Genomic DNA, 144,179 nt, shown 5'->3' with positions numbered 1-144,179 from the left:
TCTTGAGGAGCCTATGAGCCTGCTGTGAAATTTACAAACAGCCTCCATTGAAAATGGGCCTTAATATTCATCTGAAAAATAGAGAAATATGGAAATGTCACCATCCCACATCAAAATACCCTGTCACTTGCCATACATCTCAATTTGATATTATCTCAGGTCTTGCTAGAGACGTTAAATGTTTTGAAACTTGACTTCGTGGTTGGCCCACTTTAAAATGTCAAGAGTTGAAGGTATTTTTAGGATACAGCCATAGCCAATAATGTATTTTTCCCCCACACTTCTGTGTGAGAATGGCAAATGTGTCAGTCAGTGACACTCTCATTTTCAGTGCCTTCCTTCCCGTCATCATCACCTTGTGAGGATGTCATCAGCTCATCCTGGAAGTCTTGTTGAAGACATCATCCTTTCAGGAAGTAAAGAGGGAGAAATAGAAAGAGGGTAGGGAGGAGGGAGGGGTTGGGGGAAAGGAGGAGAGGAAGAGATTGAAGAAATAGTGACTGGAAGTTTGTATGTTTTCCTTCTTATCATTGAATTATAGAATGTATAAGAAGCATGTAGAGAGATTTTCAGCTTCAGTTGATATCCCAGTTAGCAGATTTCATTGCTTTTTTATGAAAATAAATGGGCTCCATTGTACAAAAGTTACTATTAGGATAAGTTTGCCTGTATTGGTTATTCCCATGGTAACAATGCTCACCTAGATAGATTCCATGGAAGTTACCACTGAGTGGCAAGTTTTGGGCAAAACAACCATGGATGAAAGCATGATATGCTGATGGAAAGTCGTCTTCCACTTCCATCACCAGCAGTTAGCATCTGAATCATCCACACTGTTACCTCCCCTCATTCCTGTCAAGTTAAACAAGGTTGAATGAAAGTCCTCAAGTTCAGTTATCCCGAATTAAGTCCAGACACAACCCCTTAGAAATCTCCTTTGCTCCGTCTTCCATCATATTTTCATCCAAAATAACAAATATTTGATTCCCCTGTCCTTGACTCCTACAAATGAAATTTGGCTTGGTAGGCGAGCGAGCGGAGTTGGTGTCTTAACCCCCTTGTAGTTCAGATCCAACTATTGCAGACATATCCAATCATCAAAATATAGATCTTTCTCAGGAAGTTCGGTATTGATTAGCCCATAGCCCTTGGTTTCATGTACTGTTGCATGCATGGTTTGCTGTGACTTTTTAAAGCATTGTATTGATTTAATGTGAACGGGAAAGAGGCATAAGGTCGTAGAGGCGTATTCATGACCTGGGAAATATCACCTTGCATGTTTGGTATTGATTGGTCTTACAAAACATGCAGACATGGGCTGACTGACTGACTAGCTGACTGCTGATTAGATGTGTAGCAAAGATTTGCTCTCCAAACAAGTCTATGACTGTTTGATGAAATATGATTTATGATTGGATAAACTCATTGCATGGACAAGGATATAGTTTGGAATAAAAAGGCCTACATACCAGAGATCTATTTATAAATCTTGTTTTTACAAATTTTGTATGTGTGTGGAGAATGCAGAAGGCAAAAGGCCAAGGATTTTTCAAAACGCAAGATTAATAATAAAGTCCAAGTGGATATCAACGATTAAAAAAAAAGAATCATCTGAAAAAGGAACAGTTTTCAACAGGTTGAAAGTTCATAAATGAGGCCTGTTTGTATCATTAGGATGATGAAGTCCATTTTCACATCCTTTTCAAATGCATTATGTCCTATTTTCACTTCCACTTGTATATTTTTGTTTTATCTTGTCTGAGGGTGGTGTGGTATTTGGTCATTTAAAGGGGTAAAAAATGCTTGATCTTGCACTTCTAGTGCATCGTATCAGGGAACATTACCACCCCCTCCTGGCTCATGTATGTGGACTAGTGGCTGACATTCTATTTTTTACATCAGTGATGAGGATGGTGAGTGATAAACTGTCTATTACTAAAACCATGGACCTAGTAGGTCCATGCTAAAACAGTGTTCACGCATCCTGTTTTTGGTGATCATTATCTCCCTAACAACTAAGGCATGATGATACTAGTCAATCAACTATGTGTAAGAATGTTGTTTGGTTACATGGATAAGAAACTACAGTAGTGGGGGGGGGGGGGGTATATATCATTTGCTTATGAACTATGTTTGAGAATGTGTTGGTTACTACTGTGGGGGGGGGGTAGTATGTTCTACCATGGACCTAAGGTTCTACAGATAAGCTGCTGGTTCTCTGAATACATTGATTATAGGCTTGTCATCACAGCCAGCTCTAGGGTATAATGTGCTCTTTGTATAGATCCTGACCAGGGGTGCAACGTTTCCCCCCTTTTCTCCTCTTGTAATTCATGTGACATTTTCTTGGGTGATCGGAAACGTGTGAAGAGTCATTACACTGAATGATTCATTTCGAAACTGGTCTGAGGGAAATTAAAAAATGGGCCACTAAACTTTGAAGCATGTAAGATGATGTCATGATTGCTATTTCGTGTTAAGAAAGGAGCATCTTAGTATCACCACTGAATAAAGGGGGTTGTTCACCATTACACCACTGGGTTTGCCTAAAAACAGATATAAAAGAAGGGTTTAGTAATAACCCATTAAAAATGATAGAATTAAGTGTTAATTTGTTGACATTATGTGAGTACCAAGTTGCACCTGATATGTCATGTGATAAAATTCCATCGAATGAAATTCTCTCAGAAAATTGAAAGTAATTTCATGTGTATTTGATACATAATCAGACACATTATTTCACACACATTCAATAATAAGACTATGTTCAGTCCAAAAAAGGAGAAAATTACATTTATGGATTATATGACTCAAAGGGGCAAATCCTCATATCAAGAATTCAACAATTCATATAACCTACATGTACTCTTTGACAGATATTTCCCAAGCTTTGTTCGTATCTTTCTTGAGTGTTTCATCTTTCATGAAAATCAACTCGGTGTCGGTGTCATACTTACCCTTTAAATGTTTTATTTTAACTTTATTCTGTCAGTAGAATCTGGATCCCTGTTTTAGTAAATGTTCTCACCTCCTTGCATGGACCAAGAAAATCACAATTATAATTTTGCAACCAACACCAAAGTAAGACCCGAAAGAAAGTAGGCACAGCCTACAACAACCAGCCCATTCCCTTCCCAGAGTTCCTTCCTTCCCCAATATGGCGCTTGATGAGGGTTCAAATTACACCCTTTCATAATGAATTAAGTAATAAGAGCCTTTATTGTATCTTTAAACCCTTTCCATTGTTCAAAGTCTAAAGACGTTTGATATTGAAGGTAATATAGGTCAAGGGTACCCCATTCATCTGTGTTTAATTTACTTCCAGGCAGTCTGGTCCAATTTCGGTTTTTAAACTTTTTTTCTTGTTTGGTACCCTACTCTCCAATCCATGAATAAATCAAGAAGCTGTTGGAGAGGGATTATTTTGGGTCAAATATACTCCCCCTCCAACTAAGTTCCAATTAAGTTTGCTGTAGGTTATCAGTGAAGCTCAATTTGTTTTTCATTAATGAAAGTGAAACGTGTCTTTAGGCTGATATAATACACTAATTTTCGAGACAAGAATGATCAAAGCTGTAATAGTCAAGTCAAAGCCTTGCAAGTAAATGAAAATTGCCTTGTTTTGAATTTGACAGGGGACGCTGATACCGTTTTTACAGACGACTCGGCTAGAGTGTTGAATCCTCAAGCAGAGTCAAACGCTGCGAAAAGGGCAACTGTGATCACGTTTTTACTGAAACAGAAAAGGCAAGTTTGATATGGCCCGTGGGTCACAAGCGGAAATAGAATAGACATATACAGATATGCCGTGTTTGACCAAGGTTATGGGTTGGACACGGCTTTCTGTTTACACACGAAAAAATAGGCGAGTCTGACTCGGCTAACTGGTTGAAACCTACAGGTTTGGCAGATCAAAAATACCATGTTCAACATGGATCGCACTGATCGTGTTTACACAGCATAAAATTGGCCGTGTTGAGCACGGCTCGCGTGTTGGACCCCCAAGCCGAGTCAATGTGTAAACACAGTATTGGTCAAGAGGTTCGGAGGTGAAACAAAAGATTGTAAGAGTCCTTGGATTTTTTTTTATACTTCAATGATTATTATTGACTGTAATTGACATTTGTAGATACTGTGCTGATTGCAGTAATTCATTACTGAAGTCAAATACATGCTTGTTGTAGATAGGGATTGATTGACAACATTAGCCTTGAGTGACAAACCAGATAGACACTTGAAGTGACACTTGTTTAATGATGTATGTTAGGTAGAGAGATTAGATTTGGAAAAATTCAGAGGAAAGGATAATTGGACCAAGCAGAAAGTATGGTGACTTGAGAGAAAGTTTTAATGAACACAAAAGGAAAAGGAAAAACCAAAGTGTGATATAGTGAAAGAAGTTTTGAGGTTAATTTTTATAAAATGGGTTTTAAAATTCCTTTTCATGGACAAGATAAGTACATGTAAAATCACATAAAGGGTTCAAAACTTAAGTTTTAGTCTTGACAAAATGGTAAACAATGCAAGGGCAAAAGCAGATAAAGTGTTGAAATGGTTTAAATTCTATCTTGGAAATAGGTAAATAGCTGTGTGTTCCTCTTTTGATATTGCAATTTAGATCTGCAGATTATTTCATTTTTAGAGATGAAGATGATTTTGAGTTAATTTGAATTGATTTCAGATGAAAGGACAATGCACATGTACATTCATCTAGTACTATGGTAATACATGTAAATGTTTCTCACAAGCCAGTCAAGCTAAAAAATGGTAGAGCAGGCAGTAGCCAAAACAGTGTGGATACTGTTGCTAAGTCTTTGAATAAGGACTTCTTGTCTTTGATGAAGAGTCTTGAAGATATTCAGTGCAGTGGACTTCAAGACCCTTGGTGGCATGGGGGAGAGGACCAGTACTTCAAATACAAGAGTTCCCTCCCATTGTTGCATCCTCGGAACCTTAAATGGGGGAAGAGATGGTGTAAATACATGTATGTCAGGACTGAGAAGACCCTTGTAATGGTGATTATCTTCAACATTGTTTGAATTTATTACACTCACTATTTTCTGATGCACCTGTTTCACCTGTACACTTAATAGCTCTTGAAGAACACCTGATTAAATCATGGAGGTAGTTGACTAAATGTTCTGGATGTGTTTGGCATCTTTGAGGAAGATGGGTTTTATCTTGATGACTGTGTGTGCAGCAAGTGGGATGAACAAGTGTGGATGTTTGAAGGAGGGGAAGGCCTATATGTGTGGCCATGAAAAAGAAGTGTTCATCAAAGGGAGGTAAGTATCATTGGCAAACATGAATGTGGTTTTGAAAAATGCAAGAGATGGATATAAAGAATCGGGAAAAAGAGAGAGAGAGAGAGTGATAGAGGTTTTATATTTGTGAGGGTGTGTGTGTATGTGGAAGGGTGGGGGGGGGGGGTAAAGAGAGGGTTAGACTATTGGAGTTATTCTGAGGCCTTAGGAGAACTGCAAATGGCGAGGAGGGGCATCTTGATGAGAGAGAGGGGTAGTGACTGAAGAAAAGTCTAAAAACAACCGCCTTGTAAAACAAGCCAATGACACCCCCTTGTGACCCCAAACAAATGAAGATCTCATTTTCCTAACTTTAAAACTGACGCCTGCAGTTAAACACCTCCCTGTCCAACTATCCCTCCAAGAAACCATCTTTGTTGTGATTTGGACACAGACACCTCAGGAGTGGCTCTTTTGTCATCCAAGCAGAAAGTGATTTCCGCACGTCTTCTGCATTCCGATAAGAAATTTTGTCCCTGTCTCTTAATATGACTTGGTCACGGAATTCATCTCACCTATGTCCACACCTTGTTGAGTTCTATAAAAAGATATATGTCAATCAGATTGCTTTTGTCTCACCGTAATATTTTCCTTCCAAACCCTATCTGCCCGCTGATTGAGTAGACAATGCCGTATTTCCCATGGCATATTTTTAAATTGAAAGCTTGGCGCTGTCTGTCAAATTGGGCCAGGTATGGAGGCAAAAAACACATTGATGTGCACTTTCATTGAAAGAAAATTTAGTTCAGGTTTTGGAGTTAAATTTTACCCCCAACCTCTATAAAATGTCTAGCACTGTATTTATTGATAACAGACCTTGCCTACAAAGGCTACATGTTATTTCTGTGAAGCAGCCTCTGAAAAGGAAAGGCGATATTAATGTTAAAGGGAATATTAAGCAAAGTGACCTACATCCAATTACAGTACAGGACATATATGATTTATTTTAGCTTTGCAAATTCCATCTGGTACATTTCCTGTACAAGACTCATTTGGAACTAATTAATTTTCTTGACAAGCCCTCATAGATATTTAGCAGTAGCTAAGTCCGTTCACCCTCTTATAGAGGAGGCTATGCCAAAATCCTGGATGAAGTAATTTTAGGGATCAAACAATTTGTCTCCTGCCCTTTAATTTATAGGGATGTGATTTGGATGAAAATGTGATGGACATTTGCGATTAAGAATGTGTTACCATATAGGCCTTCAAAATTGATGATATCATTATGTTTAGGCTTATGTGTAGGAAGTTTTGATTAGTTGGTCATCCAGTCGCGTGGCACAAATATATCTATGTGCTGCGCTATACTTAAAACTTCACAAGAATTATGGCAAAATCATAAAGCAAACAAGCTGAGAGTATTTCTTTCACATATAATCAATAAAATGATACAATAATGGAGTTTTTATTTGCTAGCCTGTTTGTGATGTCTACACTTCTTAATTTATTTTTACTTAGCAATCTGTCAAATCCCAATTTTAAATGATATATTCTGATTTCAAGACTGAACAACACTGTGCAAGTGGAGGGATGGGGTACCCAGGGTCACTAGTCATATTTCTTACCAGAGACCGAGTTATTGTTTTCTGTTATTATATTTTATGTCGTTTTTAATTTTCAGTTAGATTAAAAGCATGATACATATATCTCTGGAGACAGGAAAATACTCAAAGCAAAGAGGGCCATCTTCATCTTTCAAGGTGTATGATAGACCCCCTACTAATATTTTCAACAAATATTGGATGTGGGGTGTCCCATCAGGATAGGACAGGTAGGAGGAGGGGTGCAAGACAAAGAGTTCAGTTCCCTCTCAGTTGATACACACCCCATTAATAGCCCCAGGAGGCTCGTTATTGCACCCCTAGGGGGATCATGTTTTTCTGTGAATGTTTCATGTCATACTTCACACCCCTTTTATGTGTTCATTCTTGATTATAGGCCTACATAGCATACTGCTCAGTCCAAATACAAATTCAAATCTTTCCTTTTCAATTTAACTAAAATATGGAAAAATGGTATTAAAAAATGCTGATTTCTCATGTTTTACAGTGTTAACCAATGTAGCCTACCATTGTTACTTGATTTCTGTCGTTATGGGCTTAATACATATTGGATCCTAAATCATGTTAGCAGTAGCCTATGTAGATATTTTTTTCATGTTCAACATACATTTTTGCCATTACCACAGTTTCTAATATTATTATTTTATTTATCTGTCATTGCTGCTGTTGATTATGCCTAATTTGTAAACTAATAGTCTTAGTAATTATGATTGTTGAAAGATTTCTGCAGGCTCTTATATCTCAATGATATTTGTGCTGTTCAATTTGTGTAAACGAGGAATTTTAGGTGAAAGTCTTTCTAATCTAGAATTTACAAAAGGGATTCTATCTTTAAAATGGGAAGAAACAAAAACAGTTTTATTCGGGCAGATAGAACAATTTGTCTGCAAGGGATATAGGGTAAATTGGCAGCATCTATTTTTGAGGGAAGAACTGCTGTTTCAGTCAGTTTAGCTTTTGAGAGGAAACTGACTAGATTATGGACCTGACCGGATTCATGTCCAAGTGACCCGCCAATCAGAGTTCAAAATTATGGGTGCAGTTTTTACTGTTGATATTGTTCGTATTGTTTTCATCATTTCCGGCTTCTGTTAGAAGACATATAGATCCTGTTGCAAGGAAGTTGGTACAAATGGCAGAACTTTGAATAGCCATTAGAATATACTGTTTGTGTTGTTGTTCTTTGCTCTCACTAGTATCGACCAATCAAAATGATTGATTCAAATTGTGATTAATTGCAAGTTTTGTATTTATGCTTAAATCCTGTCCTAACCTTAACCTCATGGCTTCTGAGATATAAGCGGAGAAGAAATTTTCACAGGAGCAAATATCATACTGTATTTAGCTATAGGCCTGCAGGTCCAGCCAGGGAGAATGATGGCAGTATTGTGTATCTGGAAAGGAACATTTAATGGTGTCTTCTAAAATCAGAATGAAATTGAAATTAAAAGTTTATAAACTTGGAGCTGTAATCAGTCAAATGTTATTGGGTTACTCTACCTCTAAATACTTACTAGCACTGTTTTGATCCATTTGTCAAGAACTTCCAGTTTTAACCATAAACAAGAATACCCCTGAGTACTTCTTTTCAGGTCCCCTAGGAGAGATAAAACTGGCAATTTAGGGATAAAATTTAAACTTCAAAATCCTTTGCAGATTGACCAGCAGAATATTGTCATGGGGATAGAGCTATTTGAACAGAGTTTCAAACCACACTTTTGCCAGAACTTGTTGATAAAGCTTTTCCAGGCAAATAAATGCCTATTATGACAGCACAACTGGGGGAAACTCGACTTCAGCAAGTGTGTACATAGGATTTTTGTATCCTACCTGTAAAAAAAGTACAATAGACATCTAAAATGCCCAGTATTTTCATAAGCTTAAAGTCCAATGTCAAATAAGCAATTGTGTATTTAATGATGTTTGGACGATGACGCAGAATGTTTTTACTATTCCATAGACATTTCACTTCTTTTCCCTGCTTTAATATTTAGTCCTATTTTGACTGGACAATAACAATTATGCCTCTGCATCTATACACATGCATGGTCACCTTATATCACCTTTGGTCTTCTTCTTTTCTTAAGTGAATAAAAACAAATCTTACTTTGTTATTTTGCTGAATCAGACAATTTTTTTCTATTCAAAAGATTTATGACAAAAATATGAGTATGTTTTTTTCCCATTCCTATGGTAGTAAGTGTGAAGTCAATCCATATGACTGGTAGAAACAACATCAAGAACAAAAAAAACTCTGGTTTATGTCAACTTTGCCCATGAAGGGAGAGTGCAATTTATGGCATTTGTTTGGAAGGAGGAAATCAGTTGGGAGAAGAAATAAGTAGCTGTGACCTGGTAAGATTTGGATATAAAATGTTTGTTTTTCCCCTAACTTCTATTTAACTATCATCTTGGAATGTATATCTTGTTCAGCAGATGTTTGTCTGTTTTCTCCAATGATTTGTTTGAAATTGACCGAAAATTGCACTTTGTCCGACCACAAATCATGCTCTTTCATTCTCTCAGTCGTCTGCAATCCCTGGTATTTCTGTTCACACCCCCATACAAGCTCTGTGTACTAGAGTTGTTAATATATATATATATACAAGTTCACTGGTCAATGTCCATTGCTACTGTAGCACTAAAAGGAAACTGCACTATTCTTTTGCAAAGAATATTTAGTCACAGTAATCTGCTTAAACTGATTAAATTTTCAAAGTGAAAAAATAAGTCGAGCTAATCCTGGCATTTATCTCAAAGCTACACTCATGCATATTCAACAGGTACCCTTGTTCAAACTGGGCAAAGAATGGGTTGGGCATTCAGAAGCATGCATTATTCATGAGCCACCCCTTTGAAGTATTGTGTGTACATGAGCCAGGTGTAGAAAAGGAAAGGGAAGAAAGAAAAGGGAAGTGTATGAATTAGTCCCTGCCATTGGCTGTCAACTTTTGACCAATCACATGCATGCTTTCCATTAATTGACAGCTCTAGTGTAGGGACATACATGTACATGTATGTTGCAGAATGTATGTGGTAGATGTACAAAAGTGAAAACAGCACTAGATTTCCATGAAGACTTTATGTAGTTTCACATTATACACTACATCTCATTAACATTGCTTATTTTGCATATGCTGGCAATATCTCAAATGTTTGAAACACTTGTGCGGTTGAAATTTTCTTTCCAAAAAATCATCAGAGAGTAGAAGAACTGAAACTCTGAAGAATTTCAGTCTGAAATTAATATCGTAGGTTGTTTTCTTGAACGGTGCTCTTTATCGCAAGAAAGGCTTCTTTATTTTCCAAGAATCATTTTTAAGAAAGGTAGTTGAACTTCACTTTCTACACAGTTCCATCCTCCTGAATTCAACCACAATTTTTATGTGTTCCAGGAGAGGGATGTTAATTATCATCCTGTTCTTTGCAAAACGGCATTGGAAATCACTTCAAAACAAAAAAGAAGTATATTTAGGTTTTGGAAACCCACACACTACAAACAATCTGCATTGGAAATCTGTAGGGAAGTGGGTATGACTAACATAATTTAGCTGCTAGAAGTATGAAGGTATGTTATCTCCCTATTAGCCGTAATGTTTTAATGTAGCGTGAATGGTTAGGTCATTACAGGAAATACTAATTACCTAATCTGACCTAGACAGTTGACATTCATAGTGGTTAGTGTCGGCTCAATGACGACTCCATCAAGATTTTCAAAACATCGCTTTTGATAAACTTGTCAATTTTTGAGTTATGAACTTGATTACAGTATATATGTCTTAAAATAAGAGAATTTGGTAGCTACAACACATAAACAGAGTTATTAAGAGGACCATGCTAAGTATTACACACCTGTGTTAAATTCTTGATGTTAATTCATCACTTATTGTTGTTATAACACATCACATTAGTTTTAACAATGTAGTGGTTGATTTTACAATCATTTTCATTATGTTGAATTTGACAGGATCTCCGATTAATTTCTAAACAAAACTTATCAAAAGCTGCATCAGGAAAGGATTTGAGAAACAGTATGAGTATTTTATCATTAACATTTCCATTCATTACGTCATTGAGTAATGCTGTGAAACAAACATGAAACAATGTGCAGACCTTCTGCATACAAATTTGTGAAATTGTCACATCAGGGGCCCGTTGCATAAAACTTTTTACCTTAGAAAACTCAGGTTGTTATTACCGGAGTTTTTGCCCTGTGTTAAAGTCAGTGGCAGAAAACAGACTAACCTTATTTTTCAGTTTTTACCAGAGTTTTCTCAGGTAAAAAGTTTTATGCAACAGGCCACAGGTTATACAGAAAACTAGTTGAACAGTTTCTTGCATTTTGTCCGAGATTAGTGAACCACTACACCACATTCTTCTTGCAAATCATGGAGGTTTGCTTATCTTTCAAATGCCAATTTTTTTACTGTTCATGGACATTTCATGCTGCCAAGTTTTCAGACAGAAGTTCTGGTAACTCCAGGGTTTTATGGCATGATATTCTCAGAATGGGAACAGGGCCATCACAAGTGAATCCTTGAGCGAACAAATCAGTCCATAAATCTCGTCTCCTTACCAGGGATAGAAGTTTATGAAGTTGGACAGGACATGATGTTCAACTTGAGCCAGAATGGGTTTTCCATCCATATTGACTGGGAGGAGGTAGAGGTGGTGTAATGTTAATTCCATCATTTTCATGGACAAATTGATGCAACCTTGGTTTCGCTTACAGAAGCAAACATTGTGACCTTCCTTCATCCATTCATGCCATGTTCACACTAGGTGGTTTCAGACCGCCTCGAAGTTCGCCAGTTCCAGGTATTTTGGTAATGTGAAAGCAAACTACGCGTAATTTCCCCGAAAGAAAATACCCGCTAAATAGTAGGTACTTGGCGAAATTACGAGAACTTTCGCGGGGATTTTTCCAAGGTCGCAGGTATTTTGGCGATGTGAAAGCAAATTACGGGAACTTTTAGCCCAGCGTGTCGTTGGGCGCGGCGGCGTGGGTGGCTGCTGGGCTAGTGATTTTGAATCTCGCGCCTTGCCTGCTTATCAGACCATACTATGCGCATGCTCGTAACTTCAGGAACTTATCCCGAAGGGTATGTTTCGGGGCGGTGTGAATGCAGGAATAATTAATGGGTATTTTTTAGCCGAAAACAGTTCCCGTAATTTAACAGGGATTCTTGTGATCGAGGCGGTTTGAAACCACCTACTTTGGAAATTAAGCTGATAAAATGCTAAGAAAATATTTGAACTAGACTGAACTTGGAACTCGCACCTGTGTTTACTATTGTTTTAATCCTAAAGCTTTGTCATCTACCAAATTATAAATCTAGCTCATAAAAAAGTGTTTATTATGTATCTGAAGGATATTTATTAAGTAAACTACTGTTAAAATTTTTGATATTTTAAATTAACATACAAAGCTCAACTTTTAAAAAATTCTGATAAAAGTATTTGAACAAGTCAAATTCAGCACATGTAACTAAGCAATTTCTTTAACAGTATCTCTTAGTTGTGTGCAGTGGCGTACCTAGGATTTTCCAGAGGGGGGGGCAGATTTGTCCACCAAAAACATTTCGCACCAGACTCATTAATTTGTGTTTGTTTGATTGCAAATTTTAAATAGAGTTGTCTAAACTTTTTAAGGATTTTTTTCTTAAACATTCACCAATTTTTCTTTATGTTGCTGATTCATTAAGGACAGTAGCATTCCAGGGTGGACTTTACTTTAATAGATCTGATAATTCATATTCGTGGGTAGAGCTTAACCTGTGTCACCTTTGATTGAATTGTGTTATTTGGTATTCAGTTTTACTCTGTCTTCATTTTTTTCTATGTCAATCAAATTTATGTCATGCATTGATAGTAGAATATTACATTGAAGAATAAAAAATACTTTATTGTGCCCCAATACATACTTCTAAAGTGTATTCAATGCACATTTTAGTACAATGCAATGTTTTATTCTACCTGTATGAACGTGAGAACGGGAAATTGGTTTGAATAATCGTCATCTTAGAGAGAGATGACTTCTGCTCTCTCATTTCTTTCTCTCGAGGGGCACTCGCATTGAGTCAAGTTTAACCAAGAGTGCAGTTGGGACAATGCATATCCCGAGGGCCCAATTGAAAAGTTCATTTGACGAATTCTTTCATGTAGCGGTTTAAATATGTGAGTCATTCATGTTTTTTTTTTTCTCTGTAGTTCGTTCAGCTTGTTGATTCGATCTGATGTGGAAGTTTTGAGATTATAAATATTTTCTAATTCATGTTTTCTTTCTTACAAAGAGAATTTAAAGGTCATTCAGAGTATGAAGGTTGCATTGCAGTGTGATATGACACTACATGATAAACACTTTTCAATAATCTATACAATAGGCAATATATATTAATGTCATCGGAAATGATTCATGTTTTAATTTGTTTTTGTGTAATTTTGTTTTAAAAATCAATTATTGACGTTCAAAAATGGAATATCCCATTATGTTTGACATCACCCTGTGTATGTAGAAATATTGGGAATGTGCGGGGAAAACTGTTAAAGTTGAATTAATGATTGATGCGTTCCTTGTATATACCACAAAGCCCTTTCCCTTTGTGGTTACATCATATCATAATTTCATACATGATTTTCTCCATCATACCCAAGATTGGTGCAGACATTTTGCCCCTCCGATGCCCTCTTATCCTCCACTCAGTAAGGTCATCATCTGATTTTTTGGTAGGAGGAGATGGAAGAGACCAAATGGGGACCAGATGTCCCCCTTGGATGCGGGTTAGGAAGCAGAAACCAATATTCCTTTCATATTTTGGGATATGATCACTTTCTTATTCTCTCCATTCCTGTTATTGTCCGGAAATTTGTTGCATTTTGTGCCGTAGAAGCAGAATAATGTTTTTGGTCATTCATGCATCAATCTGTTTTTTTTCTATTTTTGAAACTACACTGAGTATCTATCTATGACTGGTACTTATATACAATAGACTCTACATGGGACGCATTTAGGATAACTCACTGCAGAGCCTGCTGCATGTGGTTTGCTAAATTGAGTATATACCACCTGATATGATGCTTTAGCTCTTTCACCAGAAAAAAATTGATACTAGTCCATCATTTTACATAATTATCCCTTTCAACCAGCCTGTGTTTAAAATTCAGCAGTAAGAACTCTGATCATGATTAGTGAACATCCATACTGTACAATATGCTGGCTTAACATGGTGAATGTGAGCACATATTGATGTCACTCTCAACCCACAGTCCGGGAGGAAAAATTATGACTTCTGGGGTCAGGGCATTTGTGCACTATATGGATGGATTAACGACCAAAAGATACACAAACAGCTCATCATTTTGTAGGATGTAAGCCAACTGCTTTGGTGGCCTGCCCTGAAGAGGAAATTCAGTCAAGCATAGATTTTAAAACATTTTTTTTTATTTAAAAGATGCAGTGAAATATGATTATGACTATTTTTTCAGTCTCTTGTGTTGATCATCAGTTGCAATAAACTTAAACCCATGGGAAGGGATATTAGACATGATGATTCATGTTTAAAGATCTCAATTCCTCCTTCTTGATACGATGTTATGCATTACATTGATAGTGTCGCATCTCACAAGAGCTGTATTTAATAGGTTTGCCTTTTTCTTTTAATTACATTATCCTGGTCATGGAACTGAGAACAGATCTATAAGCTTATATATAGGTATAGTCTAAATGTTTTTAGAATGTGAGAAAAACTTGTCTCAAATTATCTGTATTGTAAGTGATAAATTTCTGACTGCTGCTGTTGCCTGAATAGGGGAAGTAGTATTGGTAATCTGTCTCTTTGAAATCTTTACAGTTCATGTCTATTCTATGAAGGACAGTGACTTTATGAGCAGTTTAGTTTTCCTTACAAATTGCTTACAAATAGCCCAAATAGACCATCATGAAAAGGGTTTATGACATGAGATGATGAACTAGCAAACAAACTGAATGAATCCCCCAGAGCATAATCACAGGTAACAGTATCGAATAGTGAGACGTAACTCGGTCATCACCGCTGCGACAAACAAATATCCAATTCTTTTGTGCAAAATAATGACTGTTTGTATTGTAGGAGTTAAAATAGATAAAAAAGAAAGGCCAGTCAGTGTAGGAAATGGTAAACATGGATATTTTTGTCATGAGGGAAGCTTCTTGGATTCATCTTTTTTTTGGTTGAACCTAGGTTAATCCTCACCTCCCTCTGTGTGGAGGTCGTTCGGAGGTCAAGTTTACAGCTGTTTGAATTCTAAGGGAAGACCCAAGAGAGTGATTGTTTAGGCCTGAAGGAAGGGAATAGATCTACTTCTTAATTGCTTGCATAAGACAGTTGGCGTTCTACTGCATGTTTCCAAAGTTGAAATCTTAAAGAGATTGCAAATGTGATTTTAGAAGGAGAGACCTCTGTTTTTTTTTACTTCAGTGTTTGCCTCCTCAGGCAGCTAGGCACAGATGACACATAAACAACACATAATTATATTATTGAAAAGTAATTAATTACTACCGGTCAAGTGTCAAGGGTATCATGGGAATATTGTTACTTTCAAGGAAATATGGATATGCATGTAGGCCTACAGAAAAAAGCACTTTATACACAGTCAAAATTTCACAGTTTAACAAAGTTTAGATCATTGTCATGTTAGCAAATTATCTTTTGTGCCATGTAAATACTTTTTTGGTGGGAGTTCAGATACATGTCAATGTATTGTGGGTTTACCAACAGTTATTACTTACCACCACCTAATGTATAAATGTGCTTTCCAAATTAAAAAAAATAATTGCTTGTCAATTTTTTTCATGTAACTCAAACATAGCAGTAGTTCATGCCATGAAAAAAATATTCTCAGGTATTTTGCAAGAGTTTGTATATATCTCAGGAGATTGTATCTGGTTGTAATGCATGTTTTCATATCACTTCCCAAAGGCTAAAATAAGCATTCATTCTTTTTAAGGAAAAATGTAATATTAAAGGAGAATGAAACCATTGGAACAAGATAGCTTGTGTGAAAACAGAAAAATCAAAGAAACAGATCAACGAAAGTTTGAGAAAAATCGGACAAATAATGAGAAAGTTATGAGCATTTGAATATTGCGATCACTAATGCTATGGAGATAGCAAATTGGCAATGCGACAAAGATGTGTGATGTCACTTGTGAACAACTCTCCCCATTACTTTGGTATTTATTTCACTACAATTGCCTCTCTTATAACATCTATCCATAAATAATGTGTTCTGTTTACATGAGAGCATGTAATAAATATTTTTGAAGAATACATCATGGATAAAGAGTTTGTATCATCATAAGAAAAAGCAAAAAGAGACATTTTGAGGGTATTTTATAGTCCACCAAAGGGAAAGTTGTTCATCAGTGACATCACACATCCTTGTCGTATTGCCAAAGTGAGGATCACCATAGCATTAGTGATTGCAATATTCAAATGCTCATAACTTTCTCACTATCCGATTTTTCTCAAACTTTCTTTATTCTTATTCTTTGATTTTTCTGTTTCTACACAAGCCTATTTGTTCCAAAGGTTTCATTCCCCTTTAAGGTCAAGTGAATAAATTGATAGTCTATTTTTTCTCAAAAGGAAATAGGCTTTTTATTCATTTTTGCGTATGTTTGGCATGCTATATTATGTACAAACTTGCCCAATTCGGAGCAGAAATATTGGCATTTGTCAGCAGACATGTTGTTTGGAGTTCTCCCTACATATTTCATGGAGGATTTTAAGAAATACATATGGTTAATATTTAGAGGAAATATTTTGGACTCCTACCATGTTGACCAGGTGTGCAAAGTCCATATATGGACTTAAAATATGGGTTTGATTTTTTTACAATCTAGGTGGGTGTGAAAGAAAGTTTGAAATACACAATTATTATTTTTGATACATATGATTTAGCTGTTAAGTGACTGAGCACCCTTATAAAATGTAGAGGTAAAAGTTAGTAATGGGTGTTATCCCTTTCTATGTATAGACCGTTATCTACCCTTAAGTTTTTATTGTGGCAAATAAGGCCTTCTTTATTGCTGATCTTACTGTAACAATCAATACAGATTAAGAAGAAAGAATGTAAATTAGTATTGGATTCCTGTGGAATCTGCAGAGGACTAAAACCTAAGTTTAAAGGAATAATTTCTGTCAAGGAAATGTTGGGTTACGTTGCAATGCATTTAAAATAATATCGATATTGACAGAAGCAGTTTTCTGTCATTTCCTAATATTAATGATTTATATGATACCTGAAAATAAAAGCTTTTATATTCATGTTTATTTAGAATTGAATATTTGAAGTACAGAGAAATTTAGTACTTCAGATTCATGTCAGGTATGGAACCTACTTTCAAACTTATTGCAATAGGAATTGTCATATTATATAATGAACTCCTAAGCCTCCCTAAGTCCAATTTTTCCTTTAAGATCATGGTGGGAGTTATCTGCTAATAACGAGATGTAAACTTATTGATCCTTCTCATTGTCATCATCTCTTCTGTAAAAGCCAATGAGATCTCAAACATACAACAGGTCAATATTGGAATGGCTTCTGAACAAGAGTATGATTATGGGATTAAATTTGCCTTATTGCACCTGTACTCTATGGTGGGTTGTCCAATTACCTCTGAATAAATGAATTTTCTGAGCTGGTTAACTGGAAGAGAAACAAATTAACTGCATCTATAGTTCATCAATACTGTCACACTTGGATGGAGAGGACAGTCCCAGTGAGGTGTGTGATCAGAAGTTACTGTTATAATGTAGGCTTACCTGATGTATACAGTTTTCAGAGGAAAAAAATACCAATCATTGTCAATTTCCTCCTTCATTTGTGCAAGAAATAGAGGCAATCCATTAGTGACAACCGATAATAATTCTTATTTACCCAGGGTGGTCACTTCAGATCAGGCCCTGCATATAAACTTTTTATCACCCTTCTCCATTCTAAACAAGGAGGCTGTTCTCACTACGTTCCTAAAACTAGTTTAGTGGAAACTAGTTTAACGCGTAGTGAGAACGGTCAAAGCGGTCTTGGAAGCGATCTTCCAAACCAGTTTGGAAAACCACCTTGCGATGTAGTTTTCAAGATCGCTTTGCCTCGTTAAACTGGTTTTAGCATAAATGGGGACACAACCGTTCTTCGGGAAGCGATCTTCGCACATTTTGAGCGCGCTACTCCACACGACAGGTGTAGAATGCCTATGGTGCGGTTTCAAATGTCGCGCGAAACGTGTCACCCCACTGAGAGCGTCTCCATAGCAACAAGAGCGCTTTACGTGAAGTGATTTTGAAAACCACTTTCGTGTGATCAAGTGTATGGCACGCATATAGGGAATCAATTAAATATATATTTCACTTAAAAAATATATCTTTCTCTTCCACTAAACCATTTCACTTAGAGAAATTTATATTTCACTTTCAAAAATATATTCCACTTTATCAAAAAAATATATTTCACTTTAAAAAATATGTTTCACTTAAAAAAAAGTATTTCACTTTTCCCAAAAAATATGTTTCACTTTTCAAAAAAATATATTTCACTTTTCAAAAAAAAGATATTTCACTTTTCAAAGAAATATATTTCACTCTTCTAAAAGATATATTTCACTTTTCAAAAAGAAAATATTTCACTTTTCTAAAAAAAATATATTTCACTTTTCCCAAAAAATATATTTCACTTTCCAAAAAAATATATTTCACTTTCCAAAGAAATATATTTCACTCTTCAAAGAAATATATTTCACTCTTCTACAAGATATATTTCACTTTCCAAAAAAATATATTTCACTTTTCCAAAAAAATATATTTCACTTTTGAAAAAAAAATGTTTCACTTTTCAAAAAAAAAAAATCATTTCACTTGATACATTTTAATTTTGAGAGAAAACAAATCCTTTCACTTTTGTTGGATAACACATGCGGCTGCCGTATTAGACCGTAACTATCCTCACGGAAATATCCATTCCTCTCGCTACGAAAAACATTTCACTCGTGTTGCAAATTCATTTCACTCAATTGCAAAAAAAATACGTTCCTCTTTTTTCTCGGCCTGTAGGCGGCGCGCACCATTGTTGGCGGGACGAGGAGAAGGTACATGATATATCTATCTCTCTCTCTGCCTAATATATATCTATCTGTTTAAATATGTCTATCCTTCTATCTATCTATCTAATATCTATTTATTTCGTTTAATATGTCTGTATATCTGTGTATTTATCATTCAATCTTTATATCTATCTATCTATCTATTTATCTACCTATCTATCTTATGTCTATCTGTTCAGAATACATATGTCTATCCGTATGTCTACTTTTTATCTTTCAATCTAATAACTATTGATCTGTCTAAATAGTTATGTCTGTTTATTTGTTTGTTTAACTATTTAATATCTATCTATCAAATTTGTTTAATATGTTATTCTATCTATCTACCTATCAATAAATATATCGATCTATTTTCTCTCTCTCTCTCTATCTATCTATCTTTCTATCTATCTATCTATCTATTTATCTATCTGTCTGTCTATCTGTGTATGTACCTATGTATCTACCTGTCTCTGAATCTATGTGTATATCAAATATGATATCATTATCACCGCTGGGAATCATCGTATTTTTTTCATCAATCATTATCAGCCTCCTCATCGTATTTTTTTATCGTCAATGTCTATCTGTCCGATACCTATCTATCTGTTTATATCTATCTACCTATCCATCTGTCTATCTATCTGTCTATCTATCTATCTATTAATCAGGGGCCGCGGAACGGTTTTCAAAGCGGGGGGGGGGGCTGACCATGCAAAAAATCACAATGATTTTTACGGTTTTGGAAAAAAGTAAAGGGGGCTGCCCCCCCCCAGCTTCCGCGGCCCCTGTTAATATATATCTATCTATCTTCTATTATCTATCCACCTATCATTTATCTCTCCATCAATCTATCTATTTATCTATCTTTCTTATATGTATCTGTTTGAATATGTATGTCTGTTTTTGTCTATTTATCTTTCATACTTATATCCACTCATTTGTTTAAATAATTATGTTTGTTTATCTCTGCATCTACGACAGACCACCTAATTCGTCCGTACGACGAATTAAAATCTAATTTCACTTGTTACATTTTAAATCTGAGATAAAACAAATCCTTTCACTTTTGTTGGATAACACATACGGCTGCCGTATAGACCGTGAGTAAATTTCGTTCTTCACGTAAATATCCCCATTCCTCTCGCTACGAAAAACATTTCACTCATGTTGCAAATTCATTTCACTCAATTGCAAAAAATACGTTCCTCTTTTTTCTCGGCCTGTAGGCGGCGCACACCATTGTTGGTGGGACGAGGACAATGCACCACGAGGTGGGCCCATAAACACAAATTGTAAAGTTTGAATTTATCGCTGATTATGCACAATAGCCAGGGCAATCAGCTGTTGCATTCGGCCCTACGATCAATCTTTAACCTTAGCACGGTCTGGCTATACGTTTTGTAGGCATGAGGCATGAATACTTCATACATACACTATCTACGGAGCTGAATGGTCAAGGTATAAGTGTTGAAATTTCCCTTTTCTCCCTTCCGTCTGTCTTTTACTTCATTGACATACGATGGTCATAATGACTGATGAAATGAAGCTTACAAAAAGCTACATTTCACCGGTCAACTCGCTTGTACCTGCACTGCAAAACCAAATTCTCTCCATTTTGTATGAGACATGAATGGGGGGTCACCATCCTTAGAACAGACATAAAAAGTGAGTATACGGGACTGAAGTTGGGTAATGACATCATGGACATTCTCGGCTAACACCACAGAGATGTATACTAATTGCGCGTTATATAAGTATCTCTATGGCTAACACCATGTACCTATTGTGTGATAGGTCCATGCTAGCACCAACCTTTTCGGGCTGAGCGATGACGTCATCATCCATCTTCAGTCCCGAATACTCACTTTTTATGTCTGTTCTAAAGATGGTGACCCCCCCTCATCACGTCTCGGACAAAATGGAGAGAATTTGGTTTTGCAGTGCAGGTACAAGTGAGTTGACCAGTGAAATGTAGCTTTTTGTAAGCTTCATTTCATCAATCATTATGACCATCGTATGTCAATGAAGTAAAAGACAGACAGAATGGAGAAAAGGGAAATTTCAACACTTATACCTTGACCATTCAGCTCCGTAGATAGTGTATGTAAAAAGCATTCATGCCTCATGCCTACAAAACGTTATAGCCAGACCGGCCGTGCTAAGGTTAGCGATTGATCGTAGGGCCGAATGCAACAGCTGATTGCCCTGGCAGCTGTGTATAATCAGCGATAAATTCAAACTTTACGATTTGTGTTTATGGGCCCACCTCGTGGTGCATTGTCCTCGTCCCACAAACAATGGTGTGCGCCGCCTACAGGCCGAGAAAAAAGAGGAACGTATTTTTTGCAATTGAGTGAAATGAATTTGCAACATGAGTGAAATGTTTTTCGTAGCGAGAGGAATGGGGATATTTACGTGAAGAGCGAAATTTACTTACGGTCTAATACTGCAGCCGTATGTGTTATCCAACAAAAGTGAAAGGATTTGTTTGATCTCAGATTTAAAATGTAACAAGTGAAATTAGATTTTAATTCGTCGTGCGGACGAATTAATTGGTCTGTCGTAGATACAGAGATAAACATACATAATTATTTAAACAAAGGAGTGGATATAAGTATGAAAGATAAATAGACAAAAAAAAAAATATTCAAACAGATACATATAAGAAAGATAGATAGATAGATAGATGGAGAGATAAATGATAGGTGGATAGATAATAGAAGATAGATAGATATATATTAACAGGGGCCGCGGAAGCTGGGGGGCAGCCCCCTTTACTTTTTTCCAAAACCGTAAAAATCATTGTTATTTTTTGCATGGTCAGCCCCCCCCCCGCTTTGAAAACCGTTCCGCGGCCCCTGATTAATAGATAGATAGATAGACAGATAGATAGACAGATGGATAGGTAGATAGATATAAACAGATAGATAGGTATCGGACAGATAGACATTGACGATAAAAAAATACGATGAGGAGGCTGATACTGATAATGATTGATGAAAAAAATACGATGATTCCCAGCGGTGATAATGATATCACATTTGATATACACATAGATTCAGAGACAGGTAGATACATAGGTACATACACAGATAGACAGACAGATAGATAGATAGATAGATAGATAGAGAGAGAGAGAGAGAGAGAAAATAGATCGATATATTTATTGATAGGTAGACAGATAGAATAACATATTAAACAAATTTGATAGATAGATATTAAATAGATAAACAAACAAATAAACAGACATAACTATTTAGACAGATCAATAGTTATTAGATTTAAAGATAAAAAGTAGACATATGTATTCTGAACAGATAGACATAAGATAGATAAATAGATAGATAGATAGATATAAAGATTGAATGATAAATACACAGATATACAGACATATTAAACGAAATAAATAGATATTAGATAGATAGATAGATAGATAGATAGAAGGATAGACATATTTAAACAGATGGATATATGTTAGGCAGAGAGAGAGAGAGAGATAGATAGATAGATAGATATATCATGTATCTTCTCCTCATCCCGCTAACAATGATGCGTCACCGTAACGCCGCCTACAGGCCGAGAAAAAAGAGGAACGTATTTTTTTGCAATTGAGTGAAATGAATTTGCAACACGAGTGAAATGTTTTTCGTAGCGAGAGGAATGGACATTTCCGTGAGGATAGTTACGGTCTAATACGGCAGCCGCATGTGTTATCCAACAAAAGTGAAAGGATTTGTTTTCTCTCAAAATTAAAATGTATCAAGTGAAATGATTTTTTTTTTAAAAGTGAAACATTATTTTTTCAAAAGTGAAATATATTTTTTTGGAAAAGTGAAATATATTTTTTTGGAAAGTGAAATATATCTTTTAGAAGAGTGAAATATATTTCTTTGAAGAGTGAAATATATTTCTTTGAAAAGTGAAATATATTTTTTTGGAAAGTGAAATATATTTTTTTGGGAAAAGTGAAATATATTTTTTTTAGAAAAGTGAAATATTTTCTTTTTGAAAAGTGAAATATATCTTTTAGAAGAGTGAAATATATTTCTTTGAAAAGTGAAATATCTTTTTTTTTGAAAAGTGAAATATATTTTTTTTGAAAAGTGAAACATATTTTTTTTGGGAAAAGTGAAATACTTTTTTTTTGAAAAGTGAAACATATTTTTTAAAGTGAAATATATTTTTTTGATAAAGTGGAATATATTTTTAAAAGTGAAATATAAATTTCTTTAAGTGAAATGGTTTAGTGGAAGAGAAAGATATGTTTTTTAAGTGAAATATATATTTAATTGATTCCTTATATGCGTGCCATACGAGTGAGAACGCTAGCAAAGTGATCTTCCAAAGTGGTTTCCTGAATCGGTTTCCAGTAAACTAGTTTTAGAAAGCGTAATGAGAACGGCCTCATTGAGTGCCTGACAAGAAGGTAGAAGGTCCCATTTTTAAAGTCTTTCGTATGACTTGGCAAGGAATTGAACTCATGACATCCAGTTCATGAGGTGGACACTCTACCACTGAGCCACAATGTCTGGTTAAATGGATATTTAATTTATAGGCCTAGATAACTATAAATGTTCTCTCATTATCAATCGTTAATTTAGTAAGAAATCCAATGATTGATGAGGTGGATTGGGATGAATCCCAGAGTCTCTAGCAAAGTTCACCTTGGGTGGAAATCTGTCTGGTGAGGTAGCAAATCAATCCAGTTAAACAAACCACGGTCTTTTATTTGTTTGGATAACATTTCAATGTTGAGATAGCATTTCATGTTGAGCCAGGGTTGTTAAAATAAACTCCCATCCATGGTCCAACAATCCTGATTTATTGTAATGTTCATCTCTTAGAGCTGCCCCAATCATCTTGCTGCCAGACGGTGGAATTTTTATGTTCTATTCAGGATTCAAATCCTGAATATGGAGGAAATCATCAAGGAATTTCCACTTGAGAAAAGAATTTTTATGTGGGTATAATTGGTTTATTCCACTCTCAAATGATATGATTTGTGTGAGTCTGGAAGTAACAATTGACATTGTTATTAACCTTGGAATAAGATAACATTTTTCAATGTTTGGTTGTTTTTTTTTATTCTCTTGTGAGCAAACACAAGAAATAAGAATGATTGTATAGAACTTGAATTGTTAACCTCTGATGGTAGGTCCTTGTCTCTTGAAATTGAGTTGTCTTGATTCCAATGAGTAGTGTGATTGTATACAAAACTGCACAGATTGTCTAGCAATATGGGAATTACAAGAAACTCCTAATTAAATTGAGAATTAAATATGTAGTTAAATCAAGAAATGAAATATTTGGCCATTTCAGGCAAGCATATGATTTTTACTTCTAAAAGTTTAACGCAATAGGATATTTAATTCACATCAACGTGTAGACTATTTTCAGGATTTGAAGGCAAAGATAAGTTTGATTTAATCTGGATCACAACTAGTGGATCTATCACAAATTGTCAGGTGTCAGTTATCAGGATAATCATATATGATCACATCAGATCGCAATCATAATAAGTTTATGATCCATAAAGCAAACGCAAGAATTCCCCATAGAAGACTAGTAATTGATATCCCCAGGGGGGCGGGTAAGTTACCCTGGGTTAGGTAAATAGTTCTCTGCTATGAGAAAAAGCAAACACCGTTTATCGAGCACCAACAAAATTTGCCAAGTTTATTCCATGTCCATGCAGTCACGCTCTTCATGAATGGCGATTAATTTTTGAAGGGAAAACTTCCGAAGTGGAAAAAAGATCTGCGGTTTCTCTAGAAATCTGTTGTCAGGATGGGAATGTATGACCCTGTGACCTGACCCATAGATATGAACGAGTTTGAATTAGCACATTTTGCCTCCAGCCATCTGATAGTGTAATTAGATGCCACATTAGTTTGGATCATTTGAACCGTAAATGCTAGCACTTCTCTCTCATCTTGAGGGTGTTGCGACTTTGACCGCCTTTGATGATGAAGCGAGATACCCTTCAACCTTAAAATGATCTGTGAAATGTCACAGCTTGATCTGATCACCTACCTGAACAATTATGTTTCATCTCTTGTTCATACAAGAGTAATATTGTCAGGTTAATTTACTTGTATCAATAAAGAGCTTTTTGTTTTCATAAATTTTAGGAGTGCTTGCCATTCAAGCATGTAGGGTTCACTTTTATCAGTGGAGTCGATGGTCATATCAAGTACAAGGTTATGGCAAATTTCAAAGTAGAATTAAATAAATCATGCAAAAAGAGCTTTATATGAATTAAATCATCTATAGGTATTGGTTTTTGAAGTTGTTGGATGTGGCAAGTAGCTGGGTGTTTACCCATCCTGAAAATCTAGACTCCGATTGACCCCTAGCTTTTATTCTCTTCTGATCCCTTTTCCTTGTATTTTTTTTCTTCATGGATTGGAGAAAGTGGCCTTTTGAGCGTTACCATTTCCTTGAAATTCTTTTATATTCAGGTATTGGAAAGTAAATAATTTTAGGTGGAGATATGGATTAGAAGTACAGGTCACACTGTGTCCAAGGTTTGCCCAGATTGGCAGAGGATGCTGTACACCTCAACTTTGTTCTTTTCAATCCCTTTCTTGTAGATTGAGTATTTTAGTTCATTCATAACTTATATCATTTACAAAGAGTTTTGTAGATATATATGTAATTCTTGAAATCCTTTAAGCAAACACTGCACTTGCCTGACATTCATGGTACAAAGCTCAGTAGGAAAATTTTTTCATGTCATTGAAAATCATAACATTTTTTTTCAAATTAAGGAAATGTGTTCTCATCGAAACTCATGCTGATTTTTCTTTTGCGGCCAGCTCATACAATGGTATGTACAATCCACATGACATAATTTGGGAATAATTTGTTTACTACGTTCCTTTCCAAGAATTCACGAAACAGTTATAGTAATGTAACAATAACTTCTTACCAGCTTCTCAAAATAATTTATTTGAAAAGTGGGCCATAGAATTGGTCATGCAACGGGGGTGGCAGTCATATTTTCTGTGTTTTTTTTCTTCAAGAGATTAAATAAGTCTTATACTTACAGCATATACGAATGTTGAGTAATGGAAGCTTGTGATGGTTGCAAACTGAATCAGAGCAACATTTTGGGCAATTTACAGTTGTTACACTTTTTCAGTGATAGATGAAAGACAACATGAGATAATGATGACAGAGAGTCAAACTGTGTACCCTAAATTGACTGAAACTGCCTGTAAAATGGACTCTAACGAAGGCTTTGAGTTTACAAGGAGTAAATCTTCCATGTAAAGATTGAAATCAGCTATGAAAAATCCAAGTTTGTCTAGCAGAAGTGATTTTGGGACAACTGATCTGGTATTACCCCATAGATAGCCAGAGGGGAGGAGTTGATTGGTCTCTATCAGATGACCCGACCCCTAGAGGTCAAATCCCTTGCTGACCTAGGAACAGAGGGGTCATTCATTATTCTCTCATCATGTACCCAGATGCTCAAGTGTGCTCAGAGAAAAAAAAATGAAAATGTGATGGGAGTTTGATGGAAGTTCAAGTTCAGGATGTGTTGTACTCACATGAATGAAAATGTAGTGATGCATGTTGGTTGTAGTGGTGGGGAAGAGAGTATGCGGATATAAGGAAATTTTTTTTTTAAAGAATTTAGAGTCTTAGAATTATTATAAAAATAAAAATGTCATTCGAGAGGGATGCCAAGATTTTTTTTTGCTCATTAAGATTTTCTTTTTCTAATCATAGATTATTTTCTGACTTTGAATCATTTGTTTTGTTAGTTTATTGCATTATGATATCATGCTGATATTCTATTTACTTGTGGGAGTTACTAACAATAACATTCTATTTTTTATTTCTTCGGTTTTAGCTTTCATAGTAGGGTCTAAAGTTCTGGCTACTTGACAATGTCTTTACTACATAAGCCTTTTGTATATATATATTTTTTTCATTGTAAATTGAAAAAGTCCACCCCAACTGGTAAAGTTATTACCAAAGAGTTGTACAATGGGTTGTAGAACCCATTGCAAAGCAACAAGGGAGGTCTGTATGAAATATTACAACTTGCCGCCAGAAGTGTTAGGGGGTAATTCTTTATCATCAAGAGACGTCCCTAGTCATACCAGAGACGATGCATCGGGGGATCCCTAATGAAGTCAGATTTGTATTTATATCTAGGGAATTGGAGTTTAATCTAATTCCGGCTCTGATCTGCAAGGAAAGTTGCCAAGTGAATTCTGGAGTTCTGTTCAGACTCGTACAAAAACTTTCTTAATTTAAGCACAAATGCATTTGAAATGAATATGAAATACCTTGTTCCTAAATGAAAAGATAATATGTTCATTTGGTAGATTATTTACAAATCCAAGTAAATAAAAAATAAAATAAATAGAATATTATGATTCATTGAAATGTAATAGAAAATGTTATTATGATTCATTGGAATATGTAAGCCTATGTTGTCTTCTGAAAACTAACATCCCAACCATTCTGAAATTTGAGTCACATATGAACTGTGACATTTCTGAACTAATGATAAATGAGATTGTATTTTTTTTATCGTAATATAACTTTTTTTTACGATCTCCTATGGGGGAAATACTGATTCTTTCCATTTGTATTCTTTTATTTTAAAAAGGAAAACGCCTTGTTTGAAAGATTTGACAGAAATTCAGTTGTGAGGATGGAGGCTAGTGCATGTATTGTAAATGGGTAGGCTCTAAACCAATACCATACTTTACCATTTTGATACACTGTAGTTGTCTGAACAAGACTTAAAATGGAACCCATTTTCCTTCTTCCGAAAGGAAAAGGGGTCACATGGTGCCCCCCTTATAACCAGATAACAGGTGGAAGTATTGTAAGAAGGGTGTGAATATCTGCTTCTTTCAATTTTGAATTAGACTAAAAATGGACAAGGACTTGGTCAGAGAGAATTATACTTCAGGTTCCTCTAATAATTTAGCATGATTCGAGAAAATAGAGTTCAAGATGACCACATTCCTTTCTACAGATGATCTGAGCAGGTGGATTAAGCAATGAAGATGTTAATGATTCGTTCTTTACTGTTGATGCAAGTTTGTTGTAAATATCGAGACATCCTTGAATGGAGAAGGGGAGGGGTAGTTTTTCGTTTTTCCTGTTTTCCCTTGGATAGGTGGTGTAAAGCCCCTTTTCATCTCATTTGGAAAGAGGGGAGATAATTACATGCCATACATCTGCAAAGGTTACTGCCCATGCAATGTAATTATAGTCAAGAACAAGTTAATCTTACAAATGAGGATTAACAAAGTTAAACCAAGGAGAGAACTTGTAACGCTTTGTATCTAGCATAATGCTTCACCATTCATGGATGCATCAGGATGGAAGTGTAAGTCAAGCATGTTATATCCATTAGAAAATCCCAAAGAACTTGCATTTTAGGGGGTGCTAATGTCTGGTGACCTCACATTGCATTCTAGTTGGTATAGGTATAAATTAATCTCAAGAAAAAACAGGAAACATATAGGCCTACAAATGATTGAAGGTATAAAGGATGTCAAATCAAGGAGACATATCACAATTCAGCAGTTTTACTGGTTTACACAGCCCCGTTCCCCTTTCTTTAATGCATCAGTAACAAACTATGTAAAGTGGAAATAAAGCACAATAAACCGCTAATCCTCAATGGTAAATTACAAATTTCAAGAACTATCTTTAATCTAAAGGGAACTAATTCAACCATGTAAGAAGGTTTTTTTCTTGTGATCAAGCCATAAACTTTTCTGCAACATCAATAGTCTGTACCGCATAACCTATATAAAAAGCATTATTTCTGGGCATTATCCCTAGATAAGCCCAAAACCTTAAAAATAGAAGACAGTCTCTCAACAACGAGTAGCGATATGTTTAGCTGCTCTTTCCACCTTTCTTCCAAACCTCAAAACATATGACGAGTTTTCATCACAGATTCTGCCACTCAAAATGCCAAAGGAAGTTTATTTCTCCATTTTATTTCAGAAACATAAGAATATGGGAATGTAGGAGACGGTTGCTAGGTAACATCAAATCTCCGTTGCCACCTGTTGTGTCCATGTGGGACCAATGTGTGTTGGAGGAGAGAGAGTACCCCAGGCAGATGTCCTTTCTTACTTTTGGTTTTATAAGAAGTCATAACCAATTATACTATCACAACAGTACTTCAGGAACCCGCCTGTTTCCTGCGCAAGTGTATGGTTTGATAGCATAAGAAATCCAGATCCAGTCCTGGTCCCATAAATTATTATTTTGATTGAAGTGATTTTCATTTCAATTTTCCATTCTTTTCTTTAAGATGGGAATGAAGTGTTGAAATATGTTTATTCTTAAGACAGCAAGTCTTAGCTATGAAATTGGGACTTTTTGAGCAAAAAGCCATCCTCATCCTCAATTTGTCAGTGACTAGCCTACATCCATCTTCAGCTATTGCACCTTTTCTGACAAAATATAGTTAGCACAAAGAAATAAACAATGTAAACTGAAAGATGACAATTGCCCTTCAGAGATGAATGTGTTTACAAACCTATAAAATTATATTATATCATGAACATTTTCTCCAAAGGTGTGTCCACTGAATAAACCACTGCCAAGTAATATCAATAAATAATTTGAGGCCATTTGTCTCTAACAAGGACATCAGTATACGTAGTACATAGGTAGCATATTTGTTATATGGCAGATGTACTTTATGTCCAGTATAGAACCATCAAATTCAAGATGATCTTGACTAAATAGGACCAAAAGGGCATTATTTCATAGTCCTTCCTGGTTACCAGCTCAGATCACTAACCAAGCTAACCAACAATATGTTGTCACACTGGATCTTGCAACTTTCTCAAACTTCAAGTCTTTTGTGCTCCAAATCAGCTTCTTTACCTCCAGGATGACAGAAATAAGTTATATTCCATTGAGAATCAGGTATACCGGTGTGAGTTGTCTGAATCTTGACAGATAGGTTGTTTCAGTGTGATTTGTGACCTTTTAAGATGCATCGAGTCACATGTGTTTCTCCCAGACATATAGATAAATGGTATATCCTATCTATCTGTGACATAGGAATGTTATTTACGAGGCTAAACATTTATGTTAGATATCTACCCTCCCAACCACACACCATCATGTGTGACATTGGAAATGAAAAATGTTACACAAGTGGGCAATAGTTTCCTTTTCTAAATATTTATTTGATACCTTTCTTCCTCCCTAATGATACTCCAAGGGGTGCGGAAAATAGCATCTGCAGAACAAAAGTACACTGGACGATGTCAATTGCTCAAAACTTTTTCATAACCTTCATTCTTACTTCATCGCTGGTTGAGTGACATGTATTAGATGTATGAAGCAAAGTAAACACATTTCCACTTTTGTTATATTTTCATTCAATGCAGCATGAAATATTTTGCTGTTTTACCTTTCTATAGAATCTGAAGTTTTAGGGATGATTTCATTATAAACATGGCCAACATAATGGGCATTTCAGGGTTTATGACACATTGATGAATGGGAGTGGAGGCTCTTGTTTGCTTTGACAATCTTTTACAAGCATAAAGTGATATCATATAAACCTTGCTGGGGATCACCATCCTAACCCTTGCTAGGGTCCTTGCATTCAAACATCCTAGTAGGTGGGACCCTACTCATTTTTCATCTTTTCCTTTATTTTTAAGAAAGCAAAAAAACTCACTTCAGGAGTAGGCTTTATGCCTTAAATGTAGAAAGAGAGAGAAATAGAGTGAAACTTATAAACACAGAGAGCACTCAAAGAATAGATTGAGTTTAAAATAAAGTTTATTATACATTCATTCAAAATAAATTCTTTTTGAATGATTCAATTCAATTCATTTCATCATTTTTCTAAGAACCCCGCAGTTACTCCCAAAAAAGATTGGTATTTATGAATGAGGTTCTTCTATTCCATCAACGATGGGGCAATGAGTGTTGAAATAATTTTGTGCCATTGTTTTGGGTAAAACATTTTTTCTGCTGGTTAATGTGCTTCCGAAATTAGAATAGAAGCTTGAAATAAGTGAAAAGGCAAATATTATAACTCATAAAGCCCTTGTGTTTCAGTGTTGCATATTTTCGTTGTCAAAATGAAAGAAATAAGAACCTTCTCAGTTGCAGGTTCTATCAAAATTTTAAAAATATAAACCTTCCCACTTCTAATTTGTTCCCATGGTAACATCAAGTCAAGTGGCAATCCCATCACTCTGGAAACTTGTTGAAAAGTGACAGTAATTGTTGCTAATCTCCTAGAGCAGGTCTTAGTGAAGAGAATCAAGCAAGGTTGCGATCCTACCTTAATCAGGGGATTTCACATCACATAGAAGTATACAAGATCAAGAAGAAGTAGAAAGTCAAAGTTTTTTAATGGATGCAGACGACAGAAGGGGAGGGGAGGTTTGTGTCTATTTATATCTCAAAATATTTCATAAGTGAGCGGGTGCCTGGATAATCACATTAAAATACTGCTCTTAAGTTTAGGTTGAAAATCATGACATTTCCTTGCCCCTCTACCTCCTGCTTCTTAATTAGATGTCGAGACATCTAGGAATAGTCCAACATGGCAAATGAGAAGTCCAAGGGTATTTCTTTCTTACATGAAGTGTTAAGGCAAGGATAAACCACTCTTTTCTATAAATCAAACTTTCCTCATGGAGCCATCAAAATATGTAAAGGCTGAATTATATTGATGATAAAATTTAACTCATAACAAGAAAAGTACATTAAACATTTACCTTGGCACCAATTAAGGCTTGCTCATGCCTTAATCTTTGGAAATCTAAGTATTAGAGAAAAAAAAAACTTCGAAGAGCATTGACATTCTTACTCTATATGATTCTTCATTGGACAGTATCACAATACCTAACACAAGAATCCAGTGTCAGTGACGGTGAATTATTTGCCTATGATAATTGTATTAAAAAAAACTATAGGCCTATATGTAATACTACTGTGATACTGGCTTCAGACCGGCCTTGAGTCAGTTTCATTGATGCAATTGCAGGATGAGTATGATTTTTTTTAGGTTCTTTGTATCTCATCAAAATTTAGTTTTTATTATCTATGGTGTATTTGAATGCCAAACGAGGGAACATAAAACAAAAAATTGTTTAATGGTAGTGATTTTTTACCTGATTGCTAAGAAAGCATGAATGCTTGGCTTGTAAGCAAGCAGCCAGAGGACCGACAGTTTAAGGTTGTCTCTGAGGGACCTGGTAGTGAGGATTAATGTCTTACCAAAAGGCACTAGCACACCAAGTGGGAATCGAACCCAAGTCACCGGAATCCGAAACCCCCGCTCTACCGACTGAGCAATAAACCATCGACTTGAAATTCTAAGCAAATTAATTCATCACAACCTCCAGTAAGTGTTGATTTCCACACTCTATTCATCCGCCTCCCAACGTTCTAAAATAGATCTTGGGAGCGATCATTAATGACTTTTAAAAAGTTTTTAATAATAAGGGATGATCATTGATTGACCTTTGACAGCCTTCTGGGGCATGCTACCGTCTGTGACGCACTTTCTCCCCCACGCCAAGCTCCTATCTGTTGGCTAAGTCCTAATGAAGTCATCAAGCATTAATAGATAAGTGCCTGAGTTGCATGCCTTTCTCTCTAGATAACGTTCCGCAGACCCAAAGAAACAACATTTCTTCATCTATATATAGTGAGTGTGTGATCGGCAATTAGAGGTTTCGAACTTTGCATTCGAAAGTTCCAATTTTGTTGACTTAATCTTGTGGTTTTAGCTTGATTACAGGCTGTCAAGTGCATAGGAGATGTGGATTTTAGAATCAGAAGTTTGTAAATCAAATCTAAAAGACCTGCTGCATGTGCTGATAAATACCCAACATGAATATAGAAAGTGTGGTTTATTCAATGAAATTAGTATAAGGATATGTTAAATTGGTATGTTGTGACAGTTCTAAACTGGTTGAATAATTACAGCTCCTTAAAACATGAATGATACGTGAATGATATCTAACATTACTGTATAAGTCTAGGCCTAAGTCATTTCTTTGTTAAAGGGGAAGTTCACCCTGGCAAAAAGTTTATTGTAAAAATAGCAGAAAAAATAATAAAAAATATTGACGAAGGTTTGAGAAAAATTCATCAAATAATTAAAAAGTTATTAGAATTTCAATTATTTGATTTGTGACGTCATATGCGAGCAGCATTCCTACATGGCGAATGGTAAAAAATCAATGAAATGTCATTTTCTCAGAAAATTGAAAATGGTGTTTACTGTACCTTTTGTATATCAATAGACAAATCATTTCACACCCGATCATGAATAGAAAACAAAATTAAGTCACCAGCAACCATATAAAATTTGAAATTCATGCATTTTATATTACAAAACACATGGGACAGCTGCTCGTTTATGACGTCACAAATCCAAAACTTTGAACTCTAATAACTTTCTTATTCTTTAACGGATTTTCCTCAAACCTTCACCAATATTTTTTACTATTTTTTCTGCTATTTTTACAACAAAGTTTTCTTCAGGGTGGACTTCCCCTTTAAGTATGTTTCAATACAACCGTCGGTTAACCTGTAATGATGGCAAGTGAGCCAGTTACTAGCATGCAGAAGGGGTGTACCATAAACAGAGCTCAGGATACTTTAAAATCAACCAAACATAATTTTGCTTAAACTTTTTACTCCAACTAATGAAAATTCTCCTTTTTAATGCCTTAGTCCTTGCTTATCCAGACTTTCAATATTTCAATATTAAGTTTTGACAAAAATTTAGCTTGTAGTATAGTCCCACCTACTGACATTCTATGTACAGCAGATGACTATATATTGACAGTCAATTCCAGTACTGTCATTCTGAGATACATCTCAATATAGCTTGGACTCCAACTGGTCTAGCTTAAACATGGAAGTTTATACAAGGACATCTTAATAAGAGAACTCAAATATAAAGGTGTCAGTAGGGTTAATAGCATTATTCGTTGCTATGTACCAAATATCAAACAGTTTTCCCTTCCTTTTTTATATAAAATTCCGGGGGATGATGATACGTGTAAGAAAACACTGAAAGACGTATTGAAAATGAGGTTTAGTTTCCAAATTTATTATTTATTTTGAGTGGTCATTGTGAGTGTCTTTTGAGGGTCAAATATTTGGATGATATAGGCTTACATATAGTTTCCACCATGATATGAAATTTTTGCATCAGTTGTTTGTAAAGGAAGGAATGTTTGGAAAATGCCTTTTGAAAATCTTGGATTTTGCTTATGAATTGCACACCAGGCCAAGTCACTGATTAGAATATCTAATATGTATTCCAAATACTTTGTATAAATCCCCCATGCTAATTATTGCAAATGTCTCTCTACTTTAAACGTATATATGGATTTTTTAATAACATATTTAGAGTGAGGAGGAATGCAAGTGAAAACCTGTTAGTTAGAACCTGTTTGTTGGATAGTCATGAAATCATGAAATTCAATTTTTTAAAGACCATCTCCAAAAGTACAGCTCAAAGGGCAAAACACAATGTGAAACTGGTGCTCAAAAGGGGCCAGTGATAATAAGGAAATAGTTATTGAAAGTACCTGAGCTATGAATCAAATTCATACAATCTGCACATTTTATGTTCTCTCTTCATTGGATACAGAAAATAAGATAAATTGGTAATCAAAACATAATGTTCACAGTGCCCACCATGGGAAAACAACAAGAACATTGGGAGGGCATTTACTGTAAAGTGGTGAGATGCTGGAAAGTGTTTGCTTTGACACCAGGAGGTGATAGTCAAGTTTATGGAAACATGGCGTGAATGAATAACTAGAGAAGAAAAAAAAGCCTCTCCCCCAATTTTATTTCATGAAAACATCTGAATGCTTTTTGCAAAAAGAAAAAGAAAATCACTGAAAAGCAAGTCTGAAATCTACCATTTAGGTGTTATGGTATTATTATAGGTATTATAAGGCCTTCCCTATTCGTATTACAATTTTGTGATTTTGAAATGAAGACAGAAGCCTGATATATTTTTTGTGTGGTGGCCGTGGGGGTGAGGAAGTTAAAGGTCAAGTCCACCTCAGAAAAATGTTGATTTGAATCAATAGAGCAAAATCAGACAAAGCACAATGCTGAAGATTTCATCAAAATCGGATGTAATATAAGAAAGTTATGACATTTCAAAGTTTCGCTTATTTTTAAAAAATAGTTATGTGAACGAGCCAGTTACATCCAAATGAGAGAGTTGATGATGTCACTCAATATTTCTTTTGTTTTTTATTGTTTGAATTATACAATATTTCAATTTTTACGAATTTGACGATTGGGACCTCCTTGCCTGAAGCACAAAATGTTAAAATAATTGAATTTCACATGTTCAGGGAGGAATGAAACTTCATTTCACATGACAATGACGAGAAAATCAAAATATTTCAGTGTAATGCTTGTTGAATTTTTCTCTTTTTATTCAAATCAAGTTTTTGTTGGGGTGGACTTGTCCTTTAAGAATGGATAGGTGGGGAGAGTGGGAGACAAGAGTTTAAAATTGTCTACATCAAACCTATATCAGGGCAAATTGAAAGGATGAGCAATAATAAGCAGACATTTTGAGATGAGGTCCCACTGAGCAATGTCTAGGTCCTTCTGACTGGGATGCAATGTTTCAGTGAATGTTACAAGAACTCTGTTTTATTTCTCCCAGCATGTTTCAGGGCAGCAGGTGTCAGTTGGAACCCGTTCTCATTACCATCCTAAAACCAGTTTAGTGGAGACTAGTTTAACGTGTAATGAGAACGGTCAAAGTGGTTGGGAAAACTACCTCGCGATGTATTTTTCAAGATTGCTTTGCCTTGTTAAACTGGTTTTAGGGTGAGTACACAACCATTTTTCAGGAAGCCGTCTGCGCACATTTTGAGCGTGCTACTCCACACACTGTGTGTAGAATGTCTACGCTGCAGTTTCAAATTTTGCGCAACCCTCTGAGAGTGTTCCTTTAGCAACGAGACCACTTTATGTGAAGTGGTATTGAAGACCACTTTGGGATGATCAGATGGAAATGCTAGCAAAGCGATCTTCCAAACTGGTTTCCTGAACCGGTTTCCAGTAAACTAGTTCTAGAAAGTATAATGAGAATGGGGTCTTTGAGAGAAAAGAAATGAAATGTTCAGAAAATTTGAGAAAGATTTTTTTTGAGGGGGAGGGGGGGCTTGGAGAGCTGGGCAGAGAGAGATGAGAAATGAGAGAAAGAGTGTAATGAGGGATAGGGGAGGATGAAAATGTAAATATGGAAAGACAGAAAGAAGAACAGTAATATGTACATGTATATATATATATATATATAGGTATTCATATAATTTGCAAATACACAAGTCCAAATCTCAACAAGTCCATATCTTGATCAACAAGAACTTCTGGTTAAATTGTGGGTCCCATTTTAGCACATTCAAGGGCTATCTAGCTTTGAGTAGGATAATAAATCAACCAGAAAAACCAAATGGTTTGGAACTAGGGTGTAAAATATAGCATATTTTCAGTTGACCACACACAACTCTAAAAATTTTAGCAGCTTTTATTTCACCATCATCTCAGGTTTTGTTTGTCATAAATATTGAAAAGGGAAAAATCACTGCTTTGTTTGTTTGGGGGTATTCATCAGTCAGGGTTAGCTGATTTATATGTTTAAAGGACTTAACCCAAATTCTGGGCATTTTTTTTAAATATTTCGTATGAATTTGCTTTCTTTAGAAATAATAGCTTTGTTGTTGTCTGTAGAGGGAATGGATCAATCCATTCAAGCATAATTGGAGTAAAGTTATGAAATGAGTTTTTGGTCTATTTGACTTTTAGTATGTACAGCACATTGGATATGGTTATACTCATCTTCTAAAGCCCTCCAAAATTACCACACATATTTGTCACAATAAGTGCACAATATATTCTTCTTTCGGAAGATGTGTATTGTATTCTGTTTTCTGATAAATAATGCGTATTTGAGTCTACATCACTTCCCACTCATCCTTCCCTAATTTCAGTAAGGAGATTAAAAAAATCTTTACTGAACTGAAATGTTTTTTATACTGTAGGAATTTGGATCCATTGCATGTGCATGTTTCAAACACATGAGCCTATTTTTTCTCAGGAATAATTATTTTGACACTATTTTTAGACTCAGAAGGCCCATTTGAAAAAGGGTAGATTATTTTTGTTATAAAGTTGGACCTACAGCATGTTTATGATTCATACACCTAATTCATCGTCTCATGTAACAAATTTTGACAAATCACTTGTTGGGATCAAAAGGCTCTTACCTTTGTTGTTAACTCCTGGACATAAAGACTTTCTGGCTCTCAAAGTCTCAATGACAAAAATATATGATTGAATTGCAAATATTCATGCTCAGCAACATGACAAGGTCAATTTAAAGGTGATCTTGGGAAGTGCTGAAAGGAAGCATTTCCCAACCTCAAACCAAGTGCACTTGAAGAGAGAAGTCTTCCTTGTAGATTCGGCAGGAAATATCACTCTCTGTGTTCCAATTTGAAGAACATCATATTTTTATGAACTGTAAGAACATATCACTGATACTTATCAAGAAAAATATGTTTTTTAAGGTTTTAGTGATGCATGTCACTTTGATTTCCCCCTTGTCTTATTGGTAGGTTTCCATAAACAAGTCTTGTTTAGGCTGTAAAATGTAGGTCTACACTGATAGCACATTAAAATAGTGTATTTAATGGAATGGAAAATATTCGCTTAGGCATGTTTGATAAAAACTCTACAGTAGGCGGTTTCAAACCGCCTCGATCACAAGAATCCCCGTTAAATTACGAGAACTTTTTAAGGCTAAAAATACCCGTTAATTATTCCTGCATTCACACCGCCCCGAAACACATCCTTCGGAATAAGTTCCCGAAGTTACGAGCATGCGCAGTATGGTCTGATAAGCAGGCAAGGCGCGAGATTCAAAATCACTAGCCCAGCAGCCACCCACGCCGCCGCGCCCAACGACACGCTGGGCTAAAAATTCCCGTAATTTGCTTTCACATCGCCAAAATACCTGCGACCTTGGAAAAACCCCCACGAAAGTTCTCGTAATTTCGCCAAGTACCTACTATTTAGCGGGTATTTTCTTTCGGGGAAATTACGCGTAGTTTGCTTTCACATTACCAAAATACCTGGTATTTTCTGATCGGGGTAAATTTCCTGATCAGAGAATACCTGGAACTGGCGAACTTCGAGGCGGTCTGAAACCACCTAGTGGTGCATGGGTAAGTGATAAAGTGTTTTTAAATTAAAATGCGAGTAAGCTACTGCTGTCTATGATTAACAGTGTCATTTCAAAAGGAAAAGATTGTTTGGGGGATGGGGATGAAATGATGATTGTTGAATGCAGTTGTTTTAAAAAAATACCCCCAACTTGTGTCTCCTTTTCATGTGACTGGGATAGTTTCAATACAGATACATCGCACCTGTATGAAGGGAAATGTCTATATGATGAACAGGTTCATGACACATTTTTCCTTTTCCTGACTGACTTTGAGTGTCTGGGGGAAGGGTGTCATGTAGGTGAAGGTCAAGGTGAAAAAAAATATCACCCTGATTGGAGCTTGAGGGATTAGGCTGGGATTAAAGAAATAAATTTATACTAAGTAGCAAGGCTTGCAAAAATGTATCTGAGTGAGCTGACTTAAAGGGGAAGTTCACCCTGAAGAAAACTTTGTTGTAAAAATAGCAGAAAAAAAAAAATCCGTTACAGAGTAAGAAAGTTATTAGAGTTCAAAGTTTTGGATTGGTGACGTCATAAACGAGCAGCTGCCCCATGTGTTATGTAATATAAAATGCATGAATTTCAAATTTTGCATGGTTCCTGATGGCTTAATTTTGTTTTCTATTCATGATCGGGTGTGAAATAATTTGTCTATTGATATACAAAAGGTACAGTGAAAACCATTTTCAATTTTCTGAGAAAATAACATTTCATTGATTTTTTACCATTCGCTATGTAGGAATGCTGCTCGCATATGACGTCACAAATCAAATAATTGAAATTCTAATAACTTTTTAATTATTTGATGAATTTTTCTCAAACCTTCGGCAATATTTTTTATTATTTTTTCTGCTATTTTTACAATAAAGTTTTTGTCAGGGTAAACTTCCCCTTTAAGTAGGACCATTGCATTAGAAATAAAATGATAATAATGATTACATTTAGGGCCTATATAGTCATGATAGTGCAATTCTGCCCTGTAAAAATGCTGTTTAAAATTTCAGGTGTGCATGGTGTTTATGCCGGTCACTGTAGCAACCATTTGAAAGTTTTAAACAAGTTGTTGATCTTAACATCTTGGCCCAATTTGACAGTCTTGTTCATGTGACATTGCAGAAAGAGAGCCAAGTACCATTTAAAATGTTTGTAAATTATATCTTTGAAATGTTCATATTATAATGGCTTCATGATGATGATACTTATAAAGACTTTTGCTGCAATGCTTCTCATTCAAAACTAGTTAGGCCTACTGATGAAGACACTATGCAAGCCTTGCTTACAACTACCCTTTGCCAAATCAATCAAAGTTCATTTTCAGTGCACAAAATACAATCCACAATGGAACAGATATGAAATTCAAGATCAACTTTTTGCTCATGTGTTATCATTAGCAGTAGTATTCTATTGGGTAAATATAACATTGTTCATGAACTTTGTTCATGTTTGTTTTAAGCACATACAATTTACACATTATCTACCAAGTGTCAAAAAGACTTTAACCATGATAACTATGCCTTTGCACATTATTAATTTCTTCCAGTTTCAAATGCCGTATTTGCTTTTGTGGAAAATGGTGAATTTCTGCTCCTTCTCTGCTATTTGTTTTGTCAGTTCAACCTGTTCAACTGTGGAAAGTATGGCATATTTACATTGAGATTAATCTATTTATTAGTGTACCCAACAAAATTATCAACAATAAAATCAGACTGACAGACAGGCCGACAGCTGAGGCCCAATAACATTGATGGTTGCATATTGGGGGAAAATCTTTGAATTTTTACGATTTGGGTGCTTACCGAATTTCAAGGGTAAGGGTTAGTAAGTCAAGAGTAAAACTACTTTATTGATTGTAAATTGATGTATGAAATGGGATGTGAGCATGCTCATAAATGACAATGACCATTAGCCTTGTCAGGCATTGATTTATGGGGAATTGGAATAAACTTCAATTTTTATAGGCAGCTCACATCCTTCCATATTTAATTCTTCTCCTGTTGAATTGATTTTGAGCAAAATAATGAAAACATTTCTGACAGTTTATTTTCTACATTGTGCTTTCCCTTGTGAAGTATGACATTTATTCTTATTACTATCACTGAAACACTCCATATCTCGTTCCCTTTCTCTGGTACTGTGTACAGCAAAATTGTAGGCCGACATTGAATCAAATAGTATTTTTATGAATATTTCTTTGAGCAAAGCCTACATTGATATTGAGAAATAATTAAGAATCCTTAAAAGTACCAATTTGAAATTTTCTAACATACATGCATATATCATGTTTTACTGTTATTCACCTATCCTCTGTGTATTGAAGGTTAATAAAATGGCTTCATGATTTTTAGAATGTCTGTTCATGTTTGTGCTCAGAGCCTATGCTTGTTTGGGTGTACTTAAAAAAAAATAGTTTTCATGCATAGCGTGTATAGTTTGATTTTGTATTTCGAAGGAAATATAAATCAAATCATATCTCTTTTGAAAATAAGGTTATATCTACAAAGCAGTAGAAAATTACTGAGTAGATACCTTTCTAAATGTGTTGTTTCATTTGTACGTTTGTATATCAAGATGCATGCCCTATTATACTGCACAGAAGAATGCGCTCAAAATTTTGTTTGTAATAACCTATTTATAACACTGCATTCATTTCACAGTTGAATAGTTTTAAGAAGCTAGAAGTTGTTGACAACAGGAATATAATCACACATTTCACCTTGATTATATTTAGTTCAATGTTTGTCTTTAAAGTAGGAAAAATAAAATAATTATGAGGTTATTTATAAATCACAATTGATTGAAAAATAATGTTCATGATCATTCAGATTGAATGAACTTTTTAGATGTTTATTCAATGATACTGTTATCAATGCCCCATTCAGACAAACCACAGTGACAAAGTCTATTTTTGAATGAACTGAAGCACCTGATGGTGTCACCTTACTTCATAGTGACATTACAATTTCTGTTACCTCCCCTAAAGAGAATGTTTGTTATTTCAATCTTTCCATTGTTGATTACATTATTTTATTTTGATAAATATCGTTCTACCGACTTCAGAAGTGGCGTTTTGTCAGGTGCTGGTAACGCAGAACTGTCAGCGCCGACTCCTGCTCACCCAACAATACCACCCCGCAAGAATGTCCTCCTTCATTTTAGTAGGTCAACATGAATGGTTGGATGCATGTGACAATGCCAGCCAGTTACACCTGAGATGTTTATGTGAACGATACCTTCACCGGGGCAATGAAAAGTCAACTTGAATATCGCACTCAATTAAATACAAGTCAACATCTTGTCAAGCGAGAAGAAGTTCACTCCATCACAATCCCAGTCAAAACACAGTTCCTCTCGTCTTTCATGGATCCTTCTCTTTCTTTTATCAGACAAAATCAAAATGTCTGGAACTCCAACTATTCCTTCAGTCGGCCAGCCGGTCGGCACTTTGTGCTTCGTAAACCCTCCGCGAATCAGATTTTGCCGCCCAATAGGCAGCGTGACGAAAGCGACACCTCGGAAAATGTGATCTGAGAGGTGCCCTTGAGTCGTCGCAAGCAAGCGTTGAACTTGTTCAAGATTTTGGGAGGTGTGGGTTACATTGTTTGGGTCTTTAACAGTTGATGTGATGTAATGATTTCCCTTTGATGTATCAGCCGCCTCATTATCATTAGCACCATCCTAGGACTGTTTTGGTAGCAGCCATCAGATGTGTCACTTCTTGATCAAACTTGAGAGAAATAGGTTTCCTCTGCCGACACCTTCAAAGAAGAATCAAGACGAAATTGGAGATCTTTGAACACATACTCCATGCCTTGATTACCTGTACTACAAACCCCCTTTTTTTCTGTGAAATAGATCATTTGGCAATGTTGTAAAATGTCGTCCATGGTCCATTATTGACATGATAATAGTGAAACTTTTGAAATGTCTGCACTCCCATAGAAATGTAAGGACACAATTTCTTTAACTTCTTTTAGTGAAAATTGCAAAATAAAATGCCGGAATCTAATTATAAGGCTTGCACACAACTTACATTTTCTGTATTGGAAAGTGCTATAAGATATTAAAATAAGAGGATTAGTTGAAAAATGCTGATGCTGAGCTTCATAAATAGATTTCATTCTCAATTATGGGCTATCCATGAAGCAGTGTTATGATTAGGTATTAGGTCTTTAAGGACAAATTGCTCCCTTATATTATTCTTTGTAAATAGGTCTTGTTTCGGAACAACATCAATTTGAATTCCCCATCATTAACCCCACTTCTAGGGGTTATGTAACCTTCAGAAGACTGGGAGTAAGGAATCCAAATATTCCTCTTCATTTGATCATCAAAGTGGAAGTGAAGGTCATCAATTAAATGGTTTCTTTAATTCAATGATTTGTTAGATGTTGTCCATTTATTGCGACTTGAATTAGATGGTAGTGTATCTGAATTGAAAAAGCAATAAATGATGATAAAAGAAAGAGGAGGGGATTATTCAATTCAAACAAAAAAGACAAGGATACTGGTTTATTTGAAGCCAGACTGATCGGAACTAAGTAAAAAAGAAAAAAAATAGTATTAAAAGTACTAGATCTTGAAGATCTCCACATGTAATAGGATGTGTGCTGCATGCAATACACACTGGCACTGCCCTTTTCTTCATTCAATTAAAGTTTGTACATTTTTTTTTATTTTGAATATTTTCAAGAATCACCCCAGGAGTTCTAAATATAAAACATTTTTATATGTGACTCATAACCTACATGGAGATTGATATGTTCTCAGTGCCATTTCATTGAATGGCCCCCATGATTAATTCTTTTCAAGATCACTTCATAATTCAAGATTTTGGTTTGATAAAACGGGTTTCATGTATTTAATCAGATTGCTACACTTTAAAGCTAATGTTCAAAGAGTCTCATATGCATAGCCCACTTCTATAGTGAGACTTTTCATTTTGCATCCAAAGCCTGTGTTTTTTTTATGATCACCCATTCCAACGAAGGTCCCTACCCAGAAATTAATTTGTCTTAACGTTCAATATTTATTTAATTTATATTGTTATTTGACTTTCTTGAAATAACTCTTTAAAGTATGTATTTTTTTATTTGTTGTAAATTACCTTTTCCTTTATGGAACTTTTTGAAAATGTTTTATCCTATACTGTGGTGATTTGATGAGTGAGAATTAGTAATAAGTATACAATTAAAAAATATGTAAATGTAACTCTTTATAAAGTATATCTTTGTTGATTTGTGGTATGAGTACCTTTTCCTTTATGAAACTTTAAAAAAATGTTTTATCCTATATATGCGATTTAGGAGAGTCAAAGTTTTTACCATGCATACAATTTAAAAAAATGTTTGTATATGATGAAAAAATGAAGTATAACAGATCACAAGACTCTCCATCCTAACAAAATTCCTTTATTCCGAGCACTGCTCTACTCTTAGCATCACCATCATCCTTCAGTAATAATGAATCCCTTGAGAAACTTGAATTTCCCTCCTTATTGCTACTTTTCTTTTTAAACCACTGATGCATTGATGCATTCCAACCTGATTAACCTAGAATGTGAATTGATTTCATTTGATGAATTGAAGCTAATCCTGGGATTTCATATTTAGATATAGAATACCAAGGCACTGCAAATCTCTTTTGGGGTATTTAAAGTCTACCATGCCAATCTGAAAAGTAGTTCAATTAAATGTACATAGGTTGCATAATACTCATGCCTGTATGATCGAGAACTCCTTGTTGAAGTGGTTTGCAGTTGTGGATTATACTGCCATTAGGTATTCTGAGTAGCTTTTGACATTAGTAATGATGATAATTTTACTTACCCCATCAGCCGTAAATCTGTTGAGTAATGACTCATTTACCTACCACATCTGAGCTGAACGTGGCAAAATGATTTAAATCCTGCCATTGCAGAATTTGAACCATCGACCTTCTGGTTCCCAAACCCAAGTTATTTACCGCACTACACCTCCAATATCATGGCAGGCCTATATTGTCTATCAATCTTTGACTAATAAAGTTGCATATTGTTTTATGGTGATGTTATTTCCAATTTTTTTATGCTGATTACTACATCATAATTCATATTCAATATCAGAAGGTACTTAAGTGGATGTTTATGTAGGCTCTGTAATGCAGACAGCTGGACATTCCTAGAAACCTTTGAATTTTGTCAGAATAATATACTTGGCTATTGATTTCTGACTGTTTGAAAGAAGAGTCAAGGGCAACTACTTCACTGTGAAAACAAAGTCATGATACAGGTGACATTCTAACACCTAGTTTTACAGTAACAAATATGCAGTCAATGCAGGGTTTCAATAGGAAAAGTAAATACAATTTGAGTAATCTTTCTTGTGCTTTATTTACCCAGGCTTCAGATTTTAGCAACCTTGATGCTTTTGTGCAATTTAAGGTTGAATTTTCATTCTCTTTTCTTTCTTTGTCTATCTTCTTGTGAAAGTCAGAGGTGATAAGGCAATTTATTACATGTATAGGCGCTGTCACACCTTGGCGTTTTAGACAGCGTATGCCCGACGTATTAGGAATTTGGCGAATACGCTGGCGTACGTTGAATTCGTTACGGGTAAGTTTTGCATACGTTAGTACGCTAAAACACGCTGGTATACGTCGTCATACGGCGAGGTCGTCGATGTACGTCGAGATAATGTCCAGCGTACCCTAAAACTTACTTCTAACCTATGAGTAACGTGCTTTGAACGTATGTGTAACTTAACCCCAACGTATATTGACGTATGAAGACGTGCTCCGGACGACCACAAAACTTACTGAACGTGTTTATAACTTACAGCTACCGTATAATGGCGTATTGACAACGTTTATCATGTTTATAGGAATTGGTATGTAAAGGTGGGGTTCACAGGAGTTTTCTTCGGCATGGCGGTGGTGTTGATAGGTGATGTATCGCAGCCTTTTTATAGGCTACGACACGTGTTCGTCAGCAATACGCTGCCGCGCGCTATGCGTAAGTTAGGCTATCGTAGGGCATAAGTTGTGTACGCCAGCAATACGCTAAGCATTCGTTGGAATACGTTACTTATAAGTTAACGAAGCGTTCGATATAAGTTACTAATACGTTATGTATACGTCCAACTCGTTATGAATACGCTAAGTATACGCCCAGAGTTGAAAAAACAAATCAAAGTTCAGCGTATGCCGACGTTTTAGAGAAATTTTGATACGTCGGGCATACGCTGTCTAAAACGCCAAGGTGTGACACCACCTTAAATTCATCTGATGTGGGGATCTCCATTCGGTGAAACATGATAGGTCCATGGTTGAAATAACTTTTTTTTCAGGAAAGGAGTTTTTGGTTTTATATCATTTTCTTGATATAATGAGCCCTTGTATTTATATCAAATGCATAATCCTCACTTCACCCATATTTTCTCATCCACTACACCGCCCCTTATCCGTCTAATGCCAGAAATGTGTATCAACAACAAAAAAATAACATTTATAACTCAAGACTTTAGAAAAAAAGAGATATTGTAAATTGATAGATGATAATGCCAAAAAATTTCAATTACAACAACCCTTCATATACCCTCCACCACTATTATATTACCAACCTTCATCACTGCAGCACCCTTCCACTACCCCTCCATTACCCCTCCAACACTCCTGCAGCATTACCCTTCCCCACCCTCGCCATCATCAGACCATCCCTAACGATCTTTCTACCATTGAGGCACGGATTCAGCCAGATTGAACACAATAGTTTTTAGAGGCCAACAATTGTACAAAAACAATATGGCCCCTGAAATGGTATTGTGTTTAATCCGCCTGGATCCGCACCTGGAGACCATCTCTTTACCATCATCTTCCATCCTCTTCCACTCCTCATAATGCTTTCGATCACCTTTCCAATCTCTCATATCAATCCTCCTTACGCCAACCCTCCATCAGTATTAGAGATGCATTCAAGAAAATGGGACATTAAAGCATCATTCCGTAGCAATTTGTTTGAGTTATTTCACATCTTGACAGGACTGCACTGCAGCACCTCTTTGCTACTCCTCTGATACCACTTCAGTTAACTCACCACCACTTCCATTTTACCTCCATGATCCTCTTCCATTATCTTCACCACCTTTCCATAAATCCCTCATATATACCTCAACCCTCCATCAGTATTAAAGATGCATTGAAGATGTGGGACAGGATAGAGACACCAGCGCTCTCATCTGATTCATCACCTTACTTCCACTCTTCAATGGAAATATCCAACATCATTTGTCAGCATTAACTCTGGTATCTATCAAGATGTACTCAACTTCCTTAGCCTTACCATCCACCCCCCCCCCCCCCTCTCTCTCCAGCTTTACAACAAGACCAAGTTGTAAAGTGTGTGACATGTTCTCTATGGTCCGATTTGTTTTTTTTGACCCACTAGATGCATTTACCAGACTTCGATAGAGGTCTTTGTACAGTCTCTGAGACTTAAATTGAACCTTAGATGTACTTTAAGATGAGGAGGGGGCTACAATGTCCAACATCAACGTCTGTGTCCTTTACAAATGTTTCTAGGAACATTTGAAGCTTTCTTGGTGGAGTTAAAGTGGCTTGGGGTAAATGTAAGCACATTTGGTTTCAAAATTATGTTGTGGTTTGTGCATTTGATGTGTGTGCGTTACGTTTTGTCCTTGAATGGAATCTGTCGAAGACGTGACCTGATGAAGTTTCTTAAGCTCCTTTATTTGGTAGGAACTTGTATCACAGTTGATGTCAAATTTTCTTTGTGACACTGCAAACATTCCATTTTCATGTTTAACAAAGTGGAATCAAACATAAGGCAGGTTGCCATGTTGTTTAAAACAGTATGCTTTTAAAGATTACATCAAAATTATTATAATACAAACCAGAGAAAAAAGAAACAATATGAAAATTCTTATACATTGAACATAGTTAACACTAAGATTCTTTACAAGATTCCTCAAAGATACTCTTTAGAAAAATTTGACTGACAACAAAATGTTCCTTCATGGTCTGCTGCAATCACATATCATTTTGATACTCTCCCAATGTTCAACAATTCATAAACATGCTGTGTTACTATCAGATATATTTGAAATCTGGTTCCCATACCCCCGAGGTTGTACACACTTCTTGTTATTTATCAAAACTTGCTAATGCATGTGTTCCATACCTCTTAAAAATTCCTAAACTATTCATATGTTTCTTGTTAGATAAGTTGGGGGAGTTCAACAACCTAGTGTTGTACTGGGTATCCCAACATTCTTTTACCTTGTCTTCTCATGCTCAAAGTATCATGAATTTTTGAGAACCAGTCATTGATTTGATACATTAAATATATTTTGTATTATATATATTTATTTCATTTTTTCTATTAATCACTCTATTGGCAAATCTGCATATTTAAGGAAAAGATACATTATACCCAGGTCTCTTTATTTTTTAGGAGGAAATGCATGGCAATAAGATATTTTGTAGATGTACATCATTTTAAAAATAATTTGAATGTTTTATTTCATGTTACAGCATATGATCCTGATTTGATGATTATTTTTTGTTCAGATTTAAAATAAAGAAACAAACTTGCACTGCTGTAATTTTTCTGAAAGGAATGATCTGAGAGGAATGCATATGTTTTCTTGTGTAATTGGGTAGAACACATACAGACTTGTCAAAACTTTGTAGCATTCCTTTGTTTCATGCTCATTGAAGAATTAGTTTTGTGTGTTTTGGGAAGAATTAACAATAGTTTGGATCATACTGATATTAATTTTCTTTCATTACTTTTCGCTCATGACAGCATGGTTTGATCAGGACAGAAGACGAAGACTTCATGATCCAGCCTCTTCCCGAGCACCTCATTCCTGCAGACCACAACTCACCTGTAGTCCCACATGCAGTATATAGGCGTTCGGTAAACTCATCAAGTGTCAGGTTTGCAGAGAAGAAAGGGCATCGAAGGGAAAGGCCCAGAGAGCATCATTCCAATTCAACCAAACAGCACTATTGTGGGAGGAGAAAGAAATGTAAGTAATGTTTATTTCAGAGTATTTCGCCCACGTGAGATTTTCGTAAAATTGCTACTCTGTAGTCCTAAAAATCAATGAAACTTGCACACGTCTTGCCTGGGTGCTATGTTAGTGCAGTGCACCAGCTACTCTAACACATTGGTGAGTAGAAGAAGAATGAAAAACTGTATTTTAGTTCTTTAGTGACTATCCAACTGACTTTGGATGGGTTTAGTTGTTTTTTTTTTCAGATTCCCAATCGTTATATCACGAATGTTTCAAGAAAATAACATCAGAATGCATGTAAAATGGAGTTAATCAGAGTGTATAATATAGAGGAACCAAGAATATCCCTATTTGGAAATTAAATTTGTTGGCTTCAGATGTGGAAGGAGGGCAAAACTTAATAATGATAGTAATCTCAGTTGATTCTCCGTATTCTACAAAGAGCTTGTTTAAGAGAATGAAGTGCCTTCCCCCTATTCATTTGCTTCATTAATAGAGCACATCTCCTCTGTGTCCATACATATGAATTATAAAAGAAATTATAGACGACTTTGAAGAATAAAAAATAATTATCTAGTTCTCTTTATCTTGGTGACTTTATCGACAGACTGCAGGTCTGGACATTTGGCGTGGTTTGAAAGAAATCATATTCAAACCCCTAAGCCTTGGTTGAATGGTCTGATACTCCCTAACTAAGAAACTTGTCTTTGCGGATGCGTTCATGTCCCCTCCCATGGGAAAAGTTTTGTTTTAGACCTGATATGGGCATATGGTGCCAACTTTGTGGTTGTCATAGGAGAATGGGTTTAATTACACCCTTCATGGTGGCAGCGGCGATTATTTCATTTGAAAGGGGTCCGCCATGCATATTGATATCCAATTATGATATTGATTTAGAAGCTAGATGATGGTTTAACAAATGGACTCTAAGTTCCGGTAATTATTTGATGAATGAAATCGCAGCCCAATATGAATTATGCTTAATCCGATAATCTGATGGAGCCACAGAGGTTTTTAACTGCAATAGGGTCTACAACCTTCATGTGATGAATTAGGCTCCGGACAAGAAATGTATTTTTCATTCTTATTTAGCAATTTTTTTGGGGTAAGGTGTCTAATACACCAGGGGTTTGGGTTAGGAATTGGTGACGGAAGAGGATGTGTACCTATCTAGCGAGATCGTGCTAAATGATTGGTATTATTGAGAGAACATTGTTTGTGAATAGATTTGTAGCAATCAGAATGGGAGGCCATTTAGCATGCTGTATGCTGTGAAGCCCAGGTAGTGGTCAGATTACTTTGTCCCCAAACCGTGATCCGATTTTAAAAATGACCGTGCATGCCCATTGTGGAATTGGGATTTTCTAAAAGCTTTATGCAAAGCATCTGTATTTCAAGGTTCTTGAGTGAATAGCATCTGAGCCATGGGAGTAGGTATGTGATTTGAGCCTGTGAGAATAAACAGGAAAGAAAAAAAATTGTTTGAAAAAGTCATGGGATGAAATGAGCCTCAGATTGATGTGAAGTTCCAATGTAATGTTTGAATTCCAATCACAATATTGTTTTGTTTATTATACAGTTACAAAATTCAGGATTCAATATTATGCTTGAAATAAGTATCCTATTCGTGTAAGAGTAGGGGGAAACCCCGGTGAAGTGGTCCACCTGCATTCCCCCCAATCAGTTATATCGGGAGGAGAGACCTGCGGGTCATAGTGATTCAGTTCACTTTTCGCCTCCCAGGCACAGGTGACGCCAAACAAATAATAATAATAATAATAATAAAATAAGGTATAAACTGAGTAAATTATAATTACATTCATAATTAAGATGTTTGGGAATATTGTTTAAAAAATATGGTTTGATCTTATGATGTATTGTAGCATTTGTAGGATTCTATTTCAAAAAAGTGTATAATATATGTCACAATCAATCTGTACCTTTTGTATTTGCTTGTTAATCATCCATCATTTATCAAAATATAGAGCTTCTCTACAAGAGGCCCCGGGCTGCATTTGTAAAAGAAGACCCCAAAGTGACCATTGACCAAGACCAAGTGCTCTTTCGCCATGAATCATATGATTTTCCAAATCATTTCATTTTAATCGGTGTGTACTTTTGTAATATTCACTTCATAGATCAGTGGTGAGATAAGTAGCAAGCCGTAAAGTGAACTGACCCAATATGTTACAGTTGCAAAGCATTATTTTTTTTTAAAATCTGACTTCACAGTCCGGCTAATTTGGTCTGACCCCATAATGTCTGTGAGCGAGCATTCCTAGCCCATCACTCAAACTGCACAGCTTTTGTTGTTAAACCTTTATATGAAAGAATGCTGGAGTTAAGATTACCTTAATCAAAGAATGGTCCCATGAATACAGTAGACTCAACAGATTACATTTAAAGACACATTGGTTACAAAATATTTTCCTTGATTGCTCCTCATATAATATGTACACTTTCACTTTCTGTTGAAATCTATAGTAGATGTTGACCCATTTGCTCTATACCAATTTGTCTTGTTTATTTTCAAGAAGAATTTCATTTAAATTTTTTATTATATGTTACACATTGGAGTGACAAATAAGCATATTTCTTCAACTACTATATATTTTTTAAATTGAACAGGTCTTATCATCTTTACTGCGTTCAAAAGGAACACCCACAATCTCTCACTATTATAATACACCCTTCAGTTTATCCACTTGAAAACTTTTTTCAGATTTACTTTTATCCCCTTCAAATGCATTCCTATGTGTGCCTTTAAGGGACGCACCATTAGATGGGGGGGGGGGGGGCTGAAAGTTCGGGTTTGATGCAAATTTTTGTTTTCATTTCTTCTTTCAGTTAATTTTTTTCCTTAGTCCATTGAGACAAGTTTTTTTGGGCCCCTTTCAGATGATTTTTCAGTGGACCAATTTTTTTTTTGTTTTTTTACTCTGATGGTGAGTCATTTTTATTTATTAATTTTTTTTTTTGGGGGGGAACTTTCAGCCCCTCCCCCTGGATTTCTAATGGTGAATCCCTAATAGTCTTATGAACAGGGAAGCATAAGGAACATCATCTTCTTATAATTTTATTGACCTCAATGCATGAGTTATCTTTCATCTAGACAATAATAGCTACAATAATTCTCTCTGTGCAAAAGTGTTGTATTGTGACATGTAATCTTGTGCTGTTATATACCGTTCTGACCTAGCCTTCACTTTTAGAATGAGTAGGGCTATATACTCAAGGAGTGTAGGATTACCCAGATTTAGGATAACAGACAATTCATTTTAGGATGCTTGACTCATTTCTCATAAAACCTAAAAGAGAAAAAAAAAGGATAGGACATTTGCACAAAGTCTTTATTGGGTCACAAATATGGAAAACAACCAGCAAAGAATCGCTATGTTCAAAGAATCACATTGTTGAATGTATCTAAGATGTAATATTAGGAATTAGTTTTGTTTTGACACTTAGAGATAAATTCCAGTATTGCTAACGATCTCAAAATGACTTTTTACAGAATCTAATATAATGACCACCCAAGTGTCTGTTTGTATGATAAAAAAAAAATGTGCCAAAGGATTCTGGAAGAAATTGTGTAATTGCTGAGAAATAAGCAAAATAAGCGCGGATTTGGTCACTTCCGTCGGGTCTTTATTCCAGCAATAATAATACACTGTCCCATGTGTGCCTATCTGTGTTGGTGATCTTCAGTGTGAATATTTTTCGGCGTAGATTTCAAGATTTCACAAAGTTCAGTTTATGTAACTGTACCAGATCTAGATCCTCGATGATATACTGACAATTAAGCCTGGTTTTACAGACTTTCTCATGAAATCAGTGTTTATTGCAACTACTGGCTTTTCTCTTTAATACTTGTCAACACTATGTTTGGCCGGGTTGGGGCTGTGGGATGCTTTAAAAGGATGTTCATAAAGTTTACTTGTGACTCTATAAACAATTGGAATATGAAGTGCCAAAATGAAAGAAAAAAAAAACAGTCAAAATATTAATTGACATGAATTTCAGCTTATACAATTGTGACACTCATCCGGCTTGCCATATTTTCCAGTTGTTGTAAGGGCATGCATATTTGCACATAGGTTTATGAAAGTGTCCCCTAAGATGATTTATGAAGATGTGTGTGTGAAGTTTAATTAGCTTTAAGAATTATTTGAAAATAATGAAAAAATTAAGTCTCAATCATTTGTAATTTGTTTTAACTAAGATTAGAAGTGCATATTAGGATCATCATTTTATGGTTAGCAAAAGTTTGTGTTAGAAGGCGTTAATCCACACTTTGCCACTCTCCACCCAGGTGTTAAATGGGTACCCGGTAGGATGTGAAAGCCTATATGTAGTATGCCTAGCAATTGAGTCTGAACTCTTGTTGGAATGCTCCCCAGGGAGTGGAGAAGGTGCATACATTGTATGCGGGCATGCAAGGATCCGATGACCGGGGTAATAATATGTCTGTAAAGCGCTTAGAGACGTCGTTCCAATGTATTAAGCGCTACATAAATGCGGAATATTATTATTATTATTATTATTAGAAAATTATTGGGGTTTCCACTTGACCAGGCTAATCTGTAAATCTATCATATCTTGTTCCTTTATTAGGAAAACCTTTCATGTTCTATGACTTTTCTGGTTAAAATTATTCATTAAGCAACTTTAGAAACACCTTTCTGTATCACTTCCTTAAAACTTTTTGGCATGTATATGATTGTGTTTACCTCTGTAAGTTGGGAATACCTACAATGTAAGTAAACAAAAAATGATTTTATTCTGATAGCCATGGTTTAGTTAAACCTGAGATAACTTATAAAGACCAAACTTTTACGGAGTGCCAGTTGTCCACTTATTCACCCATTAAAAATTATTCTTATGCTGCAAAAAGTTGTCAAACAGGAAGATTAGGAAAATACAAAAATGTGATTTCTTCTCACTCTGTCTGTCATGACGTCTTTTCCAACCTTATGTATTGTGTGAAAGATTGATGAAAGATAGTCATACATGGATTAAAAAGAACAGAGGTTATGCTTGGATGGTGCTTATAGAGTGTATCATTTAACGGGAATCAAATATTGATGAAGTACTGATTAGATGAGCTGATATGAATTTAGATTGGTGAACAGTGTTGTGAAGCTTGAATTATGAGGTGTTGGTTCATTAAAATTCTTTGGATGTTGTTTTTTGCAATTATCCAGATTTGAAAGTATGGGAAGATAAAATTATTTCCTGGTCAGATATGATGTTAAATTAAAGTAAAAGTACGATAAACTTTTGGAAAGTAACTTGCATATTACTTCACATATTATGCAGTACCCTCAATTTTGTTTTGTTAGATGGGCAATAGGCATAATGAAATAACCTTTATTGGAATAAAGGAAAAAATAAAAATTCCCTTTGCTCAGGATAAAATCCCTTCATGCAGCATCATTCAGCACTGTTTTGGTTGGAACTCCAAGGTTCAAGTTTAGTGGCACTTCTCACTTCAGAATAATTTTAACCTTGAGCCAATTAAGTTAAGCCATTTTATATAAGATGTTCGCCCATTATGAACCTTTGATTTTGCCTCTAGTATGGAATAGCATTTTCTTTATCACTGTTCAACAAGGGCAAAAGTTGCAGTGCAGTGGTATTTAGAAGTCTCCCCCCCCCCATTTTCACACACATGACACCAACTTCCAGTTTCATCAACCCTATTTATTTCATCTTTAGTAGGGCAAAAACTACCTGTACCCTTCATTTGACTTCATGTCAGGGGTAAATTGTGTTGAAACCCATCACTGTTTTAGAGGAAACAATGTTCCCAATAGATCAATAATCATTCAGTGGGTTATCCCTGGGAGATGAATTGTTTTAGAAATTAACAGCAGCTGCAAGATACCAAGTAAAACTACATACCTTGCTTTCCCCCTTGGAGACATCATAAAGAAAAAAGAAATGGTAATATATGGTGTATCCCTTGTGTAGTAGCACTTCCGCTAAGGACTTTTAATTTTTAATATTGTGTCATATTTGCGGTATGAATTTATTGCTACAGGTGTCGGTGTGTAGTGTCCGTGAACTGTTAGTAGGATTATCATTCAAACTTTAGAACTTGGGATTAAACTAGAATGATTGATCAAACTTTATGGGGTGTTTCTTCTGTATAAAGTAAAATATGTGTTGAATATTACATGTATGCTTTATGTTGATTGTGCATTATTTATTTTTTTTGTTTAAGTCATTTATTTATTTGATTTATTTTTTCCTATTCCCTTTTTTGGGTGGGGAAGGGGGAGAGAGGCTTTTGAATTTGAGTTGATATTAAATGATTACAATCTTTAGTAATTGGCTGTAATACATCTGTAAAGTACATACTCTAATGCGAATAGAAGAAGTGGATTAGGACTTTTCAGACTCTGTGATCTTTTATTATCTCTTTCTTTGAATTTCTTTGTACTGTTATACTTAACCTTTATTTCTGTGAAAACAGGAGACACCAGCTCTGAAGGAAAATTTGAGAATTGTAAAAAACAAAAACATTCTTTGAGGAGTACAGGTTTTAAGCTATCAAGGAAATACTTTCGGCTGGTATCTTCCAGGATCTTACCTCAATCCTCCCTTATCAATTCATTTCGTGCTATTTACTATTTCTTGTGTATTTTACCCTGGATTCCTATTTCTATGAACAAGGAACACTTCAATCAAGAAGTCGCTTGGAGTTTATCAAGAAAAGACACCTCAGAGAAAGTCCAAAACAATGTTCCTGAATAGTTTGGAGGAAATTTTTCTGGTTAAAGTTTTGTAAACACTCACCTCAGTAAGGGAGAATCCAAAGGATACATGTATCCCCACCGTGGTTATTAAGTTCATATCAACCAAGAAATCTTAAGTGTATTAGCTATGAGGCAATTGACCGCTTGACTAACTTAACTTTTCCTTCTGCAAACAAAATAGGCCAGGTTTTTTTGGCAGGATTTTATAGGAAAAGAATTCCCTTGGTCCAACCCGTCTTTCTGTTTGTGTGTGTATGTAGAAGCCATGGTATTTGGGGCAAGCGCTAGCATTAGTCCCCCTTGCAACACTCGTCATTGGGAACAGGCGCTCAGCTGACCCCTTTAAACATCATTGCCAAGGTTAGCATTGAAATTTTACCCCTTCAAACTTCTGGTGTTTTTCGTTTCCTGTGTAGTTCATTATTTAAGACCTGGTGGTTTTCGTTTGTTTTATTTTCCGTATCTTTTTCTTTTTTTGTTTAAACTCAAGTCTTAAGAAGAGTTTATGAATGTTCTGTTAGTTGTCAACTGTTGGCTTAAGATCAAATAATAAAGAACCCATGTATCAGGGAGTAACATGATAGGTCACATTAATGTTCAAGCATATCTGTTTTCATTTAGAATCAATAGAATTCTGTCTTTGTTTTTTAAATGTCCTTTGCCTGTTTCATATTATTTTTTGTCTTTTCATGTTACATACAATCATGTCAATGCATGTGTCATTTCCTTCTTGTTCTAGTTCTTTTTTTTCCAGGATAATACCCTCCATTCTTCAAAGTCTGTTAACTTTTCCTTTTCTTCTATCCTCTAGGGCATAGCATGTTTAGGTTTTTTAAGTGTATTAACTTAAGTGGCATGAAGATCTCAAGCAATTTCTTTGGAAAAAAGGGTGCTAAAGCAAAAATCGTTAGAACAAGATATAAAGAAGTGCAGAATGATCAGGAGGAGGAGGAAGGGGCAGAGGGGGTATATCTGGGTCCCGTAACACAAAGGTTAGCGATTCATCGTACGCTTGATTTTTATGATTGATTGTACATTGTAGTCAATGGAATCGATCGTAGAAAAATATTCTACGATCATTGCTAAGCTTTGTGTTACGGGCCCCTTGTCTGTTTAAAGGGATTTTTGTAACTGTGTACAAGTTTGATTGATAAATAAACTTTTTTTTACTATGACTATGCATTTTTTAAAAAGATATTTCAGTACAAAGATGTCCCACTTTTGTGCACTTAGAGGGTGACTGTGAATGAAGTTGATTCATGAACTCATTTATTGTGGCCTTTAGAGAATAATAATTGAGCAATTCCCACCTGTTAGACAGAACCAGTACTGTAGAACATGAGTGTGAATAATAATAATTATATAACACTCATTGGCATATATTCAAGGATTCATCTTGGTAGCTTTGCCATGGATTTGTATGATTACTTAATCTTGGAACAGAGGACATACTAGTGTCAAGATTTTTGTTAATTTCTCTGCCAAGAATGGTGTTAGTGGCAATGGAGGCATAGCACATCACAGCTGAATGATTTACAGTTCAGTTCTCTAAATGACTAAAGATGTGTCAGATATAACTTCTAAAAACTTTCTCTAAATCTAATCATTTTTATGAGCTAAAGTGGTACCATTGGGATGGGTTTTCCTTCCTCTATCTATACCTTTTTTTGGATTTGTAGGAATATTTGGTAATTTGACTCATTTATGTCATTATAAATGCCACCACAGTCCTATTCAATTTCTATTTGAAGTGTTGTTTTCTAGATTGAATCATTACTGTTCAGTCAGTGGCAAAGCAACCACATAACAAATTTGTTTTCATGACCTTTCATTTATTTCAATTTTTCTGCAAATGAATTAAACCAAAATTCAGAATTCTTATAATTTTGCACAGCATCATCAGAGGAGCCTTAATATGAAATATGGACAAAGATCATTTTGGGATGTGAAATCAGTCAGACATGCTAACAGTCAGACCAAGTTTTCAATGATAGATACTGTTATTGTATTTGTTTGATTTTAATAAAAGGCATATATAGTTATTTTAGTAAATCTTGAGTTAGAATCTTATGAAAATTTCTGTTGTCTTAAAAGTTTCTGACAATATCATTTGAAAATCAGCTATTTTTATTTTTAGAGTTGTCCATTAAATATGTGTTCTTTGAAGGTTTTATAATATATAATGGAAATTGTCTCTTTTCATGCTTTGTGTTATTAATCAACAGATGGCATTGTTGTGTTGATGTGTTTTGGATGTTTTCTGAATGAAGTGTCTCAGTGATATATATAAGGTATTCATTGATATTTAATTGAAATTTTATGGTTTGTTACTAGTTATCTAATGAAGATGTGGACTTTTTCATATAACATCATCCACCCTAGAGGTCTTTATCTCTGAGGCCATACTTCTGTGACCTACATACTGGTCAGGAAGAGAATGTGGCAGATGCATAGACGTTATCCCTTCCTCTAGATTTCCTCTTCCTTTAGATCGGCTATCAGTCGTGCATGGCACATCAATTAATCTACCCCATCTTGGGTTTATTCTAGTCTTTCTAGTCTAGGGAACTGACAAATATTTGAAATGTCTGGTGTGATGATTTGGTCACCAGCCCTCTTCTCCGCTGGACTGGACCCTTGATAGAAGTAACATGGAGGTGTCTGTTCATACAAGCCCCAGTATGCCTTGAAACCTCTTTACCCTGGATTTATTAAATTTCAGCTGACATAATTTCTTGTAATGAAGATGTCAGTTACGCTTTGTTTCCCCATTCTTATTAGACACCTTCTCATTCTCTTCTTTGTTGCAAGATTATATTGTCATTTTGTTGTTTGAGAGGATAAAGTTCCTCCAAAAGAATCAATTATTCGCAGATCTTGTTTCCTGCCTGAAGAAGTAGGTATCTGCATGATCATGCATCTGCCAGGGTGATATAATAGACGTCCCCTTGCACCCCTCCTCCAAATAACCACCAAAACCTTATGTCTCTTTATATGTGCTGTAGCAGGCATAATGACAACATCCACTGGTCTCAGACATTGCTTCTGATAGTAATTACTTAAGGTATACATGAAATAAACAGCTGTTTTATCTAGAATGAGCTGTTAGAATGTAAAAGATAACTTTCACTTACAATTGATCAGGAGATGACCTTTGTTGAAAGCTAATTAGTTATGGTCAAGTAATAAGTAATAGTGGAAACGAAAACATCTGGTAATTAATTTGACTTCCGAAGTCCAAGATGTTTCATAGAAGTGTGATCATGTTCTGGATGCGGTTATTAACAACTGATATAGATAGCTTATAAATAACAAAACGGGAGGCTCAAATGTTTTGCTGACAGATTATGTCTGTTGTTTTCCACCTTTATATTGAATTTAAGGAAACATTTTTACAAAAGATAAGTTTCATCTGTTTTTGAAGGGGTCATGTCAGTTTGATAGACAGAGTCAATACTTGCATTGCAATCTTCAAATTTATGAAAATCTGATCGAATTCTATGCCACATTTAAAACAAAGTAAAATATAAGCAAGAAAGAAAAACAAATGATCATGTTACTCCGCCCTGCATTATGTCATCTTCTAAATCATCTTGTATTCATATCATTAATTTCACGTATGTTCCTTACAATAAAATGACTCCATCAATTAGACTACATCTTGTCTTGTCAGTTTTAAATGACTTGAAATCACTTATCATCATTCCAGCTTGCCTCATTCAGTGACCACCATAGTACTGGGGACTGAGCATGGTGCCTGGCAAACCTACACGATTTTAGCAGCAGCTCTGGTGGGATATGAATAGTCCTAATTCATCCTCCAGAGGTCTCGTTTTAGAAATATAAGTTCATTAGGTATATCTAATTTGTACATTTATTGAAGATTCATATTACAGGAAGAGCTCTGTCAGGTCTTTCACCTTGTAGAGTCTGGTGGAGTTTCAAAGGTATATTTTACAATGCTCGGTCCCTTTCATTCACTCTGAATGATTCTGAAGTGTTTCCTAACCATAAGACTTTTCAATCACCCCATCTTAAACCATGAAGTTGTAGAAATTTCAGTTCATTTTGCCTTTTCTTTGAATGTCTTATTTTACAATTTCAGATCATTATTGTAGGAAGATAATTCATAATTTAGTAAATATGAGCCTTTTTCATCATGTTTATCATATGTGATCGTAAAATCAGGTCTTAAACATCAAATGAATAAAAAAAATTATCAAGTCTGTAAGGTGTCGATTGTATCTTTGCGGCGATTAAGTGCTTCTTTCGCTTTTTTGTCTATGATTGGTATGCACTCTCCCAAATAACATTTGGAATTTTATGTATAAGATTTTGTAGGATCCCACATAACATTGTTAATGCATGAAGATGAAATCTGTAAACCTAAATTGGGTCATGACCTCTGTATTTTGAATTTTGATATCACGTTGTGTTTGGATTATTGTATTCTGATATTGGGGTCCCTCTTACCAGTGACTGCTATGCTTTATAGATTTATGTACCATGCATTAAGAATTTCATGATAGGACCTCTTCATATTTATCACTTTCAAACTTATAGGCCTATAGTGTGCAAAAAAGGAAACTCTTAGAATAGAATGAATGTCTGTGGACTAAGCCTCAGCATTTAAGAGAGGTCATTATAAAATTGACCATAGAAGAACTAAAAAATATCTATTATCGATATAAGGAACGTTGTGAAAAGTAGATCCGGATTATTTGAAAGAGAAGATGAGGATTACTTTTAGAGTATGAATGGGTCTATTATGATAACACTTGTGATGGGGAAATAATTGCTTCCATATGTCATCATGACTAATTAGAAAGACACACTTCTTTTAATGCCATCAACTTCTAAGTGTGAGTTCCTCCAGTGGTCAGACGCGATGTGATATTGTTCAGCCAGGTCAGAGAATCCAGATCCAGGAATTGGAGAAAGGTATAGACCAGTTCAAGTAAGAGTTCATTATCATGAAGGGAAAGAATTTTGTTTTTCCTCAAGTGCTGCTGATAAATCAATACACCCAGATGAATCACAAGCCATCAACTACATCCATCATAGAGGAATATAAAAATTCTTAAAACAAAGAGCAACACCTTTAAGCAATATTACACTTTACAAACAATAGATTGCAAATTTCCTGTCCAGAAGAGATCAAAAGTTTGGATAAACTATGGATCTGAAAATGGGGATCTCAAATGTACTTCAAAGTAAGCAAAGGCTGAATTTATCTAGCAAAGTAAGAGGTAACGAATCATTGATTTTCTATTATTTCATTTTATGCTATTTTGTATAGTTTACAGATTATAGTATGGAAAGTATGTAAGGTCCTTTTATGTAAGTTGTCTTTGTCACACTACGCAATTAAGATGTAACAAAGATCACAGTAGATGCAGTCTGCTTTAGACATGTTAATTTCTCCCTAGACATATTTATTACTAATGTAAGACAGAAAAGTGGAAAGACGTTTAGGAAACACCTTATTTTGTTACATTGACAAGTGTTGTGTTTCGTCCAGGTTGCCATTGCCTTCAAAATATAAATATACATTTGTGGTAAATACAGATCCCTTGGATTTGTTTCTGAGGAGAAATGCAGGATGATTTTGGAGCGGAATGCTAGTGGGAGAAAATAGCCTCTTCTCCTGGGAATCAACAATGTAAGAGGATGTCCTCTACAGACTTGGAAGATGGGGGATAAAAACTGTTAACCTATTGCCTAATAGAACTGGTTGGTCCATGTATAACATCTATGGGAATTATAGAATTCAGTAGTCAGTGTGTTAATGGTCTGATGATTGATTAATAAATGTTGGTTTCATTTCATAAGTCAAGAGAATGATTAAAAAATCAAAGTGAAATGACGTTAGATAAAAATGAAGAGGAACATGCTGGAAAGCATAGGTTGTCTAGGTTCACTGTAATAATGATTACCATTTTAGAATTGTAAATATGGCTATATCTTTTAACATTTAATGGAAGAACAAATATAATAATAGACAGACCACCGAATAATTGCTTTGAGACCTGAAGTTGAGTTTGTCCTCAAAATACACTTAGTCAATTGTTTCATTATGAATTGAGAGAGAGATTATGACATGAGCAAAATTTGGGAAATATGACAAGATTTACACAAGCACATGAAACAAATATGAATGTAAACATGATAAGACTGTTAGAATTACAGGAATTACTTAGCAGCAAACAGCCATATATCAAAGTTTGATAATCCTATATGTTTATGATCATTTTACAAAATGATGCATTATCATTTAAGCTACCTTGTTTATCAACAATCATATTTCAAATTAACTGAAAAAGTGACATCACAGTAATAATTGTCACTCTTCATTTCCCTCGCGAGAAATTGTCAATTGTATTCACTGTCACTCTTCATTTCCCACTCACTGAATATTTCAAGCTGAGTACTTCAAAAGAACAACCTTCAGATTTATGACGGAGATAATAGCTCCATTAAATTCCAAATTTTTAATGCTGCTCAATGTGGAATTGTCATATTCTGAACTTTTAAACTTTGCTTTTAACACTCAGATACTCATGTGTGGAAAAACCACAGCTATTTGTGAACAAAAGTTTGATAACAATCCATAATTGGGTGATATACTCTGGATGGTAGCTTCATGGGTTATGAGCACTTTATATTAGACTGCCAATCCAGTATGGTCATCTTTTTTCTATCATTATTTCACCTTGCGCTCCACTCTAGTTGCCTATACTAATAAGCCTGGTTCGGTGGTTTTGTGCTTGACCAGTGATCGACAGTAGATTATGGGTTCAACTTACCTGTCATTGATTAATTAATGACCCACGTACAATGGAAAGCTGTTTGATTTAAAATATGCATCATTGGATCAAATAAAATGATTATCTTCTTTCATAAAACGTTGTGAACAGCAAAAGTGCTAATCAAATAAAGCTCTGTATAACCTTTAAATCTAAAAGGTTAAGCACATGAGAATGTTCTTTGATTCCTTTTTGCAATCAATGATATTCACACATCTATGCCTTAAGCACCACAAATAGAATCAATCAGTGATTTCTCAATCCGTACTTGAAGGTACCAAACTTATTTTCTCGGCATGTACTGTCTTCCATCTGGCATTCCTCATCGCCATAGCTACCATAGCGCAAAAACAGGTACATGGACGTCAACAGTTTATTATCCCTACATGCCAGCCTTCGCAGCCTCCTCGACTTATTTTCGTCAAAAGATCGGGATATCCCGTACATGGAGGGGGTGTTTTGTTTCCCCTTTTCGGATTTCCTATGTTGCAGAGAAGTTTGTTCATGTTCCATGTGAATGTCGTGAATGAGCCGATGACTGTAACTTGACCTGTTTGTTAAAGGGTTAACCCCAAAAAAGTATATTAGCTGTAAAATAATTTTAGGCTTTGCATTAGGATACTTTATTTGCCCATTGTGGAGGATGGCAATAGATATGATTATTCTGATTTGTTTGTAGGCCTAAACAAAGTGACATTGATTTTTTTTTCACAAGGCTGGATTTTGTACCCTGTCTCTAATATTGATTCAAGCATTTGTTTTTTTAAACATCCAAAGCTCGACACCTAGCTTTTTGTAATGCAAGTTTTATACAGACAATCAATTGATATGTGTATAGAAATTCAACCAAAGATTTTACTGTAGCAATTCTTAAATCACACTTTTTAAGTCTTGAGTTCCTTTAAAGGTTAAACATGGTTTCTAGCAAAATAAAGACGTCAATCCCTGTTCATCATTCAAACGAGGACAAGAAGAATTAAGAAAAAACAAATTTTCAGAAAAGTAATTTCCTTTCTGAAACCAAGACTGGATCACATGGGGTGTGTTTTTATCAGGCTCATTTTATCCTGACATGGGGCATATGAAAAAAAAAGTGTTGTGTTTAAACACAACTTTCAAATATGCACTTCCGATTGGTCGAAGTTCAAATCATGTTTAATTTCAGGAGTTGCAGTTGATTGCAACTCTTTCTGCAACCAGCCCCCAGCTCAATATTTTTAAACAAAATCTTAGCTTTTGAAACTTTTATTCCTATCAGCATGGGATGCTCAGGTATCTGCGTAAAGGCCTGGTCCCATTGGCCGACGTATTCATAACAGATACAGCGGACAAGCAAAATTTCAGGGTGGCTCCATCAGTTTTCATCCGCTCTAGCTAGACAATGGACAAAATGGGTAAACAATGAAATAACAGTGGAAAGATGCTTGTTGGATATAGAGCGCATGAAACACAAATGTAAAGAGTACCCAACGGATTCATAATATTCTCCAACGTGTGGCAAGATTCATTTCCATTTTTCATCCTATCTGCATCCGTAAATGCAGTGGGACCAAGCCTTTAATTGATCTAATACCCTTTTTACACAGGATTTTCTTAACCCCGTACTATTTTTTTTCCTTTTCACACATGCCAAATTGTTATTGCTAACCCCGGATAAGGAATGCTTGCTTTTCACACACGAAACTCGCTAACCCCGGACTAGTGGTTTTTGTCGATCATTCGTAGTACAAGTACTTCACTCGTACACTTTTTACACACGCTAAAATTTCCTTAACCCCGTACTATAGGTGGGGCTAAATTGCCATTTAGCCCCACCTATAGTACGGGGTTAAGCTTAGCCCACTTTCGTTTTACACTGGCGATCTTAACCCCATACTATCGCTCTTAGCACCGCAATTGCTGGGATAACCCTGCTTTTTTGCAGGGCCAAATAATCCCGTACTAAAGGTGGGGTTAGCCCACTTTGCAAAAATGCTGTTTAAAAAGAAAGTGGGCTAAGCTTAACCCCGTACTATAGGTGGGGCTAAATGGCAATTTAGCCCCACCTATAGTACGGGGTTAAGGAAATTTTAGCCTGTGTAAAAAGGGTATAAGACAATATTGGAATACTTCTTCTTCTACTTGTTTCAGTAGGCAGGCTAATTCACTGAATATCAGCAAAAAAAAATGAGTTAAAATGGCTTGGGCTTTTCATATGATAGAACTCTGGTGAGAGCCTTCTGATTTTGTCTGTTTTGAAGTTTGGGGTGATGAAAGCAGGTCTGTTGAGGTGGATAAATCTTTCAGGAAGGGAAGCTCAAGAAACATCAATTCTTGTTGTTTTTCATCAGTGGGTGGAAGGTCATGATTGACATCAAAACTTTTGTGTAAAATAAAAATGTTTTGAGAAGGGATGTTGCTTGTTCATTTTATTTTCTTGTTGAATCTCCTCCTAGCCATGCTAGCTGCAAGAGTTCCTTCTCTTGATGTTTCTGCCAAGCCAGGGACCTGTTTCACATAACTTATTTTCAGTTGCAAGTTACAAACTTCTATTATTAGGTAATAAAATTCTGCCATTCGATTGGTTGAAGGAGAAGAAGTGGTCATTCTTGTAGCCATTATCATTAAAACAAGAGTTTCATGAATAGGGTTCAATATGTCTGATTGGAATGAGTAGGAAAGATATTTCAACTTTCGGTTAAATCATCGATGGTTCTTCTTGATGTCAAGTTTGACTCCTGTTAATGTTTAGTATTAGTTACTTCTGTTTATAAGTGATGATTTTTTTCCAGTGGACAATAAAGTCGATATAAATTATAATACTCAATCGATCAATATAATTTTTTTCTTAGTTTTTTTATGTTTGAATGTCAAACAAGCCCCTGAAAATATGGAATAAGAGAGAGACATTCGCGAAATGGGGCTTCAAAATCATTCATGTGGCTAACATACACCACTGAACTGCAGGAGGCTTTTCTAGTTTCAGAGTCAATGTACTACTGTATGTACCGATATGATACTCCATTGACTAAAAGCAGTTTTGCGATAAACTCGATATGACTCAATCATAACTTCATATCATGAAGATTGATCTTTCATTGTAAAGTGCACTTTCGGTATATGACCACATCATATGGTGTAAAGTGAAATTTTGTGATCCATCAGTGATTGTTGGGATTTAACTGGAGATATCATCTTTGATTGGATTATGTTGGATTGCTGAGATTTAATACCACTTGATCGTCCTGATTCAGGTCAATGTTTGATATTAGTAATAACAATTCTAGTAGATCATTCTGGAGCTGAAAGGACATTAATTCGTTATAGATTCATTTGCTTGTACCCTTCTGCCTCTAAGCATAGAATGGACCCACTTGGAGTAGGGTATTAGAGGTTAGCCACCAGAAATTGATTAAAAAGATTAATATTTCAATGTTTGTTTAAGTAATTGTATTCACATTTGAGGTTAAAAATGTATGTGGAGTATGCAGCTATCATGTAGCTGCAATCATTTGAACTTAGAGGGGAAGTCCACCCTGCTAAAACTTTGTTGTAAAAAATAGCAGAAAAAATATATTGGTGAACGTTTTGGGAAAATCCTTAGAGATCAAGAAAGTTATTAGAATTTCGAGTTTTTGATTTGTGATGTCATAAAGGAGCAGCTGCCCCATATGTTAAGTAATATAAAACACATAGATTTCATTTTTTAATCATTCATGATGACTTATTTTTTATTTTCTTTTTTTAGGAACAGGTGTGAAATCATTTGTGTATTGATGTACTGAAGGTTGCAATAAAAACCATTTTCAATTTTATACCAGGTTCAGAAATTATTCTTTAAAAGTAGCTTGGAATCGCCTGTTGAATTTAAAGAATTCGAAGCACATCTGTGCGATTTTCATAATTGTCTAATTTGTGAGGCTCTTAAAATGTTTTTCACGTGCCGCGATGATTGTCTGAGTTTGATGTGCTGAACATTGGTGGCATCAAGGGATTTGAAGTCTGGGTACCCTAGAAGACAACGCCTTGACACTAAGGACATGACTGCGTGATCTCTGAGAGGAAATTCAAAGAACGTTTGATTTCCTATAGCTACAATTGAAAGAGTATTTGACCTTGCAGAGAGGCTAATGTAGAGGAGGGAAATAGAACAGGTTAGAGTAGATGGAAAGATGGGGAAAAATCAAAGAGATTTGAAACAAATTTTCAGTGAAAGTTGGATCTGTATTGATGTTAATTTCCATATAATTCAGTGTCTGTTGCTACATAGGCACTCCCTGAAATTTGCACTACATTTCTCACACCTGAGGTCCATTTCATACAGGTCTTACAACTGTTGCAACTTTGTCATTATAGCAACTACCATGGCAACAGGGCTCAGCAGCCAATTAAAGCTACAAATTTTGCAGCCAACTCGTCAGAAATGAATAAATTTGGCTTTAGTTTCACCTTACAGTAGGTGTAGGACTGCATCCAATGCAGTGTTCTTTGACATACGATCCCCTTCCCTTTCTAAGTGTAACATTGCCTCTTTAAAGTGTTCCAACTGTGACAAGACAGAATGCAAAATATATTGAGAAAAATAAGTTAAATATATATTTAGAAACTGACAGAAACATACAAATTATATTATCAGTCCATGTGCAGAATTTTACCAGCAGTTTCTTAAAAAAACTAAATCATGTATAAAATGTGATTCTGTCCTTGAAATCCTTTTCTGGAAGTAGACTCCAACCAAAATAAGGCATGCTCAGATATTGTGTAGGAGGGAAATTTGGAGGGGATGTCAATCACTCTTGGACTATTATCACATCCAGAGGCTGTTTCTCCTACCAACATTTCCTACATCATGAGATTTCTTTGAATTTCTCCTAAATCCTTCAGAATTGTGTTCAAGACCCTTGACTTATTCAACAATAGGTCAAGGATATTAGACGATTTTGATAGCTTTCCAAACATCGGTGGACTTGACACATATCTTGATTACCAACTTCAAAGGAATAAAAATGACATTGCTTTTCTTTTCAGTAAATGTCAACATGAAGTCAAACTGCAGAGTGAATGTTAAATTCAATTAATGGATATGGAATTTTATTTTTCCGAGGTTTGGGAGAAAATATCACTTTAAAATAAGAAAGTTATGATTATTAAGATTTTATAGAATAGTATCACAATTTAGATTTTTAAAACTAAATTTTACCTCTTGATGGTTAAAGAAATATGTTGAAATAATAAAAAAAGGAATGAAAATAATTTTTTTCCTAAAAGATATTGATTAAAATTGAAAGAATATTAATTCTATGGTGAATGTGGTACCCAGTCCTGATGGACAGCAACATATTAATTCTGCCATTTCCAGATTGAATATCCTGCATCTCCCCCCAAAAAATGCTGTTTAAGGGGCGCCCATGAAAATATTTTTTAAAGGGAGAGAGGACAATAAAGTAAGAAAAAGGGCAGTGAACGGGAGAGTCACCAATTCACTTTTTTATAATCTTTCTACTGATAATTTCAGTTAATTTTTCTCAGATCAAAACCAAATACTGTCATCACGGAATATCCCTTTAACTATACCAACACCATCAAATGGTTCACCTCAAAGAGTTGGAGAGGCTGAAAGATCTAGGTCTTGATTGCCACTGGAAATCATCAAATCCAGCTTCAGCGTCAAATGTCATAATATTTACCATGACGGAGATAAAGGGTGTATGTATCTAGTGGCCATGTTTACAGTGGCCACGATCTAGGGGGCTGTACTTGAGGTAGAGGAGCTTCTTCAACGGCTCTTGAAGAAGTCTCTTGAAGTCTTATCTCCGATTCTTGGAGAGGCTGTAGGATGATAAGGAATTAGATATGTCCCCATGATGGAAGGTGAATCAGTGGACTGAAAAACGGTTTCTTATGTATCAAGGAGAGGAATACATAGACTGATTGGGATTAGTAGGACAATAATAGGATAAGTGGGACAATGTCTTTTAACTCCAAACAAGGAGGGGGGGGGGGGTAGATCTGGTTCCATATTGGTGGAGAAGGGACCTATTTTCATGGAGATTTATGAAGAAGTACACTTGTGTTCACTTTTGCATGTATACTTAAATGATAATATTAACGTGAACATGACGTAAAGAATTGAACATAAAAGAAAAATCTTCATATTTTTCATGAAATATTTCCATTCACAAAGTGAATAGTATTAGTAAAGATTTATTAAAGGGGAGTTATAAAGGTGTGAATAAATATTTCATAACTTGGGTATACTTGTATATTGTATATTCAGGAATAAACTGTTAGAATCATTATGCACAGTAGTGACAGTGTACAATGTATACATGTTAAAAGAAATATGTTATGTCTCTGGTTAAATGCCTTTTCTTCTCAACAAATCAAGACCTCTTTATTTCAAATCTTTACACTCACTTCGGATATCTTGAACTTAAAGGTCAAGTCCACCTCAGAAAAATGTTGATTTCAATCAATAGAGAAAAATCAGACAAGCACAATGCTGAAAATTTCATCAAAATCGGATGTAAAATAAGAAAGTTATGACATTTCAAAGTTTCGCTTATTTTTAACAAAATAGTTATATGAACGAGCCTGTTACATCCAAATGAGAGAGTTGATGACGTCACTCACTATTTCTTTTGTTTTTTATTGTTTGAATTATGCAATATTTCAATTTTTACGAATTTGATGATGAGGACCTCCTTGCCTGAAGTACAAAATGTTAAAATAATGGAATTCCACATGTTCAGGGAGGAATGAAACTTCATTTCACATGAAAAAGTGAGAATAAGTCACATGAACCTTATTCCTCTACATGCTCAAAAGCATATATCTTACATGATATTGGTATTGCTAAAGTGTCATTAGAAGCATTGTTCAGTCATAGTCCATTCTTCAAATTTTACTCCTGAAAAGAAAAATCAAATCAAATGACTCCATCAATAAAGATTATTCCAGTCCTGGAAAATTGTGGCAAGGAAGGGTCCCAACTCCCAAGGATGTCAAATTGGGCATGAAATTATCTTGCTAGTACTGTACAAGCATATTTGCTTATCGCATTTTGTAAAAGGTACATCCTTGTGTTCTACAGAAGTACATTTTACATCTCAATCAATTGAAGATGAATGACAGTTACCATTTCACCTATCTCTTTCTTTGTGTTTTATTATATTGAGCCTTGTCTGTTGTCTTTGAGATAATGCTCATAATAACGGTGAAACTACAGTTCAGTTCATGACAACATTTTCGTTGGACACCGTATCACTTTTTCTTTGGACTCGATGGTGTACTTTACACTTTTCATTCAAGCCCAACCCCCCCCTCCCTCCCCCCAAAAAAATCATAGATGCAAGGAAGGAATAGAGAATGAAAATGTTTTTGATTCAGATTGTACATTGCATCTTTGGTGAGGTGGACCTACTTCGGAACAATTCCCAGAGTGTTTCGGATTACTATTTTTATCCGTAGTACCCCAGAGAGCAACTCCAAATAAAGCCGCTATGTATGGCGCAAGGTGCGAAGCGATGTCCTGAACTCTAGGAGGTGTTTCATGGGCCAGGAGAATTAGACCGAAAGTCTTTCACCAATTCTCATGGCTTAGTCTGAAGAGGTGTCAAATTTGGGTTTTCCTCCCTCTCTCTTCCAACTTTGTTTTCAATTTTTTGGATGGAAAAAAAGGAAGAGAAAAATAGGTAATCTAAGTTATGTACAGAGATATTGGAATGCAACTGGGAATAAATGAAAGAAAGAATAAAGCTTTAGAGCAAAGATTTGGGGCAAATAAAGATTAGGTGTAAGTTTTCATCTTGGGAATGATGGTGTCAATGGTGTTAATAGTAATGTATCAAGTTATCTCTAGTTCTAATAGTTCTTTTGTAAAACTGTATCAACTGATATCAGTATAAAGAAGGCGTTTTCTGAGTTGTTACAGTTTATATTACTTGACTGTCTTTTGAAAATGAGGGCGGGTCGCTAGCTTTAATATTGGACAGAAAGATTAAAGTGAAAATGTTTGTGTTAATACTTTAAAAATTGTAAGAAATTATAGATGAAAATTTCAGAGTTTTAATAAGTAAACCATGGTCTTAACCAGATTAGTAGCAACATGAAAATATTGCTTATGCTACAGTTCAGTTTTATACAGGTAATCAAATAATCCATGCCTCATTAATAGATGACAGATGAGGTTTAAAACAACGTATTGATGTTCCATTTGGTAGAATGAGAGATGTTTCACTTGTCCTTTTGATTCCTTGGCAGAGTTTTGTCAACTAGAGTTTCCTCCCAAAGACCACAATTCAGGTGATGAGTCACATTCCAAGGTCTCCCCCTCCTCCTCAGGTCACTTTAAGGTCATGGGAGACCCCATGTAGTGGCTAGACCCTACATTCCCTCCTCTTCCTCCTCCTTATCTCTCCCTCTCTCCCCTCTTCTCCCCTTCCTCAGTTCTGTTCACCTCTCCCCTCTCTCTCCCTTTCTTCCCTCTCTGTTCCCTCTTTCCAATCTCCTGATTTCTCTCTTCACCTTCTTCCCACCTCTCTCTTTCACACTCTCTCATTCAATTTTTTTGGCAACCAGGGCCAGTCAAATTCCCAGGGTCCTGTCTATAATCTTAGTCTTGTTTATTCAGACCTCTTCATTCTTATCACCTCAAGTGGTTTGAGTGTTAGTATCGGGACAAAGCAAGATTGATGTATGTCGAGGTATGCTTACTTCTTGTCATTTAATGCAAAGTATATCTTTGTCATTAATCTGCAATTATATGCTTTATTTTCATTGATACCATTAAAAGAGATTCAACAGTGTTCAAAGAATCAAAGTACAATTTGATAACCTATATAAATGAAGGAATGTACAATAGTAATAAGGAAGTTTATAAGAGAAAGAAGTTTAGACCAATGACAAAAGAAAGAAAGATTATTGCGAAACTAGATTGACAGAGATATTTTTTTCTAAGCTTAGAGGGTTTTCCTTTGGTATATTCAGGGTATAGGCCTAATTGTGTTGGCTTTATACTGTTATACAATATTTATCTTGTTCTCCACATAACCGCACAAAAGTTGGTGGCCTACAATACATACCAAAGAAAAACCCTTTAATTTCTTTTTTATCTTGAATAATGTATATTTGTTTATCTTGAATAATGTATACTGTTCTGTTGGGGTGTGTGGTGTATTGGTTACGACTCTCATCTTTCAATCAGAGGGACGTGGGTTAGAATCCCAGCCATGGTGTGTTTTCCTTCAGCAAGAAAATTACCCACATTGTGCTGCACTCGACCCAGGTGAGGTGAATGGGTACCTGGTAGGATTTATTCCTTGAATGCTTTACTGCCTATACGGCGGCTCAGCTCCAGCCGGGGTAATAATATGATACCGAGTATCAAGCGCAGTAGAGTATATGCAATTATAGTAGCTGTGCTATACAAATGGATTATATTATTATTTTTATGAATATTCCTTATATTTTATGTGAGCCTATGATACATAATAAATTAGAATAGTACTTGTTTTCTCTTAAATAGTTTTGCAGTTTATTTTTGAACAATTCTGTGAGTTGACTGTTTATAGAATGGTGTCTCCATGATGAGATCTCTTATACATTTTAATGTGCCATCTTGAACGTCACTTGTCAACTTGTTGTTAAATGATTTACTTATTTCCAAATGTTAAAGCATTTTCCATTTCATCTTATCAAAAATGTGATAAATCCCTTGAAGCAAAGAAAAAATGTTAATCTTGCCAAGTGTGTTCAAATGTTTACCCTCGGGGAAAGGAAAATACCAACGTTACCTGTTCTCTGGTAGCGCAATCCAATCAGTGTATGTAATGAGCAGTCTTAACATTTTTCAACCTTCACTGCTACTTGATGTTGATTTTCAATTTCCCAATCCATTGTTAGGGCTCAATTTACTCTTTGAAGTCCCTCTTTCTGGTTTAAACTGCGCTTGATTGGAAACATATTTGCTGGAAATGTTATTCAGGATTGATCATTGTTAAAGGTCTTCATCCGAAAGAATATTGTGAAAAAAAAGAGGCAGGAAGAGAGGGAGAGGAGGGGGTGGGGTCAGATATGAAAGGCGCGGAAAGACGGGTAAATTGAGGGAGATAGATAAATTCAGAAAGGGGTAGGGAGAAAGTAGAGAGAAAATGAAATGAAATTCTCATTCCAAACCTTTTGCAACTAACGTAGAGATCATAAACATAATTCCATCAATAATCTGGTTTTTAAGCTAGACAGAAGAGTGAAGAGTCTGGCAATTCTTATGTCAACAATATTTTTGTCTGGTTCCAAATGTGTATTTTTCATTGTCTAGAATAATTTGAAGAGGAAACGATTTCTTGGTTCATAGCTTACCCAAATTGCAAAAAGTGCTCTGTTTAAGTCCTCTATTGAATTTGTATTTTCAACTCTTTAAGGAAGGAGATATGAAGCATTTCATGCTCGATCATTTGTTGCTTCTCCCTTTAGATTGAGTACATAAATCTTCGTGGTGAATACTGCAATATGATATCTGTCACAATTTCACAAGTATGTTAACATTATTCTTAAGGCAACTTAAAGGGGAAGTTCACCCTGACAAAAAGTTTATTGTAAAAATAGCAGAAAAATAATAAAGAAAATTGCCGAAGGTTTGAGAAAAATTCATCAAATAATTAAAAAGTTATTAGAATTTCAATGATTTGATTTGTGACGTCATATGCGAGCAGCATCCCTACATAGCGAATGGTAAAAAATCAATGAAATTTAATTTTCTCAGAAAATTGAAAAAGGTTTTTGCTGTACCTTTTGAATATCAATAGACAAATCATTTCACATCCGATCGTGAATAGAAAAAAAATTAAGTCATAAGGAACCATACAAAATATGAAATTCATGCATTTTATATTACATAACACATGGGGCAGCTGCTTGTTTATGACGTCACAAATCCAAAACTTTGAACTCTAATAACCTTCTTACTCTTCAACTGATTTTCCTCAAACCTTCACCAATATTTTTTACTATTTTTTCTGCTATTTTTACAACAAAGTTTTCTTCAGGGTGAACTTCCCCTTTAATGTTTGACTTTGTTGCATCTTTTAGCAGGTATCCCTCAGCATCTTTCCAGAGCCACTTTGCCATTAATCCATATTGCTAGGAAAAGATGCTGACGGGGTTCATACTGAAAGGACACCATCACGTTCTTGAACACGTTTCCCTTAAACCAGTTTATAAGATCTCTTTGCTTGTGTCCTCATCACCATCTCCTGAACTGGTTTTCAGAACTACTTCAAAGCGGTCAATTAAAGTAAAGCGGTCTTGTTGCTATGGATACTCTTTCAGTGCGGTCACGTTTCATGCAGAATTTGAAACCAAAGCATAGACATTCTACATAGGGTGTGTGGAGTAGCATGCATGTGTGAGGATTGCTTCCTAGAGAAAAGTTGTGTCCTCACCTATGCTTAAACTAGTTTAATGAGGCAAAGCGATCTTGAAACCACAGGAGATGGTTAGTCAAAACTGATTTGGAAGATCGCTTCCAAGACCGCTTCAAGCATTCCTATCACACATTGAATTATTTTCTGCTAAACTGGTTTCTACTTACCTAGCTTTAGGACTGTAATGAGGATGGGTTCTAACTAGCCTCTTAATCCATTTTGATATCAGAACTGCATTTATGATTAACTCTACCTCAACCAATTTGACACAACTTTCCTTCAGTATATCTATACCCTTTTTACACAGGGTAAAATTTCCTTAACCCCGTACTATAGGTGGGGCTAAATTGCCATTTAGCCCACCTATAGTACGGGGTTAAGCTTAGCCCACTTTCTTTTTACACAGCATTTTTGCAAAGTGGGCTAACCCCACCTTTAGTACAGGATTATTTGGCCCTGCAAAAAAGCAGGGTTATCCCAGCAATTGCGGTGCTAAGAGCGATAGTACGGGGTTAAGATCGCTAGTGTAAAACGAAAGTGGGCTAAGCTTAACCCCGTACTATAGGTGGGGCTAAATTGCTATTTAGCCCCACCTATAGTACGGGGTTAAGGAAATTTTAGCGTGTGTAAAAAGTGTACGAGTGAAGTACTTGTACTACGAATGATCGACAAAAACCACTAGTCCGGGGTTAGCGAGTTTCGTGTGTAAAAAGCAAGCATTCCTTATCCGGGGTTAGCAATAACAATTTGGCATGTGTGAAAAGGAAAAAAAATAGTACGGGGTTAAGGATAGTACGGGGTTAGCGATAGTCCGGGGTTAAGAAAATCCTGTGTAAAAAGGGTACTAGTTATCAATTTTAGTTTTATTGCACTGAAGTATTCCCTCAGTCATAATCTGCTGATACTTTGAGAATGTTGAACATCTAGAGAGAGATCATCATGATTAATTTTGAGGTCATTTGAAATGGCTTCTGCAAATTTATAGCAGAACAGAGGAATATCTGTCGATCTCTATAATGATTCATGTTTGGCTGTTGAGGCTGTCTTATGCACAGATTCAACTTATCCCTGAGGTTATTTGAAATGGCTTCTGTAAAATTATGGCAGAAAGAATAATATCTGTTAATTTGTATGATTCATGTTCAAGTATCAAGATGATCTGTCCTGTAGGTTTGATGCCGGCAGTTGATGCATATCTGCGGTAACAGCCATTCCATGGCTGACCACAAAGGGACTGTCATTGTACTGAAATGACTGCTAGTTTAGTATAGTAAGGTAGTATAGTTGGACAGAATAAACCGGTTAACTGTCACTCAATGCAAGCCATTGCATTTTATTATATGAAATCTGTTCCAAGTCTGCAGCAATATGTGAAATTTTTGTGTGGTGTTCCTGAAAATCTGTCATTAAAAAAGCTGTTCAAGTTGATGTGCAGTAAAAAACTTTTTCATAGCAGAAGAACATAAAGAGGAGGAAATAGTGGTGATGGATGAGGTTGTCAAAATTATACCAGGCAAATGCAACGGGCATAATGGTAAAACTTGCCAAACATGGGTTACACACAAAGTTGAGGTCACTCATGAAGAATGTAGGCCTAGGACACCTCATGATGTTTATGTGGCATCTGAGGTATATATCTACTTTGACTAATATTGGCTTATGAAGGAATGACAGAAGGAGCATTTAGGTGTGGTTTATGGAGTGGTCTGTGGATGCTCATAGATCTCAAACCAAAGCTTGAGACCTGAGGGTTGGTGAACCCTGCAATAAGAATTGCTGCTATTGTCCATCAGATTCTACCAAACTTGCCACAATGACATCAGCTTCTCCTTGTGAATAATTATGACAGTTAACAATCTACTGTGTGTTCCAATGATAAAAGTTTCCCATACAATCCAGAGTTCTCAATCAAGGATTGTGATCATGAAAATATTTTATTGTTCGAAATAGAAATCTGAGAATAGAAATATTCTGAAAATTCATTTTGCCCAATTGATCGTGGGCCCGGCAGCTACTGTGCATCTCCAGATTAACGAGGCTCTATCCCTTAAAGATAAATTCCAGTTTTGGTAACGATCTCAAAATGACTTTTTACAGAATCTAATATAATGACCACCCAAGTGTCTGTTTGTATGAATAAAAAATATGTGCCAAAGGATTCTGGAAGAAATTGTGTAATTGCTGAGAAATAAGCAAAATAAGCGCGGATTCGGTCACTTCCGTCGGGTCTTTATTCCAGCAATAATAATACACTGTCTCACGTGTGCCTATCTGTGTTGGTGATCTTCAGTGTGAACATTATTCAGCGTAGATTTCAAGATTTCACAAAGTTCAGTTTATGTAACTGTACCAGATCTAGATCCTCGATGATATACTGACAATTACGCCTGGTTTTACAGACTTTCTCATGAAATCAGTGTTTACTGCAACTACTGGCATTTCTCTTTAAATATCAAATGCCAAACAGGGTAGCAGCAAATCCCATCTTTTGGTCTGACGCAGCCGGCTTTCGAACCCCCGACTTCCTGGTTGTGAGACGGACATTCTACCAACTGAGCAAACACACTGGTTCTGAAAGTGTACAAGGGGTGGTCCATTCTTTCCTGCATCAAAATTGACCTGAGATTGTCTTCCAAAGAGTCAAATATTGATAGGCCAATGTAGTATCTTGCAAATCTTGGCTGCACCTTTCATTATTAATTGGTTAATCAACATCTGTATGATATTCATTACTCTTCAAATGTCATTGGTTTGATCATGGGGTCCCACATGTTTGGATCTAAGATGTCCTTTGTATGACGTATCAATAAAGTCACTATGGACCTTGCAGCAATCTTACAACTATCAAAAGGGTAGAGCAAATGCCATATAAAGAGGATTCCATCCAAAATTACTGTTTGAAAATGATAGAAAAGACAATTCTAGCATCGTTGGGGATTCCACCAGAAAGGTTACATCCTGTGATGCTATGACAGGTCTGTTCACAAACCAGCTGTTATGATCAGCCAGACACTGGCAGTGTCATCCCAGGTCAAGTGGGGTCAACGGCTAGACACTTGTCACTTTTCTGTGGTCATGTTCACACTTAACTCATTGGATCTTTGATAGTTTGATTTTGTAGTATTGACTAATTGTTTTTTATGTTTGTGGTTGCAATAATGGGTACAGGATTTTTATAAGTCTTAAAATATTTCTGTTTACATTCTTTATATATGATATTGACTGTTCTGGAAGGTGTTTCTTCACCCATTCTGTGAGTTGGGCCTTTTCATTCCTGCAAGGCTTCATGAAGTGCCCTTTTATCATTTCCATTTTCCTTTTCATTTCCCTTGAAGGATAGGTCAATGTAAAGAGGCAAATACCATGATTGATCATTGTCTGTATCATATTCTTAGTCAAAAAATTAATATTCTTCTCCATACACATGATACAGAGATAAAAATAGAATGCATTCTGATTCAAATAACATCTTGCAAATACATGGAGATGTTGCAGATGTTGCAAGCATCATCCAACTTTTCAGCTCAACTCAGTTCAAAAGTAGGTCTACAATCATAATAAATGGAAAATGTTATCTCTTCTATTCCTTACTAATATGTTAAGCATCCGGGATATAGTCCTGGAGTGTGAAAATGGCCTGAAATCCGAAAGTACTTCTCTAGTCTCATTTTGTGAATCATGATGAGAGAATCAATTGGGTTTATGGGGACGGCGTTATGTTGTCGTACATCAGCGAGGTTTAGTAAGTATCTTTCACAGCTCATTGTGAGTAATACATTAGAGCGTTTCTCAAATGCTCTTTCCCTGGTGTTTGGTAAATTTTGCCAAGTTCCATTTCCTTGCTCTTTGAAAGTGAAAATTGAGCAGGATTTGAATTGATGATTAAAGGAGCTTGGTAAATGTGACAAAAGTTGTTCCTTGAAGCCCTTGGATCCTAGGAGAACCAGTTGATTCCTGTATGAAATCTTTTAGAATGTGGATAGTCCTGCATTCGATGGATTAATCCTTAAGTGAAACCTTGGAGATTGCTTAGTTTCAGTATGTTCTATCTTTCAAATACTTTTCTTTGAATATTTTCTTACATTTTCAAAGTTTTTAACAATCTATTTTCATTCCTGCTCTGTATTTCTCTTCTATACTTTTCATGAAATGCCTTTATTTTAAGCTATGTAACCTGCAAAAAAAATGACTTACAGAGGTCACATTAAAGGCAAGTCCCTTTTCTCTCTTAAGTCCTCTGGTAAATCATTAATTTTAAACAAAATAAAAAAGTGAATATGATACTTCATGTTATTGTTAAGGTTGTAGAATATAGGCCTATTCTGAAGGGAGCCCATGAAAACTGCTTGTAAATTGAAAGTGAATCAGCATTTAATATTGTGCTCTCACTAATAAGCCTGTGAAAGACTTCTACTTCTACATCAAATCAGTGAAACACTAAAGTGGAAATTAAATCACAAAAAACACTTATGAAAAATCCAGATTCTCAGTGTAATTCTGGTAATAAACTCAAAGAAAAATTAAGATTAATTTCATCATTATTCATCCATATAATCTCATCAAATGACTCAAACACATGTCTTGGTATTGACCTCGCCTTTCACCAAAATTCTGCGACAAAAGAATGCTGGTTGAAATCGTTGCCCACCAAAGCAGTATATTCCTAGATATGTGACCCGACTTGATTGCTTTACCAAACAATCTCTATAACAGTGTGGAAGGATGTAATTCATCTCTGTTAAGTGATTGTGACGTCAAGTTATATTTAAACACATATATTCTATATGATAGATTTTTTGAATGAAAAAGTAGATCTCTGAGTAGAATGTATGAATCCTACCAAAATAAAATAATTTTCATTCTGGTTACCAAAACAAAAGAAAAAAAGCAACCTTTGAATATCGGCTAGGCCTGAATGATTTAGATTTTTGTGACGCTCAAAACGTAATATCATAATTTGTATTCATTTACATTTAGGCCTATGTGTTTGGAATTATCAATTCAAACTTACTTGATTGTTAAAAAAGCAATGGGAAATAATCTTCATGAATTTCTTGAAACCACAGTAAATAGATATTCTGCTCAAAGTGGTTCCAAAATTGACCTTGGCCAGATAGCTTTAGAAAGAGAAGACAGAAGAGCAAAAATCTTTGGTATAATTTGTTACAGTCTAGGGGGGGTAGCTATTGAAGGTTGTCACTGTGTCAGCAAATGTACCATTTCAGAGAAATCTGTCTTGCGGCAAAATATGCATAATGATGGAAATATAGATTTCATGCAGAAGAAATATAATAAATTTCTCCTGACATTCCGGGCTCTTGGCTTTGAATTTGTTCTTGACCTCTATTCCCTAAAGTTCCATTTCGATTTGGAGTGCCATTTTATTGTTATTGCTAGTGATGTTTGTCATTCAAAAACACTCGCTTTTTGAAGACCACTGGTCTTTCTTCCAGACTTCTTATTGAGTAAGTATTGATGAAACATGACAGTATGTTCTTTTATTCTAAACTTTACTAGATAAAAAAGAAAGATAGTTATCAATGATTTCATTGAAAAAAAAAAGCCTTGTAAACTTTTAGTGGTAAAACTTTTGAATATTTAGAAAGTTATTAACAAAGGACAAGGCGACACCAGTCTAGATCTCAATAGTCCACATATTGGCCCGAATTCACCAAGATGATTTGGAAAACTAACGGTTGAACCAGTGGTTTATGCAGATTTCCTGTATAAAAATGCCTATTTACTGCATATACTAAACAATATCCAATGCTGATGCCTGCTTTTGTGACAGTGCGCTTAATCCAAGCCAGGTTGCCATGGATAAGCACGCTATTTTGTTCTGAAGAGTAGACTCATTAATTAAAAACAGTAGACTCATGAAAAAAATAGCATGCTTAACCATGGCAACAAACGTTAATTTGGCACACTGTGACAAAAATGCACATCAACATTGGAATTTTGTATTATATGCTGTAAATAATTGTAATTTATACCGGAAATCTGCATATAAACTATGGGTTCAACCAATTGGTTTTAAAAACCACCTTTGTGAAATCGGGCCTGAAGGTTTAGTTTCTTGATATTTATATAGGCTTTATTTTGATTTATGTACAATGATAAGGGGTAAAAGTCTCTAAATTATACTTTTTATCATTATTAGTTCAATCGGTGTTGAACTCTGGAGGAAATCGGGTTGGGTTATGATTGTGGGTATAAAAGGATGTAGGACTTTTCCCAAAGTTTGGTTTGATGAAGGAAGAATTGTAGACATCTCTTTCTTTTGGGTTGGTCAGTCTTAGTGTGTCAAGGTCTAGAATGTAGAATGTGGTGTCAAAATCCAGTGAAGATGTAGGCTAATTAGTAGTGCATTCAACCTCCAATGGGTAATTCCAGCATTTGGTTTGAGTGGGATGCAAGAAGGTTGATATTCAAGGGGTTAAGATAGGAATCTGAACAAAAGCCCAAACCATTTTCTTCAAGAATCCCCCATTACCCCTCACCACCCCATTTACAGCATAGGCAAAACATATGAATCCACTGTGAAATATGGTGTATTGAGGTCGCAGATAGAGAAAATGCAGGGGAATTCGGCACTAGTCTATGTCCATATCTTTTTTTAATTTTTACGTTCCTTTCTTGATATTAATGATAAAATTGGGTTATTGACCAAACATTTGAAATCGCAAGACACAAAGGCATCGGAATTGCCTTAGGTGGATTTTGTTTCAAAATCAGCGAATGTGATCCATGCTGAAATCACAAGTGACAGTACTAGTAGGCATACAGAGCATGTTTGAAGATTCGCAAGGTTATATTTTAATGAGAATCAAAGAGACTGCACCGTGCCCCTTGTGATACCAGGGGATATCTTATGGTATGATACTAATAGGAAAGGATTTGATTCAAAGACGAGGGGTAATGCCTCAACCCCCTGAGAAAGTTTATCTGAAGCCAGCACTCTCATCTTTTCCTAAACATTTGTTTCCAATTGTCTGAATCAAATGATTTCAGGAAACAAACGTGAATGTGGTGGACCCCTTGAAATGATCTCCCGTTCAATACTCCCTGTACATGAAGAGAAAGTCAAATTGAATTACTAACTTATCATACTGCAAAAGTGATCTCTAATATGCAGCTCATTAAATGCCTGTTCAAGAGTTCAAGACTTCATTTTCATTTCTATTCAAACATGATTAAAATTAATATGAATAGAAACACAAATTAACACATGAACATTATTACAATAACACAATCAGTAGAAAGCATATGGAAATAGAAACAAGAAATCCTATCTGAGAACATGTTTTCTAATCATAAGTACAATAATCTCTGCCATCTAAACTTTTCTTTTCAAATTACAAATCAAATGATACAAAAATATTACTAATTATATATGAGCATGATCAGGAATCAATTTAGAGATCCAAAAGAGCTATTCAACTTCTGATCGTGCTAACTTTGGGTGTGTTTATGCTTTCATTGCGAGGACAGAATCAGCAATTTCAAACGTCTATTCAAAACACCAATCGTAAACGTGGTTCTGGGAGTGCTGTTTATGCTTAACTTTCCAGAGCAAATCATGATCTCCAGCTGGCTTCGCATCGTAAAGCGAGGTTAAATTGGGCGCGCCTTTTTTCGAAAGTTTTTTTTCCCGATTGTTGTTATTACGTAGAGATAACATGGAGCAATACGACTGTATTTGCCCGCGGATTTTCATCTCACCGGAAGCATGTACCAAATGACGTCATTTAAACACGTTTACGATCGTGGTTCTGGTTATACTTCCCCAGAAAGCCTGATTCTGGTCAAACGATGTTTACAAACGCACCTTTTTGTGAGTTTATGATCGGCGTTTTGAAACAGCGTTTAAATGAAAGTAAGCATGGACGCAACCGTGTTTTGGACTAATCGCGTTTGGAAACGCTGATTCTGGCCTGAAAAGTGGAAGCATAAACACGGCCTATGATAACTCATGTAAAGAGGTCTATTGTAATGATGTAATTAGCCTCAAACAATGCATATATCATAAAAGGAATCTTAGATGATTTGAATGTATACAGGTATAACATCCTGATTGTAGAAAATTAGTGCATTAATGTAAAGATCCCTCATCACGATGACATATTTTCAAAGCAAAATATTTCATTCATAAGAGCGTGGCCTTCCTTCCCTTTGAGGTAATAGTATTGTACAGATGGTAATATTTTCTATCTGTCTCCATCAACAAGTATACGATGAAGGACGGAAATAACTGGTGTGGGTGGGAGGATGGAATCCTAATTCAGGAAATCTCTTTGACAATATGTGGCTGACAGAAAAGAAAGCCTCAAACCATCAGAATTTTTTCAATGTCCTGAGAGCTCAAATCGCATTGAAATTAACTTGTAACATAAACAAAATTGATTGTATCTATATTAGCCTATGTTCTTCCTGCAACCAACTGATTAATTATCATATTGCCAAGTATTTTTGAACTATCATTGTCAATTTTTATGATGAGTGATTATAATTTGCTGATAACAAAAATGAAAATTACTGTCAATCACTATGAGAACATTACATAACTTGATTAGCAATAGACAGTCTTTGCCTCGTTTTTTTATTTTGGGGGTATGGAGAGTTATGGAAGTTTTAAGTTATGGAATTTGTATCTTACTATTTGCTACAGGTGATGGACAGCGTCTGTTTCTGGATAAGTTTTAAAAATCCTGAAAGATTTATGATGTAGATTTGATAGTTATCATTTTTTTTCAAATATCGTAAGAATTTATCTTTCATTTGTCTTTTTTCTTTCTTCTCCTTTAAACAGATCAACCGCACCCTCCTGAAGAGCCAGTGTTCTTCCTAGATGAATATCCTGATGTGAATAGATCCTTGTTAGAAACCAGAAAACGGCGTTCAATAGCAGGGAACGTTCACAGGAGTCAGTATGTCGAGACCCTGGTTGTGGTGGATAAATACATGATCAAGAAACATGGAAGCGATAAGATCACAGCATACGTTCTCACAATATTTAATATGGTATGTATAGGCCTATAGGTTACATCTTCTTATGTATGAAATTGTAGATTTGAGCCCCCTCTGCATAATTTGTTCAACCATTCGTGGCCATCATTGACCATGTGCGATAAGGTTGGTGACCAAAAAATTCAATGATAGCAAAGGTTTAGAGTTATTTTAAGATGTGTATGCATGCTGTTGGTACTTGTGTGGAAATGAGTTGATTCATAACATGATATCTTTGACTTAAGAAGTTTGTGAGCCCACCCTTTCAACTTTGATTGAACTGGGTAGTAAAATGTCAGACATCCTCTTCGCTAAGTAGGCAAGCTAGAATGAATGAAATGAATGAATTAATGATTGATTGAGTGAATAATAATGAAATGAATGAATAAAAAATGAAATAGAAATACATAATCCAGATATAAGCAATTTACCATAGCAGATTTTATATGTTGATTATTTATAAATTATAAATTGTAATTTTATAAATATGAACTCGGTTTCCCTTTAGCTTCCATTTTATATTAGTTTGTCAGAAGACAGTCCTAACTGCTTTTCATGACAGGACTGATGACATTGGCAAAAAGCAGTTAATGTAACCCCTATCTCCCCTCATTATATCATTCTCATAGGGTTAATACAAGGATCACTACGTTCTCGGAGCGTATCATGAAAGTAATTATCAGACAAGAATGTTGCTGAAATGCTTTCCTGGAAGTGCAAGAGTTAAGAGAAATCAATGGTGACTTCAAGATGAACCCTCAAACAATGACCCCATAACTCTCCTTTTCCATGATATTGCCAACCAATATGAAAGAGCCAAAAGTTACTAGCCCCAAACTCCTAATAGTTAAATGTAATAATAAGGCGGGAATGGGGGAAAGGTCTTTGCCGTCTTGGGAATGAATGGAAACAAGTGGCCTAGTTTCAATCCAATGATCTCATTGGCGTAAATGCTGTGAACTTTTCATCAAGGGCATTTCTGTTATGAATCTTATAACACAAGAGGGGGTTATTCACACTGCAAGTTTAATCTGCATTTTTTATCTTATATTCTAGAATGTTGTCTGAAATTTTGGTTAAATAACCATCAATATTTCATCTCTCGGTTGCAGAATTTTTGATGGAAAAACCAAAACTCCAACCCTTTTAATTGTGATTAATAATCGAGAATTTTACCATACACTTCTATTTGATGTTTTCCACATCATAGCAAACATCACATATCCATAGAGTGATGTTTAGAAACAATCTAAAGTAATTAAAAGTGAACAAAATAACAATTTAGGCTGTGTGTGGTGAACACAACTGGTAAGCAAGCAAGGATGCTTTTACATGATTTTGAAATATTGATTAAATGTTGGATAGAAAAAAATTAATTTCTCTTATTTCTATAAGTTTAAAAGATAGTGGTTAACTATTCTAATCTTATTATAGCATGTGATTTTTCTTGCTCATTCATATATAAATTCACAGAGTAGCAATAAATTATCGGGAAAAAGTCTTGCAGAGTAGAGTATTTTTTGTTCAATGTAAATAGGACAAGAGTTCTAGTTTCTTCCCCTTTCACATTCTTTGGATGAGAGAAAGGTAAATAACCCCCAGAGCAAGGTTTATTTCTCCTTCTTCAATGATGTGTCATTTTTCTCATATTGATGAATTTTCATATGCATTAGGGCACAATTGAAACAGCTATTGTGAGGGGGATTAGGAATATTAGGTAGGAAGAATAGGAATTCAACTACTGTCAAATTGGATAAAAAAGAAATTTTTCACCTTTTTGATGAAATGTATGTGTATTGGGGGTACAAATACATTGAATTTTGAAAAGAAAAATGGTTTATGGAATGGGTTTTCTGTGTGTGCAAGTATTCAATTGATCTAGTTGCAAATTATGTGGGGAAGGGGAATGGGTGAAATACTAATATCGGCACTCTTTGATGTAATGGTTAGTTCTTTGGTGTCTTTTCTAAACCTTTGTCTTTTGTGTTCTTTCAATCCTTTTCGTGTCATTGTCCATTAATGGGATGGGTTTATGGTGGTAGGGATTAAGAAATCTGGTTCAAAGCTTTAATGACTTACAAAACAGCAGTAGAGCAAATTGCTTGTGTTAGAGTTGTTGTTTCCAAAAATAAACTGAAGATCTTACATCAGAAATAAAGAAATGCATCTACAGTATATTGGATGAGTTCTTAATTTGAAGTTTTGTGAGGTGTTAGTAGATATACTTGTAATGTTTGTTAAACATGTTGCCAACAATTTATCAATGCATTGAAGGTGGATTCAAGGTTGTTGGTAATTGCATCTTTATTGCCCTACAAATCAATTTCTTTTATTTGCAATATTGCCTGTCAACTACTTCCAAGAGCAGCTTTCATCAAATTATTTGTCAAAGTATACCACTCAACAAATTCAACCAAGGAAAAAAAAATCAATCTAAACCTAGCAAAGCAATGCTGACATATTTCTGTTTCATAAAGTTGTTCATGGTCAATAGCACTTTTGAGAATGGAATGCACGAGTTTGAAGTGTTTCTGACCGGTGGTAAAACTTTGGAAAGCGGGCAGTCTTCAATTAAGCGGACGTTGAATGACCGCAATATTGGAAAATCCACTCCCTCAACATGCTGAATTGATTTGAAGCTAATCTGATATGAATTACTAGTTATGATCAAGAAAGGGGAAATTGAATGGGCAGTTTTTAGTCCATGGTGTGTGTCCCGATTTGTATTCTTGAGGTATAAATCAAAGGATTTCGTAGGATTGTTTGTTTCTTAACACAGAATTGGACCAATCTGCTCGTTCTTTATAGGATGAAATGGAGAGTTAAATAGGAGTAGATTTATTGCACCTGCAATAACCTGAAAATTGATTTTTATTTTTCTGTTGAGCATGTTTGTTTTCAACAATTGATCTCTCCTGAGATAGTCTGAAAGATTAGGTGAAATCTGTTGTTAATTTTAAGAACCAGATTGCTACAATTGCTGGGTTTTAATGGGTCAAGACTAAGAGTGAGATATTGTCATAAATACATTTATTCAAACATATATATTTTTAGATTGACGTATAAAAACACATTTAAAAATATTTTTGAGCCATCGTTTTAAGTTTTGAATTAATTTCAAATATGCGACAGGGGGAGATATTTATCAAAGTAATCAAAATTTTGTAGGAATTTAAATCTTGTGGGCATGATGAATAATACTTCTTTGAAAAAAAAACTTGATGAACAATTCCTATTTTATAGTAAAAATTATCTTGAAAGTAAAAATTTTACATGAAATTAATCTTTCTTTATGATTATGTGCTGTATAGTAGATACTGTTAGGGCTAAGTGTTATGAGAGGCAAAATTTTTTTTATTCTTTATTATTTTTTTGAGGGGTACAAATGTAGATACGGCCATAAACCCTCCTTTAACTAAAAAGTTGGGAAAATATTAAAGTGGGGGAAAAAGTTTACATACTGTCTCTTGCGGGGTTACTTATCCTAGTTGTGATTTGGAAGATATCTGATATGTCATCAATAATTGTTTGTCTTTTTATATTTTTATATCTTCCTAGGTTGCAAAGCTATTCCGGGATTCATCCCTTGGTCATACCATCAACATGATTCTTGTGAGTCTTATGCTTCTAGAAGATGATCAGGTAAGTTCTTCTCATCAAGTCTTATATGATATTGGTCCTGTGCCATTGGTAATACCTTTGGTCCTATGTGGTACTGTGTTCGTCTCCCTTCCTGTGTAGGATTGACATTGCCTTTAACCCAATGTGAAATCACTCCTGCCTCTTGTCCTTTGTGGTATTACTCCTGCATTTCATCCTTTAACACAATGTCATCACTTCTAGTCCCATGCGGCATTGCTTTTGCATATGGTCCTTTATAGCTGATGTGCGCTTTCTGGTCTTATGTAGCAATGTCTTTGTTTTTATCCTGTGTGTAATTAGTATTGCCTGGAGTCTTATATAGCATATAGCAGCGTCCTTTCATCTGATAATTTTGGCATTAGTTTTGTTTCTGATCCTGTGTGGATTGGCATTGCCTTTGGTACCATTAGTCCCTAATTGCATGTCACTAGTTTCCCAGTGAAGCACAAGCTTAAAACCTGTGTAAGAATCAGGCAAGACTTTGGACCGAAGTATAGAAAACCATTTATCATATGGTAAGTGAAGAATAGTACCATGATACATCAAGAAACTTTGATATTTGCTTGCACCTGTCTAAATCTCATATTTTGAAGCACTTTTATAACTTACTTCAAGATCTAGCGACCAATATCTCTTCTATCACTAATGATTTTATCAGCCAAGCCACGAAATGTGTATTCATTTTGCTGGTTATTCTTGTAATGTACTGTTTGGAATCAACCAGTCCTTGAACATAATGTTTCTTTCAGACTTTCACTGAGAGAGTATAAAGGCTTTCCTATCATTAGATTACATACCCTCATCTTTTGATAACATACATTTGGTAAATCAAATGTAATTGGATTTCTCTACACATTAATCCATCTGACTTTGATGTGTTTAGTTTCAGTTTCATTCTAAAGGCAGATATTTTATCAGCCATCTTTCGTATTCTGATAGCGAGAAGGGTACTTATCCGTACACTCTCACATAGCTCTAACACCCTTCTTGCATTCAGTGGATTATATTACCCTTGTTAACTTTTTTTTCAAAGCAATTTGTGTCTGTTCTTTGGAGATCTATCATCTTAATCAATTGAATTTACTTCTTGTTGCTCCCAGAAAGAAAGAAAGCAAGCTTGTACCAAGCCTCCAAAATGTTCTCAATCGCACAAGGAAAATTGGTGGCCAGAGCAAGTTTAATCTTCACCGTCAAATCTGTTTATTTTATGTAAAGAGGCAATATTTATTTCATGTTTGATTAAACAGATTTAATGTCCATTCATTTAAAAACATTTGTCAATACTGCATTAAGAATCAGGATATTTAGGATTTAACTTGCAAAAGTATTTTGCCTTATTCGGCAAATTCTCAGGACACATCTTGGCACCAAAACCTTTGGAGTTCCCTTTTTCGGAACCTTAATAGATGTACATTGGTGTTGTGGTTCTGTTTATCAATTTTAATTTGGAGGGTCCTGGGTTCAAATCTCTTGCCAAGACATTGATATTCATTAGCAACATTGATATTTATCCACTATCCACTGATTGACCCACTAGGATGGTATACCAGTGGTAGGTTTCATTCATTGGATGCAATAAGCACTAGCTGGGAGACTTATATATAGTTGGCACAAAAAAATGTTAAAACGGCTGTTTTCGACTCGCCATACCGGCGTAGAGCAAATGTGACAAAGGTATTAGGGGTAGTGATACCTAAGTCATTTTGAAGCACATTCAGACTTAAAATTGATATTATCATTAAAGTAATTTTAAGTTTGGACTTAAAAATAGTATTGTAGATCATTGTAGGGACATGTATAGTGGTGATCATAAAATCCTACATTTTCATACATTTATAGTTTTTTTCTCATATTTTGTTCTGGCATCTTATACCCTTTTTACACAGGCTAAAATTTCCTTAACCCCGTACTATAGGTGGGGCTAAATGGCAATTTAGCCCCACCTATAGTACGGGGTTAGCTTAGCCCACTTTTTACACAGCATTTTTGCAAAGTGGGCTAACCCCACCTATAGTATGGGATTATTTGGCCCTGCAAAAAAGCAGGGTTATCCCACCAATTGCGGTGCTAAGAGCAATAGTACAGGGTTAAGATCGCATGTGTAAAACGAAAGTGGGCTAAGCTTAACCCCGTACTATATGTTGGGGCTAAATGGCAATTTAGCCCCACCTATAGTACGGGGTTAAGGAAATTTTAGCGTGTGTAAAAAGTGTACGAGTGAAGTACTTGTACTACGAATGATCGACATAAACCACTAGTCCGGGGTTAGCGAGTTTCGTGTGTGAAAAGCAAGCATTCCTTATCCGGGGTTAGCAATAACAATTTGGCATGTGTGAGAAGGAAAAAAAATAGTACGGGGTTAAGGATAGTACGGGGTTAGCGATAGTCCGGGGTGAAGAAAATCCTGTGTAAAAAAGGCATTTGTGTTAGGACATTCATATGGCTATCATTCACAGGACATTCATAGGCCTATCATCCACCATACCTTGTACTTTTTGAGATATCTTGAACTCAGAGAAGGTACTATTTACCCCTTTGCCTGAACATACAGTAAGACTACATACAGGTAACAGAATGAAGATGGTATTCTCGTCAATGTGCTTGAGGTGACGTGAAGGTCATGAACAAGATGGTTCATTCATATGTTTAGATTGGGTAATTAGCATTCAGGGTGGTTCTTCAATTCCATCATTGAACACCTCTCTGGAAAAGGTGCTTATCAACTCTTTGGAGATCTCAATTTGAAAACTATGTCAGATTAGTTTTTCTATTCATATAATGTTCATCGAAGCTATATTTAATGTAATCATTGGGTAAAATGTTTGATTTTGTCTTTTGTTGTTTGATGTTAATGTTTTTTGCTCCATGTCCCAGTTCAGTCCAGTATACAAAGATGTCCTTAAGTAGGTTCTAAATTTTCTACAGTTTTGCAAATCTCTTGCTGTTCAAAGCTACAGATGAGCCATATTCAGTATTTTGCCAAATAGTAGCTCAACATTGGGCAGTCGATGGGGTGTGAAAGTTTAGCCCACACAAGCTCATCTTATATCAATGGACTGGCATGGTTGCACGACACATCAAAAAGTTTGACAGCCGGTTATTGTTTCAATTAACATACCATGTGTTTGTATGGGCAATGTGTTTCAATGTGCTCATCCATGCTGTTCCCGAACAAAACAAGAGCAGGAATAGGGATGTATTTGTTTTTCAAAAAGATGTACACACAATGACTGGGTAGGAAATGTGAGTAAACCCCTGATGTCATTATATTTGATATTTCAATTTAAATTCCATTGTTTGTCCATGTCACACGGGACCTTACATTATAACTACCATGTGCTTTATTTTTGGAGTATGTCTCTTTCAACTTTGAGAAAATTCAATATCCTTCCTGCTTGCTACCCCCAACATACTTCCCACCCACCAAAATACAATAACATGATACAACTAGATTTGGGCTGGAAATGACAGTGTCGACTATTTCCCTTTCATGTTGTTATTTTTTCCTCAAATCAATCATTTTAGAAATATATGAAGCTCATGTTGGTAGGAGAAATAGGTTGTCCAGTAGATTTATCATCCATTTTGACTTGGTATGGTGTTAAAAAAATGATTGTGGAGCCATAGAGCTATTAACAGAAGGAGATCTGACTCTCTCAAACGCTTTGCCCCATGCGCGGCACCGCTAATCCCTCTCAGCAGGGTCCCTCACGGCGCATTACAGAGGCCGCTCGTAAATCAGATAAGGAAAGTTGATCGACGCGATCAACAGCTCGGGTTTGCGCTTGCGCAGTAGTGTTTTCACCCATAATGCATTTCACATCGGCTACGAATTTTATGCAAACATGGCGGCTCACGATTTCGAACGTCGTGATTTCGAAGACGAAAATCTGGTTTTGGAACCAGCTGAATGCAGGCCTGACCAGATTTCACAAAAAAGAAATACGGGACAATCGACAAAGTACGCTGCATGAGCGGATCGACCGAGCCAGATCTTAAAAAAGGATCAACAAAGGAGGCTACACGGTGTTCGACTTGGGGAAAAATGTACAGAATTGGAAGGTGGGGGGGGGGGTGAACGAAAGAATGAAGGAGGGAATGAAAAGGCGAACGAAAAGAGTTGAATTGAGAACGGATAGAAAGAAAAAAATGAAGGGGAAAATGAAGGAAAAAACTAGAACTGCAATCATTTCAGAACGATGTGCATGCATTGACGCCTCTGATTTAATAGAGGGCAAGAAACAGAAGGAGATAGAGAGAAAACTCTAGATGATATACATTCTCAAAATATTAGAGGGCGCTATTTTTTTAAAGAATGGTCACTGATGCATAAAACACAGTTGGAGTATGTGAAATGATACAATTGGCAAACCCTGAAAACATGAGACCAAAATAAATTCAAACAAGGAAGTTATGGCAATTTAACTATTTCAAGACTTTGCAATAGAAGGCGCTATTTCTAAAGGTTATGGTCCCTAATTATGAACAGTATGTCTACCAAATCAGAATGAATTTGGATGAGAAACGGAGGCAGGAGAGGACTAACAAAAATTACATGTTAATCAAATTGGATTTTGGCAGATTTTGCCTTCCATAGGAAGTTACATTCTCGAGTCAAACAGATTTCGTCCATTTTTAGACCATGTGGCCGCTGAACAAAGAGAGAGAGAGAGATAAAGACGTAGAGAGAGTAATAGAAATAAGCATACAAATTCACTGACAATTCATTAACGTAACCCAGTGTTAAGTACATATCGGAACGATGTGCATGCATGAACTGAGTTTATCAATGCAATAGACACTGTGTACAATTCTGTTGTTGATAATGTGTGCATAGTGAGCAGTATACCATGTGTTCAGATTGACTTATCTTGAAATTTTCTGTTGTAACCTATGTCGTATTTGGTATCACTGGAAAGAGTATTCCAATGCGGTGACATTGATACCACTTTTATTTGTGCGCAGGCAATAGACCGGAAGTAAATGCCATATAAAGAAAGACATTAAAAATGAAGGTTTTGCACAATAATTTTAAGCTGACGTCAGCAATTTGTTAGTTTCTGTTACAAAACATTAACGAACTGTTGAAGTATATATCAATACTCAGATCTGCCAAGTTAGAAAGAATAAGCTTCAATAATAATGAAATAAGAGCAAGTTGAAGTTGTGCTGGCATTAAAGTGCATTTTGGGGTATTTTGCTGATTTTCGGGAGCATTTTTCAGATATTTCGTCAGTTGTAAGGTATATATTTTTTTAAATGGCATGAAAGGGCATATCTTGAAGACCCTAAATCCAAGAAAAGGTACGGATTTGGCCATGCATGACGCAATGAGGAGCATTCAAAGATAAGTGTTTTTGAAACTTTAGAGGGCGCTATTTCAATGACGAAAAATTAGTGATGCGTGAAAACTGAGTAGTATGTATGATATGGTATTGTAATCAACTCCTGAATATATGAGCTCGAAATGAATAAAAACAAGAAAATTATGGCCATTTTACGATTTTTTGACTTTACATTTTAATAAATATGAAGTTTTTGAAGGAAGGCTATTTCGGATTTGAATTTAAGGCATGAAGATGGCATTTTGAAGGTCAAGTTATGCGTCGCAGATGACGGAGCAACTCTTGGACTATCTATAGCAATTTGTTAGAAGTCTTTAGCATGCAGGATAACTGAGATATGAAAGAATGAAGAATGGTATGCAAATGGACTTGAAATTGACAAAATGGCGCCTGGATGGTCATGCATGAGTGATTTTGGAAAATGGAAGACGAGAGGCACAACTAGGGATGCTGGACAACATGTCTACCAAATTTGGTTGAATTTGGATGAAGGACGGAGTCAGGGTAGAGCTAACAAAACCATGTGTTAAACAAATGGGATTTTGGTGGAAGAAGAAGAAGAAGAAGAAGATTACGGAATAGGAATATGGAACAAGAACAATGCATTGTCGCCATTGGGCGTCAATGCAATAAAGAAAAAAAAGGAATGTTAGAATAAAATGATGAAAGATAGAATAAAAGAAAAAACGTTTCCGTCATGATTATTTGAAATGAATTTAGAAGGAAAGAAAAAGAAAAGAAGGAAGGGAAGATGTGTGAAAGAAAACATAAGGGAGAGAAATAAAAGAAACAAGAAAAAGGATGAGGAAAGAAAGAACGAATAAAAGAAAAATGCTTCCTTTATTATATTCTTTGAAAGAAAGAAAGACGGGACAATCAACAAAAAAGATCAAAAAAGATACACAATGTTAGACATGTGAAAAAAATATAAAGAATTGAAAGGGAGGGTAAATGAAGGAGAGAAAGAAAAGAAAAGGAAAAAGGAAAGGAAAAATGAACTGAAGGGGAAAATGAAAAGAAAAACATTAAAGAAAATTAGAATAAAAGAAGGATGAAAGAAAGAATAAAAGAGAGAAAAAAGGTTTCCGTCATTCTTTGAAATGAATATAGAAAGACAAAAAAAGAAAGGAAGGGAAGATGAATAGATGTGTGGAAGACAAAATAAAGAAGAGAAAGGAAAAAAGAAAGTGAGAAAGAAAAAGGGAAGGAAAGAAATATTTTCCTTCATTCTTTGGAAGAAAGAAACAAAGAAAGAAGAAAATAGGAAGGGAGGAAGGAAGGGAAAGAAAATTATAAGGGAAAAGAATTGGAGGGAAAAATAAAATAAAGAATGAAAGAAAGGAGGAAAGAGAGGGAGGAAAGAATGAAGAGATGAGAGAATGACAAAAAGAGAAAATAATGGAAGGAGAGAACGAAAAAGGGGAGAGGAAGTGAGAAGGAAGCAAAGAAAAGTTTAAGGAAAGAAAGAATGAATGAATTCAGGAAATAAGGAATGGAAATTTGATAAAGAAAAGTAACAGAAAGAAGGAAAGAAAGACAAATGAACAGAGAGAGAGAAAGGTTCAGGAAAAAAAGATCGGAAATAAAGATAGATGGAACAAAAAAGGGCAAGCAGGAAGGATATAAGGATGAACAAAGAATGATACAAAAGAAAAAGGAAAAAAGTTCAAACTTCAAGCAAACAAAAAAATCAAGTCATCTAACAAAAATCATAATGAAGTTTGGTGTTTTTTAATATATTTTCAGAATTTTGAAAAACTAACATTATTTAGAAATGAGTAAAATTTTAAAGTGAAACATTGTCAAACTTAAAAATTAGATGAAACAGCGGCATCATACACAACAAGACTCAAAACGAAAGCTGAAACAACAAGATCTAGTTATGAAAACTAAATAATTTGTTCCACCGATTACATCTCCAAATTAGTTTCATTGTTATCTCTGCTCGTCATCTGTTGGTTATTTGATGAAAAAAATCACCACTTTTAAATGCATTAACTACATTTTGTTCAATATTCTTAAATACGGGACAAAAAGGCGTCCCGGGAAGGGTTTGTCGGGACGCCGGGACAAAGGAGAAAAATACGGGACAATCCCGGGAAATACGGAACGTCTGGTCACCCTGGGAGGGAGGGAAATAAAGAAAAAAGGACACAAATTAGAAGGAAAAATATAATAAAGAATGAAAAAAAGGATGAAAGAGAGGGAGGAAAAAATTAAGGAGAGAATTTAAAAAAAGAAAATAATGGAAGGATCGAGAAAGAATGAAAAGAAAAGGGAGAAGGAAGCAAAGAAAAGTGGAAAGAAAAAATGAAGGAAAAAAGGAAATTTAAAATAGGACGGAGAGTAAAGCCTAGGTCACATAGCCCGGCCGGTGTCCGGCATCGGTGGAGCTCGGTGGATTTTTGAGGTGTCGCCGAGCTCCCCTCATCGGTGGCATAGCTCGGTGACGTGACCGGGCTCCGTCCGGAAATCTACAGGCGACCGACCAAACACCGGCCGATGACCGTCCGGAGTCTGTCTCAAAAGTGGAGATTTTTTTCGGCCGATGTGGCAACAACTACCGGCCGATGTCCGGCCGATGGTCGGCCGGACATCGGGGGGTATACGGCCGGTACCCGAGCAGGTTAAAGGACACCGTGCGATCACCGGCCGGGTTGTTAACGGGCTTCGAACACTGCCCGGCCGATGTTCGGCCGGTGTACCTCGGACTTGGGGGGCCGATGGTCAGCTATTCCATACCTGTATATATATGTCCACCCTACCTGGAATGGTCAGTTCATCACTATGGCTGCACCGAGAAGACTACGAATGGCGTTGTTAGAACACGAGCTAGCTCAGGCGAGGTTCCAGTACAACTTGGTCCTGGCAGCACTGCTCGAAGAAGCCGAGAGGGAGCGACAGAGGGCCGGCAGAAGAATAAGACGTTGGTGGGTGCGCGAGTGGATCCTACGCAGACCTCGTTTCGGCCAGTATGAGACGCTCATGAGGGAACTCGAGGCCGAGCACGCTGCCGACTTCAAATCCTACCTCCGCATGGTGCCACAGATGTTCTATGAGTTGCTTGACCGAGTTGGCCCCCGCATTGCCAAGACCACAACGTAAGTTTACACTTTATGAACCTACTGTCAAATTGTGCTGAAATGTCTTCCATCCATATTTATTCTAGTTTGATTTTATTCATATTTCACCCTCTTCTGTTGCAGGCATCGAACCCCCTTGGATCCTGGGCTGAAGCTGGCGATCACCTTGAGGTTCTTGGCGACCGGAAGCAGCTATCATGATCTGGCGTTCGCGTTTCGTGTCCCACACAACACCATCTCTCTGTTCGTCCCCGAGGTCTGTCAGGCCATCTACGACGAATACGAGGACGAGATGTGGGCCACTCCCCAGACAGAAGATGAGTGGCGCCCGGTAGCCGAGGGATTCGGAGACAGATGGAACTTTCCCCACTGTTGTGGCGCGATCGATGGGAAACATGTCGCCATCAAGAAGCCCCCAAGAGCGGCTCACTTTACTACAACTACAAAGGCTTCTTTTCCATCGTCATGCTTGCAGTGGTAAACTCTGACTACAAGTTCATCTGGGCGGATGTGGGGTCACCAGGGTCGTATTCCGACGCCGGCATCTTTAAACCGGTCGCGACTGGAGCCAGGTCTGCGTGAGGGAACGATCGGACTACCCCAGCCGGATCCCCTACCAAATGACGACCAGGACACACCCTACTACATGGTCGGAGACGACGCCTTCCCCCTACGGCCATACATGATGAAGCCTTACCCTCATCGGCACCTGAAACGGGACGAGCGGATCTACAACTACCGGTGTTCCAGGGCACGCCGTGTGGTTGAAAACGCGTTTGGTATATTCGCCAATCGCTTCAGATGTCTGCTAACAACCCTGGGATTGAGACCGTCGAAAGTTACCAAGATCGTCAAGGCCTGCATGACCCTTCACAACCTCATGAGGACTCGTTACCCCAACCTTCAGAATGCTGACCTCGACCGGGAAGATGAGCAGGGTCAGATCATCGCGGGTGCATGGCGAGACCAAGCCGTGCTCGAAGATGTGCAAGCAGCAGGGCACGGGCCAAGATTGACCCGACCAGGCAAAGAACTGCGCGCATACCTCAAGAATTACTTTTGCAGTCCTGCCGGGAGTGTGCCATGGCAAGATGTGGCAATAAACCAGCAGTAACTTGTGTCTAATATTGTTACAGTATACCGGATGCAGCCACAGACATTCCATTATTCTTCTCAGGACTTAACGCATTTTTGATGTGTTATACTTTCCATTATTCAGTATGTTGTTTGCAAATAAATCTGTTATTGGGTAATCTTAAAACATTGCCTTTGCTCTTTTTAATTTGAACACTAGTAATAAATGCCAAAAGAAATCAAACCTGTTTGAAAGAATAAATCAATATTAAAATACACCAGTATGAATAAGATGAGATGTGTGTAAATAATACAACAGCAACACATTCATTGTGATTGAATTATTTTTAATCAAAGAATAATCGTCATTGTATCTTTTCTTTCACCTTTAAAAACTAACCTTTCATAAAGAAAAACACTTGTATCAACCAATATGATTAGCTTTGTAATTTTGTAATAGGCTTCAAATGATTGCCCATTAATATGTTTTCACCTTTTAAAAAGTATGTGTTTTTTCATAATGAGGAAGGATCTCCATTGTTTACATATCAGATAAAGTCTTACGAAATATTAATTTTTACTTGAGTACTGTTTAACTTTTGATCTATGCAACTTTGTTAAAATTAACCAATTTTTATGGTGTGTTCTATAAAACCTTCTAAATGACATTTTCTTTCCTTCTAAATTAACTTTGTTTTACCTTTTGAGTTCTCAGTTTATTGCTCTAAGATGTTAAAAAGATAAAAACAATAAAGACAACGACAGAACTTTAGTTTTCATACCTTGGATGTTACCACATACACAATAAATATGGCAATAAACATAAACTGGCACGGGACACCGGCCGATACTCGGTCGTACACCGGCTGATGCGTATTCCGATGTGGTAAGGATGGGGCTGCGATGAGGGAGCTCGGTGAGAGCCCGTCGAATTTTTAACTCCGAAGTTAAATTTCGCCGAGCTGCCACCGATGCGGTTTTTAGCCCCAAACGCCGGCCGGTGACCACGGGAGTCCGGCCGGTGTCCGGCTAAAATCGCATCGCTGGCTCATCGGAACCTCATCGGCCGGGCTATGTGACCTAGGCATAAGACAAACAAGGAAAGAAAAATGAACAGAGAGAGAAGATCAGGAAAGAAAGATAGGATGGAATAAAAAAAGGGCAAAGAGGAAGGATAGAATGATGCCAGAAAAAGGATATGAAAGAAAGAAAGAAAAAAGTACAATCTTAAACATACAAAAAATCTACTAATCTAACAAAAATCATAATGATATTCGGTGTTTCTTAATATATCTAGAACAGAAATAGAATGTTTTAGAAATGAGGGGGGGGGGGGGGTCAGGTGTCCGGACACTTTATATTTTGGAAGCCTTTTTTTCTTTAGATTAAACTAAAGATATGAATTCAATAATTGTAATCATCTTTTATTTTGTTCTCTAAAATAATTTTAAATCATGATTATTTTTGGTCCTAAAAATTGTAAAACTTCGCTTGTAATTTTTTCCAAATGACTTTGTAACTTAAAATGAATCGTCCTGACATAGAACTGGGTATACTTCTTTGTGGTCCCAAACATGTTGTTTTTAATTTCTTTATTATGTAGAATAACAATTTTTATACTTTGTTCTCCTTTTTACTGGTTTGTAAATTAAATCTGTTCGCTCCGCGGCCCCCTGCTACTTTCCAAAAACGATACAGAGACAAGAGCTTTCAACTTACACAAATAGGAATGCGTGGGGAACCGGAGGGTACTCCACGATGCGACAAACGCCAGAGAAATGCCCCGCAGATTCGTCGTTATATTATCGATTCTATTGTTTTCTCGCAAATGATCTTGGCATGAAAATTAAGCTCAAAGTATGCTTTTTCTCCGTATTATAATTTCTAAACCAGGTACGGTTAGGAAAAGATTTAAGTACGGAAGAAAGACAGACATACTTAAAATGACCAATCTCCAACTTCCTCCGTTTGTAATTTTGTTGAGTCAATTCAGATTGCAACGTATTTGGTATGTATGCAAAGGGGATCATCTCAGAAGTTCAACCATACATAAAAGACGTACATCAGGAATCCGTACAAAGAGATATGGATGTTAGAAGAACAGCAAGTCGTGTTTCAATTTTGAAAAAAAAGTGAGCTCGGGGGAAGTTATGTGGGAGAACGTTGTTTTCGGCGGTGCCTCGCAGGGTCCTTCAAAAAATCTCTGACCTCAGATTTTACGAGGGGGCTTATCGCGTTATGTAAGCGTGCTCTAACTTTGGCCTGGCGGCTCGCCGATTGATGTTAGATATCGTTCCTTCGCCCGAAGGAAGCAATAACAAAGGATTAACAGAGGAATTGGAAGATGGTTCTCCTTCTCTGTTAGCTCCATGGTGGAGCGTTGTGGCCCAGTGGATTAGTCTTCGGACTTTGAAACAGAGGGTCGTGGGTTCGAATCCCAGCCATGGCGTAATTTCCTTCAGCAAGAAATTTGTCCACGTTGTGCTGCACTCGACCCAGGTGAGGTAAGTGGGTACCTGGCAGGAATTTATTCCTTGAAATGCCACCGCGCTGTAAAAGGCTGCGGGGCTAAAGCCAGGGTAATAATATCCAATGAAGCGCATAGGGATGCATTTGGCAGTGATATGCGCTATACAAGCGTGTTGGTATTATTATTATTATAAGATATGTTTCTGGGCTACTTGTAAAAAGGGTAACTGAGTATTAGATGGATTACATTGAATGATTCAGTTGCACATACTAGTAAAAAGATTTGATGGTCCAATTGAAAGTCACACAGGGAGCAACATTTCATGAGACGGAGGCTCGTATTCTCAAGTCAGGTGTAACTTAGACCATGGTCTAACTCTGTGCTAAAATTATGGGAAACCAAAAGTGTCAACATTTGTATTAAGTTGTATGTTTCGTATATTACTGTGCTCTTTCCCGATTCTTCATGGTGAAGACAATCATCTATGTATACTTCCTAGATAATTATGAATGATTTGAGAGTCAAATGAGATGAAATACGATATCTCTAAATTGTTCATGATTTTTGTAACAATTGGCTATCCATACTTAAACCACAACTTTAAACCTGAGTTTAAGTTAAACCCAACTACAGAATACGGGCCAAAGTGTTTGTGATTTCCACTGTTTAAGTGTTATAAGCTACCGAAATCATCGAACCAGACTGGCTTAGAGCAAAATTTGTCAGTAAATTCACTGTCAAAAAGCCTTTTTAATCATTCCTGTGGTCCTATAAGAGGTCTCATAATCCATTGACCTTAGTTTGAAAGTTTGTCGATGAGTCTTTTTGTAAGTTATCATTCCGCACTACCAGGTCACTTGGTTAGGACAAAAGTCTTTGTCCCTTTCTTGCTTACTCAAAATAATTTTTTTCATGGTAGTTATTTAAAGTTATCATTCACATTTCTACCAAATCATAAATGTCCATGTATAGGCCTATATGTCCGTCCATAAAGATATATAGTAAATTGTGCATATAATAATTTTGATTAATGGGGGTAATTTGTACCCATTAAAGTCTCTTGATAGTTTTTCCTTTCTTTATTTTGTGTGACAAAGGGTTAAAAGTTATATCTAAAGCTTAATATTTCAGAGAATATATTTTCAAATAAAAACAACAACAAAAGATTTACCAATTTATAGAGATATGTAAAATAAGAGGAGAAAGATTTTTGAAAGAACCAAAATAACTATGAATGGGTAAAATTTTATGATTCTATTAAATCACAATTAATACCAGAGCATAAAACTTTTAAAATTTAGCCATATTTGACAGCATAAATAGCCTGTAGTTAGGAAAGTTAGCAGGTAAAGTCAGTAAGATTTCAATAACTATTAAAAGTTACATTATGAGGATTTTTTTTCATTAACATGTGATGCTACAGATCACTAATATGTTAATTTTTCATGTCTGTTGTGAAAACAAAGAGAGCTAGGAAAGCACAGTATAATCATGTTTTGAAATAGTATGAGGGTGTGTTTATGCTTCCATTGCGAGGACAGAATCAGCGATTTTAAACGTCGATTCAAAACGCCGATCGTAAACGTGGTTCTGGGAATGCTGTTTATGCTTAACTTTTCAGAGCAAATCATGATCTCCAGCTGGCTTCGCATCGTAAAGCGAGGTCAAATTGGGCGCGCCTTTTTTTGAAAGTTTTTTTCCCGATTGTTGTTATTACGTGGAGATAAGAATGGAGCAATGCGACTGTATTGCCCGCGGATTTTCAACTCACCGGAAGCATGTACCAAATGACGTCATTTAAACACGTTTACGATCATGGTTCTGTTTATACTTCCCAGAAAGCCTGATTCTGGTCAAACAACGTTTACAAACGCACCTTTTTGTGAGTTACGATCGGCGTTTTGAAACGGCGTTTAAATGATAGTAAGCATGGACGCAACCGTATTTTGGACTAACCACGTTTGGAAACGCTGATTCTGGCCTGAAAAGTGGAAGCATAAACACGGCCTGAGAGAGAGAGAGAGAGATTGAGAAGGAGATGAGGGATAAAATTGAAAGGATAGGAGCCAATATTGGTAATAACTAGAAAATGGAATGACAGAGGAAGGTGAAGAGTCAAGAATTAAAATGAAAGCTCTAGTGCAAGACAATTTCAAAACAGCACAAAGTTAGGAGTTATACTGAAGGAACCTGACGAAGGCTCAGAATACAAATAGGAGTAAGACAGGACATTGACGAATGGTGTGAATAGGATTTGGTAAGAGATGGGTAAAGAAGGAGGGGCAGCACTTGAATATTTGGTGGAAGGTAGGGTAATAGGAGGGGTGCGAATCAATACTTGGTTGATTACAGGTATTGCCTTATCAAGGTAAAATGCTTCCTTTGTTCCGATTCTGGAATGATATGTACCTCTCCATCAACCTCAGTGGTCCCAACCTGCTTGGGGTAGTCATTGGATGACAGATGATTCTATCAGTCTAGGTCACCCCAGACACAATAGACACTAGTATGTCCTTAACCACAGTAAACAAATTGAATCATCCAGTCTAATCTATTGCATTTACTACCAGACAAAAACTCAGGAGTTTGGATTTGGGCCATGTGACCAATAAATCAACCCCTACTGAATTATTCACACAAAACAAACTTTTTTCTGTCTTTTAAGCCCCTTTCTTTCAAACTCTGAAAACACAAAGTTGGTTGGAAAAGGTTATCCTTCAACCAGTGACCCAATGGGTACATTTTGAAAACTAACATATTAAATCATCATTTGAAAGACTTATATTATTTTTTTCAAATGTCATATTAATGCTTTACCATGATGGGGATGGAAATGACAATTGTGGCATCGAATGCAGCATGTTTAAAAACGTTAATCTAAACATTAATTTTGTTTGGTCACTCCTTGTAAGTGGTAGAGCGTACATCATAGTGGGTTTTAAAAGATAAAACTAGACTGCAACATCAGAGTGTTTCGTGTTGTAATTCATAATGCATTAACTGTGGTAGTATCAACCATTATTGGGATGGAAATGACAGTTGTGGCACCGAATGCATCATGTTTAAAAGCGTTAAATCTAATAATCATTTGGCTTTGGTCACTCCTTGTTCCTTTTAAAGTGGTAGAGTTAAATTACAGTAGGTTTTTAAAGATAAAAACTAGATCGTAACATGGGAATGTTTTGTGTTTAATGCATAGCATTCCTTTTTTAAGCCATCTTTACAAAGAGGAGTGTATGTTTGAAGGATCATGCTTGTCACACAATAATGTATCGAAATACAGAAAGTAAAACAAGTTGGAATATCTCTTACTTTACCTTGCTCATTAATAAGATATGTAAGAGAAAGCCAACCCCATAATCAGGGGTACCATGGCACGGAGAACTCTTTGACTAGTTTAGCAAAAAATGATCTGGTGTAGTGGTGGAGAGGTCTGGGTGGATGCGGACAGCTCGCCCACCAAATTGGCCGTGACAGAATGAGTGGGTGAGGATTGAGTGATGCTGGTTTCCAGGGTATTATGAATGTGTCTTTGATTGGAGTATGTAGGAAGCAGAATGGTTTGTGGTGATGTCTTGTAACCTCATTGTTCAAGGTGAGGGTGACAATGGTGAATAGGAATGCCTTCAAGTCCCAAGGTTATTATTATCATTATTGTAATGACAAAGACTGGTTTGTAGGGATTTATGTGTCTTTGATTGGAGTATGTAGGAAGCAGAATGGTTGTGGCGATGTCTTGTAGCCTGGCTGTTGAAGATGATACTGACAGGGGTGAACAGGAATGTCTTCAAGTCCCAAGACTATCATTGTATGGCCATGACTGACTTCTAAAGTTTAGCGAATGTGTCTTTGATTGGAGTATGTAGGAAGCAGGATTATATTTATGATCATGGTGAAGTTAACAGGGGTAAATGGGAATGTCCCTGAGAATGAAAGGCCATCGTTGAAATGACCAAGACTGGTTTCAAATGTATTGTGAATGTATCTTTGATTAGAGTATGCAGGTAGACGTGCTGTTCACGATGAGACTGGCAGGGGCGAACAAGAATATCTTCCCAAGACTATCATTGTAATGGCCATGACTGGCTTCTAAAGTTTAGCGAATGTGCCTTTGATTGGAGTACATAGGAAGCAGGATGATCGTGGTGATGCTCTTGTTCAAAGTGGAGATGACAGGGGTGAAAGTAAATGTCCCTGAGAACCAAAGACATTGTTGTAATGACCTTGACTGGTTACCAGGGAATCATGAAGAAGTCTTTGATTGGAGAATGTAGAAAGCAATATGATCGTGATGATGTCTTGTAGTTTCAATGTTCAAGGTTAGGATGAAAGAGTAGAATAGGGATGTCTTCATGTCTCAAGGCTACCATTGTAACGACCAATACTGGTTTCCAAGGTACAGCGGTCATCTATGTGAGATGATTGGCAAACAAGGATGTACAATGAACTTGTGACAATCATTGGACTTGTTTTCCTTTCCTGAATAAAATATACTCTTAGTCTTTATTTGCTCTGTAATTCAAACAAAAGTGTGAACTCTTTTACCCTTCTGTATGTGATTTATTTATTCTAATGCTAATTTATTGTTTTCCATGAATTCCAATTTTCATTTTGTCATTTTATGCATTTATGTTAAAGAGAACTTGGGATGACTTTTATTGGGATAATATAACTTATTCATATGGATCTGATATTGTTTTCTGAATTATATATTTTCTTTATGATGTATAGTGGGCTTGTTTTATTATTTTTTTGTAGCATTTATGCATTATTAACTTTGTAAGAAAATGGTAGTTTGCAGACCTTCTGGAGTGGTGCTTTTCTCTGAAAACTAACACAGGAAAAAAATATAGCTTTTGATCAAATATTACCTGGTGAAGTTGTGCTTTTTGAAAAAGATAACCAATCAAATTTCTTAGAAATGTTTTTCAAGAGCAAACAATTTGTCATATGATGGTATAGTTGATATGCCAATAAAAGGATCTTGTCAAACTTATATTTCTGCTACAGCACAGAAATTCTAAGACAAGCATTACATATGTTAAACAAGCATTAATGTGTACCGCTCTCTGCTCAGGTTAAAATAGGTTCTCAGTAGGATATCGAATCATTTGTAGTTTGCTCACCATGGTGCCAGACTTCCAGGGAGTGGAGGATGTGCACACCGCGTTTCTCCCATTTTCTCTCACTCTCAATTTCTCTTCAATTAATTTCAAGTCATCTTTAATTCTAATTTTATCATCTTCCTGTCATGGTACCATTTCAACCACAAACTTGTTCTTCAAGAAACCCATATCCATCTCAATTCCAAACTCTTATTAGACTGCTAGTCTAAAATGAAATTGAATTGTAAAACAGGAAATAAAGATCTTTATTTCTATAGGTTCTATGAGATGTGTCAAATTCCACACTTTCTTTCCCTCAACATGTTCATTATGAGAGAAATCCCTTTCAAGGCCAATCTTCTAAATCTATAATTTCCTTTAGAAATGGTCAAATTAAATACTCTTACTGGAAATCATAGATTTTCTACGTTCTCCTTTTTGCTCGCTTGTGAAGACAACATAATCTGTTCTATAATTCTTCCATTACCTTACTTATTTGACATAAAACTTCTAAGCTTGGTCTTACAATGGAGGTAAAATGCTCTTACACACCAATTAAGAAAATCATGTTTTGGTTACGTAGTGGATTTCTTACTTCAATAGGCAAAGCAGGATATAAGCCCACTCTTCTATTCCATCACTTGGCTCTTTGCAACCTTACTGTAAGGAAATGTGTCGGATCAAATCCATCTTGGGCATTTTCAAGAAATCTTACTAGATTATCTACATATGATTAAGGGGTCGCTTAAGAATCAGTATGTCTAGTTGCAGTGCTATCATTTCAAACTGCAGTCATCTTGATCCTGGTGGGGGGGGTGTCATCTGCAATCTTCTTTCCTCCCATTTTGAAAGATGCATGATGCTTTAGAGGACATTCCAGGGCTTCATTTTAATACCATTACATAATTATGTTAAGAGCATGAAGGAGCATCCATAGAGCTGTGATTTGTTGCCCAAATCTATCTGAACCATTCGGTGAATAACGTGCTAGGCTTTTATTCTAAATGGATTAGTTGAAGGTTGTTGTGTCTGTCAGCTTCCCGAAATCTCCTCCATGCCAACCCCTTTCTTTTCCTTTTGAATACATTCGAGGTGCTGGTGTGAAAGTAGAGAGAGAGAGAGAAAGAGACAAACATAAAAAGAAGTATTGATGAACAAAGATGAGTCACACGCGATGACAAGATACCTAGACCAGATCAGACATGTAGGTGAGATCTGTCCTAAGATTTACAGGATTGTTGACCTTCAGAAATGGCAAACAGAGAATGCATTTTGGAGGATGAAATGTTCCAGCCTTGAATGGTTCCATTTTGAAACATCCAAGTGCATCCAAAGAGTGATATGTTCCATTCAAAGTGTTTGAGGTGTTGATAGAAGGCAAGACTTTATCAAGGAATCACCTAGTTTTGTGTATAAAATACTATAAATCATTCTAGTACCTGTCCCTTTGTTGACTCTTCTGAATGAAGGTTTTCTCTTTTTGTATTTTTTTAAGGAGCATTATTGTCATTAAAATGAAAGAAGCAGATTTTTGACAATTTTTTTCAAGACTAGCACTTCATCAACCCCTGAAAATGAACCCTCCCCCCAAAAAAATCAGTAAGCCATAGTATTGAGAGGGGGATGGAGTAGAGTTGCAATCTGTTGGTTTAATAGAATAAGGTCCTTAAGTCCTGTCTCCTTCATCAGGATTTTCTTTGAAGCTATCAATATTCTTGTGTTCTTGTGTACATACGAATATTCACTTTGTTACTATACTTGTGCGATAATCACCTTTTTTGAACAGATGAAGAGCTTTGAATCATTTTTCACACTGGATATGTAAGAGTTTTGCCTAATTCTGATGTTAATTTTATTATTGACATGCTAATGATTATCTCTTTTTGACCTTGCACAAATACTGTGGTTCAAAAGCAAGAGAAGTGTTTTCGGCAGATTAAAGCACTGCTACTCACTTTCTGAGAGTTAATAATGTACTCAAGGTTGATTGTTGCTGCTGCATTTACATTTGAGCTCCATGTTTTCCTATGGAAATCTGATAAAATGTGTTTAGGGGAGCAGCACCTGCCCAAAGTGTCTGAACTTGTCATCATGTAAACGAACATCTAGCCAATAATCTAGAATGGATTTGACATTTTCTGTTTAGTACGCTGTATGTTTCCTTTTGATTTAGCTATATTTTTTCACTTTCAGTTTAACGGAAATGGCTTTCAAGAAAATTGTGAAGTGCCTTGATCTTTTTTATGCTCCCTACGAAGTTTTTGGATTTGTTTACATATGTGCTACATTGAAGAAAGTAGCAAATACTGTGGTGCAGAATTAGAAAATTGTTTACATTATTCACCTGCATATAGTGGCAATCATGTTTCTTAATAGTGTCTTCTTCTTTTCCAGATTCCTATTCATAATTTATTGTAGGATTTATTCCTTGATTACTTATATGGCAGCTCAGTAACAGTGGGGGTAATAATGTGATACCAAGATTCAAGCCCAGTAGAGTACATGTACATTGATACAGTAATTGCGTTACGGCCAACACACACCTTCAATTGGTCTGTGGTCCAATTTTGGAATAAAATGTAGTGGAATTTCGTGCTAATATTGAGACCTGGAATATCTTACTATGTAATGTTCTAAACCGTCATACAAATACCTTTGTTCAAATCTGTGACTATGCTATAATCCTAAATAGAATAAAGGCGAATTGAATATCTAGTCCTAATTAGGCCATAGCAATCGTACCAGTGGTCACAATATGAAACTAATTTGCCCTTTACTCTGAAATGAAGGCTTGCAATCCAAAACTTGTATATTTCCTCGGATAATTTCAAATAACCTCAAATAAAAAGATCCTTTTAATTCACATTTTCCGAAAATGAGCAAAATGCGATTCTTTCCGAAATAAAATCAGATCGTGGTCAAGTCATAAGGTGTGTGTTTGCCTCTATATAAACAGACATATTATTTATGTAAATGAGAGAGTAGTGATAATGTCAATTTTTTTGCAGGTGCTTCATTGTCTTGTGAGAAAATAAATGTTTCTGAGAAATATATATATATATATATAGACAATAAAATGTATGTAAATTCAAATTTTCTGTATATTTCTTTATCACAGCCTGGCTTGACCATCTCTCATCATGCTGACCGATCATTGAATAGCTTCTGTCAATGGCAGTCCACCTTGACCACACCAAACGGAACCCATCATGACCATTCAATACTGCTGACCGGAAATGATATATGCTCCTGGAAAAATGAACCATGTGATACATTAGGTAAAGATCTTGAAACGATACTAGGAACCCATCTCATAAAGGTGGTAACTGTGATTTGCTACTGAGCCCTGTTACCATGGTAACTTCTTTAATTGTAAAGTTACCACAATAGTAAATCCTTATTGATATGGGTCCTTTGGACGTGTAAAATAAAGACATGACATTATAATTACGTTATTTCATATAATTTTATTTAAACTTTTATGAATGGCTTTTCGTAAATTTATAGTTCCCCTTATGTACCTTGATTGTATCTTTTAGGTGAAAGGGCCCAGTTTTCATTTAACAGATGACATAAATTTTTATAAATGGACCTTCAGTCATAATTGCTGAGTGTACAATATAATAGATCTTTGGTTTGAGTTTCAAGTATGAAATTCATCAAGTGTACATGCGAAATTAATCATTTCTGTATCTGTAAAAAAAAAATAATCATTGAGCAACTTGCATGAAGGTTTTCTGAACACACTGTTATTTTCTGTAAAAAAACTGATAAAAGAAGAGACTTTGAGAAATTACTCAATGAAAAGTATAGAAATGATCAGTGATTTGCTATCTACTGCTGATGTTGAGTTACTATTACAGACTACCCCAAGTCTCTTTTTTATTTATTTTTTTGTATTCCTTACATATCCACAATTGTCACATTTTGGCATTACTTTATTATAATCAATTTACTTACTTGTCCTCTCCTACTCACTCAGACTGTTATTCCTTTCTGGATCTTGCAGACTTAACAAGCTTTGCTTTTTTATGCAGGCTCCCTCATATTTCACTCTTTTAAATTGTCTTTAATTCCAAATCGCTTTTTATTTTAATTTGAATTAATTGTTATGCCTTGTCTGATTTATATTCTCATGAGTTTTCTGATATTGTTTTCATGTTGTTGTTTGTACTTGTGAAATATGTAAAAATATAGTCTAGTCAAATCAAATCAAATGATAGAAATATCACTGAAATACACGCAGTGACTTGATTACATGTGTCAGTGTTGGAATTTAAACTTTACTTGTGTTTATAAAAAATGAGGGTGAATGAAGGATGATAACCTTTTTATGTGTTTTATTTGTATGTTTTTAGTATATGAATGATTTCATTTTCTTCTCTTTTTTTAAAAAATATGTATCAGGTTTTGCACCTATTGGTGGGATGTGTAGTAAATACCGGAGCTGTACAATAAATGAAGATACTGGATTAGGATTAGCATTTACAGTTGCTCATGAATCAGGTCACAGGTAAGTCTAACAATACTTGACCCTTACATTCCAAAGACATTGTATGACACATAATACCACACATGGAAATCCACCAAGTTATGTTTCTCTTGCTCAATCTTAAAAGAAACTTGGGAAAAGTTACCTTTATTCTGAGCAGTTGTCAGCAGATTGGGAATTGAAATGTCTTTGAATTGATTGGATGTTATAATTTAATTTCTTACTACTATATTCTATGTATGGTATGGGAAAATGTATGCTTAAAGATATGGATGTTGTATGTAGAGAAGGAGTCCAGTCTTCATTGCACAAGTAAATAAAAGGGGAGAAATAGAAGAGAAATTAGCAAAAGTTGCTTTGAACTATAGGTGAAGGTTATTGAAATATTTTTACAACTACAAATGAAAATACAGAAGGAAATTAGTCAATCATAGTCTCTGAAGTTCAAACTTATTTGTGGACTGTAACGAAAGGACTAAAAAATCCTTTGAAAATGCTGAATGGGTCTTTATTCAGTTGAATTGTAATTTACTTACATATGCAGGTTTACAGTTTTATTTTTCTTTCTGTGTATTTCAATTTGAAATAAAATAGATTTAGAATCCAGTATTCACTTGTCTGCCCTTGACATCCTGCTCATGAACACTAATGACTTTTTATTGGACTAATTAAGGATAGCATGTGAAACTTTGGTGATGCTGATTATGGTCATTGGAGCACCCATAGCCCATACATGGCACCATTGGTTTCCTGAATGCATAAAACAGCTTACCAACCACAATTGGAATATGGTAGAAGTTTGAAATGTAAACAGCTGAAAAATATTATGAATAATATGAACTGTTAGACAACTTGTCTGTGAAGATTGCATGTATAGTTTTCAGTTTACCATTGAATACAATTTCACATTTGAGCACAGCATAATGAAGAAACCTGTCTTTAAAAGTCAACAAACTATTCATAAAATTGTGTGTGTCTTCATTGAGCCGTGCATCTACTCAGATAGTTTAGTGAGTGAGGAATAGGGAGAAAGATTTAAGAAATAAATGAATATGACAATACTCTTACTGCATTTGTACAATATTTTTTTACAAGTAGTTTGTTACCTTGGTGACTGTTTACATCATCAGGAATACTATTCAAGGAGTTGTGAATTCTTAAATTGTTCGTCAGGAATTATTTTCGGCATATGGTGCTATTGAAGAGGAGATGAGATAAGCAGATGAAAAAAAATAATGATTTATAATATCCTGTATGGTGGAGTCAAAGAGAAAACAACAATGGGATTGCCACCTGTTGGGTTGGGCAATGAACTTCAAGGTGCAGGTTGTTAAGAAAAGGACACAGGGTTCACTACTATCATATCAGAGTTTTGTTTAAATGAAATTTGTTAAAAGTGGCAAGTTACAGACTGCAAATTGAAGCTACTGAAATCTTGCCTATTTACAATGGGTGAGAGTCATAAAGTGTAGAATTTGTTATTGATATCAAACATGGCATGGACTGATAGCACATTTTTCCGAGGAAAAATTTGACAAGCAATCCAAAGAAAAAAAGGGTTTTTAACCAAAAATTAAGTATATTTCGTCCCCAAAAAATTTGACATGCGAAAAAAAAAGGTCTCCACTTTCAAAAAGGGGGGGGGGGGACACTGCTGTTTTGACAGCATTTTTACATTACAAATTTTAATTTTGTTTCTCGAAAGGGGGGGGGGGGTTGGGTGTGGGACGGCTGTGCCATCCCCCCTGGATCTGCCAATACATAATGATAAGTACAGTCTTACTGTTGAAATTAAAGAGTGTGTGTGTCAAGCTCAAGATGGAGATTGATGTTCTGGAGAAATTCACTTTTCAATGATTCAAAATTGTATGACAAAATATGTTCACAAGATTTACAAAGGAATCGTCGAATCAGACCTTGTTAGGTATCCTGAAAACCTTGATTCATTTTTTGGCCAATAAGTGCCTTGTTTTGTTGAATCCTGTGTCAATTGTGTCATTTGTTAAGAGTGATTCATATTTTCTGCTAGGTGATAAGAAATAGGTTGCACATGGGACCTTTTTTTTTTTCCATCACTTGAACATCATCCAATGATAAGAAAAATGGGGCTAAATCTGTCAACTACAAACAAACAAAGTCACTGTCAGTTTTCGTGGGAAGTGGGAATCGTAACATGATTCATGCAACAACATTGCACCTGGTTATTTTGAAATATGAGTTTTCATGTGCATCATACCTAGCATTAAGTTCAAATCTTTAACCCTTATAGAGCCAACATTTGCTCATTGTGTGTGATGACTGAATATAAAATCCAACATAGGAAAGGAAGAGTTAACTGCAGCATCGCAGAGGTGTATAATGTGTGAGAAACAGATGATGCGTTGTTGAGAGAAGCAAATTTGTTGTATGGATACTGATATGCGAGGTGTTAAAAAGGGGAGGGCATCCTGGATCATATCACTTTAGGTTCATCATCCGTTCAAAGATTAGGGAAAGATTCATAAGTGAAGATAAGTGTACCCTGAGTCACCATATTGCTTCAAAAGATAATTACATAGACCCTTCCAAGGTTGAGCATTGTTGCCATGGTAGTTACTAGTTTCCGGAATGTTTACTTTGAAAAATGGAATGTTCAAAGCAGGCCTCGCTCCTGAACAGCAGAGCATGGAATAAAGGAATAGAACCTCGGTTCTGTTTCATTGGATTGTAAAGGAATCATATTACTAATTTTTAAGCAGTTGGGTCCATGTCATCAATGTAAATTTTTCCTTACTGAATCATATTAGTTTATTACAGAGATTACCAGATCATGTATCTTGTGGATTAAGGTTCCTAAAAATCTTGGAACACCCCTGAACTGCATTGTGGCAGAAGTAATAAGTAGAGTGTCCAAAAAAACAGGAATAAACTTAGACAACTTCCCAATTATTTTTAACCATGAAAAAAAAACAGATGAAAGTAACAACTTAACAACCTCCTCTATATTAATGCTATTTACTATGAGAGGATTCAAACTATCAAGCAAAACCCTGAATTTGAGCTCAACTTGCTTTATACTTTCTGGCCATGATTTCTTGTGAACAAAATAGTTTTATCTTGGTCCATGTATATTCAAATACGGTGATCACTTCTAATGTTAAGGCATCCTCAGGTGTATCTGTTGATCCCATCCAAACGTAGCCTGGTGAAGCAATAGGTGGTTTCAAACCGCCTCGATCACAAGAATCCCTGTTAAATTACGGGAACTGTTTTTGGCTAAAAAATACCCATTAATTATTCCTGCATTCACACCGCCCCGAAACATACCCTTCGGGATAAGTTCCTGAAGTTACGAGCATGCGCATAGTATGGTCTGATAAGCAGGCAAGGCGCGAGATTCAAAATCACTAGCCCAGCAGCCACCCCAGCTCCTGCGCCTGTAATTCCTGTAATTTGCTTTCACATCACCAAAATACCTGCGACCTTGGAAAAATCTCCGCAAAAGTTCTCGTAATTTCGCCAAGTACCTACTATTTAGCGGGTATTTTCTTTCGGGGAGATTACGCGTAGTTTGCTTTCACATTACCAAAATACCTGGTATTTTCTGATCGGGGTAAATTTCCCGATCAGAGAATACCTGGAACTGACAAACTTCGAGGCGGTCTGAAACCACCTAATGAGGCTTCAGGTTACCATGAACTCAACCAAGGTACAAAGATCTCCCAGGAGAAGTCAATCTGTAACCCAAGTCAATTCATAACACTGTACCTCACCCATGAAACATGGTTTATGAAACATGAGTTTTATTTCCATCATTGAAGTGTGCATTACGGTTCATTCTGAAATTCGGTAACGTGTGAAAACAACTTGCTTTTACTGAGTGAGTCGGGGTGTCATGGGCAAGCTTTCGAGCCATTTATCATAATCGCACTGAAATAAGGAATTATTACCAATTAAGTATCTTAATATTTATGTCATATGCTTTTCAATGTTCATATTTTGATGCTTTCATTCTTACTTTGACTGAGTGTAATTCAAGTGAAGATATGAATTAGATCTTGTGGGTGTTTCATAAAGCTGTTCATAAGTTAAGAATAACTTTAAGAGCGACTGGTGATCCTTTCTTTTGGTAAATGACATTCACCATTACATGTTCATTGTTGATTAATTAGCGTGTAAGAAAGGTTCACCGGTCGTTCTTAAAGTCACTCTTAACTTACCAAAAGTTTTATGAAACGGCCCCCAGGAATAAAGTATGTTACATATTGATTACTAACATTTCGTTACTACTGTATTGATAACTTGATATTATTAATGTACATATATTATCATTCTTAAAAGTAGTGTTATGCATATCCACTTGAATGGGGATTCAAGACATTGATTATTAGTATCGAGACTATCCCATCCTTTACTTTTCAATCCTGTAATACCTAGAATCCAACTTTTGAACTTTTTATGGCGTGCCAGAGTTGGTACAGACATAATGTTATGTTTTGACAAAAATTTGTTTCTGTTTTGTCAATTTGCTTAGTTCATCCATTACAGTTGGATGCTTATTTTTTATGATCTCTATGAAAACTCTACCAATCAATTCTTTCTATAATTCTGATCCCTTCACCTCTCTTTCCTTCCCATCTCTCTGTCCTTTACTCCCATCTATCTCCCTTCCCACTCTCCATTATCATTATTTCATTATTCTATTTTACTCACTTTTATTATTCAAATTTTTCTCCTAAGCGTATTCTTTCATACTATGTAAATCAACTTGATATTCTCTTTGTAAATTGACCACTTATTGACAGTCTCCATCTCATTTCTCTTCCTCTCAGCTTTGGGATGGTCCATGATGGCGATGGCAACGCCTGCAGGAAGTCAGCTGGTGACATCATGTCCCCCACCCTCTCTGGTCACAGTGGCAGGTTCACCTGGTCAGCCTGCAGCAGGAAAAGCCTTGATGATTTTCTGAGGTAATATAGCAATACAAGTGTTCGATTAGTCTAGCATACAACTGACCTATTGGTCCATGAATCATATGTAGTTTCATCTGTAAATGTGATCAAATTTGACAGGAAGAGATATTAGCCCGCCACCTCTCTAGGCACACTGGCAAGATCACTTGGTCAGCCTGTGGCAGGAAAAACCTTGATGACTTTCTGTTAAAGTTACCAAAGACAACTTAGGCGTAATCTATATTTACACACTGTATCAGTTATTAGTAGTAATTTCTCTTTAAAATATGGTCAGATAGCATAGGTAGACCCATCCCCTATCATATTGAGTCACACTGGTAGATTTTCTTAGCCTGTAGCAGGAAAAGCCCTGATGACTTTCTAAGGTACAAAAGGCACCACAGGCTTCATCTGAATCCACCTGCTGTATATGTACCATACTACCTTCCTCCATCACAGCAACAGGAACACTTGAAGCAGGGAATCCTCAATGTCGGGGAGATACCAAGCAAAAGACGAGATTAAAATAATATGGGATCATACATTGTCGAATTGACCTCTTGATCAGTGAATCATTCTTAAAGTTTTTTGTTTTAAGTCATGAGGAAAGGGATAGGAGGGGACATGTCCCCATCCTTTTTCTTAATAGCAGCAGGTTCCCTTGGTCAGTCTGAAGCAGGAAAAGCTTTGATGATTGTTTTGAGGTAACAAATAAAAAACAACTTGCATGAGCATAATCTGGGGTTACCCGGTGAAGAAAGTTCTGACCTGTTGGATGGTGAATCATATGTATTTTTTTTCACTCCTGAAATTTGATAGGAATAGATGGAAATTGCAATTTAGACTCATCATCAATAGTGTGAGGATATAGTGTGGAAGGAAATTGGCTTCAGTTTCTTGTTTTTATGATTTGAGATTTGTCAGAGGCTGATTTCAAAAATACTTCAGTTGAACCCTTTTAGGCCCCTGAAGCATCTTGTTTTACATGGGTACAGATTGGGCTTAATAAAGTTTATATTTTTGTTTAATTCATTGATAATGAATGATTTTCTTTAAAGAAAAAATGCATTCTGAGACTTTAAGTATTGGTCAGTGCTTCAATTCAGTAGTTTAATAATGTTAATATAAAATTTACTCAACGCTACAAGTATGAAAACTTTTTTGTCTTTCTCTCCCCCCTTTTTTTCTCTCTACCAATTTGCCTTCCTTCAATTTTCATATCCCATCTTTGGCTGATTCTCCTAATGCAATTCACATTTCAAATTCATCTTATTTTTTACATCCATCCATACACCCTGTTTATCTCATTACAAAAACGATTTCCTCCGTGCTGCGATGAATTCAGTCTGAGCAGAAAACCCATAATTGGTGGGTCTCTTTGCACCCTGACTCAGCTGTTGTCTATTTACCAAGTTCAAATAAGGTAGATCATTGGCATGAGTTGCATGAATATAATCTTTGAAGGAGATGAAGCGGGAAGAGAGATCGCCAGACTTAGCCCCCAGCTCATCCTGTGATGGTCATAGCATGGCAGTGGGGGAGAGAATTTGTAGAGCTTGAAGCGAATGTGGGTCATAGTAAACATTCTCTTTTATTTCCCTTTCTCTTCCACTAATCCTGTTTTTGTCTCATCCAACACTTGCAAAATATCATACATACATGAGGCAAAAATAAATGTTAAAAAGTCATACTTCATTTTTATATATCGTCTTCTATTTCATTGTAATAAGTTTGCCTAACCAATACCCCTTCCTAGAATTGATCTATTAATTGCTTTGCAATTCCTGGTTTAAATCAATTCATTCCATGCCACATACCATATTTTCCCTTTCCTTTTTTACAATGTCTTTAGTTTTACTGTATATATTTTGTTTCTATAATAACACTTTAAAATCTATAAGCAAGGAGATATTGCTTCATGATCAGTGTTTTGTGGGGCTTTTATCTCCTGCTTTATTTTTAATTTGATTTGTCTGTTTTCCTCTGAACATCGCAAAACATCTTATTGTAACAGAATGGGAAAACAATGCAGAATTAGATTTACAACATGAATCATAGCATTCACTCCACAGGGGATCCGCAATGTGTCACATCGGCTTTTAGTCTAAATATCATTGTTTTTTTATCCGATTGTGTATCTTTTATCTGATTGGCAGGACTGATCGAGCTGCATGCACCTGGGATGAGCCGATAGGTATAGCCGAGTACCAGTACCCGCCCAGTCTACCTGGAGAGCTGTACAGCGCTGATCAGCAGTGCCAGTGGCAGTTTGGACCAAAGGCTCGCCTCTGCTCCTTCAATCTTGGAAAGGTTTGTTTGCGTTCTTTTGATGTGAGGTTTGCTGTTTTGAAGGGGCACAACGGTGACTAATTCTTCTTTTGTAACTTTTTTATTGGATTTGAAGTGAATATTACCCCTTTCTGTGAACATTCTGTTCTGGGAATAGGGTAAGAATGGAAATAGTATTGTAGTAACAAACAAATGATTCAGTAGTCTTAACAGGTGCATGAAACCAGTTGTTGGTTAGGGTAATGAAGCAGATTATGATGATGGTGGTTATGATGAGGATATTGAAGATAGATGATTGATGATGATGATGATGATGATGATTGTGATGATAATGATGATGATGATGATATTTATGTGTATGGAGATAGTGATGATGATGATCTAAATGGTCATGATGCTTCTGCCAATGATAATGCCGCTAATGATGTTCAAAGATTCAACCCCAGAAAGTGTCCGAGACCAATAATTTGGAACTTATTTACTAGACTGATTCCGTCTGCGTCACATACTCATTTGAAGCCTATCGTTGAAAGTACTCGCTCATCAATAGTGAAGCAATCGGTTGCAACTCAATTACTCTAGTTATCTTGGAGGACACAACCACTTATAATTAGCCCAACATGCCCAAGAGACATCCATTTTATGCATTAAGATACAGACCCTGCCTAATATCCCATTATTAGCTGGTCCCTTGTCCCCTCATTACATCTAATTCTATCATCTATGTCACCATAGATCCATGATTTAGTTAAATATACTCCTATGGGGTTTTGAATATGGCTTCTAAGTGACAAAGGTATTGTTCGGTGGGACTGGATTCTTCAGTTCTTTTACATGTATGTGTGAGTACTTTAAGTTATACTATCCAAAATAAGAAGAGAACATTCCCTGTAAATGTTTGTTTGTGATTTGACAATACCTCAGAATATATTAGATATTAAAGTAATCATGAGTTGTCTAACAATCCCCAAAATTTCTTTTGAATTAATATTTTCAAATCATGTTAAAAGATTTATAAAACTGAAAATGTACATATCATAATCATCATCATCACCTCCATCATCATCAAAATTTGAGCTCTGTCCCAAATCTACAAGTAATTGACTTGGCCTACATTGTCTTAAACCTTAGGAAAACAATGCAAACGGCTCCCTCCAATCAAACTTGAGTCATCTAAATTAGCTGCAACAGACCGACGATATAAGCTTTCAAAGCCGGTGGTTATAGCAGACTGTAATTTGTCAGGTTCGATTTGAGAACTGGTGAAAGGGATGTCCTGGCCTGGTGTAATGATTCGTCATTCCCTACTCATTAATTTCATTTCCATCAAGAACGCGTTAGGTTTATTAGGTATGTTGCTAAGGTGTGTTAATGATTGAGGGGCGTAGACATGGTGGTTCGAATGGAAAGCAAATGTTGGTTTTGTTCAAATTCATATTTGCCAGGTCTGACATGATTGGAATTGACATTACCTTCTCTGCTCTTCCATATAACTCTCATTCTATCAATCCAACAGCTGTTTCCTTCTCGTTTCTCTCATTTGTGTCTTTCTTTTTTCAGAATTTAGAAAAGTAATTACATGTACAGTAATTTCCATCTTACAAGTACATATTTTCATGAAATATTAACCTTATGCATAAAGTTGACAGAAAGAAATGTTTAAGATTAAGCAAAAACTGTCACCCTCATTTCACTGAAACAGTTGATCTACAACTGTAACCAGGCAGATGTACAACAGTTGACATACATTACCATAGTTATTACCGCAAGGAAATTCCATGATTATCTTTGTTAGATCTAAATACATTGAAAGATTTGATGGAGAATCAGAAATATCTATTTTACATGGAATATTAAGAAAAAGAAACTTCTTTAGCCAGAGAGGTTTCATAGTGATCAGTGCGCCTTTTTGGACGTGCCAGACAAAAGTCTCATTTGTCAAATTAGATTTGGCTTGTGATCAAGGGGATGCCCCGTACCTCTGTGTTGATTTGTCATCCCCTGCCCACTGATTGGGAATCTAATTGAATCAGTGGCCAGTAGGAATGAAAGGTTAGAGAGCTGCTAAAGGCATCACCAACATCAGAGCTATCCCTGGATGGGTGTGTGCGTGTGTGGTGAGCCGCTTGGATGCAGAGGCGCGACGAGCTGGCTTGTGCCTGCTGATTTGGTGGAGCGACGAGACTGAGGTTGCTTTGTCCTTCACACAAGAAATTTGCCAGTCATTGCAGGCCCCTAGAAATCAACTTGTATGTCATCCAGTCTGAACTTCTCATGAAGTTTGCAGAGTTGGAAGAGTCTTTAGGTGATATAGTTTCCTTGTGAGTTGCAATATATTCATCAAGGGCTTTTCTGTTGCTGAAAAATCAGACTTCTTGGGAAAGGAAATTGATCTATTACAGGAACATAATCTTTTTCTTGATTTTTTTCCTCTTTAATAGACACGCCCCGTTCTGATTTTGTACTCTTATAACCTAACTGGCTAACTAATAATTTGCTAATTTATCTGGTATATGCATGTACTCCAGTAAAGTTGGTTTTCCCCCTTTGCTCCTGTTGATCTGAGGAAGCTAGTCAAAACAGACAACTCCTTTTTCTCAAATCTAAGGACCAATGATAATACCATTGTCATGAATGAATACTTTCAACTGGACCACATCAAGAACAGCTAATGAGAAGCGACAGAACCCTAATCACTTGACCACTCTCACAGTTTGTCATTTAAGATGATTCAAGTTCACTATGAGACCATGTCCTTGTCCGGCACTTTGTTTTTCAGCCTTGTCTTGTTTAAAAGGGGACACTCAATTCATCCAAGATGTAGATTAGCCTTTTGTCTCTGACCTGGACTTGATGTTGTGCTTGTCTCTACAGGAGGTGACCAATATTAAGAGGTGCCAGCGATGGTTTGTCAATTATCCTGTTGGGATGTGCAACACTTATTCCTGTGGCATTTTCTCTGCATTGATTTTTTTTTACAATAAATAAATTGTTTCACTCTATGGACCCAACACAAGTACCAATATCGGCCATAGACATAAGCTTTCAGCTGTAAACAACTTGTATCCCAATTCTAGATTTAGATCTACATTCATGACCATCAGCCATCCATTTTGACTTGTCTGAGCAGCCTTAAGGATTTTGTGGTCATTGATGTTATTAGTATTTGACAGGGTTTATGAAAAATATATTGGTGCCTTTTCTATTTTGCTCGTTCATAGTATGTGTTTTGTTGTTATCAAGCTGTCTTAAACTTTTTAATACAACTTTGGATATATATCCAGCCCTTCATTCCATGGTTGTTGAACTATTTTCCTTCCTATTTTGAAGATCTGCTTATGTTATAGAAAGAAGGTGTGAAATGAATAAGGACCTTAAGTCGGAATCTTCTTACTCAGAAGATTGCTGGAAACTTATCTTTTTTTTGTCAAAGACAGATTTGCAAATTATTGTACCTTGATTTGTCATTGTGGAACTGGGAAGGATGTTTGAAAGCCGCAACAAAATTGACACCACGTTCCTCTTCTTCACACATCCTAATACCTTGTGTCCAGACAGAGTTCAAGAAGTGTGCATGGCATGGAGATCTTGACGTGAGTCATGTAATTCAATCAAGAGGGTCCATGTCCCCAAAACCAGATTACACCTAAAGACAAACTGATGTGGTGGATCTAGTTGTCACAATTGATATAAAAACACTTTGGGGACTAAGGTGGAAAACAACTTTGCAGTGTCATCCTGTTATTGGTGATTTAGTAATGAATTTGTTGTAAATGATTTGTCTCTTTGTCAACTTTGGTAATTTTTGTTTGTTTTTCTATGATCATGGAAGAATAATTATGAACAGATGTGGCTTATTGATTACTGAGTTCATAATTAACACAAGCTCAAACTCATTTGTGTTGATTGATGAATGATTGTAAAATTCCTCCCCAGTGTCACAAGATTACTTTGACTTATGTGAAGAAATAAGGAATTTATGGTATATTTTGCAATCTGTTCATTGAAATTTCTGATAAATGTTTTGGTTTTGGAAGTCAATAGGCATCTCAATGCTCTAGGCTGTTGGAACAGAAGTCACATTAATGCTAATATATATTATTCAAGCTAGGGAAGCACTTGAAATAAATTTAAGTAAGTACATGCATGGTTTTACTTATATCACTTGGAGCAATCTCTATGAAAGATTTTTTTTGGTAAGACACAATACATCATTTCCAATCCAAGTTTGAATAGGCTGGTCATACTGAAATCCCAAAGGCCCTGAGCTAGAAGACAGCAGAGAAATCCTCTCTTTCCTCTGTTGCACCCAAAGACACACAGAGCAATTAATGTGATTTCTAGAAATTTACTCAGCGAAGATTTCCTTTAATATTTCTCAAAGTGGCCAAGGAAATACATGTGTACTATACCCATGTTCCTATGGGAAAGAGGTAGTTGAACTCAAAGAGTTCATTTGCGTTCGGATTAAAGACAGTTGCTTTGTAATCAAGTTTGGCAACATGTTCATTGAAAACCTTTCTTAATTTATTTTTTGCACCTTATTTTCTTTGCTTACATATGTCTCTACAAAAAACATCCACTTCCTATCTCTGAACTTTTGATGACTTGTAAAGAAACCCCCTTCTGTACACATTCAGAATCTCTACTCTATAGGTGGTTTCAAACCGCCTCGATCACAAGAATCCCCGTTAAATTACGAGAACTTTCTTGGGCTAAAAAATACCCATTAATTATTCCTGCATTCACACCGCCCTGAAACATACCCTTTCGGGATAAGTTCCCGAAGTTACGAGCATGCGCAGTATGGTCTGATAAGCAGGCAAGGCGCGAGATTCAAAATCACTAGCCCAGCAGCCACCCACGCCGCCGCGCCCAACGACACGATGGGCTGAAAGTTCTCGTAATTTGCTTTCACATCGCAAAATACCTGCGACCTTAGAAAAATACCCGCGAAAGTTCTCGTAATTTTGCCAAGTACCTACTATTTAGCGGGTATTTTCTTTCGGGGATATTACGCGTAGTTTGCTTTCACATTACCAAAATACCTGGGGGGTGTTTCACAAAGATTTAAGTATGACTTAGAGTCGCACTTAAATGCCTAGTTGCGCGCAGTATAAAAGGCATGACAGCATTGGTCAGATCATGCCAAGAGGACGCGCACTACTGCGTATTGATCAATTAGATTGCGCGTTGCATATCTTGTACGCGTCGACATTTAAGTGCGACCGAAGTCATACTTAAATCTATGTGAAACACCCCCCTGGTATTTTCTGATCGGGGTAAATTTCCCGATCAGTGAATACCTGGAACTGACGAACTTCGAGGCGGTCTGAAACCGCCTTATGTGACATTTATATCTCTCTACTCACCTCATGCATGTGGCATTCATATATCCTGCATGTTTGGAGATGATTTCAGTTAAATTAAAGACCTACTCTGAAATTATAGGGATCAATTCCACTTAAGAATGCAAGATTTGGAGAAACTTTTAGAGACAAAACTGAATTCTTTTGTATCATGTTATATGACAATGGTGTGAATTAATTAGATTTGACTTACAGATGCAATAGCTTTGAAGGGCGCCCTATTTCACAATATAAATAGCAACCCCATATCAATTTTGTAGTTTTTTTAAAGGTAACTCTACATAAAACAAATCAATAATTAACTATATACAGTAGATTGCGATGAAAGAACGTGTACTAAATTTCAGCATTCCTGAAAGAAACACATTTTTTTTTTTTACACATTTACTTTGAAGTTAAAGGTCAAGTCCACCTCAGAAAAATGTTGATTTAAATCAAAAGAGAAAAATCAGACAAGCACAATGCTGAAAATTTCATCAAAATCGGATGTAAAATAAGAAAGTTATGACGTTTCAAAGTTTCGCTTATTTTCAACAAAATAGTTATATGAACGAGCCAGTTACATCCAAATGAGAGAGTCGATGACGTCACTCACTCACTTATGGACATTTCTTTTGTTTTTTATTGTTTGAATTATACAATATTTCAATTTTTACGAATTTGATGATTAGGACCTCATTGCCTGAAGCACAAAATGTTAAAATAATGGAATTCCACGTGTTCAGGGAGGAATGAAACTTCATTTCACATGACAATGTCGAGAAAATCAAAATATTTCATATTTTATATAATAAATTACAAAAGAAATAGTGAGTGATGTCATCAACTCTCTCATTTGGATGTAACTGGCTCGTTCATATAACTATTTTGTTGAAAATAAGCGAAACTTTAAAACGCCATAACTTTCTTATTTTACATCCGATTTTGATGAAAGTTTCAGTGTTATGCTTGTTGATTTTTCTCTTTTTATTCAAATCAAGTTTTTGTTGGGGTGGACTTGTCCTTTAAAGACTCCTTGGACAAATTATGGACATGCCATTATAATCAAAGCCTGGTTCATTTCCTTGTTCTCATATTACTTCTTTTAGTCTTAAGGGTATTGTCCCAGTCAAAATATTAGTTATATCCTAAAAAAAAAAGATGAATCAAGCATTGACCAGGAAATTGATGAAAACTGTTTGTGTGGATCGTGCCGTTGCCCGCCCTCGATGGTGAACTCCTCCCTTCCTTTTTACCCTCATGGAGTCCTAATATCAGGGGGGCCTGTAAGATGGGGCTACACCCTACAGTGTCAGCCCCCATTAACAATTTAAGCCCTCTTTTTCATCTTTATTGTAATCTAATTAATCATTAAAAGTATCATATTAGTGGTGATGGTGATGATGACTATATAATAATGATGATTTGTTGGTTATATAACGAGGGCAATGATTAAAATCTGGAAATTTATCAAGCTTCTCTCATCCTATAGTATTTTTAATTTTTCATGTTTTGGAATTAGCTTTTCAGGGATTAAAAATTATGTAAAAAACACACAATAAAAAAGGAGTGTGCCTCTTAAGTTTCAAATTTACCTTATTCAGTTCTATAGACAGGGGCAAGAATATTGATTTACTGAATTTGATATAACTTGATTGTTGCTACTTGATCACAGAGTACAAATACATAGTAAAGTTTTCTGACTTGTTGTAAGGATGTATCAGACTTATGAAACACAAAACACAATAGCATTAAGAGGTGTCATTGAAAAGGTTTAAAAGTGTCAAAGGAAAATAACACATTTGAATGAGTCTCAGTTGGCTGAGAAATTGACATCCATTGAAAATAAATCTGTATAAATCTCTTAAATTATCCTCCAGCCACCTTTCTTTTGAAGATTTTGTAAATGTTTGTCATTGGTTTATTTGTACATTTGTCTCGATGAAATTTTGAATTTGTCATAATTCGAAAGCTGTTAAATTGATAAATTTTGACAGTTCATGTCAATGACAACAAAATGTGCAATGTTTGCTTTCTGCTTCAAAGCAATCCATCGTAGCCAAATCCATCTAAAAAGATTTCATGCCAACCCACGCGTGTCGAAGTAGCAACACAGTCGAAGGTGAAAATTGTTCATACCCATTACAGAATAAGTCCATCTAGATCTCTTTCAAATCTGCCTCAAATCTAATAAGCTTTCCTGAATGTTACCCATGTTTTTTGCTGTGGTGAAAGATTTTTTTTGTAAAGCTCTTTCCACAAATTATGAGAAATTATTCTATCAAAATCTTGCGATTATGGGAAGTTTTGGTGGGTCGGGTGGCTCAATCCTTCTCGTATTGTGTCAGGAAATTATCCATTTGGAAGGTTAAAAAAATAATGGGTTAGAGAGATCACAGGATCAGAAGTCAAGAACAGTTTCATCATAGCCGGAGGCCCCAGGAGCTAAAAGTTAATGCTCGTAAAAATACACAGTAGCACTGTATTCTATTACAATGTTCCCATTGACAGATTGGTGCAAGCCAATCACAGAGTCATAATTACCGAGGAAATTATTAATTTGAGGTTAAAGTAAAAAAGGTGAAACAGTTTGAATCATGTGAGAATCTGGTTTCCACTCGCCCTGTCTTGCAAAGCAGTGGTTTATAATAAGGCCATGACCTGTGTATTTGGATGGTAAGAGAGCAGAAAGAAATGGAGTGAGAGAGGATGGAAAATGCAAAGTCATATTCTCAAACATTAGACAAATTTAAATCAATGACTGAACAAATTTATTGTTTAAGCCATTCAGTGGTCTCGATGACAGTTCTCTATTCAATAAATGGATCAAATTTGTACGAAGTTATCAGTTGGATTGAGTATATTTGAGTGAAAGAGGGTATGATAACTGCACTTTATCACGTTATTTTTGTTTGTGTCTGGAGCACCCACTCTCACACCTTTTCCAATGTCTGTGATCATTTTAGGATCATCTGTGTAGGGGATTGTCTGTGGGATGTGAAGTTCAAAATTCATGGTCATGCACCACATGGCTTCAAAAGAAATTGATGAATTTATCAATTTCTTGCTCCTTGCAACTGTCATTTGAGCTATCTAATCTAATGTTTATAGTGTCTGGGACCGTAAAACGTAAATCACTATTCTATGGATAAAAAGGGTTTAATTGGAAGATTAATTTCTTTTGTTGGTTGCGTGGTAGATTGCATGTGAGTGACATGAAATGAGTGATTAGATGGTGACTGAACGCTTCAAAATACCCTGTGATTAATGTGATGTAGCTTGGATCATTCATCACATTATTGCTATCATAGTTTATGCAGGGAAATGTGACAAGCATTTTCTTGATCTTTGTAACTTTTTGTCTGATTATTGAATGTTTTGTGTAATATGAAAACTAGACTAACTACAAAACATAGCTCTATCTTTTGAGAACAACAAGACTTCTTCAGGAAATGAATAACCTTTGATATTCCTTGACAAAAAGTGTTGTAGACTTTGAATATGAAGGCTTTGATCCTTTGCAGTTTTTAAATGATGTAAATCAAGACTGATCAATTTAATAGATGATGTTGTGAATTTGCGATGTTATATCAACTGGTATTTTGCCCATATTGTCACAGTTCTACAAACTGTTATTTGTAAAAGATTAAGGCTTTGTTTCATAATAGTTTTTGTAATAAAATTGTAAAAGTCTATGACTTCTAGTTTCACTCCCTAATGGAGGTCCTCCATGATTTCAGTAACTTTTAGATTATCAGTGATGGAAGGGGTGCAAAATCAGAGCACCTTTATAGTGTCTTAAGCACTGTCCTTTCCTTCCTCTCTACCAGAGTCTCTGCCAATCCATGTGGTGCCATCGAGGGGAACGACGATGTGAAACCAAGTTCCTGCCAGCGGCCGACGGAACCCCCTGCGGCGCCACCATGTGGTGCATCCAGGGCAAGTGCCTAGACCGGGGCCAGCTGGGACCCACCATGGTCCACGGGAACTGGTCAGAGTATGGCGATTACGACGTCTGCTCCAGGACGTGTGGGGGTGGGGTGCAGTACAAGGAGAGGCGATGCGATAACCCCCACCCTCAGAATGGAGGCAAATACTGTGAAGGACCAAGCAGGATATACAGAATGTGCAACATTCAGGTAAAAACTGTTCTTTTAAAAAAAAAATTAATCACATCTGTTGAGTTCTAAAAACTATGCATATTACTTAGCTTGCTATTTTACCAAATGAAATCTTGAAGTCCATAGGCATTGACATGGATAATATAGGGCCTTCTTTATTTTCATGGATTGAGAAAAGTAGCTTTTTAAGGATATAAATTCTTGTATCCTTAACATTTGAATGTGTCTTAAAATATAAAGCTATGTTCCTTCCCCAATAATGGATATATTAGCATGGCTGTTTAGAAAAAAGATTTACCCGAAATTATTCAGATGGTTTGAAGTATTTTTCTGTGGGAATACAATACCTGGTAAACACATGGTGTAAAGGTGCTAAAAATCAGACTTGGAGGGAGTAATGTCAGTGCAGTGAACTCAAGTCATTCTTCATCCCCTATTGAACACCAGGGATTTACGCTAATCCATCAACAGTGATGAAATTAATACTCATGCAGTTATGACAAATGTTTTTTATATTCTCCAAAGATTTGTGTAATATCCTCAATGTTGATCTATTTTGTGTTATACTAGCAGCGTGCTGGTATAGTTCCATGAACTCTGTGCCAGAAGAACCTGTTGAATTTTGCTCTGACATTTATACCTCCTTGCAACTGAATTTTGAATTTAAGGTGATCAATCATTAATTCCCTTTCCAATGCCAACACCTGTGGTTAACAGCAGAATGCATCAATCTGTATCGATTTCATCAATTTTGGATTGTTAATCCTTCTTGTAACAACATGGTACCTGAGTTAAGCTTTTCTGTAAAACCATTTCCAGACATCACCTCAGAGCTTGTATCAGTTTCCTCAGGTGTGCTTTAGGGATTAGCCTTCCATCAATCAACACCAGCCACACAATACCTCAACATATCTGACAAATGTTGGTCATATTCTCAAAAGATTTATCCACTCTTTAAAAATGTTACCTTAGGCCGGCCTATTCGGTTACACCGTGAAGTCCTAGGCCTGCATTATACACACCGGCTGGTGCGATGGCTTCGTGAAGCGAATGCTGCAGACATATTCCCCAAACCGGGATGAATTACATGTTTTGCGGGGAATGTGATGAAATATGTTTTGTGAGCGATACCCTCTCAATTCCCCGTTGTGACGGAATGACTCCTCATGTTCTTGCCGACTTCCTGCTTATGTTTCTCTCTACCCTTTCATTTCCATGACAACAGGAGTGTCCGGACCATTCGGTGGATTTCCGAGCCCAGCAGTGCTCCTCCTACAATAGCCGTCCTTTTCGAGGGTTCTACTATGACTGGAAGCCTTATCTACATGTTAATAGTAAGAGATTATCCCTATTTATTTCTTTTTTTCCCCAAATTTAATGTTAATATTTATTTAACCAGAAACTTTTAGAAAGTAATTTGCTTGAGCCATATGAATAGTTTAGTGTAGAAAAATTGATTTCATAATATCATCAATGAATATTATTTTGGTGCAGAAGAGAATTTTTTTTTGATTGCCTACATAGTGAGGTTATAAAATAAATTGGAGGGTTTGTGTACGAAGCAAAAACTAGGTAAAAACAGGACAAAAGCAATGACCATATGAAAACCAAGAGCCATCTTGTTCTTCTGTTTTCATTATTGTCTATCTCTAACTTTTATGTTTTGGGGGCTCTCTGTCTCTTTTAGTTGTCATATTCTCTCTTCATTTTTCTCTCTCTCTTTTTACTCAGGGAAGATGTACAAAATCACTACCATGCTTTTTTTATTATTTCAAATGTATTCAATATCTTCTACCATTCCCCCTCCTTCCTGCGCCCACTTCATCTGTCAAAACCCATTCAATCACATATTGGTGATGCCTGCCTTTGGGAGAGAACCAATCAGTGATTGTTTTTCTTTTCATTCTGGGGTTGTTGTTGAAATGGCTGGTCCCGCCGTGATTGGTTTAATTTTATGAATTTATATTCAGCACATGACTCATAAGATTGATATAATGTAACCATTCTATATGCAGTTCTCAAAAAATATTTTTAGTATTGAAGGGTTGAGAGTTAAGTGGCCGGTTGACTACTTTTTATTCTCAGTACAAAATATATATTTCATGTAATTTCGGAATCATTCTTTTTCCATGGACAATGTAATTCAACGTTTATATCAATACATCATTTTATCTAAACTGTGTAATGTATTTTCAGTATTTAGTAGTCCTTATGAGTTGAATAAGCTTTAAGATGTTTTATTTTTTATGCATATAATCCAGTTCTATTTTCAAGGTAGGTATTTTGTCATTTCAAAATGATCTTGTGTCTCTCATGATCCTATACCCGGCCGTAACCAATGATATTGAAACCCTATTTTTTCCTCTATGTGACTGATTTTGTGAAATTGGTTTTGATTCAAATAATCCATCATTAATCTCATTGTGCTAAGCGTTTTGATTACCTGGATGCAAAACCGCACTTGAAGTTGAGATTTGGGATATTTAGATTTCCAACCACCCTGATCGTTCCCCTGGAAAGGATACAATCTGCTCCCAAGCGTGTCTATGTTTTGACAATGTCGGTGGCCTTTTCTAAGAGTGTACCCCTCTGACTCACCAAGTCCCATTGAGTCTTTGGGCCAGACGGTCCTAGCTTCCATCCATCTGTATCCAATGTTTTCCCTCTCCCTGTCAGCTTGTTGCAGCAGACTAAACATCTCTCGCCTCCTTAATTCTCTTCCACTGTCCGAACCTTGCCAAGTTTCAGATGTTGGGACTTTAAAAAAAAAGTTGAATCCACATCTGTAATGTTGATTGACCAGTAGAACATGGCTTGACTTACATGTTTGCTCATGTATTCAAAGGTTTATATGTTTGGAAGATAGAAGGTCAAGGTACCATGTGATGTTAAATTATGAAACCTATAGTTTGAAAAAAAGAAAAACTTAAAAGAAATATTACTGAAAATAGTTGTAATTATGATATAATAAAGAGATATGAAATAGGAAAAGCACTGATGTGTGATTAACAATTACAGGGTGTACAAGCTTAGCAATCCTCATGACAATAATATGGACCTTTGGATAAGTTGTATTCACTAGGCATAAAGTTTTGTTGATAAGATATTTTGTTCCAATATGTCACAATAGAAATAAATTTTCTAAAGATACCTTTTTTTTCTCACATCATCTGTGAGAGTAGGATAGACTTCTTTTTTTTTTAATAAGGAGCTAACTTAATCTAAGCTGTCAATTTGAATATTTGCTATGTTTTAATCTTGTGTTAACTTCTACTGCTTCTTTATCTCAGTCACTTTCTTTGGTCAGCACAATGGCATAAATCTGTGATGTCATATATTTAAATGGAAGGGGGGGGGGGATGAAACAAAAGATCACCCCCCCTGAACAATAGCTTTGCTGCTTGGATTTATGCCAGTGGATCAGCATTATGATAAATTATATCTCTTTTTCTTTTTCTTTCTCTTCTCTATCCTCTCACCTTTTTCTCTCACTTGATTTATTTTTTTCTTCATTTCATCCTTTGTAGAAAATGAAGCCTGCAAGCTGTACTGCATCGCTGATGGGTTTGACTTTTACTTTGCCCTCTCTGGGAGTGTGGTCGATGGGACAAAATGTGATGCCGATTCCAACAACGTCTGTGTAAATGGACGATGTGAGGTAAGTGCTGTAAAATAAAATCATTATGTCATTTGTTTGTAGGGGCAAAAGGGTTATACTTGTTTCCAAAGCCTAAAAACCTTCTGCCTCTCAAAAGGTGATGCGTTCAAAGGGAATGTGATTCTGCTGCTTATCAAGGATAAGGCTTCTTTTTCTCCCTCTACTTTTGAAGATTCTGTTATATTTTTCTCTTTCATCTATGTTACATATTCAATTCAATTCAATGTTTTATTCAATTCCAATAAAAATCAATACAGAGTATAGAATACAGTAATAACAAATACAATGTGCAATAATAAGGCAAGAAAATGTAAGGTACATGTAAAACAAGTATTAAACAGATACAAATGAGAATAAAGAGATATAATATTGGAATTAGGAGGTCATAAAAACCTATCAAGGTTTGTCAAGATAACCACCCTTTAATACATAAAAAATAAAATAAGCCAAATTGAAATCATGAATTTAGTAAAATGCTCATTTAAAATTAAATTCAATAACTGAAATCATTTGATAATACATGTACATGTAATAATATAAACATAACTTAAAACACGTTTAACCGCACAAACCCAACACATAAACACACAAAGGCAGTAAAAATCCTTGCTTTCACACACTATTGATTAAATATAGTTTCAATTTCCTGCTAAAAGCATTCGTTGAACTGATTGATCTTATTTCTATTGGAAGATTGTTCCAAACAGCTGGAGCATGGTGTCTAAACGAAAATAATACATAATTTTTATTTACAGTCCATAAGTGATATTTATTTTTGTTTCTTGTATTATAATCATGAATATTAACATTTAAATCAAGCATAGACGATATTGAATTATGGAGTATATTATGTTTATGTTTAAAAATTAATATTGCACAGAAGTAGGAATTGAGTTGATAGATATTTAGAATGTTGAATTTCACGAAAAGTTCTTTAGTGTGGGCCAATCTGTGAGAAAATGAACATATTCGGATAACTCTTTTTTGTAAAATAAACAATCTTTCTAGTTTTGAAGGATATGTATTTGCCCACACTACATTACAATAAGACAAGTAAGGCAAGATTAAGGTATTATACAAAGTTAAAAGAATGTGTTGAGGCAAGAAATCACTAAGTTTGCGGATGATACCGATATTCCTAGATATTTTATTTGTCATATCCATTATATGATTATTCCATGAAAGTCTTTCGTCAATTAAAACGCCTAAAAACGCCTAAAACTTACACGTTTGATAACTTGATTATTCATTTTAATATTTGATACTTCAATATTATTTACTCTTTCCAACTGTTCCCTTTCACTTTATCTTCTTGATTCATGTGATTGTTTCTGCAGTGTCATTTCTTTTTTCTTTTTTATTCTAGATAATTCGTATGTGTTTTTTTGTCTTGTTTTTAGGAAAATTAATGTGCAATCATCATTTTATGTTCCTTCCTCTTTCTCTCTACATTTTGTTTGGCTATTTTTGTTTGGTTTTTAAAATATTGTAATGTACAGTCATCTCAAGTTTATTCCTCTTTTTCTATATCTTATCTATATTTTTCCAAATCCTTTCTGTCACTCCATTCACTTGTCCAGTCTTGAAGTATATATATTTTCTGCTTTATATATCCTCCCTAAATGAGTGTAAATGAAATTTCTTTTCATTGGTTAGTCTGGTGTAGATATATCAAACTATATGTAGTTGAAAATATTCAATATGATCATCTTTTCTTATTCTTATGTATTTAGAAAATGAAAATGCTTCAATCAATAGAGGAATTATATGTCTCATTTCACCTTTCAGAAAGTAGGTTGTGATCACATCCTTGGCTCCGATGCCCAACCCGATGCATGTGGTGTTTGCCATGGTGATAACTCAACATGTGACTTTGTCAGAGGCGTTTATTCTGAACAACATGAGAGAAATGGTAAGGTTAACATTCATTGCTCTCTATCATCACATCACGTATTGAAAACTGCCTTTGAAGTATACACACCATTGGGAGCAATGGTTAATGAAGTGAATAGATTACTTCTATTTGATTTCTTCTCTTCATAAGCCCCTGGTCTTTTTTTTTTCATTCGTTTACAATTTATTTTTCGTTCCAATTAAATTACATAGGCCTCACATTTTTTTCTCTCATTAGGAGATCCCCATAAAAAAAATCATACAGATCAAAGATCACATCCCCCTCTAAAAAAATAGCAACAACAACAACAAACAAACCCCCCAAAACCAAGACATTATCCAGATTAGTGGGTTTATTTTCCGTTAGGTTAATGGCGGCAATCAATTTAATTCTTTAATGTCTCCTGTTTTAGCCCTCATCTCTGTTGAACTTTATAAGATCACTCATTAATCCTTTGATCAGCCTCCCCCATCTTTTGGCAGCATGAGCAGTTGGACCCAAATTTATTAACAACTTTATCATTTTTACACACCTATCTCCAGTACCCACAAGATTGCATGTTGATATTATCAACACTAAACTGATTGGATTTAATTCATGATTTATATAATAACACCATTCCCCCTCCACTGATTGCATTATTGAGATCAAGGCTAGATCGGTGCTTGAGGTTTTTAATTACATCACATGAGGGAGGAGGGTCTCCTCAAGTAATAGCTTTTCTAGATATCTTACACACGTTTAGGAAATGAGGATTGGAATATTTCCAATGATGGAAAAATGATTCTTGTAACATTCATGCATTTAATTCAATCTTTGTCAGTATGAAAGAAGCTTGAACATACTGTAAGAAAACAGGATAATATGGGATAAAAGTAACTAAGTGAATTCATTATTTTCTTATTTTTAATATTCTATAACTCTGTTGCGAAAGCAAATTATGTTTACATGTTTATGCATATAACACCTATTTGCACTTCAACAATAAGTGGTTTTGAAGCTAGATAGAAAAAAGAATGAAGATAAAACTTAATGATTTTTTGCTTGAAAGACTACACTTACTATGATGCCGATATTTTTGTTCTAGTGTTGTTTAAAAACAACACTAAAAAGCAAACATGATATCAATGTGCATATAAAGTTTTAATCAATGAAAGGAAGAGAAAATATCTGAATACTAAATTCTAAATTATATTCATATTCTAAATAGACGAGATATAAATTGAACTCTAAATGATATTCATGATATAGAAACGATATAAATGAATTTCAGATATGTGTATGCAAATGAAAAGATACATAATTGTCGACCTCTTTGATCCTCTAAACCAAAAATCTAAAATATCTCTCTATTAGCAGTTAATCTGACCAAAACTTAGATTAAAGTAAAACAAACTTCCTGAGAAGGTGCAAGTTCCTTCTATGGCCCTTCCCATTTTCTCTCTTTGCTCACGTATCATCAGGTCGTAGACCGGCTATCTCTCCTTATGAGTCAGTCATTTGGCTATGGAAGGGGGACAAGTAGGGCTCTTAATCTAGATATGGGTAACTCAAAGCCCCCTGGATGCTCCATAAAGATGGCATCAGTGGGAGAGAGAAAGAGAAAGAGATAGAGAATAGAGAGGGAGAAGGGGGTATGGCATCATCCTTCTCTGTCATCACCTCATCCCTCGGTATTGGCATGTCAGCTCAAAATGTGTCTTTCTTTAGAGAGAGAGAGGATTTAATGTTTTCAGTTTTAGCTGATCCCCAAATGAAATAATATCTATCTTTCATTTGATTCTATAGACCCATTCATTTTGGCAGCCATTTCTTATCTCAATGTCTAATTGTGTGGCTCTAAGCATTCCTGATACATGCACCTATATCTCAACATACTTTGCTCCTTAAATATCCCTGAAATGAATTTGAATAGTTCATTTTCCTTTTCTACCTCCCAAGGCATTGTTCTAATTCTGGCCAAAATTCCTAAAAGATATTGTCTGATTACCTGAAGAAAATGTGTAAATCAATCATTCAATGAACTATACACATATTTCTCAAATCAAGAATATAACACAGGGCCACTTGTCATTTCATAGAATACATTCACCAGTATTCAGCATGTTAATTGTTCAATACTTGACTGATGAGTATAAAATTATTAAGCCTTTCATTTCATCCTTTGAGGAGTTTACTTAGAACTTGATGAATTTTACACCATACAAACGGCAATATACCATACATTGCAGTTATGATGTCAGTTGTTAGCACCTGTCCAGGCAAGCAGTCTGTAATTACATAACAAAGACGACACTGAATTGACTCATGGTGCCAATTGGTCTGTATCAACTACCAGAAGAATGTACTTTTAATCCTTTGAGTTATATGTTTGTTATGGCCAGATCATAATGAATTGGTCATAAAGTGACTAATAATTGGCTGCTGTCATCAGATATCGGAGCCTAAACTTGTACTTTATGTCTACAGGTGGGCCATATATTGATGCAACAACTTTTCTGTAATTGATGGTTCAAGCAAATACTGGGGGCCATTACACAAAGCTGAGCAACCATCCTAGAACTTTCATTTTAATGAATGATTGCACTGACTGCAATGTACAATCAATTGTAAAAATATAGCATATGATTAATTGCTAATCTTTGTGTTATGGGACCCGGCAAGGGATTTATAGTGAGGCTGTTATTTTACCAGTTGGTATTGGGACCTTTGAGTAAGAATTATGAACTGTGCAGACAGGAATGAATCATTGATACATATGCTGAGTATGGTATATGCTTTATTACTCCATTAGCAACATTACATTCAACGGCTCCTAAGATACAAAATATTTTTAATTGAAATATTTGATTGATTGATTTAATTGTTTGTGAATAATTGTTCAATAATCAAATTAAATGTGATATCTTATTTTGATAAAATTATGCCAAGGAATATGTAGAGATCAAGAAAATGTAGATTTGGGGATGAAATGATAAAAATGGATTTATGGACTTTGCGTTTTCTCCTCTGGTTAGATATTTCACATGTACTCCTTTCATTATGTACAATGCAACAGTTTAGTAAAGCAAAATTAATTTATCAACAGATAGGTAGCTTTAAGAGAGGCAAACACTCAATACCCTGGCAAAAAAAAATCACTTGCAGATATATTTAGAGGACTTGAATCCTCAACTGGAGGGGGTTACCCTTGGGTTCAGTCTGAGGAATGACACTACAGATCTTCAGGCAAGATTGCACAGCCGTAATAAGGCCATCTCTAATTTGCATTAGGTTGTGAAGCAATGTGTGACACACGTGTGTCTCATATATACCTACTGGATTAAAGTATATTGCTCTGCAGGTAGTTGACAAAATGCAAATTAAATGTGTCACCTTTAATAAGGTGGTATATGGATAGGGAAGCCTGTGAACATAAAATATGGACATATGTATGACTCACATACATTTTGGTTTAATAAGAATCTGAGAGACAGGGTTTGCCCCTTACAGTTGAATTTTGGATTGAAAACTATTTTTTAAAAATGATCGAAATTACATTCAATCTGCATGATAATAACCTATGGACAGGAAACAAGTATTCTATAACATTCATTAACCTGTTGACGACTGAATTCTCTTTATTCCACAATTCTTTGTATGGCTACCAATCAGTACCTGTAACCTATGGGTTAAAAAAGATGTTTTATGTTCTTTCTGCCCACAGTTGCACTCCATGTTTTGAGAATTTGAGTGCAAACGTCATTAAATTTGAGTTGATACTCTCCACTGCAGAGTTTAAAGATTCTTACCATATTTCACATCATGAATGTCTCGCCTCTTCTTTTCTAATTCTAGATTACTATGAGGTTGTGAGGATACCGCAAGGTGCCCGTCAGATCAGCGTAGCAGAACTCAGCTCCTCGGACAGTTACCTTGCCCTCAGGAACAGCAAATATATGTATTACCTCACGGGAGGGTGGACGGTCGACTGGCCTGGTAACTTCAAATTTGCCGGGACTCTCTTTGAGTACAGGAGGCCTTTCAAGAAGCCAGAGTACCTGGAAGCTAAGGGGCCTACTGATGAGGAGTTGATTGTAGAGGTAAGTGCATGATGAGGGCTGGTGGTGTCTCTCAAGGTGCAGTAAGCTCTCCACCATTCTTCACCAAGCAATAGTGTTTTCATATCTGCATGAGATAGCTTGCTTCCTGTGTAGTTCAGATCAGTTACACATTGATTTAGATTAGTGTACATGATATTTCATAATTATTGCCAAATCAATGTACTTTAAAGGAAAATTGATTTAACAAAATTTTTGTCCTTTTTTTAAATACAATATAACCAGTTATAGAATTGAAAATACACAATTTTGAGTCATGCTCTTTTGTAATTAGAATTTGAAAAAAAAAGAAATTAAGCCCTTAAATCTTTACTCTGAAATTTCTGCTGTTGGTCAAGCCCTTAAGAATCATGAATATGTTTGATGGGTGTATTATACATGTTATATCTATATATCTGCGGATATTCCACTTCTATCACTCTCATTTTGTTATTTGCTATACAGATTCTGTTACAAGGAAAGAACCCTGGTGTGGAATATGCGTATACTGTTCAAGGCTCACATATATCATCAGCTCCAGCAGTACACACATACACATGGAACCAAACCTACACCGGCTGTTCGGCATCATGTGCTGGAGGTATGTACCTTGTATTCACAAACTTATATTTGAATGACTTTGCAGAGTCATCACCATAAGAAGAGTTTTCTTTGGTGTTTCAACCAGTGGTGATGGGTTGGAACATTTCTTGTAATTTATTTATATCTTTCCATCTTTGGTGATATCTCTTTAATCATAATGATACACAAATCTGTCATAAATGTATCTATGATGTTATGATGACCCTTTTAACCGACTTTCCGACCTTCTGAAGACTGACGATTTAACACTTTCTGACTATTGGGGAATTTTTTGAAAGAAATGGTTATTTTTCACTGACTATTGTTATAAGCTACTGCAAATTCTTCCATCTGATTGGATCAAAACAAATTAGTGCAGTTTAAATATGTAATTTTTTGCTTTATAAATTAATCTTTATGTGTAGATATCAGGGATGAATCAGGTTTGTATATTATTTTTTTTTAAGAATGTAACTTTATGGAAACTTGTTAAAAGTTTGTGCTATGCCTTGTAGCAGGACTCTCACAACAATATAAAGGTGCTATGCATCATTTCATTTCAGCTTTCCCTCATTACTCTGTCTATGATGAATTATGATGATAGGTCATGAAAAGCTTCTTCTAGGATTCCTGGAGGAAAGATGTGGTTCTGACTATGGCAAGGTGCCTCAAGTATCACAAAACTGTACAAAGTAAATTGTACAAATATAAAAGTAAATCTACAATATTTTACACTGATAGCCTTTCTATGGTAGACCTGCCAAAATAATCTTGAGCAAAACAATTTCATTCATGACAAAACCTTGTAGATCCTCAAACATTCTTTATCACCCACTCTTTTTCGTATTTGCGGATTGATTAATCCATTGATATTCTCTGTTCGTATCTACCATGATAGGAGTTAAAAAAATTCTTTATCACCCACTCTTTTTCGTATTTGCGGATTGATGAATCCATTGATATTCTCTGTTCGTATCTACCATGATAGGAGTAAGGACTGAGGTATTGAGTTGCCATCGTGATTATCTTCATGAGGTTGATGAATCGTTCTGCGATGCTGCCACCAGACCTGATCCACAAGTCGTTGCATGCAACAAGGATCCTTGTCCACCAAGGTACAACGTTGAAGAAAATATTGATAGATGTTAACCTATTAAAGAATACATGAATATGCATATACATTTTATATGCAACTGAGAGTATGTTGTATTTATGCAGTGAGATTTGGATGCATGAATGCAGAAATATCTTTAGGGATCAACTTCAATGCAACTATGAGTATGACTTGTTTATGCAATCAGGATTGGATGCATGTATTGCCAAAGTCTGTCGTACAAGCAGTAAGTCTCGAACGAGACCTACACCCACCTCCAAAACAAGGGAAAAAATAGATGCATAACTAGAAAAAAAAAGCTAAAATAAAAAGAATGCATCTCCCCCCAAAAGTAATATTAAATGAAAAAAATGTGTAAAAAATTACATTAAAGTGAACAAAAAATACCACATAGTTTTTGTTAAAAAAGATCCCGATTCACATACCCACCAATGCACACAGATCCACAATTGTCTACTTTGTTTAATACTTAATAACATTTTGTACATAGGTGGACGGTTAGTGCCTGGAAGTCCTGCAATCGTCAGTGTGGCGGCGGTCGTCAGAAACGCAAGGTCACGTGCGTGAAGGAGCTATCAGGGGGCAGGAACAAGACGGTCAAAAGCACTTACTGCCCTTCACCAAAGCCACAGAAATGGAGGTCCTGTAATTCCCAGGACTGTCCACCCAAATGGGTGCCTGGCAGGTGGTCAGAGGTAGGTCATGTCAAAGTTCAGAGGTCATTTCTAAATTTCATGAAAAAGATACATGTACCAAATAAAATATTTGAAACTGAATATAAATCGAGGAAAACAGCAGGTCAAAAGCTGCTTTAACCTTTGAGATGATTTAGGAGCTGATTAGTACTGTTATTTGTATAAAAACTTCAAGTCTATTTTTTAACATGTGTTTTATGGCATGATAATTCTCTTTTACCGCGTATTGACTCGATAACGATTTGTTGGTTTATGAATAAATTATTGCATGGTATTTGTTTTTAGTTTTGTTTTGGTTCAATTAAGTATTTGTCACTTGTATACTTTGGCATTTGGATGGGATTTTGGGGAAAGGAGACATTTTTATGATATTTGAAAATATTATGGAGGTTGTGTAGTCATTACACTATGCAATCAATTATTTAGGGGTTTTTTTTTAATCAACAAATACTTTATGATCACATAGATTTATTATTTCTAATACATAATTCATTCATTATGGTTTCAGATTGCATGGCTGGATTTCTGTTGTTGTTTTTATTTGCATCTTCAAGATTTTGTTAATTTTTTGTCACGTCTCTAAATCTAAGGATTCAATTGTTTATGAGAATACCATCAAACTAGCATGCCACTGTAATTCAAATTGCCTGTTTTGCTATTTTTAGCAGAAATTATTTAACTTTTTAATATTCAAATTTTCTCTTTCTTTTTTACCCAATTTCATCCCTGCTTCTATATGATTTCATATTCATCTTTCACATTGCTTCATTTGACTGTTACTTCCCTTTCCCCCTCAAATTTCACGTTGCTTTCCTTGAAAAAACATGCAAAATTCACAAATCATGAATAATTTGCTTTGCAATTACACAACGATTCAAAATTGATTGTTGACATTTGCTGAATCTCCACTTCAACTGTACATTTCATTTCATACATTGCATCATTTGTATTTAAAAAAAAAATCAAATTTGCTTAAACTGAAAACTTAAAAAAAAAAACCAAATTGAATTTGTTTGCTTGTCTGCATTTGTCCTTGTCTTGATCGTAACCAAAATTTATGTCTCCCACAAAAAATCTGGTCTCCAAATCACACCATTCTGTGACCACCTCCTGCATCTTCTAATTTCCAATTCCCTGATGTCCATTTCTCTTCTGTTTCCCCGTCTGTTTTTGCTGTACTGTGTTGCCTGACCATTCCTTAATCACATCCCAACACTCAAATTCCCTTGTTCTTCCTATACCACCATACAAATCAAATCAACCTGTTGTATCACATGACCAAACCTACCACCCTTTGTTTGAACCTCTACCCACATGTCAATTGCAACACCTCTGTTGTACCCCTACAATCCAACCCACCACTCCTGTTTTACCCCCCTCCTACCACCCCTGTTGCACCCCAACAGTGTTCCCGTACCTGCGGTGATGGGTTTCAGACTCGCATGGTGTCCTGTGTCTCCCTCACTGGCAATGGGGAATACCACCGTCAAGCTTCCGACCGGTGTCGGGGCACCATCAAGCCCCACACCCGCCAGCCCTGCAACCTCATGGAGTGCCCCCTCAAAGTTCAGTGGTTTATATCTGCCTGGAGCGAGGTGCGATCATTCGTCCAAAATAAAAAAAAATTCCTACTTTTTATTTATATTGTCTATGTTTAAGATTTTCAATAAATTTTCTATCTGCACATTTAGGTATTTTTATTGGCTGCATAAGAATGATTACTAACAAAGCTTCAATAATTGCACAACTAACAAACTTATTGATTAAATTTAATTGATTCTAACATTGTACTCCCCTATTAAAATCACAGTTATGTTCAATAGTAGGTTGTCATGAGCACCAAAAGGTGGACCTGTGTGCTATATAAGTAGCCAACATTATTGTTATTATTATTGTCTGTTAACAAGCCTGCACTTCCTATTGAATTTTGGGGACAGATCTATTAACAAAAGATACCAAGTAAGAAATAATTTCTGTACAGTTTTTTTATCAATGGTGATGGGTTTATTCAATAATTGTTCAATGCTTTGGGCCTTATACCATTTATTGATTTCCTCAAAGATAATTATATACAGGTATATACAAACAATTGATTTTTCTTGGATGACTGATGCTATAATTTTCCAAAGGAATTGGAAACAATTTAAAATCATGATTTATTGGAATCAATTTGCAATCTTTATAAGATAGGTTATATATACCGGTATATATTTTTTTTTTTCAAAAAAAAAAAAATTAGATAAGAAATAAATAAATGAATAGAATTGATAAGATATTCATACCCTTCACCAACAGAGAGAACCTTTTTATATATTTACATATACAAGTTGAGAATGTAGTAGTCAGCACTTTTCATGTAGATGAGTATATCTTACTCTTTAGCTTATATCACCACATGGTAAATTTTGGTGGCAGAATTGTTTAACTATGCTTGTTTTATGCAGTATCAAGTAGCACTACTGAATTCACAAAACAATTATTTCTTGTAAATGTCTTAAAATCTTATTTGTATTTCTGTCACTTTTCTAATTCAACAATGAAAACTGAACTGTTTTCAATATAAAAACACCACTTTTCCACTTTCACATATTGCTTATATTTTCAAAAATGCACGTGTTCTTAGAGTAAATTTTCTTCTATTCTGAAAAGTAGATTTATGAAATTTTCCCAAGCTTGCTTACAGTATATCTCTTTTAAAAAGCAAAGTTGTAACAATTTTGTGATATAAAAACAAATTTCAAGAATTATTTGTTAAGTATGTAAGTGAGTTTCATGTAGATTTCTGCTTGAGTATAGTTTTCATCACATGAGAACCCCTTTCTTCTATAGCAGTATTGTTTATAATTTGTCAGTGGTCTTCTTGATAGCATCATGATGTAATTCTAGTAAGAATATCATACATACAACACACAGGTGATAGTATGTCAGTGGTGACGTAAGAGTATTTACTATAGTGTGTTGAGCATGAGGGCTTTTTAATGAAACGATGATTACCTGAGGTGCCTGTATTGCCAAACACAACAACAAAAAATCTGTGCATTATTTGTTTTATAACCTGGATGACATATATGAATTCACAGGGAAAATTTGTCTAAAGAACACACAAATTCCCATGAATAGCACACACCGAGGAGACCAACTACATTCAGTTATGAAAGGTATTGTGTGCATCTTAGTCAGTGCACAGAATACCTTGCTGCAGCTTTCTCATCAAAAGAATGAGCATTTCATGGTGCCTAGATTTTTTTAAAAGTCAGAGATAAAATGATGAATTCAAAATGCACAATCTGGTATCCAAAATGCAAAACTAAAAGGCTGTATAGGATCTAAGCATGAATTACACATGAATTACAGAAATGTATTTACTAATGGCTACATCTGAGAACCTGTTTGATTAAAACTGCATATTATTTTTTATATTTACATATGTAACGGATTAGATTTTCATTTGATATCTCAAATCCCCTTTTCCCACCCACCAACAGTGCTCAAGAACATGTGGTCTTGGGAAGCGACAACGCATCATGAAGTGCAGCCACCTTGATGACCAGGGTCAATACAGAGAGCTTCCAGCGGTCAGATGTCAACATCTCAGCCAACCTGTTCTTTCATTGTCCAAACCATGTAACCTTCAACCTTGTACGGTAGAGGTCAGAGGTCGTTGGCAACCGGGTGATTGGTCACAGGTAAGTTGGTTTTTGAAATAAAAATGAATAATGAAATTCATAAAAGCAAAACTGTTCGATGTTAGTTATAAAAGGGTTGGTTCATCTAAGCAACAGGTTAATATCTATTGGATAAAGCTCATCAGGGCCCTTTAGCGTAAAAGTTACTATAATGGTAATTTTGCCCATCAATGGTAACTACCATGGTAACACTGATCAGCAGCCAATCAAAATCAAGGATTCCATGAAAGATACCATCGGATGACAAAATTATAATTGTAACTTTAAAACAATGGGGCCCTTCGATATGATATTGAGAATAGAAGTATTTGAATGGACTGAACTAATTTAAGTTTTAAGTTAGGTATCCCCTAATATTACAAAGTCATGTGATAACTCAACTGTTCATTATTTGCCATTCTGTAACCCTACAGTGCAGCGCCACGTGTGACGGAGGTACTAAAACAAGACAAGTCCAGTGTGTTAGTACTAATAGCGTTAGAGTTGGACCCAACTCAAGACTTATATGTGACAACAGTATAAAGCCAGAAGAAAATAGAAATTGCAATACAGATCCATGTCCATCACGGAGTGCTTGTAAGTATAACAACTTTCTTTTCAATGACCTTATACTAATGATGTCATAATCTCACAGCGCCCTCCCTCAGAGGATATAGGAATATGTGTAAACAAAGTTGTCAGAGATGCACCAGCTGCTGAACACCAACGCATGCAAGGCATTTGGTTCAGCCTCTAAGATGGCGGCATTATGATATCAATACAAAAGGTCCATTCACTATTTTGCATAATGTTGTTCCGTAACTTGAGAGGGCAATCTGTGTTTTCTCACTTACTTGGGGAGGTTTTAAGATATTAGGGTGTGTTAACAAATCTTGAAAATTTTGTAAATAATTTTCCTGGAGCTGAAGGGAGTCCACTGAATCCTTGCATCTGATTGGATGAGTGCAATTTGGGTGGTGAAAATTATTGGTAGAAACCTTGTGAAATCCAAATTTAGGGCCCCTTTAATAAAGAACTTGCAATTTATGGAACTAGGCCATAATGGTATGCTGTATAAAAGCCTTTGATTGTGGTTTGGGGCTGATCACTGCTCCCATGATAATATAGTTAGCATATTTGTAAGTTTTTTAACATGCTCCAGGGTCTCCTAACACAAAGGTTAGCGATTGATGTGCACTTGATTTTCACAATTGATTGTACATTGTAGTCAATACAATCAATTGAAGAAAAGTGTTTTACGATCATTGCAAAGCTTTGTGTTACGGGCCCCTGGTCTTGATGTTCTATGTTTTCTGGTATATTTGAAATAAGACATGCCTACGTAATTACATCCTTGCAATTACCTTTTTTAAAATCATAAATTACCTGATTACTCTTTTCAAACAAGAAATAATACATGAGGCATGATATACACACACTTAGTTTTTATTCTGTATTCTTATCTTTATAAACTAAATTCTGATTGTCGTATCATTGTATCGTTCTGCAGATCCCTATGCAGCATGCAGAGATGAGTACAACTGGTGTTACCTCGTACCTCAACATAACGTATGCTCACATAGGTTCTATGGAGTCAAATGCTGCCATTCCTGCACCTACAGGGGTTGAACAGATGAGACAAAGACTCATATTAAATCTTTTATCTGATACCTCTCTCATGCTGTCCAGTCTACTTCCGTAGGCCAAAGACTACTGGATGATATCACCAGAGAGGCAGTTGTGGCATATGCTGCATTGGCATCTAGCAGACCTTGTTTCTCCAACAAAGAGTACTCTGATCTTGATGCTGATTTGAGGGAAAGGTGAAAGCAGTTTAGACCATTCCTGTTGGATGACAGTCATGCCTGTTTTTAAGGGATTGTCTTTTCTTGGGTGTAGGGGGTGTTGCTGAATCATCTAGTCATGTGACATGGTTTCTTATGATTGAGACACATGAATTCCTTTCATCTTGATGCTAACTTATTTGGAAGGAGAGGTTTAGAAGAACCAAACTTTCATCTTTTGGGCAAAAAGAAATTCAGTATTGAGACACTTGTGAGAAATTGTTTGTGGATATTGTTCCAGAGTGGATCACATTGATGTCCAGTGACCGTTATTCATCAACATTTGGATACTCTTTATCTTCATGATTATTGTGTCCTGGAGGGAATTGAAGAGACCCGAACCGAAGTTTCTGTTTAACCTTGATCAGCATTTATTTTTTTGGATTGATAAAAATTGAAATAGCTGAATCCTTTCTTTATGAAATTAATGGAAACTTATGAGATGACACTTATTAATGCCAAAATGGAAAGGAATAGTATTCATCTTGAAACCGGTGACAGTTTGCAGAGGACTATATAGTTGTGGATACTGTTCAAGTATCATGCCCACATAGTATTAAGTGTAAATTTTCAGTCATGGGTCATTCATCCTCTTCTAGATTCTCCAAATACTGGCTGAAAGAGAATATGGGAATACATGTAGTCTTTTCATTGGTCTTTCTGCAATCTTGGACACACTTTCTAGATGCACGTTCTCAAATCTACCACCGTTACCTGAATCCCGGCAGATATGTGAATTATAAATGACACTGTAGAGAAGCTGTTCACCATCATCATCCGCTGTTTCTCCAAATATGAATGTCTCCATCGTGAATATTGCCAGTCATATATGCATCAAGCCCCTGAACTCACCAAGCCTTCATTGTCAGAGAAGCATAATCTTTGTTTGCTGCACTGCAATTGGAATGATGGTTTTCTTCTGTGAACCAAGTTAAGTAGTTAACCAGTTCACACACAGCTTGAGTATTCGCTCACTCTGAAAAAAAAGGAAAAGAAAAATATTCTCTCAGACATATTTGTTTGTCACATAAATCAGATTTTGTTTTTTAATCTGAATTTTTCAGTATTCAACTAATGCTGCTTGTTGTTTATTGATTGTCATATCCACTATGGATTAAATATGTCTGGATGTTACAAAGTTGTGAACTCTAAATGTATCCATGTTAAATATATATGTCAATAATGAAGAACCTTCCAAACACAAGAAGAGATTTTATATCATATTTCCATTTATTCATATAAACAGATGTATGAAGTCAAGTTATGTGCTAGTGGAGCTACTTCAAAGAGATTGCTTGAGATCTTATTGAAAGAAAAATGGTCCACAATCATGATCAATTACATAAACAGGTTTTTGAAATATTTGAAATAACTAAAATGCATATTTTATTATGTGAATATCCACGTTTCTGTTTCACATGCATTGCTTCACTATTAAATGGTGGTATCGTGGTCAATATTGAAATCTTAACCAAGATTCTAACTTGGAAAGCATACGGACCTAGTTCCGTAGACATAAAGGTAATCAGTCACTGATCATTTTGCATGAGTTTCAGGTCAAAGATAATTTAGGATCAATGAAGTTTGACCCTGTTGTGGGTATCATCATTGAAATTTTTACCAAGGTTAGGTTTTGTAAATGTCATCATAACTTAAAAAGTATATGGATCTAGCTCATGAAATGGAAGGTAAATCAATTATCACTGATTATTTTATGTTAGTTTTAGGTCACATGATCAAGGTCAAAGGTCATTTTGGATCATTGAACTTAGAATATTGTTATCCTGTGAATAATTCTTTTTTGGTGTGAATAATTATCTTAGTTCTTTTCAAAGTCAGCACTGCTGCTATATTGAATCACATAATGCAGGCAAGACTCCCAGAGGAGTTCCACTTGTTACTGATAAATTATAGGTATGGAAAGTTATGTATCAAAGAAATATTGATTGATACCTTTTGGATCGATAACCATTTGTTTTGTGTGAGGTGTGTGTTCTGCTTGTCTTTATGGTTGTTTCATTCTATTATTTATATCTGTTGAAATAATTAAAGATGAATGATATTCCTAAAATCATAGAGACTTTTGGGGGGACATTGTGAAATCAAATCCACTGATTATTTATGACTACCTTCAAAATTTATCCCTTAGTGATTTCAGACTTTATTTCACCTCCATATTTTAGTAATGATTCAAGAAAAAAAATCATTTAAAGTATCCTTAAGGTTTTAAGTTCATGTGATAAATGTTCACACAACATTGTTATATACCTTTCTTAATGTCTGGTCTGCATATAATATTATATTACACATTATTTAGATTTTATGTAAAATATGGCCACCCTTGTCAAAATGTACAAATCATTTGTTTTGATATCTCATATATTTATGAAATATTCAAATTTTGTGTGACAGTTAAGAAGTCTGTAGTTTAATGCTTGTATTTTTATCATAATAAAAATTGCAGTACGGACCTCAACTCGAGTGCAAAGACATCCTTGAAGGATGGCGAATACAAGTTCCCTTAC

General features: G+C 35.8%; 2 protein-coding genes across 2 annotated transcripts; both read left to right on the top strand.

The window, feature by feature from the left end:
• Positions 1 to 70,678: 70,678 nt before the first annotated feature.
• Positions 70,679 to 142,885, top strand: LOC121407760 (A disintegrin and metalloproteinase with thrombospondin motifs 18-like). The gene is made up of 20 exons (XM_041598955.1): positions 70,679 to 70,684; positions 76,002 to 76,003; positions 82,027 to 82,238; positions 85,782 to 85,865; positions 106,061 to 106,220; positions 107,350 to 107,455; positions 112,246 to 112,383; positions 114,522 to 114,675; positions 123,833 to 124,141; positions 125,349 to 125,457; positions 127,651 to 127,781; positions 129,570 to 129,693; positions 133,513 to 133,757; positions 134,220 to 134,355; positions 135,325 to 135,451; positions 135,941 to 136,145; positions 137,552 to 137,740; positions 139,631 to 139,831; positions 140,245 to 140,407; positions 141,321 to 142,885. The coding sequence occupies exons 3-20, from the start codon at positions 82,179 to 82,181 to the stop codon at positions 141,437 to 141,439; spliced, it is 2,760 nt and encodes a 919-aa protein (XP_041454889.1). The 5' UTR covers positions 70,679 to 70,684; positions 76,002 to 76,003; positions 82,027 to 82,178; the 3' UTR covers positions 141,440 to 142,885.
• On the top strand, positions 93,780 to 94,838 carry LOC121407761. Its single transcript, XM_041598956.1, has 2 exons — positions 93,780 to 94,311; positions 94,417 to 94,838. The coding sequence occupies exons 1-2, from the start codon at positions 93,899 to 93,901 to the stop codon at positions 94,772 to 94,774; spliced, it is 771 nt and encodes a 256-aa protein (XP_041454890.1). The 5' UTR covers positions 93,780 to 93,898; the 3' UTR covers positions 94,775 to 94,838.
• Positions 142,886 to 144,179: the final 1,294 nt, after the last annotated feature.

The sequence above is a fragment of the Lytechinus variegatus genome, chromosome 2 (genome assembly GCF_018143015.1).
Source record: "Lytechinus variegatus isolate NC3 chromosome 2, Lvar_3.0, whole genome shotgun sequence".
NCBI classification, from domain to species: Eukaryota; Metazoa; Echinodermata; class Echinoidea; order Temnopleuroida; family Toxopneustidae; genus Lytechinus; species Lytechinus variegatus.
This window is presented reverse-complemented; position numbering and strand designations above follow the sequence as displayed.

Excerpts from the sequence above, each read along its gene's own strand:
- LOC121407760 (XM_041598955.1), top strand. The coding sequence starts at position 82,179 with ATGATCAAGAAACATGGAAGCGATAAGATCACAGCATACGTTCTCACA. Across the intron at positions 106,221-107,349 it reads TGAACCATGTGATACATTAG|GTTTTGCACCTATTGGTGGG; the intron begins GTAAAGATCTTG and ends AATATGTATCAG. Across the intron at positions 137,741-139,630 it reads TTATATCTGCCTGGAGCGAG|TGCTCAAGAACATGTGGTCT; the intron begins GTGCGATCATTC and ends ACCCACCAACAG.
- LOC121407761 (XM_041598956.1), top strand. The coding sequence starts at position 93,899 with ATGTTCGGCCGGTGTACCTCGGACTTGGGGGGCCGATGGTCAGCTATT. Across the intron at positions 94,312-94,416 it reads CGCATTGCCAAGACCACAAC|GCATCGAACCCCCTTGGATC; the intron begins GTAAGTTTACAC and ends CTTCTGTTGCAG.